This window comes from Crassostrea angulata, chromosome 10 (assembly GCF_025612915.1).
Source record: "Crassostrea angulata isolate pt1a10 chromosome 10, ASM2561291v2, whole genome shotgun sequence".
NCBI lineage: Eukaryota > Metazoa > Mollusca > Bivalvia > Ostreida > Ostreidae > Magallana > Magallana angulata.
The window spans coordinates 44011447-44133342 of record NC_069120.1 but is presented as its reverse complement, the minus strand read 5'-3'; the positions used below and the strand labels follow the sequence as shown (position 1 = coordinate 44133342).

Sequence of the window (121896 nt, the reverse complement as noted above, 5' to 3'; positions counted from 1 at the left end):
AAACTGGGAAATCGACTTCGTGCAAAGAATATTTTATGCAATGTCTCATATATATCTAAACAAGTTGCTGTCCTTTAAAAAAGGACTACAATACGTGGACCATTTGCATGTGTTTCCAACGAAAACGTGAAAGACTTAAGATTATCAGAGATTCCACCGACTCTAGCCCTCTGCTTTTAACCACTAAATTTGTACGTTGTAATACGTATACATGTATGTATAGCCCTGACTTTTTATATCAGAATTTAAAGGATTCATACTTCTATATAATAATTTTGATTTATCTATGAATGAAGTTTGCATGTATAGTATCAGGCATTCGGTGAATTCTACTATTTGCGCACACATTACGATTCGCATTACTTTGTTAACTATGCAGTGACAGCTTTGTGTAAATTAAAAATTTCATATTTTGATGCATTTTTCTTGAGAATGAAACTTTTATAGTGACATAATTATTCAATCAAACTTAAATGCTGAAAAAAATTTAATCGGGAAGTTCTCTAGCCTCGACTACTATAAATGTATATTTAAGTTACATGTGTATTCGGAAAACAACGAAACATTGCAAATGATGCTATTTGATGCATGTTGTAGTTTCGGCATAACATTAACTTATTTCATAAAACTGATAGCTCATATCACATGCCAATCATTTCTTTAAAAGGAATACTTTGTTTCTGTACTGTTTACCGACAACTTTACAATTACAGCGCCTTTGAACTTATGTGTGCATATGGCACGAAATCCCGATCCCGATCCAGATAAACGTGTTAGCCTGGTTCCCTGAGCTACCCATTACGCACAGGAACCAAGCTAGCTCATGCGCAGGCTGAATTTTCCCCATAGCATCCGGTTTAACCTCGCTTATATATTTTCTGCGTGGACCTCAGGGTCCACGCAATTAATACATTGCAATACGAAACAGGGAGATCGCTTTACTTGGTATACCGGTATTTTTTAAGATAAAACTACAACCAGATCCATATACAATAAGAAAACACGTGTAACATGTGTTTGGCAATTACTCAAAACTGGGAAATCGACTTCGTGCGAAGAATATTTTATGCAATATCTTATCTAAATAAGAACATTGCAATAAAATCCGGTTGACCAGCATACAAAAAATATTCGAAAAGGATGGAACGCCATAGCTGCTTTAAGGTATGGTACGTCATAATACATGGTGAGATTCATAAAATAAAGGGTCGTTTCTGTGTGTTAAATTGTCACTAGCCTTTGTTATATGGGGAAAAGTATATAACGTATGGTGGGTAACACACATTTTAAAGTGCCTTAAATACATTAAACTGTTTACAGCTATTTTTTCATGGTTGCAAAAACACGTTAAATGGTGGTAATAATGACATAGCTGGTACTTCATTTATATTAAACGGTTAGAAAAATGAAGCAATGAGTCAGAGTAAAACCATATGGTCACAATTACTTTCATATTGGTGTTCTCGTATATCAGTGTCAATTTCAACTGTTATCCTCCCAAACAGGCACTATTTATTTTATTATACCGAATGTCTTCTTTTTAAAGAAAATTATACTGCTTTTATATAGAAATGAAGTGAATTCTACGACGAACCGTACGCGCATAATTTACGCGCATGTAACAATTCGTTGTGTTACCCGTTGCCAAGTGTTTTGCTAACGCTGAGGGTAATAGAACGGATTACCAACTGCGTCTAAACCAATCAGATTTCAGTATTTAACATGAAAGTATAATAATACAGTATATATTGTGTCCATTTTTTGACATTATATGTTTGTTTTTAGGGGGGGGGGGCTTGTACTCTGGTGTCGATTTTGTCCTTCCGCACCTTCGTTGAGTTTCTTTCTCGATTAGATCTACTGCGAAGAGTTGAAATTAAGAAGGGTAATGAATTACGTAAGATTTTCTCTTCACCGAGACTATATTTACATCCTGGTTGACTTAGTACAGTGTGTGTAGGTTATTGTAAGCCACGGAGTGCTGCTGCCTCTACTCAAACTCGAACAGACACAGAGTGCAGCTACATTTAGAAAAAAATGTACACATTGGTTACGCAAATATGCACACTTTTGTTATCTTGTTTTGTCATGATTTGATTTGCAATAGCATTATCTATTAACTTCATAACAAAAATTGCAACAGTGTGAAATCGAACAGTGTAGAACAAAATGTGTTTGACAATATTGTTCATTATCCAAATGAAATCTATTTTCTTGTCCTGACCCTTTAAGTCCACCTAATGTTTTCTTTAGCGTCCTAGTGTGTGTAAGGCCATTCTAGCATATTTTCATAAATATTTGAATCATGTTTGTCCGTATTTTACTGTGATGTGTTAAAAGTCAAGTATTCTGTGTGCGATGCCTTGACATCCATGTTAAGAACCATTGGTCGAAAACTTCCGGACCCTAAAGTGTGATAAAAGAGATAGAAATATGGTTGTGATTTGCTGATCATTAACGTATATCCGCGGTGTCTCTACGTTTCTAGGTTAATTAAGAGGGCTCAATGGTCGTGGCCATTTTTAGACTGTATTGATCTCCTTTAAAGGGAGAGCTCTTTTCAAGAATATAGGAAAATCCCAAAATTTAAAAGGTTGAATAAATGGACTTTTTCTTTTCTAAATAATAGTTTATAGCTCAAGACATAATATCTAGAAATTTGAGGAAGAGCTAATGGCTAATTTATTGCCCAACCAGCCTTTAGAACTTTAGAACATGAGCTACAATATCACACTATGAACGCCAGTTTTCTGCCTTTCTCTTATGCACACAATGGAACGTGATTTATCCGGTTTCTTTGGTGGAAGAAAGAGGAAAAACGTGTTGTCAATTTTATGAGCAATTAAAAGAATGTTGTTCTTTTCCCTAACATTCATGTTCTATTGAAACGGAATTTATGAATTGCACGTTTCACAATGCATGTAGTTCTTTTCGACTCCGTCCTTTTTCTCTTAATAGATTTACATAACAACTAACAGATATAAGTAGGTGATAGTTTTATTTAATTCTATTAAACAAGCAACAGTTAAAACAATGTAATAATACTTTATAGACAGGTGTCATATTTAACAAGCGACAGGCAACCATAACAAAACAGTGAACTCATCATAACTGAAGGTAAGATAACAACAAGATACTACAAGAAAAGATGGATATATAGTAGTTTTAAAAGCAATTAGCATAATGAAGAAATAATGAAGGATAAATTAAAAAATGTATATTCTATAAGTAATTTTGTACATGATGAGTTTGTAAAATATATAAAAGAAACCAACATTTGAATTTAAGAGACTTGTTTTTTAAAAACTTTTGAGTATTTGGTTTTATATGTCTATTGGCGAATTAATTACATGTTAATGATATCAAAATGATTCAACGAACTAAGTGTAAATAAAATTACAAAATATCAAAACAATAAGTGAACAAAATAACGTTTTGAGAATTTCACGCATTAAAATTGCTATTCACGGCTCGTGTCTAAAAGATGAACCAGCATAGTATACAAATTGAAGCTCTAGATTACCCTGTGATTAATGTTTTAGCGGATGTTGTTAAAACTTCGTTGTGCCTTACACAATTGAAGTGTCTTGACATTCACAAGCCAAATCTTCTTCGCGATGGCTCATCATCATATCCTCCTCAGAGCTGTTATCTTTATCTAACGGATTGGAGTAAACTTTGCCGAAAGTGGCGTGTTTTTGTGAGCACTTGGAGCGACATTTCGAATACGAAGCTTCCCACCCCCGACGAATCTTCTGCACACGTCTATCAACGCAAGGAAAAGAGAAAATAATTTTGCAGAGGAGGGTAATGAAGGGGATGATCAAACTCAGAAATGTTATAGACTGAATGGTTTTTACCGGACCTCCTTTGGCCCAACCGGGAGCACCCATTACTACCACGTGACAAATGGAAAGAAAAAGAGTCACGTGACCAAGTTGTGATTGGACGAATCTCCACTCTCTCCAGTTTAGAGTTCTAGTAACAGAAGGAAACGTTGAGACAGCAATGATACACATGCAAACAAAAGCTAAAATTCCAAGCAAGCATGCGGCCTCGCCTTTCCATACCATCCAGGTTTTGATCGGTATTTTCATGTCGCCCGTTCGGTTTCCTGGAATAATAATGGTCGTCGACTGAAACCACGAACTTAGATAAGTGGGACTCAAAATCAGGAGAGACATAATAACGTGGACACACACGAGTATAAAGGCGATGAGACCAAGTTGTTTCCTTGCCAGTAGCCATCTGTTTAGCCAGGCAGGAAATTGTATATGTTTCGTGCCATAGTACAACTGAAAGGCGCAGGCAAACGAGCTTGGTAGATATGTACAAGCAAACACAGTTATTGCCGTCATGCAGAGGGGTTTGTTCAACACTTTCACAAAGATCTGATCCCACCGATACGCGGTTGTTTTGACAAAGTATATGAAGACTATGTAAAGTAACCATACATTGAAAATAGCAACAGCGAAAAGTATAGGAGATTTCCATCCAGGAAATATTTTCAGTGGATAAGATTCGATTCTTCTTGCCGACTGTAGCAGGCCCCAGTCGCTGGCGACAAAACCCATGTCTCTGGCCAGAACGCAGACCTTTTCTCGCGCCGCAAGATCATCTCCTGCTATAAAAACTTCATGGCTCCCTCCAGCAAACTCATTTTCCATGGCGTATGCCGAAATGACGTTGAATCCCTTGACGACATTGGCATTAGGCAGCAGACAACTGAGGTATTCAGCATTGGACCGGTGCTTTGGGACTTTCAGTCTGTTAGAGATATCGACGACCACTTTGCCTGTGAAAAGGTCTTCGTGGCTGGACAGGCAATCTTTGTAATTTTCAAAATGTATGGCTAAAAACACAATGGGAACTTGTTTCACGCAGTCCTGCAGTGACGTCACAGTGACATTGCAGAGACAGGAGTCCACTTCCGACAAACTGCGTGGACGACGAGTCCCAATGATCACGTGGTAACCGGCGTTGGTCAGTCTTTTGGCGAGGGCACGGGCGAAGTTTCCAGACCCGATAATTCCCACCCGGGCTTTGGGTTCGCACGGAATCATTTAGATCTGAAAAGAGATAAATTTGAATAAAAATAAATAAACCCATAATGAACAAGAAATAATATAAAATGAGGCTTATGGATCACGTAGTTCACCTAAGTAACACTTCGCATTTTTGTAACCCTTTTTCCAAATGAAACTTGCGAGGCCACACCCTGGCCCCGTGAAATTTGCACGCGTACTGCGATCCCATAATTGCTCAATCCTGTTAGGCTTCAAACATGTACAGTTTTGACAAACCTAAAACCAAACACGATTACAGATTGCGAATACACCATTCAATTGCCGTTAATATAGAAAAATTTTAGCTACTTTTGTAGTTTGGGAAGATTAATGAAAAAAATCCTCAAGTATTTCACAGCAGAATTTTTCAACTATCATTAATTCTCAGAAATAGTTGTTTCTATACTTTATAAATATTTTTTCATATACAGGATATATACGTGTTGGTATTTCTGGAGCGGTGGTTCTTCAGAGGATTTTTTATTCTTTAAAACATTCCTTTATGAAATGTAATCCTTCAAAATTAAGCCTTTTCTCTTCCTGTTCCTTTGCAGAACTTTGCATCTTACATTTGACCCTCTGTTGGGTCAAGAGTTACGATTCGAAAAAATGTGAATCTACTTTATAGGACAAAGCTTTCTTGTGAATATTTTCATTTCAGTTCTGGTGTAATACCGGTAGGTCTTGTAGACGGTTTAACCGACGGACGCAGACAGCGGAACGCCGGGCATCGGGAGATCAGAGAAGCATGATTCCGTTGACAGCTCAGGTGAGCTAAAAAGAATAGCCATCTACACTGCAGTGTCAAATGGCTTTACAAATATAAAACACGAACTACCCTCCCTTGATCGTTATAGAGAAATTGCTTCCAGGCGGCTGTCTCTTGGTTAACCATGAAATTAAGAATGACCGACAGTAACTGACCATTGAAAAGGTAGAGGTTATCATATATTGTTAAATGTTTAAACTCTAGGCACTCTATTAATTCCATTTGAGTCTGATTAAATACATACATAAGATTTTTTTACTCTAATACACATATAACTAAGGAGCCACCTTAATTTATAGTTGTTAAAATTAATATTTTTTTCTTATCATTTTCCCCATTTTTTCGGATTTTTACATTTATTTGAACGACAATAATTGTTCCATTGAGTATATATATTAAACAGAGCATTGTGATTTATTCATACTCATTATGATTTTAATGAAATTGAATTACAAAAATTATTTACTACACATATATACATTAACACTCCTGCACGCAAGCCATTTCAGTGCATGAAAAATACGAAAACTGGATTTTTGCTATCATCTTCAGTTTTAATCAATTTTGGTCAAATTTTCTTCATTTGTATACCAGTTAATTCAGCAACATTTGCATTTTTATTTTTTTTTTTTACAAAATCCCTGTTTTTTCTTTTCACCTTCTTTTGAAATAATCATTTAATAACTCATGCATTAAGACTTTCAAACATTTATCTCAGTTCTTAAGACGGATCAAACAGATTGCACACGATTGCATGGCATACATGTGCATGTTTGACAAATCAGTCAGGTTTGTATTCCACGAATGAGAGAGAGAGAGAGACTCAGAGAGGAGAGAGAGAGAGCTCATAATGATTTTTGTAAAGACAGTCAATCAGAAACGACATTGTGTATGTAAAATAGACAGAGAATTCCGTTCTTTGATGAACAGAGAAGACGTTACCAGTGTGGGGTTGCCACCGGGCACACATTTACCCTTTGTTAAAACAATGCGACTTTGTCTCAGGGCAAGAGCCTTGTATCAAAGATTTGAATATTATTTAAGAGATCTGCTACACAAATAGCTTGGTGTGGTTAAAGGTTAAATTGAAGTACTTAAGTACAAACCTGGTAGAAAACGGAAGAGAGAAACAGAAAAAAGCAAAGAAAGAGAGAAAAGAAATTATTCAAATGCAGTTTCAGAATTCATATACTACTATTTACTTTTCAAAACTTTTTTAAACCTCAAGTGTAAACATTTTCAAAATGAAAATGATAAAGATCACTGCAAAAATAACAAGAAATACTCCCCCTAAAATTTAAATGTGCAAAACTTAATAAATCTGTAAGGAAAGGCAAATTTAACAGACCGGCACATCTAAGAAATTAAAAATAGATATTTTTATGTAATAAAATTCTATAATGGTAAAGCTTACCTATGAATTACACCCCCTGTCGTGCAATGAACGCTTCTTTACCTGTTTGCTATCAATACACCAACACACCTGTATTTATCGCTACAGCCACTGAGGGTTGTTTATAAACCAACAAAGAATGGAAACGATTGGCTCTATAACCACTCCCTCTTTTTTAATCGAAAAAGAAAGAAAAGTTCGAGATTCGTATTGTTCCGCTAGAATCTGAGACTTCCTGGTCCACAAGACAAGCTGATCCCACCAAGCCAGAGAGAGCAACCTAGCAAAACTCTGCCCATAACCCCCAGGTTAAACACCAATAAAGTCTCGTTATTACTGTCTATTAACAACAAAGTTCTAAATGTAACAGAGAGAGAGAGAGAGAGAGAGAGAGAGAGAGAGAGAGAGAGAGAGAGAGAGAGAGAGAGAGAGATGTGAATTAAATAAAAATAAATATTTTCGCATTATCGTTTCAGATCAACCCTCACCCCCCCCCCCCCCCCCCCCCGGCCGCTCATTTAACGTTATGAAAATTAAACGTCATTTTTATCCTGCTTAAAGTCAACAATTTAATGACATTTTTAAAAACGATGAGTATATTGATTGTATCATTCATTCATTTACCGCGGTGACGTCAATTGAATATTTTCCTATCTTTGATCGCAATGTGAAGGAAACAGCCTAAAGACCATCAAATTGTGTCAGAAAAGTAAAAAGATTGTTTTCTTTATTCCCAAACCTATTTTATCAAATATGTTTTATGTTTCCATTAACTACATTTATCAGGTTAACAATTATGAATAACAATCGCCTGATTTTATTACTATATACATTTAGTATATTATATATAGCAGTGTATCGATTTATTATTTTTTTCGGGATGGGGTGGGGGAGGGGGGTCAGATTATCAATAAGGGAGCTACAATTTGTCATTTGAATAAAATTCCTTCTTATGATTTTTCAAAAGCTGTACTATCCTTAATCTATTCTCGCAATTTGATTTTTTTGCGATTTTGGGGGTTGGGGGGGGGGGATAGAGAATTCAAACATATTATCTTTGTTAGCAAACCGAAAACAAACAAATCGTAGACACACGCACTACGCTTATCTAGAAGACACGTAAATAAGGCAGCATTTGTGAAAACATGCACGTAAGGAGGGGAGAAGGGTGTTGAGTGTACTTTGACTTGATTTGTAGAATCATGCACCTTTATACTACAATAGATGATCAATCAATAAGTCTGGTGTTCGCCAGATGTTTTATCATAAAAATGTCGCGTTATCCTGAAACCCCCACAACTTGCTAATGGTTCAACTATTGCAGAAAATAGACTGATAATGTTGGTATTCATATTAGTTTCATTTTAGGCATGCGAAGATTTGTAGCAACTGTTATCCTTTTAATAGCACGGGGAGGGGGGGGGGCATTCAAAAGGGTTCATTTGTGTTAAAAAGACTATTTACCTAAATATTTTCTATTGTTATATATTTTACGCCACATTGATTCACCATTTTTAAATTTTCTTTGAGAAACAATAATATTATATTAATAATTACAGTAATTTGTAACAAAAAAGGAAGTAATTAAGAATGCAGGTAGTCAGTGCAAAAATTAAAACAGGAAGAATACAATATAGGACATCATTTCTTAACAAACCCATCCAGTGTAACTGCTTCTGAGTCAGCTGACCGCTTAAAAGGTCAGCAAAAGTAATAAAACAGCGAAAACAATGACTTACTTTGTCACTAAATTGTATCCGATTTATTAGCAACTAGCAATGTGTCCCTTCAGTGAGCAATTTGACAAACTTTAGATTGTTTAGGATTTAAATTTCATCGTCTTTCAGAAGACAGTTAAAAATTCAGTGATTTCTATCGCATTGCTCATGAAACTGTGTTTGTGAGAAAATGCTAGGGGAAACAAGATTTTTCTAAACCATATATCAATAATATAGCATGCTGATAATTAAACTAATATACAATGAAATAAAAATAATTTGCGGAAATTCTCTTATTTTTTTTAAACAGATGTCTATGTCCTCTAGAATGTATGTGTGAGAGAGAGAGAGAGAGAGAGAGAGAGAGAGAGAGAGATATGTTCAAATTGTCAGAATGTGAAAAAACATAGTCAGGCTACGTAAACATGTGTTTTATCGACCCGTACCCCCCTCCCCACACACAAACAGACAACAACCACCATTATGAAATTATGAAAATTAAACGTCATTTCTAGAGGAAGATTTTTATCCTGTTAAAAGTCAACAATTTAAAGACATTTAAAGGGACATGGTCACGATTTTGATCAAAATTTCATTTCGCATTTTTAATGTAAACAAAGATACAGTAAGGCGTTTCTAATAGTCAACCAAAATTTGGGTATCAGTCGTCGAGCTATACGCGGAATAGTATAGTATAGCTTATTAGCTCAAAACCACATGCTTTATGGGCATTGTATAAATACATGTAAATACATAATCAAAGGTGAACAAAGCAGTACACAGATAAAAATACCCTGTACATCACACAACTTGATAATGGTTCATCTATGCAGAAATCAGGCTGAAAATGTTGATGTCAGTCAAATTAGTTTCATTTAGGTACGCAAAAAAATCGTACTTATCGTTTTTAAAATATGGAAAATCATTAAAAAGTGGCCAATATATGTAGAAATACTTTGTATAAGGAAAGGAACTCAGTTGCAAGAACGTATTTCCAATCTATTTGATTTATTCGATAGCGTATGATCAAAACAAAGATTTTTTTATGTTATATCTGATGTCATATCGATTAACCATGCATGTATTTTTTTGGAGGAACAATTAAATCATATTAAAGTAAGAAGATGGGTGGATAAGGCGTGTAAAATGCCCATACGCGGTCGGACAGGCTACTAGAAATTTAAAGTATCAACAAATCTGATGGGTTTTTTTTAAATCATTTAAAACAATATATATTTAACGAATCATTGATTTGTAACCTGTAGGTATGTTCAATACTTGGAATATGTTGACTCAAACAGGCGTATACGTATCAAAACCTGCAAATATTGTCTTTTTTTAGAACTTCAAGGCATTTTCTTTTATAGAGTGGGTCTGTGCTCCATATTTTTCTCATAGTCTAATTAAGTTCTAATGGAAAACAAACTGATTTCAATCAACAAAAACGTGGAGAGATGACCCACTATACATTAAAAATATCATTTTGTATCCCAACAACTGAACGTATTGAAAAAATAATACAAGTCCGGTAATTTGTGACCTTAGTCACACATAATATTTAAAAATCCGCCTTTGTTGTGTCTGAAATGGCTCAGTGGTTAGAGTACCTGGCATAAGCTAACCGTATAAATCTAGGGTTTTTATGTTACGGGTTCGATACCACCAAAATTTCCGACAATATTTATTTTTCTTATTTTTTGTTAAATATGTTAAAAACTGACTAAAGTTAGAAATTTTGCTTTTGCAAAGTTGTATTATAATATATATATTTGAATAGATTTAATTGGGGAAAAATAAATTTAAAATTGTATTTCACTACTAAACCGAATGGGCATTTGCGCCATCTTATTCCCCCATCTTCTTTCTAACATAGAAGGAAGCAAATAAGAATGCAGGTAGTCAGTGCAAAAATGTCAACAGGAAGAATACAATATAGGACATCATTTCTATTACACAAACCCATCCAGTGTAACTGCTTCTGGGTCAGCTGACCGCCTAAAAGGTCAGCAAAAGTAACAATAAAACAGCGAAAACAATGACCTACTTTGCTTTTAAGTTGCATCTAATTTATTAACAATTAACTGAGCCCCTGTAGTAAGCAAGTTAACTCATTGCTAATGAAAATATGTTTGAGGGAGGGAGGGAGAGAGGGGGGTAGTGCTGTGGTCGGCTTACGGGTCTACCTCTGATTTATCACAAAGATTCCATCTGCTGTGGGTCATTCTATATACAAGACCTATGTTCTATTTTTTCTTAAGATATGATAAATTACATAACTTATTTCTTTGTGAAATTGCATGTTTTTAGTGCTTAATCAGCGACGGCCAAAATACAAGTATTTTCATTAATATCCTCATTTCCTGTAATGTACGAGGCAGGTGTATTTTTAAGAGCTGTCAATTACATACTTTGCATATGATAAACTGCCTCAAGTGCACAGGTATCTGCCGCTCAACATGTCCGAGTAAGATTTATTATGGTTCAGGGTTACCAGTATCAGTCTTATGTTCTTTCTTCCTTGTAATTTTGGAAAACTGCATGCGTATACCTGGTACTACTACTAAACTATTTTTTGGTTAGGTTTTCTAACAGATAGTAAAAGAGAATTTTCTACACCATGTATCAATAATATAGCACAAAGTTATCTAATATATATACAATAAAATAAAAATAAAATAAACTCAAATTAAACAAAAAATCACACCTAAGAAAGCGGAAATTCCCTTTAGACTTTAGAATTACGTGCATTGCAGCATGTCCTAGTTCAAAAGATATCCATTTGGTTTATAATTTTGAGGATGATTGAGAAAAATTAAATCAGAGATGATTGATGAGCGTTTTTTGAAAGTTTCCTCTATCTTTAATTCTTAAATGTCAATTTGTACTACCTAATTTTCAATAGTTGTCTATGTCCTCTAGAATATATATAAGAGAGAGAGAGAGAGAGAGAGAGAGAGAGAGAGAGAGAGAGAGAGAGAGAAAGAGAGAAAGAGTTAGTTCTTAATGCGTATTTACAGGTTTGGGGTTAACTTAAATGTAATTAATGTCATAAAATTGCCTTCAATGCCACATCATGTTACTTAAAAGGAATGTTAAATTTGAATTAGATGAAAGTTCTGATGACTTTGACAGTTCGGCGCGCTTAGAATATTCCAGCCTGACAAAGCGTTAGAGGACAAGATGGCATAGGAGACAAGCAGAAAGTCCGTGTAAAGCAGGGCTGTCGCTCTAGGGCGATCATATTGATGGAAACATAATGTTTGAAAATCTGACGTGTACAGGCTGCTATAAACAAATAATAAATAAATAATATACTGACGATTAATATTCTGTGTAGTCCCGATTTATACATATCCCAAGTCATGGACAGCAAAATCACACACAGAGACATTTTCTAGAAACACGGTGTTGTACACGTTGAATTTAAATATTTTCGGATTTGCCATGTTTCACTATACAACATGACCGAGCCAAAACACCGACATGCTTCACCAAGGAAAGTGAAACGGTCCTTGTTTGCATAGTGTTTGATATCAAAGACGTTAAGCGAGAGAAATCCACCAAAAACCATATGACATTAAAAATAATCTGAACGGCCTTACCTTTATTGGCGATGAGCAAATTGTCAGGTAGACAGACAAGGTATGAGCATTTCTGTTCACCAGGGCAGGAGATGAACGAAGACTGGGGCCCTGGCAATTGACGAACGTCAATCTAGTGATGAGCGATTACCTCGTCAAGTCGAGCGAAAAAAAAAATGACACAAATAAGGAGAGATATTACTTTTATATAAGTATGCCCCGATTGGCTTAAAATTTGATTAATAGCGGTCGGCTGGACACAATTTGAGATTTCCTATGCTTCACAATACATGCTTTTATTTTGCACTCGGCGTAAGATCGGACATTTTCTTGTTAATTTCCTATTTACTACCTTTAATCACTTCTGAATCAAAGGCGAAAATATTGATATCTACATTACAGATCCTGTTATTACAGCAGAAAAGTACATTGTATTTCCGCTTTAAATCCACGAAGAATGAAAACTGAAAAAAAGATGTAAACTTGCGATAAACATTTTTTGACATAACATTTATATTCTGCATCTATTTGTCCTCAACCGCCGAATTAAGCTTTTAGAAGCTTTCGATTTACAGGTGCGCTAAAATCAATGATCACAGAAGAGTTCAAATCGCCCTACATGGTTGTTTACATTATGATAATTGTTGGTTTTCTATTTCGAAATCTTTTTCCTTCGGTGTTTATTTAAATCAGGATAATCGTCAGGCCATCACAATGCATCATACCCGTTTGCGTCAAAGCATAACTGGACCGACGATTTGGTTTCGTCTCAACACGATATGTTGTTACCGCTTGCATGCGATTGCGAATACCCCAACCCCCGCCTACGTAAATCAAATGACCATACACACGAAAACCTTTTGTGTGTATGACTATATTATTCTCATTTGAAAATTTCACCTGACTATTTGAAATACCACGCGCTCAAAAGCAGGTCCGACTCACGGGTGCCTGAGGACAGGACCGACAATCCAACCTTCCCCCCCCCCCCCCCCCCCCAAGTATCTAGACCATCGTGACTTCACTCCTGTTGTTCAACTTTACTGTTGTTTCGATTTTTGTTTTCGGTTTGTAACTTTATTTTTGAACTGATCACTGCAGTACATGTAGATCACATTTGATCGATCGATCAGTTATTTATCGGTATGTTGCTGTTTAGGGCAGCCCTGTTGGCGATATTTTAATTTAATAATATTCTTTGTCCATTCAAAACCAGATTACCCAACAAGTACGTGTTGTCGTTTTTGAAAAGGGGACAGACTTATCCAAAATTTTTGAAAAAAGGGACTTCCTTAAGTCATGAAAATCCTAATTCGTGGGAGGTAGAGGTGGGTGGGGGTGGGGGAAGCGCGACACTTCAACTACATTGTCCATTTCCTTATTAAATTTTGTACTTTAATTCTTCACATAGTCTCAAAATGGGGCAACTCCATGTATTCTTGTATATGTAAATTTAAGAAAAATCTTTGCTGCGACAAAAGTAGGGGTTGGTGCCAAGCCCCCCCCCCCCCCCCCCCATGCTACGTGCCTGCTCCAAACAAACAGCTCGATAAAACAAGTAATTATAAACGTACAACTTCTTCATAAAGAATAAAAGTATGTACACCATAAGATGATTACAATCAGAATAAATTGGCCAAACGAAAATATCTTAAAAAATCCCCCCCCTCCCCCCCAAAAAAACCAACACTAAAACACTAAAAATGAGAGAGACTTCAAACCTACACTACATCAAATATAAGATAATTTAGTAAAGAGTAGTACATTTGCTTGATTTTTTTAAGGAAGCTATCAAAACTTGAACCCCCACCCCCCTAATATACTGACTTAACATCAAAGAATTTAAGGTGGCATTTCTCTGATTCTTTAATGACTTATCACAGACAATAAGTACCACATACACACAATCAACATTACATAATCATTTACACTGTATAGAAATCTCTAGAACAACAAAATGGAAAACATCACAAACAAAAGTATCAACTAAATAAGAGCGCATTCCTACTATCTGCTGTATTTTGCAACCTCCGGATCAGTGAGAAACTAATTCAATTATTTATTCTTACAATAAGTAAGTGTACAATTACCTCTAAACATTCATCATTTGGTGACAGATCAATCAGGTGTGTATTGAAGCATATTGAACTTCATACATAATTTATGTAAATTAAAGAATGCTATCAGGTAAAACGGATGTTTTGTTTGTGAAATAAATAATTCTAATAAATATTGCTGAACCTCTGTCAAATCAATAAAAGGTTTCTGATATAAGAAAATGAAATAATGGTAACAGTGAATAACTTACTAGTTAGCATCATATAAAAATTAATATACAAATGTACATACCTGTACATGTATATGATCTTTGACTTCTTGACATTTACGAAGTTTTAAATGGAAATCAGGGCAAAAATCAATATAATAGTCTAAATCATATTACAAACTTGTGTCAGTTTTGACTTGACAATCTAAGCACATACAAATAAGGTTTTTAATGTTAACTGGAATATTTTGTACATAAAACAGTGAAAAGATTCTGATCAAGCAACAGGTGTGTGGCCTCAGTTCAGATACAGAGGATGAAGATAAAAAATCAAGAGAAATATATACTGCATTTTATGAAGAGACCTTTGGCTTTCCTCCATAATTTTATAACTAAATTTCTGATATTTTAACTTAATTTCCAATTGGAATGTCTAGATTTCCAGGTGACTGGTTTTGGCTGTGAAACCAAGTTAATTAGAAAATGCGGAAGTTAATTCCTTTTTTTCTCAATCATATTATGTCAGACATTTACATGTCTGCACAATAACAACACAGGCAAATTCAAGCAACTACGCATTGAAAATTAAAAAAAAAATATGTGAAAATTCAAAGTGCTTGGATGTGTAATGCATGTTCTGAATAACATACGAAATTTCGAATTAATGTTTTGTTTACAAGAATATAAAAGTTCATCATACTGAAAGAAGTCTGAACACCTCATGTGTTTAGTTATACAAGCTCTTCATATTTTGTCTTTCACTTTTAAAATGGGTTAAACTGATAGTCATCAACATCTTGCATGAACTCCATGTAGCTGTCACATGCTTTTTGTGAAGAAAATACAGTCTATTGAATTCCAGTTGCCCTATAATTTTAAAGAGATCAAGCACCTGCCTAAACTTCCTGGTTGTTGTATGATCATCAATCATCCCCCCCCCCCCATAGACCCTCTCTCTGATTCATAACCTTACATATTTCTATGTCATCCTTAGCCAAGGACGTGAACAATACTGACATAAAAATCTGAACGAAATAAAACAATTCACAACAATGTGTGTTGAAAGTTTGATAGAAACAAGGAGATTGCACTAATGACCCCAGTGTCCTCTAGCAGAAGCTTCGGTCATGACTTCTTCTTGACAATGAAATACACGGCCAGAATAATCACAATCAGCAAAATGGCACAGATCACCAAGAGCAACAGTCTGTTCTGTATAATTCTACAACGAAATAAATCAAATGTTCAAATATCACAAATGTTAAACTACAAATGTACAACTCCTAAACAAATAATTGTGACTCTGTGGATCCAGAGGAAAGTACAGCAAGTGAAACAAAGTACAGTAAAGCACAGTTTCATATTTAATTTGTTTACCTCCCTAACAAATAATTCTGATAATACGGAGGAACATAGGTGAAACAAACAAAGTATGACAAAGCACAAATTCAAATATCTGTCTGATCACGAAGGTAGGTGTGATCAAATGGACCGGGAACCAGTTCCATGATTATGAATATGTCAATTGATGTATGAGTCTTTTAATCTAGCTAAGGAGATTAATACTGGTAACTGTCAATACAACTTCAAACAAAAGGAAAGACAATAAAACAATAGGTAGTCAGCGTCACTTCCAATTATTTCATTGTCAAAAATTTGTTGATACACTCATCAACATTTCTAAAGACTGACTGAACTACAGATGTACTATGAAGTTATTGTCATTCATAATGCATGTAATTATCTGTAAGTTGTGCATATTGATGCATTTTCTTGATCTTGTTTTAAATTCATGCTTTTGAATCCAAAACTGAAGTATAGGAAAGATTTTAAATACCATAGATGGTCAGAAATTATTTAATATTACCTAATTCAACCGCTTACTCCTACTCTGAATAAGAATTTAAGAATTAGTTCTATTTGCTCTCCTAGAAACACTTGATCACAATCTTATTTCAGATATTACAGCATATTAAACCCTATTTATAACTCTGACAGTCATTCTTCATGAATCAAAGATCAGTCAGAGTCTGGATTGAAGTTTCTATAACATTGGAACATCATGGCAGGTATAGAAGACAAGAGTTTGCTCAAAAGACGCACTACTCATGCTATCTGAAGTAGTAATTTAACAGAGTAATTGCAAGCATTAAACCACAGGTCAAATTTTGGAGCTGCCTGTGACAGCTTGTAAAGAAAGTTGATTTCTTTTTGAGTACCGGTTCATCAACATTTTCCCTCTGTTTACATTCTGTAAATTATGTCATCTGAGGTTTTGGTTCACTATAAAAGAGGTATTGTGTTGAATTCATAATACAGAAAAAGTAATTAATCATTTAAATCAGTCTTGGTAGTTAGACATTAAACTAAGTGATTTACCAAAGGGTAATCCAATTAGTCTAATTATTCTGCTAATTAATATCATTTCCATAAAACAAAGTTTTCTCTGAAAATTGAATTATCCTGTTACAGGAAACAAGAATTACAGGTACAATGTATATTGAATTTGTATATGAAAAACTTGATTCTTGCTTAGCACCAGAAAAAAATTCAAGGGATAAGTTTGTTTGCACAGGGAATCCTAGGCCTATTTTTTAAATAATACAGTGGAGCCTCAGTTATCCGGATGCCTTCGTTCCCAAGTTCAATCGTCCGGATAGATGAAGCGTCCGGATAGATGAAATGTGTCTATTGTTGTCATGAATGATAATGATAGTGTTGATACTAGGTTTTTTGCCTTTCATACCATATAGCAACACATGCTAGAGTTGTCTGTTGATATGAACGCTTTTAAGAGATAAAGAACTCTGGTTTATTTTATTATTTTGTCAAGAAATATTAACCGGACAATAATGATAACCGAATCTAGCTAAATTCTTTGTGTCCAAGTGTGATATGTGTGTGATACACTGTTGTTCGCAATTTTCCAATTTTTGAAAGTGATTTGGGAAGTCAGTGTGTTTATACAAGCTACTCATGAGGGTCTAGCATGTAAAAAAGGTGTGAAACTTAATTGACAGGGGTTAAATCTTTTGTACTGAGTAGGGTATCATTAAATTTTACCGTCCGGTTAAATGAAGCAAGATTAGTAGTAAATCAGTGTTTTGTGGTAAAAACAGACCGTCCGGATCCGGAACACGAAATTCCGGATAAATGAGACAAAATAACGTATAAAAAATCTGTTCCCAAATAATATCGTCCGTAAACTGAAGCGTCCAGTTATCTGGCGTCCGGATATCTGAGGCCCCACTGTATTAGTATGTGAATTTAATAAGTTTGCATTTTCTTTGATGAGAGGTTCTGACACCCACCCCTTCCTCCTCCGATCTCCACACGAAGAAGACAAGCTAAGGACAGATAATGCACATAATGTGATTCGAAAAGGCCACTTTTAAAATTTTAAAACATTTGCTTTTGGTGAACTTATAGAATAAAAAGATCCATCTCTTGTTGTATAACAAGCTACACATTATATTAGTGAAAATTTGATGCCTTTCATCTGCACTAGTGATATTTTATTGTGAAACAATTCATACAATTAATCAACCAACCAGTCATGTTCAATATCCAAGAGTTGATACCAGTAAGCTCTAACCATTTGTCACCACTTACCTCCTCATCATGCCAGACAGCACTCTGGAACTTTTACCAAGGTTTGTATCCATTTCTTCCATCTACAAGAGCAATTAAAGCTTCATAAATACAGCCATTTTCAGCCAAATCATTCACAGTCAAAAACTTTCATATAACGGTATATTCTCTATAAAAAAGAAAACAGGTAAAACTTTTCTGAGAACACTTGATCCACTCACCCGTTGTCGAGACCGGCTGATGGTCTGTCGTTGACTATGAAGATCCTCCATAATTTGTGCACCCAATTGTTCTACAAGGAGAAAAATGGCTATCAAGCTGTCCATATGTTTTCTATAATTCTATAAAAGCCACATCTCTTCATCTTTCTTACATAATAATCACTGCAGATATGGTAATATATTCCCAAGTCATGATAATATACTTACTTTATACTTTAGTTTTAATAGGGGTAATTTAGCATTGTTTCATACCAGCTAGGAATCAATATTTCATGTGGCATGATAGAATTATTGTTCTGCCTCGGACAAGAATGACAAGAATTAAAAATTTGATACATCTGTAAGTAAATGATTGTCATATACATATGAGACATGTATTCTGGAATAAGTAAATGAAAAATTAAGTGTATGAGTACTTGTATTTACATTTACTCTACACCTGTTAAAATTAACAATATTATCATTCCTGACTTAACACATTTTTCTTTTACAAGTTTGTTCCTAAAGTGTGGCCAATCCAAGCAGTACATGTAGTTAGTCATTATCTGTATACAGCAGGAGTTTGAGATAGGCTATAGTTCTTACATTTTTTGATGTCACATGAATTTTTAAAGTGCATTTTTGGCAAAAAAAAATAATCTTCAGTTTTTCATGCCAAAGACCATAAAATAGAATGTACTGGACATTTATCAATCTTTTTTTTCAGGACTTGAGAAGAGGAATAACTAATTGAGTTATTTAAAATTAAAATTTAAAAAATGGAGTTATTCACCTTTTTGACTTAATACAGTGGTGCCAGGGAAAGTAATTAATGTAACAAATTTAAGTTTCTAAATGTGTCCCACTCCACCTCATAAAAACGGTTTGAGTTCATATCTATCAAGACTAAAGAAATTTCTCAGCGTCATATTTATTATAGAGAGAAAATCTGATCTTTTGTTTACCTATAGCAGTCTGATTAAAACAAAACCTTCACTAGCTCCTTATTATAAAACTGTTCAAGCAACATTCATAAAATAGGAGCCTGTGAAAGTCTGATATGAATCAGACTGGACTTTTGGTGACTTACAGTTGGCAGGTTTTCTTCATTACCTGTTTCTAGTGTGATTTTATATCCATGGTCTAGCCGTCTGGAGGTCCTTTCTAATGATTCTGTGTTGTCTAATAGTCTCTGTCTCTACAAAACATAACATTTTATTTCTAAATTTTATCAGTTTGATATAAAACTGAAATGCACATACACGTATCAGCAGTCTTAAACACTGTATAATTGTATGCTAAGCTAACAGAAAGATCAGTAAATGATTTTTACAAAGATCAGTAAATGATTCTCTGTTTTGTGTATTGCAAGTTTTGCTGCTTTTTCAACAGATCAACGAGTTCAGTACAATATTCGTGTATTTGTTATCATCGTTGTAAAATTTCATCTGTGAATTGAAGCTGTGGATGAAATGTTACCTGGTCCTCTGAATCATGTGTATCATCGCCCAGGAGTTCATCTCTGCTGCTGTCTATACCAAGTTTGGCTCGTTTCTATTGATTAAAATTGTTAAATTAATCAGTCTTTTTTTCAATTTTTCCCAAAGTCAAAAATATATCATTACATTAGACAAATCTCAATAGAGATTATTCAGTTTTAATCTGACATAGTTCACATAAAATAGATGCACCATATCACTTATCACTAGATACATGTACTTATACACAGAGAAAAAGTCATTCTAGACTGCTTTCAACTTTAAGCCGCCTAGCTAAATACATATGTATATCATAACTAAAAAATAAGATCTGCAGTGTATGAATTACTAATTCTTATAAGGGACCGGCATTAAAATAGATATTTCAACTCAATCTATAATTCACGTACATGTAATATCAAATTAATTTAAAAACATATTCAAGAAAATGGACTTTGGGTTTGTTACAAAGTAGCATACCTGCCGTCAATGTATGAGACCATGCACATTCATTTGCAAAGGGGGATAATTCACTCTTCTTCTTTTTCGAAAAAGAAGAGGAGCAGAGTGTATTACTTTGCTAACGAAGTCGCAAATGACATCATAAAAATACCATATGCCCTACAGTAATTAACAGTACCTAGTAATTTTTTTAATGTGAGGATTCAAGTTAGCCTTAATAATTCATTAAGTTTGACATACATTGTCTTTCTGAAGTTTGGAGAGTTCGGCCTTGTAGCTTTTGACCCGTGTGTTGTACTTTTGTCTGTCTTTGATGGGAAGGTCTTTCACCTCCAGCTCCATCTGCTCAAGCTGAAAAGCAGACATATTGAACAATTTTACAAAGAAATTCTTAAAAGGCCTAAAGGTAAAATATACTTAAGTAATACTGTTTACAGGGAAATATTCACCCCCATTTCATCTTTGGCCTATTTACTCTTGTTGTCAGCAGGCAAATTTAAGACTGGGCCAATTCAATACAACTTTTGAATTGTTTTATTACTAAGAAATTGTATTTATCATAAAACTGTGTCTTGGCAAATTCAAGTCAGGGAGAAACCATTTGGAAGTGTACATTGAAGGGTGGGGGAAAAAAAGGGGAAAAAAAGGGCACAATAATCCTGTATTCAGTATTATGGAATTTTTTTATTTTTGTTGTTTTAATTATGTACTAAATTGCAACATCATTGCAACCCCCCTCCCCCAACCTCTATTAAAAAAAAGTTAAAATAAAATTCCTTTTACCGGTATATTAATCATTTTGTATCCAAATGAAAATATATCAATAAGAAAAATAGCCTGTTGTGACTTTCTTGCATAAGTATGAATTTGAAAAATACAGAAGGAACTGCACTTTTGGATAGAAAACTTGATTTGCACAATTTATTGCAATTTCCTTGAGCAGTACTGCCCTGCCCCAATCAAACTACTGGGATATGAAGTTGGACAAATAAATGTCAATACATGTATTACCAGTAAGTAATTCATCATAACATTAAAATCTCCATGCTGTAACACACTATAAAAAAAACATGACAATAGTTGGTATAGAGATACTTTTACAGACATGATCATGATGATAGAAATCCTAAATTATGAGCTCAAATTACAAAATCCCATGTGTGATCCCAAATGTGGGATTCCTGCTGTTTATAATCTGCAATAGTCAGAGTGCAGCTATTGTTTATAATTTGAATGTTAGACATATACTTACCAATTCTGTTGCTTCATCAAATAACTTATCAGCCTGTCGAATATGCTGCTGTCTTTCAGCTTCAAAAAAGAATATTACCAGGTGTGAGTAACTTTAAAAAAAATCATCATGACTCTATCTCTGAAATTTTTCATAAGACAAAACTTTTCCATCCCTCAATGAATGTGTACATAAAATGCAGTATCGTAAATATATGTTTACTACAATGTTTTCAAATAAAATACAAAATATTGTAGTTCACTCATATGTTTATTCCTCTGTCTGCCAAACAAGCAGTCAGTCATGGATTCTATTTTGTAAAGGGAAAAATTGTGTATATTCGGTGTAGCAACATGGTAGGAAAAGTCACACTCACTAAAATGGAATTGATAATATATGGAATTGATAATGAAGTTAAATTTGATAAAAAGAGAAAAAATTCAAAAGTATGAATTTTGGCCATTTTCCCTTGCAAATAGTAGAGATAATGAGATTTTCCGCAATTTAACCTGTATTATTTTCCCATTTATATTTTTGGCAACCCTGGCTCTACCAATTTCTTCAAATAAATAGTCATTCAATGTATATATTTTGATAATATGCACACCAGCAACAAAATAAATGATACATGTAATGGTATTCAATGGGTTAAAATTTCAACTTCGTTTTTAAGTTTTACTCGGGTAACTAGAATTACCGAAATACCCGTGATTTACCGAAATGCTCTTCAAAAACACCAAAATGCCTCATTTGAGCACAAATATTTAACATCATAGTTTAAATCTAAGTGTTTAAATGTATTTCCCAAATTTTCAGTTTGATAATGTAATTATTTTGACATAAATAGCGATTTTTAACGTGTAGACATTGGGTTAAGAACAATAACTCTTGCATGAATTGCTTTCCACTCGAATAGCGGTGTGAAATTTTATTCCTAAGAATTGAAAATAACAGTTTATCAGCTTTTATTTTTTAATATCATATAATAACTATCAAAAATCCATATAGAGTGGAAGCAACTATAAACATGGTATCGGGTGCGTTCCTTCCATCCACATGTTCGCCCTAGTTCGTTCGCTCTAGGTCCCTTCGCTCTAATAATCGTTCGCCCAAATAATCGTTCGCCTTAAACCTCGTTCGCTCCTTGTTTATAAATAAACCAAATTATAAGTTATTTCATTTACTTTTACCTTAAAACTTGTTAACTTTTATTAATTATTCGTATATAATATGTTTTTCCTTCATCAAAAAAGGGGTTTTATTGCCGTAAATTGTCGATAACCGTCTTCTTGTTTTTATAATGATTCGCTTCGTGTTTTTTAAACAATTAAAGAATTTGAGACTTTAATTGGCTCATTCAGAAGCTTAGCAGATGATTATCACCTATTCTATCTTTAAAGAATTTACATATAACACAATCCTTTGATCTGTTAATGAGATATATACGGAAATGGAACATGTAACTGTATCAAACTACATGTACTGTCAACCATGGTGATTATTATGTAGAAGTAGAAAGGGCGGTATTGTTTTTATTAATTATATATGTATCTTTCAAAATGTTTAAATTGACCAGAATACACAAAAATATATAAATTAATTAATCCTATATAAATTAAGGCGAACGGACACAGTGCGAACGGCGTCAAGAGCGAACGGACCTAGGGCGAACGAAAATTAGAGCGAACAGCGTCAAGGGCGAACGCGTTTTAGAGCGAACGAACAGCCAATCGTCTAGACTGATAAAAAGAGCAACTATTTTAAAGACGTAATTCCTATCAGAATTGATCCTTTCTCTTGCACACGTATATAACACAAGTTCAAGTATTATAATAAATATATACATTTATTCCAAAAATTAACTTTATTTACAATAACTACCTATATAAAAAACTAGACATACACTCTTTATGGCGTAATAATGGACATTTTGGTGTTTTTGAAGGATATTTCGGTGTTTTCACCGGGTATTTCGGTAAATCGTGGGTGTTTCGGCAATTCTATGTACCGGTTTTACTCTAATGTTTTAATGTCAATAATATAGCTGTGGTTACAGAATCGGCACCCTTATAAAGTTGTGGCTGACATTGCATATTTGACAGATCAGTTCTGCAACTACAAATGACTGTTAAAAGGGTAAATTCAAACAGAACACACATCTTCCCAAAATCAGCATTAATTCAAGAATTAACAATTTGATACATACAGTTAATCGGTGACATTTTTTATCTAAGTTTTACAATTACAACTTTAACCCAAATTCAGAGCAAATTCGAACGTTCGATGAATATTTACCTCCATGAGTATTAGAGATTCTTCCAATGTTAAAGGTTATTTCAGCTGTTAAACTTGAGTATTGTTGCTCGTATGATTCTATTAGGGTACCCATGATAGGGAAAAGACCAAAAATTAACTGAATAAAGTCAATAATCTGTTGAGTGCACTCGATCCCGATGTCAAAAATGAAGACTTCCGGTGCAATCTTTTCTTCCGGTAAACAAACAAGGTAGAATGTGTTTGTCGACTTCATACGCTACAATCCCCACCATCATTTCATAAGTAAAGACAATAGTCAAATGAAGTTCCCTTCATTCCTTTAAAATAGATTAATTTATATATGAGAACATTTATTTTACGGATATATGATCTTACAATGTTGAGAAATAGATTTAAAATGGGAATGGGGGGGGGGGGGGGGGTTGAGATAGATGTCAGATTAACATTAAGAAATGAATGTTCTTCTTATGAATAAGTATTATGTAGAGAATCATTCAAAAGGAGATGTCTTACCATTTCTGGCCTACAATGATAGGTTACTCATTTACATTATCTTTTACTGACCAGTGACTAGTTTTATGTAAAACTTTGTACATAGTGAACTTGTACGTTCATACTGCAAAATAAATTATAGGATATGATCTCTGAATTGTTACGTGTTTCCTCTTCAAGTGTATTATATTTATACCTTTATTCTTACAGATGGTTCAGCGACTGACTTTCCGTCGTAGACTGTCTTACAACACAAAAAGTAACAGCAGGAGGGTGTAAGTGTGTTTAGCAGTACGAAATGTTTTCTTTGCACAGAAATATTTCAAATTAACCAGTTTGCTATACAAGGCTTTTAAAGAATTGTGCTACTTTATTTATATACAAAGTTGTTTATAAATATGATTAATTTATATTATCAAATGTGTTTGAATAGCGAACAAGATTTCACAGCTAGTCCTCATGAAATCTTTCATAAGACATCTCTAGGGCCAGATGCTTTATTCATTACCACAAAGAAATTTTTATTCAATAATAAAGTAGTATTCCAATATATTTATGTTAAGCACATTTTGCTGAATTACTCATACCCCGGGTTCAAGCGATGTTCACTCAATAGTACGAAAAAAAGCCCAAGATTTAATTCTCTTTTGAAATGCCCACTTCTAGGTTGTCAAGTTTTTTAATTTACATGAATTCTGCTTTGATATTCATTTGGCCTACATACATGTATTGTTATAAGCTCTGTCTAGTCAGACTAGCTTTAAACACTGCTGGTTAAAATTATTTGTTCATCCAAAATTGCTACCTTTTTTGACTGTTATATAAATCACAATGATTTTTCCTTTTTCATATGCTGCATAATACAGATCAAAGACTCCTGGTGAGTAGTTTTATTGATGTTTTAACATGCAGGTTAATTTGATCAAACATAGTGTTGACATGTTGTCTTCGTTGTAAATAAAGCATGACATAGAAATGTTTATAAGTTTATGAATGTGTAAATTCTTGTCTCTCATGCTTCTATGTAATATTAGCATGAGCTTTTTTGATGTATCAAAAATCAGTGTATCTTCTGGTGTGCGTATGCTTACATGTTATGTTGGTTTTTTTTCCTTCAGGTGGTAAATTGGTTTACCTTTACACAAAGAAACCTGGTAGTGTGCCCAAATGTGGAGATTGTAAAGTTAAACTACATGGGGTATGTTTTATATAAGTACTTAATAATTGTTGGAATAAAAAAATGCTTTTAGCAGTTTTTCTTTTCAAATCAGTGTAACTCAAACGTTTTATTTAAGGAATGAATTTAATTTCTACCTATGTTATACGATATAACTTGGGGTAGTTTACGCTTTATAAACCGCAAAGCGTTTAGAAAAAAGCATAAACTGTTCCAAGTTATGTTATACTCGTATAACATAGGAAGAAATTAAATTTATATCTTATAATTTAATTTTCTACTATTTAAATCAGATAATAAGGCTCATTTATTAGTTTAAATATATTAATTTGTACAAAATTTAAATGTAACGTCGAGCGGATTAATACGTTTCGCACGTGGCGGTGGATCATATCATGACGTAGCCAAGTTATGTAATACGATATATATAAATTTGTTTAGCCAATCAAATGAGGCGTTACAATCAGAATTAATGAATGGATGTCTCCATGCTGGTTGATCCCATTAATGCTCTAATCCCTGGCATCATCCAAAGAAAAATCGATAAATAAGATCACTTTTTTGAGGGGGGGGGGCCAGATAAATAGTCAAGTGACACCCATAAGAAGATATTTTTTGAAAGGTCTTGCATATCCAACTTTCAGCTTACACTTCTGCCAACTCTCATGGATTGTTGGCCACTTTCACGAAACCCTCAGCCCTTTTTAGCAATCACCAGTTACGGGTAGATGTTATCAATATATCCACAGAATCACCACACAGTGACACTCTCTTTTAAGTGAGATAACTATTTTTTAAAAGTGAAGGTAGGCAATGGCTTCCCAGAATAAATTTCATCTAAACTTGGAATGACTATGCCAAACATCGTTTTGCATTTTATTTTTTCAGAAACCATTACTGCAATTCCTGTTAAACCTTTTTCAGTTGTTTGCATGCTGATCAGGGATAAGTATCAATGATTTGCTGTAAATCTACAGAAAGGTTGTACGCTGATTCATTTGTTGTAGATTACACCTGCCAGGCCCCTGAAGCTGATGTCCATGTCTCGACGACTGAAGACGGTGACACGCTGCTATGGAGGTACTCGCTGCCACAGATGTGTCCGCGAGAGGTATGTATGGTTAATAGTTCCACTATCTCTTTCTGTTATTCGCATGTAATTTTGTAACAGAAATAACAGATTAAAAAATTTTTTTGATACTTTTGTAAAGGCTACTTTGCTGTTTATTCTATGAGTGGTTTAATTTTAAGATTTTATGACTAAGTTGTTAAGATCTAATTGAAAAAAAAAAACCTGGCACATGTATACAGTTTAAATGTTGCATTCAAGAAGTGTAAACTTGAAAATTCACCCCAAACATTTGAAATATTGTTAATTCCAACATGTAACACTTTAAAAATAATTTAATGGTACATTGAAAAGTATAAAGAAAAAAGAACAAATAATTGATATTAGCAGTTCTTCATTTGTTTTATATTTCCATACCACAAGCTTAATTTACTTATGAAAAATCCTGAGCCTTGTATCATGCTTATTTTAAGACAACTGACAAATATATTTCAGGCAGTGAAAAATCCCCTATCAAGTATTTTGCACTGTATTGAGTGCACATTTTAAAAAAAAAAAAAATGTGATGGTACCTAGTTTTTTATCCAATGAGTTGAGTGTTTTTTAGTATAGAGCCTTGAAAGATAGAAAACATACAAGTTTAATAAAAGCCATGTACTATCAAAAAAAGGGTTCTTTTTTTGTGGCATGTTAAGGCCACACCAATTTTTGGATCCGGCACGTTCATGTTTAAATAAAACTGTACAAATAATTTTATTAATTTCTCGCATCCAGGAAATTTCACACAGTTTTTTTGTTCAATTTCCGCTCTATTTTTCGTATTTTAAAAAGTTTTGATTTATAAATCAGAAACAAGGTGAAAATTAAAATAAAACTGTCTGCGCAAATTTATGTATGTACCCCCTATAAATTTTGCTTTCAAATAAAAACAATTTTAAGATTTAATTGCTTGTCCTCGCCTACCTTTTTCCATAGGATGTCTGACGAACAAGAAATTACATTGGTAAAATCTTATATAAGGGTTTTGATGCAAAAGAACATAATTATTGCCATTCCAAAAGTAATGGATAAATCTATTGCGATATTTTTTCAATTTAGTTTTAAAAGAAATATATTTTTGAAAATTCATAAGTATCATATACCACAAATTTAGTAAAATTTGAAAAATAATATCCTCTTGAAGACTGCCTTTAAATATGTGTATGGTAAATTTGATGAATTTCCTCATTGAAAAACAGACTTGAGATATAGTTAATTGCATTGAAAATTGCAAAAATGCTATAAAAGTTTATTGCCATATGTTACCCGGTACTTAAAAGTTGTAACTAACACTAAATGTATCTTTGATTTTACAGGATAGTCCGGGCCTTCCTTATCGAAGAACAGAAGATTGTGGTCCGTGTATTGAAGGCACAAGAAGCCTCCAAAAAATAAACTATCAACACAACAAAACCCTGTTTGTTGTATATCATTTAAACTTTTTTATAATTGATTTCATGCTCAAAATACCCAAGAAAGAGACTTAGAAAATGAAGTTATTCTTTTTTTAACCAACAGTATATGTATACTTTTTCTTGCATCAAAATTTTTTTTTAATTGCAAATCATAAAAAATTAGTTTCAAAACTGGGCTGCTCTTACAAAATGACCAAATTTAGATTTAGATTGTTTGTACACATGCCATAAGACGGTTGAACATTATGCCTGTTAACATCCATCTTCTCAAGTCAAGAGTTTCTGATCCAGGCATTCTACTTGAAGCTGCTTCATCTGATTTTATATAAAATTTTGTGAACGTTTTTAAAAGATGGTTATTCTAAGTATGTGAATAATGATGGACATTGTAGTAATTTTCTCACAAAAATTCACCTCGTGTTAAAATTACCCCCTGACGTCAATACCATCATGGTTGCATTACAACTTTGACATTGCTTTAAATAAAGGTCAATGTTCAGGCAAATTAAAAATAACCTGTACGTTTTGTTTGCTAAAATTTTTTAAGTTTGCGGGTGTATTAAATAACAATTGCACTAACTTAGAAAGGACACAAGCACTTTGCCATGACTTTTGTTTATTACAAGAGGCACCTCCAGGAGATTTTGAGAGCAGCAATTTTATTGACTATTTAAAAAGATCACTCTGAGATGGCTCCATACGGAATGTTAGATCTTGTATAAGAGGAGCAGATTTACAAGTTTAATTTTAATTAGAAGTATTGTAAGCAAGCTCACAAATGAATACACTCCTTAAGAAAATATATTAACTCGAGTAACAGTAATGGATGCACCAAAATCATAAAGTGACCTCGTACTTGCATAAATGACCAAAGCTCAAGATCGGATGCCTATTCAGCAGAGCAAGTGCTAGCCAAAAATATGTGTTGCAAGTATAGGGAAATTTGGCAAGCACTCGCAAGTGCTCACTCTGCTGAACAGGTCTCTGGACATACTTACAGGTCACAAGCAATTTTTGTGTCCAATATTTTCCGCTTCAAGATACGGCCTAGAAAGGAAATATGCACTTTTTTAACAATGACTTTGAAGGTCAAGTTCATGACACACCCTCGAGTCATAAGCAATCTTTAGGTGAATTAGGAACATCCAGTGTTTCTCCGTAAGAAGGGAATAGAACGGGCACAAATTTTACACTTTTCCTTCCAGTGACCTTGAACTTGCCCAAATGACCCTGGGTAAAAATCATGTCACACCCTTAGGTCATAAGGAATCTTCAAATTTTTTTCAAGAGAAAGATGAAGACCAAACACAATCTTCGCACCCTCATAAGTAATCTGTGTAAACATGAACTTCAAATGTTTCGATTTCTGTAAGATATGGACTGGACACGATTGTACAGACAAACGTATAAAAAAGCGTATATTGCTCCAACCCAGGTTATGCGGGTATAACTTGGGTAGTCATTGAGTTCATTCCTTATAATTTAATTTTCTGTTATTTACTTTTCAAACCGTGTCCGTTTCCTTTTAAAATGATATAATTCTGTTCAAATTTCAAACGTAACGTCAAGCAGAATAGTACTTTTTTGACGTTGGTGCATTTTGATGTGTCTTGTGACGTGCAAACCAGGTTATACAAATTATCTAAATTTTTCTATCCAATCAAATGCCGCGTTACAGAATTAAATTATTCATTTTTTATGTTCATTTTCTGTTTGTAAATAATGCATTAACCTGTGTATTTAATGCGAGTACTTTTTTGTGTCTAGAAATAAGGGCCTAAAATTTAATAATTTCATCACAACCACACTTCATAGCAATGACAGATGCAAGTTCACACAGGCAAGACCTTCACAGCGAAATACTTTAAACTGTAGAAAGGTCAGCGGCTTATAAGGATACAACAGTAAAAGAGAATTATGGCCGACAATACCGGTACCTTTTCACAGATCATGTTCAGCTTTAACTCATTTCACATCGATTAAATCTATGATCGTCTCATTCTCAATAAGGGTTATTAAGTCCCATGCTTAAATGTGCTCCACCACAGTAAAATTTGGGCTGAATAATACACATCCCTAGAAGTTTGCTTCAATGCCCAATTACAAGCATGCATAAAATCCATGTCAACACTTTGTATGTTACATCTATTAGTCATTCTAGTATCTGTAAATGCAAAAGGGCTTGTAATTAAAGTTGTTTCCTTTTTAATTTACTACATACTGCAAGTCATTTCTATTCCACGATGCTAAAATTTTAATTTCAGGCTATAGAGAAAAACTCATTTTAAAATCACTGGACTCTTATCCTGCAGTAAATAAAACTATTCATGCTGAGTTTATTTTTGTGGAAAAATTGAAAATAGTGAAAAGAAAAGCAAATTAAAACCATAAATTATCTACAGTGTATATACTAGATAATTTCCTGTACTACAGTGATTGGTACAGTCGGAGAATAAGCTACTATTTTTAAACAGAGATGGATACTTCATCCAGCATCCTTCTAAGATGCTATCTTTTAAGCTAAATATGCAATGCATACTCAAACCAGTACAAAAAATATATATTCTTTATGTTGTTGTCTAATAACTTATTTTATTAACAATGCATTTCCAGGTTTACTGATGTTAACATGAAGTAATGAAATGTGTCAACACAACAATACTGAATAGAACATGTATTACTCTCAAGACACTCTTTTGCAAAATTGTGTTAATTGACAGAACAGTCTTTGTTGTTCAACCAGGTAAAAATATATCACTCATTGAAAATTTCACTAAAACAGTCACAATATCTACTTCTCGTTGCCTAAACGCCAGGCAATATAGAGGGCTTGGAATTTGTCGAATCCAGCGAGCACACCAGCGCCGGCTACACCTCTTAGAATGTTGGCTCCAGCTCCCTTCATCAAGCTCATGAATCCCTCGTTCTTGATAATGACCATAGCGCAATCCAATGATCCCTTGTATTTGACAGCCTCACCGGATGTCATCATCATACGTCTCCTGATTGTATCGATGGGGTAGGAGACCAGCCCAGCGCTAATTGTGACCACGTATCCAAGAGCAAATGATAACAAGACACTAGCATTGTCTCCTAGGAGAATTGGTCGTAAAGTGTCATAAAAGCCGAAGTAGCAACCTCTGTAGACAATGATTCCTACGCAGGAGATGACAAAACCTCTGTATAATCCAGCAACTCCATCAGATGCAATGGTCTTTCTGTATACATCAACCATTCCGTTGAACTGACGTTCTCCGCCACCTTTTCCAGCTGCCTTGGCATCATTAGCCAGACGGGTTCTGCAGTAGTCGAGGGAGTAGACGAAGCAGAGGGACATGGCTCCAGCAAGACCTCCTGATCCAATGTTTTTGGCAAATCCCAACATGTAGCTGTCTTGTTTAGAGGCCTTGAAGATCTGCTTGATCTTGTCCTTGAAGGCAAAGTTAAGAGCCTGAGTTGGGAAATATCGGATACAGTTGGCCATGTTTCCTCTCCAGAATGGAAGAAATCCTTCAGTTTTGTAGGTACGGACTGTGCAGTCAATGACACCCTTGTATGGCTCACTCAAACGACCAGCCTTGAGCATTTCATCTTGATTCTGAACCAAAAGCTTGATTCTTTCAATAGGTGCAGCTGCAGTTTTGGAAATGATGGCAGCAGCTCCACTAAGAGCGAAGTTTTCTGCGAAGGAAAGCTTTTTAGAAGACATCTGTAAAGAGAAAACGAAAAAAAAATATCATTAGAATGATATTAAAAGTTCAGTATAGTGGTTTAATACTGACCTCTTAGTCCTTGAGATTTTAAATCCAGGGTCTGGGTGTACATTTAAACTACATGCAAAATCTGTTGCACAGCTGTCAAACTAAGGGGGTGGGTCAAACCTGACCAAAATTTCTGATTTCAAAGAACAAATAGAAATACAGTCTCATAACTATCTATGTACAATAAATGATCTCTTATAAAAATATTTTAGATCTTTCATCAAGCATAAAACAAGTTTCAGAGTTATATAGTAATCACTCCTTTCACACGTCTTATTTTCAGTCATGTAGAAAGTATTTTTCTGAATTTAAAAGGAATCAGCAGCTGTGTCATGTAGGAGGTCATAAGTTAAATTAACTTCTTGTTTTCTATCTGAATTAGTTAAAGTTTCAACATAGATTTTATGTTTGAAGGTCACAAGATCACTATGATCTTGAAAGTTAAATTCGAGTCCCTTGTACTGAAAACTTGCAAAATTAGAACGTTTAACGGGTCAATCTGTCAATACTCAAAACAATATGCTATCCCAGCGTAATTATCAAAAACTAAACAAGCTATCACAATGGACTTCAGATCACTCACCCAATGACTTGGATGTTTTTAACCACTGACTGGAAGATTTTGTTTAAAAATTAATATTTACTCCTCGACTTGTTAACAAAATAAGGTTGCAATGTGCAGATTAAAATAACTATTCAACGAACAGACAAACTTTCAATTGATAAACTAACCTCTAATCAAGTATGGCAGTCTACTTTGGTACAGTGAGTGACCCAACCGGCTCCTTGAGCTGTATGGTGTACGAAAAGAAAGGGCATGGGAAACCACGTGACGTCAATCGGATGCCCGTATAATTACTCAAATGCGCATGTTCAATTCTAAAATTGGGCACCATAAGGGATATTTAAAGCCAGAGCAGCTATCGTCTTATTTTTTTTTAAACATTAGATCTTCCGTCAAAACCAATTTTCTGCTTAATACCTTATAACTTATTTATGACAGTCATTTGCTACAGTACATGCAATCGTCATCGTCTAAGGTTATAAAACCTTTCGCTTTCGAGTGGTGCGAGTTACGTACATATGTATACGTATGTGCGCGCTTTTCAGTCGACTACGACCCTATATTAAAGTCACATTTTTACAAACCAATTCCTAAAGTATGATTATTTAAAATGCGTGCAATCTTACCTTTTGATTGGAAAATATATTTCTATAGAAACTCGTGCGATATCGATTTCATACACGTCATAGAAGAGATTTCGAATGTGACAGTCGCGCGGGATGAGGAGGGTTTTTTTTAAGAAGAGAAAGACATATATAGCATTTATTTATGTCTCTGATCTCATCAAAATTGTAAATTCAATGCAGTGCCATACACTGTGCAGCACAGGACATTGACCATGCATGTTGATGGCCTTTTAATTTTCTCTTTTTAAAATGAATGTCATCTCTTCATATTTTGTTCCTTAAAATAATTATCTATAGAAGCAGTGACGTATAAACTATATAACCTTCTATAAAAATACATAACAGTTATGCAGCACATTTGGGAAATTTTTAATAAAAATACACATACCTGTGAAAGAAGTGCATTTGCCGAAATTCGATGAAAAGGAAAATAACCAAGATGTTAGAAGAGAGTCGGTAGGCATAATATCGGTAAACCAAACACCAGTAATGGCTATAATGTAGTATACGTCTAAATGCTACAAAACCTTGATTGATATTCCGTGAGCAAGGGAATTACAAAAAAAAAGTTTCACGGTTGTATGTGCGCAAATACATTGTACTGTTGTATATCCCGCAAGTAGCCTCTTTGACATGTCGTAGCTGGTCCAATTGGATTTGTCGATTGAATGACTGGATGGTAACTTTTACTTTCACTTTGTTTTTTAATTGCTTGGTTGGCAACTTTTCTTTAGAGATATATAATTTTTTGATTTCGGTTGTATTATGTATGTAAGATTATAAACACAGACGTAATATTATAGTACATGTGCTGTAGTTTTTTCATATCTCATTGTAGACAGAGTAGATTTTTGCTCTCTTATATGCTTTTAGTCCGAGATTCCTCCGATTTTATTCCATCTAAATGATATATTAATTGTCATGTAGAAGCTTCTCAAAATTAAGTAAGGTTGTTTGCGCAAAATGTCAAAAGACATGAGCATTTTTACAAGATGTGTGACAGGGTAACCTTGGCATGCGACTCTGATGCGTGAACCCCCTTCTCTAAAACTGATTCTCCCCTTTGTCCTTAGCAACATAATTTTTCTTATCCCACTTTTATATGACAAGAGGGGAACAATTTTGTATTTAGCCCTTATTCCAATTTCATATTAAAAATTCTTTTGAGCTGTATTTTGCTATTTTGTTCTGTTCTCTTTATAGAGACAAACATGTATATTCTTACATACATTTGCACTTCAGTTGACTGTAAATATTGAGCATGCTAACATTCAAATTACTATTACTTACAATTACAAACATAGGCATTACTCTTAATTAATCTAGTGTGTCAAAGACAAATTCTCTATTGTTGCCAGGTATCAAGTACCATGCAGTTTTCGCCATTATTTTATGTGTTGATATTGCAATCCAGCAGGGAGTAATGGTTATTGTCAAGGTCTTGCACCAGTATATAAGTGATAACATATATTTCTAAATTAGATATAAAAGATTCAAATTTTAGAACTATTTTTTTTTTCATTTTACAGAAACTTTTATTTTTGTTATGAATTCAAAGAGGAAAAGGAAACCGGAAATCAGTGATGGAAAGCAATCCTCAGCTCAAAGTCCTTCGGCAAAAGTTTTGAAAGTAGAATCAGAAGCAAGAAAAAGCTTGTCCTCTGATAATCTTACCAAAGGAATGAAATCGAGGCTAGTAAAAAGTTTTTACAAGCAGGACTGCAAGAGTCTTGCCAAAGCATTACTTGGCAAGGTTTTGGTACGCTACTGCAAAGACACGGGGGAGAGACTAAGTGGTCTTATTGTGGAGACAGAGGCATACCTAGGGGGAGAGGACAAAGGAGCCCACTCCTTTAATGGTAAAAGGACTAACAAAAATGAGGCCATGTTTATGGAACCAGGGACATGTTATGTTTACAATATCTATGGCATGTACTGCTGTATGAATATATCCAGTGAAGGTAAATGAACCATATACACATGTAATATTGTATTGGCAGATATATAAAAAAACATGGTTCCTCTCTTGAGATATAAGTGATATTTGGGTGAGGGTAAGAAAACATGACAGAGGGTGAAGTTTGCCGTTCATCAGAAGTTGTATCCAATTTGATGAATTTGTCTTTCCTAATTTTAAGAGCCTGCCAGAGCCGTGTGGGACAATTACACAGAGCTTTTCAACCCTAGTCCACAGGGGCATCTTAATACAAATATTGACTGGGGTGGAGGGCGACATTGATTATATAAGCCCACGAGGGACGAAATATTGCCCGACACAAAGTGGAGGCCAATATTTTCATCCCCAAGGGGCTAATATAATCTATTTTGCCCGAAAACACAAGCAACTTTTGCTTTGTTTCATGAAGAAAAAACCAAAATTTAAGAAAGTACCTGATTGATAACAGATCTCTGTAATCTTCTCAGCTCAACATAGAATCAATTTTGTGCAAAGTTCATTTCCAAAATATCCTCGGCATCAAATGGTTACTGGTGATATTCTGACACCCATAAGAATTAAGTTATAGATGTACTTCAAAGTAATTCGCAAATCCTTAAATCTGTTATGATAGCAAACCGTTGCATTGCATGTCTGTTGTTTACTTGCCTTGACTAATTGCCTATTATGACGTCACCTTGTTTAGGAGTCGCTAAGAGTTATTTACATCACCATTTATGAATGAACAAATCAGGAGCAATTAATTGAAATAAAGGGAATATTCTCTAGATATCATTCCTAGTCAGTCAATATTAAAAAAAATTGACTGGTCAATATTTTCCAGACGAGCTAATATTACAATTATTGATTAATTGTCTATATTATAGAGTTAAATAGTGAGAATATACTTCTGAATATAACAAATATAGATAATACATTATTAATATATTATTTATATATATATATGTCATAGAGAGCAGAGCGGTTAAGATGCCCTTGTGTCTAGCCCAAATATTGCTATTAAATGTACAAATGTATGTTTAAACACTTAATATGTATTTCGTTCATCCTGCAACAAAATATTGTAAACATTTGCAGAAAAGATTCAAAACTGAAAAAAGAGTATTAATTTAAAGACAAAGAAAAAGAGTTTCAAACAAGTATTTTTCATGAATACAGATGCCTCTTTTGAGTTACCATGATATACTTGTACAACTTCGTTTGCTGCAATTTTTAAAGTTGTGTTCAGTATTACAAAGAAATTTTACCCAGATTCTACTCATTCTGGCATTTGCATCAATTATTTCCAAGGCAAAAACTGACTCAATGAAATATTTTTTCCCCACTAACAGGTGAGGGAGCTGCTGTTCTGCTGCGTGGGATAGACCCAGTGGATGGAATAGACCACATGCAGAAAATAAGATCACAGAAGACCCTGAAGGAGAAGGACCTGTGTAATGGTCCCTCAAAGCTCTGTCAGGCTCTGAAAATTAGCAAAGACAAATTCAACAAAGTGGACATGACGTCTTCTGATGAAATTTGGCTGGAGGATGGCGAAGATTTACCAGGGACAAATATTGTGACAGGTGCCAGGATTAATATTGACTATGCTGAGGAATGGGCGCAGAAGCCACTGCGATTTTACATCCTAGGAAATAAAAGTGTGAGCAAAAGAGACAAAGCTGCTGAAGACAGCCTATCAAGGGTTTGATGAGAAAGTAGTTTTATAGTACATGTATCTAGTCTTTTATTACTAGAGCTACCTCTTACGGTCTTCTGAGAAATTAAGGTTGTATAAATATTAGTACAATTGTTTATAATTTACATTTTTTATTAGAAATATTTTCATTTCTTTATGTTCTCTGATGTTTGAAGAAATACGAATGAAAAGCACCTTGTTAAGCATTTTACATTTTTGTGCAGTCTATCAAATTACAACCTTTGATAAACTTGATGTTATTACAGGGTATACACAATACAAACAATGACCATTTCAGGCAATAACTTAGTACACTTAAATGCTATATTACCATTTCACTGGAATGGCATTGCATGTTTATTTATGCGAGTTGAAAATGAAATTGTCAATTTCAATACTTCTGAACATTATGAAAATGTTATAAAAAAACAGTGAATGCTAGAAGAGTTTGCTAATAATGTTTATTAACACTTTGCCATTAGAGATAAGATATACCAAACTTGTTCCATTTTGATTTGTGACAAGTCAAAAAAAACTTCTGGTATTAAAAATGAAAAATTGTTGGCACTTCAAAGATTTATTGCACATAGATCTGTTCTCTCACATTAAGCTCCACAAAGCATGGGCCATATTTCACATAATGTCCTAACCAAAGTAGCTACAGGTAACTACCTCCACTGTATTTAAAACTATCTAATACACCCCCCCCCCTTCCTTCCTTCCTCCCCCCCCCCCCCCAAATACTGTATACAGGGAAATATTCTACCGTTTTATTTTTGCGTATTACAACCTAGTCTGGGCATACAGTAGCCCTTCTTTGACCCAAGAAGTTGCATTATTATTTGAACTTAAAAATTCTATGTAGCATTTTTGCATCCTTTTAACTTTCACAAATTATAAAATCAGAAAATGTTTAGAATATATTTTCATGAAAAATTGGATCCTCCTTCATCCCAAATCTTTCAGTGATCACCAAGAGTGAATAAACTTACAATTCCTTCAAAATAGCTTGCTTACATAGCAAATTCATATATTGTTGAATCAAATTTTCCTATAATTTTTTTAAAATATAGTTGCATGTTTTACCAGCATATATATTTTGGTACAGAGTAGGAATTTGAAATATCAATCAAGAGAATAAAAATTGTTTCAACAACTTGCTATCATTCAATTTAACATTATAAGGTAACTTATTCAGTTACAGATTCACTAATCATTCCCCTGAATAAATTTAGAGTTCTGTGAGCATGATCATTTAATAATATGAACTACTTTTTGAGTTGAGAATATCAATAAAATGAGTCAACTCTGCATTCATACACAGCTTAAAGTAATTTTTGCACATTTAAGTACATTCAAGTACTGAAAGAAAATCAATACAATGTACCAGTACATGTATTTGAATCCAAACACAACCCTGATTAAAACACCACATCCACGATGAGGATCATCCAAAAGGTACTATTACACCAGGTACCACAGCTGTACAGGAAGCCATACAATTCTCCCTATCTCGATTGGAATGAGTTGAATGATTGAACCCTTGTTTGAATCGATCAGATCTGATGATTCCGTTCATCCATGACTTGCAGACAAGTCTTGTGATCAGCCAGCTATTCACGCAAGATACTGAATGTTTGGGATTCACAGAGAGATACCAGCATCATTAATTTCTCCGAGTGGTGAGGAATGGATTGACCCGGCCCTAGGTGTTTTGGTGGTGATCCATATGAGTAAAAGAAGTGGCCGGGTCCTCATACTGACAAGTGATTAATACTGATCGGAACTTGTCCAGGAGGGCCATAAGATCAGATCGGTGGAGATTCTCATAGTACATGATTTCCTCCAAATGGTGGTCACCTCGAAAGTACGGGAAAAGTCTGAAATTCAAATCATGTTGAAAAGTTAATTGTTATGTACACACTGTACAAAACTACATACATCGCAAAACAATATTGTTGATAGTCTTATTACAAAAGTAAATTTAGATTATAAAGATATAGAGACACTATAGATATTTAAATAAACGTGAAGAATTAATATTCGGGTGAAATAACAAACCACATCTTACAGATTTTAAATAAAAATTTGCAACATAATTTTCCCTTCTTCCATAATCATTGTAGTAAAATAAAGCACATAGAAATAATACAGTTTATCAAAATCATTTAAAATGTAAAGAACCCAAAATCATTAAGTTCATATATTGGCTTAAAATTCATTGCAGCACCCAAAAAATACAGATGCACAGTAAGTTTAGGTAATAGTGTACAAGCCAGTGGTTCACCTGGTAAAGAGCTTCAGGTCCTCCAGCGTCCTCGCAGCGGGAATGTCCAGGATACAGTCCCTCTCCTCTTTGGACAGGTTGTACAGCTCCTCATGGAGAGACAGGAACCGGTCCTCAGAGGCCAGCGAGCCGTCCGAGGACGGGGACTTTGAGAACTGACTGGTCCCCTGGTAACTCAGCGCTAAACTCTCGTCACTGTTCACTGAAACACACAAGTCTCTCAAGTTTAAAAGTTTATATTTTGTATGAGAATATGTGTCATTTTGAAACATAAAACTACCTGTACCCCAATCAAACTAAAATTTGACTTTTCACCTACACTTTAATCTATTCTATTGTTGTTCATAAAAAAATGTCAAAAGGAACAACAGATGAAGGAAAAGACAGATGAATGGTTTTATTTTAATCAATTACAAAATGGTGCTTTAATTCCAGAAACAGTACAGAACTGCTTATTGCTTAAACAACTCACCTGACGCAATATCTGATACCGACACACACTCCTCCTCTGGTACAATGGGCATGCCCGATGACCTACACATTTCCTCTGACATTTTCTTCATTCTGCGAGAGGCAGGGGGACAGAAAATAACATAGGTGTGCAGCTGAATCAACAGTTGATGCTGCAGCATCCACAACACAATTTTAACTTTCTGGTCCTAAAAGGAATGAGGGGAAAACAGTTATACAACCGAAGTAAAAACACAAATCAGTTTTACTTTATATCCCGCTTTAAATTAATATGTACTAGTACATGTGCACACAGAAATTATCAGCAATACAAAATCAACATACATTTTCTAGCACTTTATACTTTATTTGCTTCACTGAAATAAGACATTTACTAATGGAATACTCAAGTTCCAAAGTTGTTTTTTATTTCAAAATGTTTTAATTAGTTTAATAATATTATCTACATTCAAAGTGGCTTTTGTGCCAGTACCGGTATATCTTTAAAGAGGCCCATTATACAATTCATGGTCATGGTGTGTTTTTTTTTTTTGGCTTTGATTAATGTTACTAAGAGATGTACAAGCTAGACTACACATGCTGGATTTACCTGTTGTTTGATAGGATTCAGCACATCCTTGGATTCCCTAAGTTTGACAGGGTATGAGAACTCTGCCAGCTGACCACAAAGAGACAAGTTGAACAACTTCTTAAATTGTTCAGAGAGGTCTGAATTCCTGTAGAAAGAAAAGAATGTACAATACACAGTGGTCTCCTTTGATACTGTGTCAGAGGCTCACTATCACTGATCAATCGGATTAAAATCAGCTACCGCTCTCAAACATCTGAATCAATTAGTTTTAAATTGAGAAAAAAAAATGTACTGGTACTATATTAAAATAAAAAATATTTAATGTGTCGGTCAACAGTCATTTAACATTTATGCAATTTGTGCACTAGCCATGGGTGTCAAGTGAGGGTATATGTACTTACGTATAGGTGTTGGCTACAGGGGAGAGAACATACACATTGGTCTCACACAAAGGGTAGATGATGGTTGCCTTTCCCCAGTACACAAGATGACCAACAATATGGAAAACCTTCAAAAAGAGAAATATTGCTATGTTTTTTTTTTCCTTCAAAGACTCCTTGACTGAATATTGTAGATCAGAAAAACATGTTTTAATTTTACAATATTCATAGTTTGAATTATTTCTGAGAAATCTAAACAATTTTATGCATCCAAAAATCATTTTACCTTAATAAGTAAATGTATTGCATTTGAATATTTAGTTTTATTAAAATCGAACTAATTGATAAGTACTACACCAAAGGTTACAGGGTGTTTTAGCTGTGACATAGTGAGTTTTACCAGTGATATGGTGAGTATTACCTTGAATGGGATCAGATTTTTCATGAAACAGAATGAGTTTTACATGTGATGGGATAAGATTTTTCCAGTAAAAATGATTTTTATGTGATATGGTTTTTATGTGATTTTTATGTGATACGGTTTTTATGTGATAAGGTGTGTTTTACCTGTGGCAGGATGAGTTTTAACCTGTGGCAGGATGAGTTTTTACCTGTGACAGGATGACTTTTTACCTGTGACGGCGAGTTTTTACCCGTGACAGGGTGTGTATTACCCGTGACAGGATAAATTTACCTATGACAGGGTAAGTTTTACCTGTGACAAGGTGAGATCTGCCTCCTGGGAGAGCACCTGTAGACTTTGCTGTGGACTACACACAGTGATCAGACGACTGAGGGCGGGGCTACAGTCCATGGGTAGTGAGTCTTGTAACACTTGTTTCTCCTCCAACAACAGGACTCCATGATAAGGCCTGTACAACAATCAATAGGGGTGTACATAATCAATGTACTGACTAAAACATAAGTATGATCATGCCAATAGCAAAATTGAACATTACATATGGTTGATATCAATTGCATAAACCTTAAGCTTCAATGATTAAAGATGCCTACCTCAGACACTCTAAACATTTCTGTATTATTTCTGGCTGCAATAGATAAACAAACAGAATATTCATTGATCAAGGAGTATTAATTTTAATAAAAAACTAACTGCACTGAAATGTTAAAAAATGTTTTCCTTTCTATCGATTAAATAAAACAGTGGTGCTTCTGTATCTTATAGCAAGTACCAGACAATGCCTTTTCATAAACAAATCATTATGATTGAAAATTGTGCTTTTCTAATAGGATCTGAAATAGAATCCTGACCTCTATTTTCAAAACAGCTGATGAGTCTGGTATCTGGTGGATTTTGTGAGGCAAACAAAACCAAATCTCAATCCATTTATTGATGAATAGATGAACTAGTCCTGTTCTACCCAGGCTGAAAATATCAGAATCTCAAATAAAAGAGAAACCAAAAGGATTGACAAAAATCAAACCTTTTAAAATTAAATATATTGTGTTATGTGTAAAGGATAATAAAGATATGTCTTGACCAAGCCATTGATTCTTTTTTGCTACAAGTGTGTATTTTTCATTTCATTTTGAATACATGTAACAAATTTCTTTTTTTCATTTCTATAAATAACTGCAACAAAAATGTACAATTGGACTTACTCCTCAAAGATTGTTTGTAAACAACTGGCAAGAGTACATTTCTGAAGAATTGCTGCATATGGAGACTCCACAGAATCTGAAAAATATAAAGTGTTTTCATAAAGCAAGGATATGGTAGCAAAGTTTCAACATTCTAACAAGTCCTTGCTAAAGCTATAGGACGGTAAAGCACAGATTAAGCCCCCCAAAACTTAAAATTTAATTCCTCAGGCACCACCACAACAAGTCCAATGCTGATTAACTTTATTGCCACATTGAAAAGGAAAATAACTCAATTTTTCAATTCTAACTTAAAATATGAATCAAAGTACAGCAAATCTCGAATAAAACAAACATGGATAGAGCGAATTTACAGCTTTAACAAATTCTTATTCATGTCCTGGCATAATTCTTAAATATTTACATCTACCAAGCATAATTTCCTCTATTTCTAATGGAAACTTATAGTTAATTCATAGCTCTATAGAAACAGCCAGATTGAAACCTACACGCCCTATTTATCGATTGGTCGAAATCTATAGCGGCTGAAGGTGACAGGACTGAAATTGACACGCCCTGTTTATCGATTGGTCTGAACCTACAGCAACCTTATTAAAATCCAGGACTGCACGAAATAATCATGACGATGCCAGACTCAAAGTCTCACAGGAGACGATTTGGCTGTTTCTTTTAGCTAACGTAATTTTGTACATTAACAGTAATTTAGTGAATTTTACTAACTTTTCATAATCAGTTTATTAATTAGTTAAAGAAAGATGTTAATATAAACAATAAAATGCTTTCTTTGATGATTCATGCGGGTTATGAAGGTAGAGATCATTGCAGGAAAAATTTACATAACCCGCGTTAGTGGGTTATGTATTTTTCCTGCAATGTTGCTACCTTCATAACCTGAATGAATCTCCAAAGAAAGCGTTTTATTGTTTAAATAAACCCATAGAAAGTTGCCGTATATAAAAACATAGCTATAACAAATTTACAGCTAAATTAAAGTAATTTTGAAGACCCCCACTGGCAAAATTTTAATTTATTTTATCATTTAATAACAATTTTTTTTAAAAATGCCTGCCACATTTTATTTAGCTTGAGAAACTAAAGATCATTTTTCTAAAGCCTTAACTGCTGGTAATCATTTATTTAGTCAAGGGAGACAACCACGATCAAACAAATCTAGTTCTGAACCCTAAAGTGACATGTGCCCTCACCTTCTGGCATGGCTGCCACCTCGTCGTGGACGGCCAGCATGATTTTGGCCTGGGAGGACAAGTACTGACACCTCTCCTCCTCGTGATGGATGGCCACTGTGATCTGTTTAACTAGGTCGGTGTAACACTGGATTACAGAGGACGTCACATTGGCCTGAAAGTTAAACAAATACCCATACACAAGTTAACACAACAATGATAGATACATTCCTGGCATATTTCAACTACATGAGCAATTAAGTCAACAACTCATCAAAATGCAAGTGATATTTACTGTTCCAAGATGTCAACAAAATGTTTGTTTACAATAGGAAAATAAAGCAGATTTAAAGAAGAGAGTTGTTAATAAACAGAAACGTATGCAAAAATTACCTTGTATAAAATAAACATCGCAAGAAAGCATAGTGAAGTGTGTAAAATATTTGACACAAACCCTGAGAACAAATGTAATGTTGAATGAGATGATCTGATGAGCACCTGGCTTGGATTTACTGGGGTCCAAAGACATTGGGTAGCCAACAAAGCGAACATCGTCAATCTTCAGATCAAAAGGCTTTCGACAGAGGTCTTGCTTAACTGCCAATATGTTGGCCAATATGCTGTCTGAAAACCTGCATATATAATTTTTTTTATCTACATGATTGCAATAGAAACTTAAGACTCAGATTAACTTAAAAGTCAGCAAGTAAGTTCAAAACAAAAACTGGATAAGTAACATAACAGTTAAATTAAATATATACCAGTAGATTCCTTGCATCACAAGAAAAATAATTGACACTTACCCAACTAATGTGTTATCTCTGATGCAAGATGTCACAGGTTCTCTGTATAATTTAAACAACAAAATATAAGGATCACATTATCATACAGAAATCACAAGGAGACATGATTATCAGATAAATCTATCTGATGCTGAACAGAAACTTTTTTTTACCATTCCTTATTTACCGGCCGGTATATTAAACTATAAAAATAGTCATTTTCATACTAAATGCTCTCCTTTGCATTATTACTTGATTTATCAAAAACTGATGATTGACAATAGTTCATCAATCAACAGTTGTCATTGTTTGTTTTAAAACAGTTCAAAACAATAAAAATAATTCAAAACAGATTGAAAATTATTCCAACTCTTATCAAAGACTTTGCAATATCAGGCGTCCTGTGACCAGAAAAATATCTAATATAGGCAGAGATTAGATTTTACTAGATTTTTGGAATGAAGCCTTCAGTGAATCTGTGAATGTATCACTCCAAAGACTTACCTTGCCAATTTTCAAACCAAAATAGGTTAAAATTCAATAAACGTAGTCACAATATTGCTACCTGTCATTTAGGCATTGCAGTTTAGGAGCAGAAATTTTGACAGACACATTTACTCAAATATTCATGTGACATCAGCAAATTCTTTTTCATAAGTAAGTCATATTAATAATTACACATACTTTTTGACATTAATATCCTCTGTTACTTTAACAGCATATGGATTACTCCCTTTGGCTGCAAAAAAAAGCACAGTTCAAAAACTAATCTAAGTCATGACTGCATGCTGCATTTTATGAAAATCAAAATGTAGAACCAAATGCACTACATGTTTACAATGAATCCTAAAACATTTATTTATCGAAAGGGCGTGAATCTAATAATCAGCTGACAGTGTCAAAATAAATATAACGAAAAAGACACAGCGTGTGATGACGAGGAGTGCCCAATATATGACAACAGAATAATACATACATTTCTCGAACACTCCGTGGTTAGTTGGCTCCGTACTGGGATAGCGGAAAAGCAATCTGTCCCCCCGAGTTCCCGAGGTTACGACAACTATAGCGAGGGGATCAGTATTCATTTCAACAAAATCTTGAAAATCACAAGTCAACCCGTCTGCTCTCTCCTAATTATTTTACCTTCCTACACAAGAGAGTTCCAACACTTGATATGACTAAATACACAAATAGTCTTACACGTGAAAAAAAACCTTTAAAATTGCTTATTATCGCGTAATTATTTCAGTAAAAACTATTTATAAAATTAATCCTTAGTTTTAAACTTAGATTTAAATGTGTTTTTTTTTATTGTTCTTTGCTTTTTTTTAAAACAGAAAATTCATCCTTTTCTTCTTGGTGGATCCAAAGGATGTACATATGTTAAATATTGTTTTCTACTATTGTAATGTTGATGGAATATGATTTAAAATTATTGCACATTGAAACTAAAGCTAAGATAGAAATTACAGGTACTATCAATATTGGATGGGTTAATTGTAATGTCATTTATTTACCTTATGGGCTAACTATTGTGTCCCATAATAGATGATGTATTTATTTTGTTTATAATAAATTACCTGTACAAGCGCCATAATTTTCATATACAGGGTAAACGACTGTAGCTAATTGTAGAACTGCTAAATACAGTAAAATCAAAAGAAGACATACACAGTTATGTTTAAACAAGAGGCCAATTGGCCTAAACCTGAGTAGCATATAACCCATACACGAACTTGTCGAGGAGTCTCATAAATGCATTTAATTAATTAGGTATCATTCTGGAGTAGAATAATTATAAATTTGTAATGACGACCACCTCTCTTCCTGAAATCTTTCAAAAAGAACTGTGAAACCTATAATTTTGGCGAAAAACTTAAAGACCTGGTATACAAAATCATGAATTCAGTTTTCCTTTCAGGTGTGTGGGAGAAAAGAAGATAATTTTTTAACATTACTTGAGTTAACACCTATACATCCATTTTCGCCCTCAGCCCTAGAGTCAAAACCCATACTCCAGGGGACATGAAAATTTCAGTAGAGGACTTCCTGGTAAACATAATTATAAGCCAGTTTTTTTATACAGATGTGTGAGAATAGAGAAGAAATTTTTTAAACATTATATGCATTAACACTATATTGCCATATTGATCCCCACCCCTCATGTCCTGAACCCCTGACCCAGGGGCCATGGATTTCACAATTTAGGTAGAGGAGTTGGTGGACATCATAACCATGTATTCAAAATATATATGGTAGTAGAGAAGAAGATTTTCTAAGATTCAATACATTTTTACTATATGGCCATATTGGCCCCACCCTAGAGCCCGAACCCCTAACCCAGGGGTCATGAATTTCACAATTTTTGGTAGAGGGCCTCTTGGCCATCATAACCAGGCATTTAGTTTTTAACTAATATATATGGGAGTAGAGAAGAAGATTTTCTAAGATTTAATACATTTTTACTATATGGCCATATTGGCCCCACCCTAGAGCCCGAAACCCTGACACAGGGGTCATGAATTTCACAATTTTGATAGAGGGCTGAATGTACATCATAATTATGCATTTAGTGTTTAACAAATATATATGGGAGTAGATAAGAAGATTTTCTAAGATTTAATACATTTTAACTATATGGCCATATAGGTCCCATCCTAGAGCCTGAACCCCTGACCCAGAGGTAATGAATTTCACAATTTAGGCAGAGGGCTTCATGTACATTATAATCATGCATTTAGTTTGACACAAATATATATGGGAGTAGAGAAGAAGATTTTCTAAGATTTAATACATTTTAAATATATGGCCATATTGGCCCCGCCCTAGAGCCTGAACCTCTGCCTCAGGGGTCATGAATTTCACAATTTAGGTAGAGGGCTGAATGTACATCATAATCATGCATTTAGTTTTTAACAAATATCTATGGTAGTAGGGAAGAAGATTTTCCAAGATTTTGTACATTTTTACTATATGGCCATATAGGCCCCACCTTAAAATCATTATCCCTGACCCAAGGGCCATGAATATCACAATTTTGGTAGAGGGCTTCATGGACATCAAAATTATGCAACCAGTTTTTTCCTCACATGTGTTGGAGTAGAGAAGATTTTTGAAAATTTAGCTTCTTTTTTTTTTGCATATTTGGCCCCACATGTGGTGCCCCGGGGGCGGTAGAGCTATGAATTTCACAATTTAGATTCCTCTTACCATAGAGATGCCTCACAACAAAAATGGTAACAATCAACCTTTTAGTTTTTAAGAAGTTAAAAATGTAAAATTGTTAACGCACGACGTATGACGACGGACAAAAACGGATAGCAATAAGTCACCCGCGTTTACTCAGGTGACCTAAAAAGGGGTATTTATTTTGTTAATTAATTTTTGTCTATTTCTTTTATCTTACTTTATTTCTAGAATGAAAACCTTTAATCTGAGTCTCGATCTGAATGACCTAACTGTAACTGATGTATATTATATATACAATAAAATATGTTCAAACCAACCAACTGATGACCATTCTGCTCCTCCATGTTAATATGCGAGAGTCATAGATTCACTGTGCACAGTAAAAAGGGTAAAGAAAGGAATAAATGTATTCATAGGATGCACTGATTATACTTATTTTTTGCAATAAGAATTAATTCACTGAAAAAAACCCCCAATGAAAACCTGTATACATGAATATAAATACCGGTACTTGTAATTTTTGTTCAATAAACATTTCTTGAAGGAAAAAAAACCCCAATGAAAATCTGTCAAAAAAGACATTTAATATCAATTATCATAAATACATGTAAATCAATCTCTTAGCAATATTTTTCTTGTGAAGTCTATTTTAAATGAAAAACCAAATGTTTAAAATACGCATTTACCTTTGTTGAACGTTAAGCAATTAAACAAAGTTTGTAAATCAATGGAAAGTGAGCTCAAGAGAATCAAGATCAGCAACCATACATGTACAATGTATCATAATAGACAATCATATTCAACAATTCAAAGTCATTTTATTTAGCAATGTATATACATGTAATCACTTGTGTGTTGATTTGTAGGTGTTGTACATTACTCTATAGAGAGTTCCCGATTTTCATACAATATCACAATTGTTCTCCGTCCACCACAGAAACAAATAAAAATCCATGCAGAGTGTCTATTTCTTCACAATTTGTATGACATCATCATGGTTCATCAAGTGTTGTAGCCCTATCCTCTGGGGGCTGTATTTGACACTAGTTCCCTGTAAAATCAAATAAGATTCTAATTAATAATTTATGAGGCCCATGGGCCAAGTTGCTCACCTGAGCAACAACAGTCATAGCTCTAATGAAATCAATGCAGGGTTCATAACTTTTCATAACATATTAATAGTCTTAAATATGTTCATCAAAAAATATAAGAATTTGGACTTTGGCTTTGGAGAGCAATAAAAAATGAACATCATAAATAATCCCTACCCAAACTAATCCATATTTGAAGTTGTCCACCATTGTTCTGTGTATAACATGGCACTAAAATAAAAGAGACAATACCACTGAAATCTTCAATGCATTTAACTTTATTTCAGTCTTTTTTCATTTAATTCATCAAGAAAAAGTTAGTGCATAAATAGGTACAGTACAGAGCAAAAGTCAAGTGTTTATTTAAGCATTGAATGCTTATTTTTGGATGTTGTCAGGCCAATAACACACCAAGCGGTGCAGACAAATTGAATACAACACTTTAGCACAGCATGATACTATGTCTGCACAGCTTGGTGTGTTATAGGACCAACGACATCCAAAACTAAGCATTTAATGCTTATATTCATAGTGACATCTATTTGTATATAAAATATATGTGTATCGTCGCTGTAAAGCCATATATGCTTTTAGTCAGGGATATAAAACAAACATGGAATAGCCATATTAACATGTTATGTAGTTAGCCTCCGTGACTAAAATTATAGTGACAGAACAAGTAGATATGATTTAATGATTATTTTTCATAAGTACATATCAAATTGATTATGTAAGATCAAACATTTTATTTCATCTTAAATTAGTAGATACTCAAAACACTTGATGACATTTATATTTGTGCTCATGGCGCATGAATTAGCTAAATATGTATTCAAAGGAAATTGAATGTCGCAGATTTCTGATGCAAACATACATGTAAGGGGGAAATATAAACTGAATGTAAATATTGTTGTAACTTACCACATGTTCAGCTGTGCATCCTCTTCTTAAAATTAAACCATCTTCAAAATCTGGCTTTGCTGCAAAAATAGATCAAAATAATTATACAGCAAATATTTTTATCTCAATTAATAAACCCCTTCTTCTGTATTAAAGTCAAGCATATTGATTCAGACTAGATAGTTCAAGAGATGAAGATAACATAAGTCAAACTGGATAGTTCCAGGATAACAAATTACAGATTGGATAGTTGATTGGATGAGGATTACATAAGACAGATTGGACAGATCATTGGATGAGGATTACATATTACAGATTAAATAGTTGATTGGATGAGGATTACATATTACAGATTGGATAGTTGATTGGATGAGAATTGCATATTACAGATTGGATAGTTGATTGGATGGGGATAACATAAGACAGACCGGATACTTCATTGGATGAGGATATTATAAGACAGATTGGATAGTTCATTGGATGAGGATAACATAAGACAGATTGAATAGTTCATTGGATGAGGATAACAAAAGACAGATTGGATAGTTCATTGGATGAGAATAAAATATTAAAGATTGGATAATTCATTTTATGAGGATAACATAAGGTAGATTGGATAGTCCATTGGATGAGGATAATATAAGATATATTGGATAATGTGGAATCATTTTTATTCATGGGGGTCAATCATTGTGGGTAGCAAAAATTTTCCTGGTTCTTGGACACGTAATTTCGTTGGTAGCAAGTTCTATTTCATACATAAATATTAAACATATGCTTGCATATGTACGTTCGTGGGGAAGTAAATTTGTGAGCAAGGGTTACCACGAAAGCCACGAACATTGGACCCCATGAACAATGAGGAATCCACAATAGTTCACAGGATGAGTATAACATAAGTTAGATTGGACAGATCATTGGATGAAGATAACATAAAACAGATTGGATATTTCATTGGATGAGGATTACATATTTCAGATTGGATAGTTCATTGGATGAGGATTGCATATGATAGATTGGATAGTTCCTTGGATGAGGATTACATACAATAGATTGGATAGTTCATTGGATGAGGATAACATATTGCAAATTGGATAGTTCATTGGATGAGAATATTAAACATAAGACAGATTGGAAAGTTCACTGGATGAGGATACTTGATGGACGTTTGATGAGGATAACATGACAGCTCACCTCCTCGTTTCTTGGTGTAAACTCTCACCAAGGCCAGATATTCCCATACCATCTCCAACAAGTAGTCCAGGTTCAGCCTCATATTGCAACTGTCAGATAAATTAACAATGAATTAAAAATAGATAGCGGGGGAACTATCTAACATGATGATAATGACCCAATACTAGTATTTATTTAAGGACTTTTGACAGTCCACATTTTATTTTGTAATACAATAAACTGACAAGAATCACTAAAAATAACATTAAAGCATTTGATCGATGGGAAGTCAATTAAATGTTCTGTATTAATTCTTTTTTGTATGATAACTTCAAATATACCTGACTACCACAGAGCTGGGTTCTCTAGCTATCCTGTCAATTTCTTCTATTGAGATTTGGTCAATTTTGTTATAAACCTACAAGAGCAAAGTTAATAAGAAAATTTGCTTTTTTTTTTATCAACATAAAGAATATTTACATTTAAAGTAAACTATTAACATATTGACTTCTGTCCAACAGAATTTAGAAATAAAAAACCTGCATGGACATAAAATATTATGTTTCCTCTGAATAATTAATTACCGGTATTTAGTACTTACATATAAACATGGCATGTACACTCTACTACCCAGGATGACATCTACAAATTCATCTGATGTACAATCCTCTCTAAATAGAACCTCTGCATTAAAAATCTCTGTGAGGGAGTTAAGAAATCATCAGAAACTGTGCATGCAATGCAGAAGCACTTTAATAAGCACTGTACAAGTATTTAATTACTATCAGTACAATGTTTAAACATTTTGATTACGTATGCATGTACCAATATAGAGATGTACAGTATCTTCATTTGTTGTCTTTCATTTTTCACTACTTAAACTGAAGTGGAGATCCCTATAACACCAGTACATGTATTTTAAATCAACTTCATGTAGGCCTCAGAGCCAGGCTCAGACAATGCCTGAAACTAAAGTTGATTGCTAAAACAGAAAATAATGTAGCTTATGTACATGAATTATTTATCAATACAAGTTTTGGCACTGTACAAAATATGTAAGTTGAAGAAGGAATGAAAATATATCCTGCTTTCTACAATGATGATATTTGAACAATAAGTCAGCAAGGATACTCCATTCATGTAGAATCAGTTGTACCATCTTCTCATTGCATTTGGTGAGAGGTAGAGTCGAATTGAAAGATATCCCACCACCTTTCTTTTGCTGGAAGAAAGGGAAAGACAATGAATCATTAGATATTTATTTTGCACTGTCATAGTTATAATATATTATATAATAGCAGGAGAGTAGATTACAGGTCGTTATTGCTTTATAATATTTAAGTTTTCATTGCATGCTGTGTTTATATTGAAGTGTAGCTGCAGAACTGTAGCTCTCTGGTAAGAAAATATTCAGATGGACTACCGTCACCCATCCAAATTTTTTCTGACCAAAGAGCTGCAGTTTTGCAGCTCATTAAATTGGTCATAGATTGTTTCATGCCTGACCTTAAAGTAGATGTTGGGTTTCCTCTTATTCAGCCTGATACCAACACTTTCTAACTCAGCAGTCAGCAGTTCCCTGAAAGTAGTGTACATATAGATGAACATACAAGTTTTGAGAGCATTTGATACCTTGTGTGGTACCACACACATTTTTACCAAAATGCAACTGTCAGACATATAGTCAAACTTCGTTATCTCGAACTAGTAGGGACTGTTTAAACACTTCGATATATCCGAGTATTCGAGATATCGAGGGTAAAATATGTGGTTGGGACTTAAAAATCACTTTGACATATCCATTGTATTCGAGATATCAAAGTTCAACTGTATATTATAATTTTCGAATACCAGTAGTTAAAAATAAATGACACCCAGCTAAGCTTAGAAACCTTGTACAAACACAGGAAGTTAACAGTTACTGTGTTACTGATAATAGTTCTTTTACAGTTTAACCAATGATGCATTATACAAGTACATGTAAATGTATATCAAGCTCCTAATCAGATATGCAACTGTTGTCCTTACTTCTGTATTTTGCTCTTGGTGGCATCCAGCATCATCACAACAAGATCCGCTGTTCTTGCCACGGCAATGACCTGTCGACCTCTACCCTTACCTGAAAACATGGGTCATATAGTAACCATCAATATTTTTTACAATGGGTAATCCTGCATGTAAAAATTGACTTTGCAGCATACATAATTCTAAATATAAAAAATCTGAAGAATACACATGATTGATTTAATTTCATCATATTTCATCTAAAGATTTGAGCAACAGGCAAAGCCTATACATGTATTAACCTTACCCAAAAAGTTTGACTTTTGATTATAAAATTGCAATTTAACGGTACATGTATTCATGCTCATCATTTACATCATATTCCTTAAATCTATAATTACCCAGTATTTTATATTACTTTCCATTGGTTACTGTTAACTCTATATCTTACCTTGTGCAGCTCCCTCAATGATTCCAGGTAAATCAAGAAGCTGTATTTTGGCACCATTATACTTGAGTGAAAAAATAAATAGGGAAATTGAGAATGGATATACTACTAACTTGTTGCAATGTCAAAGTTGTTAATGTACCTCTGAGTCAATAACCATGATTGCAGGTCAAGCCTGTTAAATTACATTGATAACAATAAGTAGTAAGTCAAGACTGTTAATTAACACCAATAACACCATAGATGCAGAGGCCATAAATTTACATTGATAACACCATGATTTTAGGTCAGGGTTGTTATTAATTTACCTAAATAACCATGAATTTAGGTCAAGACTATTAAATTACCGGTACTCCCAATAAACCATGAATTAGGTCAAGGCAGTTAATCACCTCAACAACACCATAAATGTAGGTTAATTTACATTAATAACACCAGGGATTTAATTTACCTCAATAACCCCAGGAATGCAGGTCAAGGTTGTGAATTCATATGCAGCACATTCACTTTTGGTTGATGTCAGTGTGCTAAGAAGTGTTGACTGTTGAGGAAATAAAATATTCTCAATGGCAATAAAAATGAAACCATTAGGTTTTTCAAAATAATTACTTATATGTATTAAGAGATATTCTGTTTTACAATATTTGTAAATGTAAAGTGAAATGATTAATTAATAACGTGGGAAAGGACTGTTTATGGATTAGACAATAGGTCAAAGATATTAAATGTTACATATTTGTCTTTTTTTTGACTGTGTATCATGAATTCATACATATTTATTCTGAAATTATTATATCAAATTAAATTGATATGTACCTTTCCAACAGACGGGAATCCTATCAAGGCTACCCTGGCATCTCCTGATTTCATTACATCAAAACCTTCACCCTGGAACAAAAACAGTAGTAAACATCTATTGGTACAAATGTAACAACAACACACCATAAAATGGCAGATCAATGGTCTCTCAGAACTGCAAGGGGTGTGGTGTTGAATCCGGGATGGTTCGCACCTATTCTGTTTCATGCTGAGATGATTTGCACCTCGATGTTTCGCACCTGCCTCGGAGCGAAACATCTCTACTTATATATAAATACTACAGATCTAAAGGTGGGGATAATTTAATTGCATCACTTTTCTGCTTTAAACTTTACATTGCCGCCTCTGCATCCATTCAACTACCATTTTTGTACTACTTATGAATAAAAGCAATGTGTGATATTGTTTGATACATATGTAATTTCCATTCCCATATATTTATTAATTGATAATTATGTCATTGGAGAATGACATACAAATAACTGAAAAATACACACAAAAATAACACACATATACTTCTATATACAGAATCATTACTCCTAATATAATCTGAGATAAATATTCAGACACACTTATTGTGGATCTTGTACATAGTGGTAAAAAAAGAAATTCATAAATTATCTTTTAAAACAACTTGCAAACAATTGTTTGTATAATTAGGTATACTATATATGCAAAAAAATTTTTTTTTTTTGGTGTGTTCTCCGAACGTCTACTTAAGGTTTATTTTTTCAATTAAAGCATTATTGATGTGCCTGCACATGGCACAAATTGATATATTCAATTCAGTAACAGATTAATGTTATGATTAGTAATGCAGTAATACCGTTTTTTTGGGGTTTTTTTTACAGTTGCGCTTCTAAATATAGTATTGTTTACCAGAGAATGTTAAGAAATTGTCATTAAAGATTTAATTGCCAAATTTAGAGGGTGTTGTCTAAGCTATTGGTAATTGATAATTCCTAATGACTTATTGTACCGGTATTACTGCATTACTAATCATACATTAATCGTTAATAATGCTTTAATTGAAAAAAAAATTAAGTATTTTTATTTCATAAATATTTTTGAATATTAACTTAACATTTACATGTTTATGTTTCATAAATCATTTATTATTAAGAATGTATTCGATGTGAAACATTGCGGTGCGAACCATCTCAGCGCGAAACAGAATAGGTGCGAACCATCTCAGCGTGAAACATGTATAGGTGCAAAACATCCCGTACCCGTGGTGTTTGGGGGGGGGGGGGGTAACATCATGTAGATCACATACCTTGCCTGCTGATTTTCCTGTAGGTTCTAACAACTGTTGCCTGTACTTTGCAAGTTTTGCTTTAAGCAACCCCAGATGGTATTCAGTGGCTGTGAGCAAAATTGTTAAAAATTATTTAAGTTACCATCAACCACTGATGCTGAGTTTGCAATCTTGTAATGAGTATCGGATGATGTGAAAGTATTTATTGATTATTAAGCTGTTTTTCAATGTTATCAAAACAGTACTTTAAACTTATATACTCTTGTCAAACATTAATAACAAAAAAAATCGTATTTACTAAATAGATCTTTCATACAACGTGCGTTTCTGGCATATTTACACACGAAATAATGAAATTACCTTTATTTTTCTGTGTTCGGGATATTTCCCTCTCAATTTCGGCAATTTTCTCAAGAATTCCCATGATGTATGGTTAGTTTGGTTTCTTATATTACCGAAATCAAGGTTTATCTGTGTGAACTAAGGCCAGGAGGAAACTACATGGAGGCTGCCATCTTGTTTGAAATCCGGAATAATGCCATTCATCAAGTACTATAAATAGTTTGTAGCCCCTTGAAAGGAGTTGACATAGGTAAATATATCTTACATGATGTAATGCATCCTATTATTTGCTTTTTACATTTGAAATATTTGATTGTATTTCATAATTTTGGCAAATTCTTCACAAATATTCTTGTAAATTTAGATTAACTAGACTCTTTATTTAGTTTTCCACTGTGTATTTCCGGTTACAAAGCTGTCATCGTGCCTGCTTGCATAAGTTTGTTTTGCAATGAAAACTTAGAGACACACAACGGCGATGTAAATTGGTTTCACGGATCATCCCAGGTATTTTAATACAGTCGTTTTCAGTCGTTTATTTTAACAAAAGAGGTAATCGTTTTCTTTTACTCTGAGAAACTATTTTGGAGGAAATTCAGTCTGGAACATGTTGAATGTCATCACTTTGGTTTTTCACTAAGAATGCCATAAAAAGTTTGATATTTTTTTTATCATATCCGACAGGTTTTAATTTTGTTATTATTACGTTAAGTTTTATGTAGCACATTTTCCTAAACAACATCCATAAATATTTACACTTGCAAATGTTTTCCCTTATATAACACTGTTTGAGCAATCCGCTGTTATTTCTGCATAACATCATTATGGGTCAAGAGGTCAAAGTAGCGCATGAATAATATAGGTCACTACTTTTTCTATGTACACAAACTAATCGACTTGTGCTGAAACACACCTATTAGATATCGTAATGAAAACATAATTTAGGCATAAAAAATAAACGTATTAATTTTGTATTTTGTTATACGAAGTTTTATTCATTCATTCTCATAAAAAATATAACATTAGGCCTAATTGTGGGGATAAATGATTCATGTTAGATAACACGTTAGGCATGTAAACAGAATGTTTATGGTTCGACATCGTAACGAGACGTTCTTGAAAATTACAATCGTAATTTGTCAAAGGAGTTAATTCAGTTAAAATTCATTTCTGATTTTATTACAAGCCTCGGTCTAAATTGCAAATGCAATATTACTTACCTTTCTTGTGTAGTACATTCACAGATCGTGGTCAAATTTAACTCCTTGTGTTTTCTGTCCGATTTGTTCCGTAAAAAGATCATCGAAGTTAAAATCCCTTTCTGCTATAATGTCGGAGGAAATCATTATGCTCTTTAATCTGATTCTGCGATTGATGTCCCCCTGAAAATGCCAAAGTATACTCTAACTCAACTTTCAATCGCTTGTTTTTAAATTTCTAACCGCTCTGCGACTTCAACACAGGTGGTACTATTCCGCCAAGCTTCAATCAGTTTTTCAATTGTACAAGTGAATTTTCTTTTCTGTTTCCCTTTTTAATGATAAAAAAGTGTTGTCTCCTCAAAAGTAGTGTCATATTCATTTATCACAATAATCAAATGCTTGCAACATTGTTGCACTATTTTTTGTTACGTCATTTTAATCGAAGCGGCTTTCTAGGTCATCACAAAAGAGAAAGTATGGAGCATTGTTAGTGTCAAAATTTGCAACAAATGTAAATATAAGAAATAAGGTATCATTTTTGGATGTCTATCGGGATATAGATACGGGTTGGTACGTGATCAAATCTTCCATAAAGCCCTTTGGGCTTTATGGGATTTGATCACGTGGTCAACCCGTATCTATATCCCGATAAACATCCAAAAATGATACCTTATTTCTTAAATACCTCAGGTTTCAAACCATATATATTTATTGTCTCAAAAAGTCATTTAATGATTAAATCCCTAGACATCTTTGTTGAAATTCCCCTCTATCTTTTCAAATTGAAGAATGCAACTATTAACTGTATGAAGATTTGATATTGTAAATGACGTATAACTCAAAGTTTAACATGGTAAAACTATGCAGGGAATTACCAGATCTTCTGAATACTTAAACGCTGATAAAAGAAGTCATATTTCCCCCCATGATTTTTCTTCATATGTCTTCAGAGATTTTATTTTAATTTCCACTTTTTTTTTTCAGAGTTCCTTTATAATTCTATTTACTGAAAGACACAGCTTTGTTTATCTAGAATGTTACTTCAAAGAGGATCTTTATTGCTGAAAACAGTGGCATTCAGCTCCACAAGAAACTTCCCAAGCAGCTGGAACTGTGTTTTAAGTATTACGGGACGAACTTTTTCTCTTTCATCCACAAGAAATTTTGCAAAAAGTTTCCATAGCAGTATATCACGGGATTTTAGTGTGAAATTTAATGAACATGGACACAAACTTGCAATATTTACGAACTGTGTTAGATATCGATACACCAGGTCTAAAGTAGATTCCGGTTGGAGAGATAGATTATGGTATTCTATAGCTGTGGCTCTCTTCATGACTGGAGCAACCATATTATCTGTCCCCCTGTATCGAGTCTTCTGTCAGGTAGCTTTGAATTAGTCATTTATTGATAGGTTTATCTATATTACAGGCAAAATTGATTTGATTTATATTTATCTATTAAGGTCAATGTATGTAAAACCATTGACTTTATGTATTTTGTATACATTGATAGTAAACTATATATATACAATTTTTTGTACAATTTTGGAATGATGTAACATTACTGACAGATAATTTAAGTTTTCATTTTATTGACAACTTAAAAAACTAATATTGCTAAAGATATCTGTCTATTAATATACTGTATACAAGGAAAAATTCACCCCCGTTTTATTTCGCCCCTTTCACCCCCGTTGTCAGCCGGCAAATTTAAGACTGGGCGAATTCCAATATTCCAAGTTATCTCTTTAGTACATAAGTGCGACTGGGCAAATTTAAGACATTGCAAAGCCATTTGCAAATGTTGAAGGGCAAAAATAACACAAGGCGAAAATAACCCTGTATACAGTATGTATGGGTACTATTAGTATTGGATACATGGTCTTACATTTAAAAAAGCGTGGAGCAGTCATTATTCAAAGTCTATATATGTCTATGATTATAAATCCAGTATTGAGTTGGGGAAGAACATCTGTCAATTCATTCATTAAGTCAATTTAATTTTGTACTACAGAAATCTGGAAGGGGAGGTAAAGCAATCCAGAAGGGCAATGAAAAAGTGGAAACAATGAAGCCAGAGGATCGATTGATTACTGTCAAATTTAATGCCGATCGCTCAGCTCAAATGCAGTGGGACTTCAGGCCCCAGCAGAGAGAAATAGAGGTATTTATATGAAAATAAAATCAGATTTAAGGGTTAATGTGATGGATTATCTTATCAAATATAAGAATATAATATATTGTTTACTAAATTAGAATATTATCACTTGGTTTATTTGTATGGAGAAAGTTAGGTTACTTAGGGATAATTTAACTTGCTAAATATTTCACTGTAGGTACACTGGCTAGGTCACTGGCACCTGACATTATACATATATTTTTTCATATTAACGGTAATACATGTATGATTTTCTGTACTATAATATACTATAATACATGTAATAATTATTGTTATAGTGCAGGAAATTTTCTTACTATAATTTTTTTTTTTAAATGTCTGGTGCCTTGTCTGAGAGCTAGGTATAATATCAATTGTTATTTTTTTATTTGCTATTTTATTACCTGAGTGACACGATTTCTTTAATAATATAATTTATTACTTTATTGTCCTGTAGGTTCGAGTTGGGGAGACTGCCCTAGCATTTTATAATGCCAAGAATCCCACGGATAAACCAATCATTGGAATATCCACGTATACCATTGTTCCTTGGCAGGCTGGATACTACTTCAACAAAATTCAGGTACTCAGAGTGAATGTTGTATCAGAACACCACAAGGACCCAATGTGGGTTGCATTTGAAGCATCAGTCTGTTAAGTGTTCAATTTGTAACGATTTCTGAAGAGAGATTGACCGAGTCTGTGTTTTCTATTTTCAGTGTTTCTGCTTTGAAGAACAGAGACTGAACCCAGGAGAGGAGGTAAGATTTAATTTTGTTTATGAATATAGAGACCAGATTATTTGGAAAAAAATTATCCACTTTTAAGATGAAGCTAAAAAAATATAGATATCACTCTTAGATCAAATACCGGTAGGTTGATAAGAAAGGGATTTTTAAATTACATTTGTTGTGGAAAGTTTTGGAAACAGACTTTAAAAACTCATAAGATAAGAAAATTTTCAGTTTAAAAGTTGGCAGTTTCATTTATTTTTTTTTTAAAATAATGAATTATTATGATATAGAAAAGATTTACAGAAAAAAAAACAACAACAAATGTTATATTCTTATTTTCTTGACAATAAGTGTTTATTAAAACATGTTGTAGTACCAACCCTGGGAACACATATACCTGATTCTTCTTTAATAACACATTTCATGAAATATATTAAGATGCCTAATTTAACAGCATATTTTAAACAAGAAATATCTTGTCTGGCCAACAAATATCTAAATTCTCTCTGAAAAAAATAATGTAAAATAAATTATCTAGAGCCTTATCAATTTTTCAACAGTGAAATCATACTTCAAAATAGATATTTTAAAGACCAGTGAAATAAAATTTTGTTTTGCCATTTTACCTCAATGAAATAAAGGAATTGTACTGGTATATTATGAAATAAAAGAAATAATTAAAAATGGGAGAAAAAACCTATTAATGACAACAATAAAGGTATTATCAGTGTCGAAAAAAAATTTGTTATGATATAAAGACAGGCTCATCAGACAGGCAGACATATTTGTCTGCCTCAGGATGGATAAATCAAGCAAGAAAATCACCCCAAATACAAGTTATCTTTCTTAGGCAGGGCCTCAGGCTGGTTTTTTCAAGTTGTGCAAGAGACAGCTGTTTTTCACGGATGAATAACCACAGACTTCATCTGCCGCTTTTAATGTTTCTAAATGTGTTTTCATATGTGCATGCACACAAACCATATGCATTAAGATTGATTTTAAACAGATTTGCCAAAATGGAACTCTTTCTGACCCAAAAATTTTTTCTCACCTTTTAAAAAATGCATAGAAATACTTGGGTATTCATATAGTAAAGCATCCCTATTCAATGCAACGGAAACATGTGTTTTGTTTGTTGACAAAAATGCAGGTGATAATTTGCTTGTTCAGTCAGCACTTTGCTGTGACATCTGACCCACAGAAGCCCATTAAGGCAGTGTAATCTTTTGTCAAGTGATGAAGAATTGAGATAACAAATTCTCAATTACTCCGTTGACATGGGCAATGAGCCAAAATAAGTGACTGGAGGATTTTTCAATCAAAATATTCAGTTTTCTTTGCACTGAGTAGCCCCCAATTCTCAGACTGATATAACTGCAATATAACACACTTGAGCTGATGGAAAGGCAATCTTTTTCATGTGCTCTGAATATCTCAATTGGCTTTCCTTCCTATTGAAAAAAAATGAGGCATTAAATTACTATTGCATGAAAAATGTGCAATGTACAATCTGATTAGAGTTTTGGAGCACACTTGACATTGTGGGGTGTATTATATGAACTGAGTAACGAATGTAATTGGCATTAATCATCAAACACTGATTATTAGGTTAGATTTTGTAAGAATAGCTGCCAATATATCAATAATAGTTTTATATAATTGCCACCATTATCCAAATATTGGTCATCTTTCCTGACTCATAGGGGAAAATGAGCTTTTCCTTTGTTTACTCAGAAAATGAAATCTGACTCCCAAATTAGACTCAGCCTGTAAACTACTTTAGCTGCTGAGATTAGGATCACTCACTTCTAGCTGATATTGCAAGTCTGACCTCTGTCCAAGGTCGTAATTTTTGGAAGTGACCACATCCATGACTGGCCGTACAGCTATAGGTGACACATCATGTCTTCATTACTGATTCATGGCTGACCATTAATCACGAAGGGATACCGGTCAGTGATCATAAAATCTCCCCATTTATATTTCTCTGACATCTCCAACTGTCCTTGCAGTGATGGTTTGATGAAGGTCCCGCATTCTGTATTCAAACATCCAACGTACTAATTTTAAACCAAGCAATGCATGCTCTGGTTTTTTTAGCGACCCATTTTCTTAATTGTTCAATTGAAATCTTTAAGTATTAAATCTGTTAAAAAATTAATAACTTTTAAAGGATTATTTATGTCCTGGTTTTCCTTTGAATTTGAAAATGGATTAAGTACAGTATAAGTATTCCACTTTTCCAATGATTTGACAGCTGTACTCGCTGATATCCCTAGTTTGCACTTCGAAGTTGTAGACTTTAAACATATCATTGAAGACTATCTCTGAATAGGATGTACTGGTATACGACAGATTGACTTTCAATAAAAATATTGCTTTCAGGCAAAGTTCAATGCAAAAACATGGATGAAAAACCTCAATGTGCAACATTTAATTATTAAGTTGGTGTCTTTGTACTAAAAAAAATTTGAACTCATAAAATTTCTTTACTCAAATGAATCTTGAGCATGCACCATAATCATGGTTCACAAAACATAATAGAATGCTTTGATAATAAAAAATTTAAAAAAGAGGGAATTTTTACCGAGAAAGCCAAGCCTACGAGATGATATTGAGAATGGGGAACTCTTTCTTTGTCTGGTGATGAGTCAGCATCACTTGTGCTGTCTGAATCATTGCGGTATCAGACATCCCCCCAAACACCAGAGTCGCCACTATCTCGCTAAATTAAAGACTGCCGAGACTGCCGCAGCAAATTTTCCTTTCACTTGTCATTTCTTTTACTTAAAATAATGATAGGTATTTGCAATAGAAAGTGCAAGCTCCTTTTATCAAAACAGAAAACATCTACTGAGTTAATGATTTCAGATATTGTGGTTTTTGTTCTTTCGCAAATGTCCATGACCTTTTATCAGATCATGCAAAAATAATTAATAGAAGTTTGTTAATGACTCAGAATCTGAATTCTTATTTAAGAAAAGTTTTATATATCTAAGTGATTTTTTTTAATGTAGATTCCTTATTAAGTGTGACTCATGGATTTTAAAATCTCACTTTTATTTAGACTAAAGGAAACTATAATAAAAATTTGGCATTCATTATTTTATACATTTTATTTTCACAATTTGATGCAAAACAGCTGAATCACAGAATTAATTACTCACATAAAAGAAGGAATCCAAAGTAATTCATTAATGCATATAATATTCAATCCTCTACCATTACATAAAAGTTGATGAAGTGAGGAATGGGGGGGGGGGGAGGTATTATACAAGTTTCACACAGAATTAGGATTTAATGAGATTTTCAGGCCTTATTGTTCAACATTCGCAATTGCCTCACTGTAAAAGAAATTGATTTTTATTTTGTTGAATGGATAAAAGGAATTAATATTTTGGTAAAACTACTTTTGATGATGTAACAGAGGAATTATTGATGGACAAAATGACAGCTGCCTCCCGATTCAGTATTAGTCTTTGTCTTGGATCAGTTTGCAGATAGCTGATAGCTGGACAGATACTGACAGCTAACTGCACAAGAACTGGTCAGACCTGACATACTTATTCAGTGATACAGAATCAGTGGAATTCATTAACCTATTTGTTAACTTTTTTTTTTATTGGAGGACATTTGGGACATTAAGAAATGTTCTGACTGAGAGATTTATAAATTACTTGCAAAGCTCTTGTGTCAAGACTTTGTATTCAAACAATGGGAAATCAATTGACAGACAAATTCAGAATGATGAGGAACAGGTGCTTGTTGAGTTTGTTATGACAGGCAATAGATCGGCTTATCCAACTGAGTGTTCCAGATGTGATGGATCCAGTCTTCAGCTTTCTCCCAAGATATAATAATGTTTATCCCTAGTACAGATAATTTGTGATAGGAGAATAAACATATGATCCATTGAATCATCACTTAACCTCTTAAAAGAGCATACAACATCAACAGGTGTGAGTGCTGTAGACTTTGTATTATATACATTTTACATAAAAACAAATAGTGGGATGATCGAGGCTTAATTTTGCTTTAAAAACCTTGTGAGGAGCAATTTAAAAGTATACCCCATTGAACACTCAAGGAGAATTCTTTTTATCATTTTATTAGCTAGGTTTTATATCAATTTATCCACTTTCTAAATTACATCTTACACTGTGAAACACATGTTGAAGTTAACATGACATATTCAGACATATAAATTATAAGGATTTTTTATGTACGTCAAATGTTAATTTTATCCCATTTTATCATGATCATTATTTTCCTTCAATCTACTGGGAAGGAAATCATATAATCTCATGCTACTTAAGGGATGGACGATAATGATCATTTTAAGACTTAAAAGAAACTAGAGTTATATATATGTGTAGGAAATGTAAGGAGAAAATGTTCAACTTACATAAAATTCTCATGGTTTATCCTGTGCGTTTTTCCTGTCAAATTTAAGTTCATGGCTAGAAAAATCATATTGATCATTTTAAGGTTAATTTGACAGGTATTTTGTGGACCCACAAGCCTGTTTGATTCTATTTACTTGTGTTACTTTTATAACTATACTCAAAAATAGAACTATTTCGATGTTGCTATTTTTATGAGAGTTGAGAGGGTGGCAGTATATTAACAAGTTCTGTCACATTGTCACCATCTTGTACAGTACTAGGTATTAGAGATCATTTTTTAAATAAAAGGCTAGACTTGCTGTTAGATGTCACAATTCCCATGTTGTCAGATAAAAAATAAATACCCCCAAAATGAAGGAGTATTCGGTCCCAGATTGAGAGCATTTGTCCACTTCTTGACTTGGTACGAGGAGGGGGTGTCTGATTCTTGTCAGTTACTTGGATGTGTTAATGGCTCTATAAACGCAGGAGAAGAAGGCCCATAACTCAGAGCAGCCTCTCTTCAAAGGACCCCAAAGGGTAATTTGATGTATTGGTGTCTGACATGGTGGGATAGGTTTATCTATGCTTATATGCATATTTAACTACTTTCACAGCTGCTTTGATACTCCTATCAGTGAATAATATGTCCACAATGATAACTATTCTTCTCTGTACACGTAAGTCTGTTGTCTGCATTAAGGGGCTGTTTATTAACAGTTGGACCATATACTTACTCAAACTACATGTATTAACAATTCACTACTTAAAAATCACAAGTTCTTTGATAGATGATGATGGATATGATAGTTATTTTATTGACCATCCAGCACCTTAAAATTGTTATTGTTTTTATATATTTTTTTTTTACTTCCAGGTGGAGATGCCGGTGTTTTTCTACCTTGACCCAGATTTGCTGAATGACCCGAGGATGGACAATGTTGATGATATTGTGTTGTCTTACACATTCTTCTCATCCAAAGACCAGGAAGTCAAGTATCAAGGGCAACAGACCAACATGCCTGCTAATGCATAGTGTCAACTTGTTTGACCTTTTGACCTTCTGATCCCCCTTAAACAATGAAATAGAAAGAAAGCGATTGAGGTTTTTGGTCATCTCAGTAATTGCTGTGGGTGCACTCTTCCCAGAGATTAACATTAGAAGAAAGCTTGTTTACTGGTTGAAAAGATAAAAAAGAAAAAGAGAATTGGCTTATTGATTTGTATGAATATTAAATCCATATGCATAGAAATTTTTGTTTTTAAAATATAGAAAAAAAATGACAAATAAAAGTGTTAAAAGATTAACCTTCTTTTGTTGAACTTTTTAAGACAACACAACTTATTTTTTTATGAAATTATAATTATATATTTACATCAACCAAGTATGATTTCTGATATTTCTTGTGGAAATTAATTGTAATTCACAGTCGAAACCTTCAGCAACCAAAAAAAAATTCACAGACTGCACGAAATAAATGATTATTTCGTGCAGTCCGCTTTTTGAAGGTTTCGACAGCTATGAATTACAATTTCCGGAAGAAATTATGGGAATCATACTTGGTGGATGTAAATATTTAGAAACTGACAAGATTGATATCCACACAATCTATTTAAAAACGACCTCTTCGCATATGGATAAGCTTTCAAATTCATTTATTAATTTTATATCATCTTTAATTCAAAAATGGCACAATACACGATGATCAGACCGTCCAGTTTCATTTTGTTGGCTGTGCGTGGGTTTTTTGCTCAATCGAAATTTTCGTTACATGAAAGTACGACCTACACGGACTGATCCCAGGCCTCCCGTTGTTTTAGTAAATATGGTAACCTATACATTTATGAAGAACTGGATGTTCCTTCTGTGTAACACGATGGTGATAAAAATGATGCTTATAACGTACTTTTATTCACTTTTTATGGAATGCCGATAGAATGATTCATAGATGAAGTGTAACAGATTAGATTTAAACATAATTTATTAACGATAAAAACGTGAATCGAGAAAAAAATCTGAGGGGGGGGGGGGGGTATCCGACCCCCATCCACTCATGATTTAATTATATACACCGGTCCTGTCAGTTTCTACGGAGCTTTGAATTACAATCAATTTCCGTAAGAAGTAGAAGAAATTTACATGGTGGATGTAAATATTTAATAGTATTTTTAAACATTAGTCAGCTAAGACTTCTATATATTTAAAATTATGTGCGTGATGAGTTTTCATACGTACTCGAATAGGTTTCGGGCCACGTGCCTAAGTAGTACTTGTCCAAATATAACGTAAACTGCATCGCTTCGCTTAGCAATGGCCTTGTCCTTTCTTTAATGTATGCAGCAAATTTATATCAGTTCTTATCTGGTAATTGGACTATGCCAGAAACGAAAATAATTTATTATATACATGTATATTGATAATGCAGATCGATGTACAACATATCTCAGCTGGTTTCATTCGCATGTGCTTTACACAAACATTATGTGAGAAAAGGTTACGTTGTTAATGTTTATCAAAAACAATATGACCTTTTAGAACATCAGTGCAAGGAAAAAATCCCACACCCTAATGCTTATTTTAAAGTTTAGAATAATTTCATGTTTGGCACTGTAACTTTTTTTTATAATGAAGTGATTTATTTGCAATTGATTACAATTTGAAAAGATGGTTTATGTTGAAATCCTTACAGCTTCTTTAACATACCATTGGAAAAGTTATCGTATGGCCAGCTCTGGTTTTCAATAACACTGTACTTAATTTACAACAATTTTTCTTTTTCCGTTCTTAAACATGTACTTTACTCCAAGTTGCTGAATATCATATGTTTTGGAAGGAATTGTGAGGGTTTGGGACCTTCTTCCTATAATCACTTAAATGATGTACTGGTTATTGACCTGTATCTTTGGTTAATCCCTACCCCCATCCCCTTTCTCAAAGACGGTAAATTAGATTCACTAGTGTTATAAAATAGCAATTCATCATAATATCAACAAATTAGAAATTCCAAGTCCAAACTTTGTGATTTATACATATTTTTTCAAAGTGCGTTGAGTCTCGAGATAAGAAAAATTGTTAATGTACCTCCATAACGCATTTTGAAAAAATAAATTAGAATTGCGTTAACCTGGTCCCGTATTAAAAAAAAAATTCAAAGTGCGTTGATTTGGTCCCAAAATTGACGCACTTTGAAAAATGTTCTCTTCAAAGTGCGTAATATTTTTCAAAGTGCGTTGCTACAGAGCAGTAATTAAAATACCGGTATTAATACATGTGAAGTATTGATTAGTAGTATCAATTGTCTTCTGTTCCAAATAAGCTTTGAAGTTAGAGGATGCAGATTTTTTTTCAGTATCGCTCGCTACCTTCATACCCTTATGAAAACAAAAGAAAAAACAAGCATTTCCTCAGGCGTTTTGGCGACTTATGCTAGATCGAAACACGAATGAACACAAGATCCAGGCTTTTCTATCAATAGCAACTTCTGCATTTTTTTTTTGTCTGTACAGAGAAAGGAATAATTTCGTGCTTGTTGTTTATAAATGTGTACAATGACTTAACGCTAGCAGATAAGTTAATTCTATTGGGGATCCTTGATACTAATATTACAACATCGTTTATGTTGCTTCCGAAGATCTATAACTAACGCGTCCATCGGTGATGTATTTTTCTGTACAGCTCGCTACCTTCAAAACCGCATGATAAACACGCACACACAAAAAGAGAAAAATAACTCATGCAATGAAAACTAAAACTTCAGTGTATGGGCTCTGGGATTCATGTTGTTATACTTTCATGTTAAATACTGAAATCTGATCGGTTAAGACGCAGTTCATAACCCGTTCTATTACCCTCAGCGTTAGCAACGCACTTAGCAACGGGTAACATTACAAATTGTTACATGCGCGAAAATTATGCGCGTACGGTTCGCTGTAGAATTCACGTTATTCCTTTATAAAAGCAGTAAAATTTTCTTAAAAATTAAGACATTCAGTATAACAAAATAAATAGTGCTTGTTTTGGAGGATAACAGTTGAAATTGACACCCCTCGAAAACCATTGTCAACCTCCGCTTCGCGTCGGTTGACAATGGTTTTCTCGGGGTGTCAATTTCAACTGTTTCCCTCCCAAACAGGCACTATTTATATAATAGTACATCCATGACTAAATGTATCATATCTAATAGATTGCAAGTTTGATCACTTGAATATTAGTATAATTTCAAAGGGATTATTAAATTATGCAGATTTTTCTTGATTTTTATCTAAAAACATTGAATTGAAACAAATATATCATCCTAGTGCATAATTTAAGAAAACGAGATTTTTCTGTATATTTACATTTTCCAGTGTCTTTGCCTGTGATAACACTACGTATCGATTTTGTACTATATATAATCCATAATAGAAATGACGCAAATTGAGGCGCCAATGGGATTTGCTTATTTATATTTAAATATTTAATCGTACAGTGGCTTAAAATTATATAAATATAAGTAATAAGGAATCATTCTTTGAATATTATGAGGTGATAATTTCGGTCGATGCGTGATCAAATCTATCATAAAGCCCTTCGGGCTTTATTGGATTTGATCACGCCCTGACCAAAATTATCACCCCATAATATTCAAATGATTCCTTATTCCTTATTTATCTATGACAGTGGACAACTCTTTAAAGTCAAAAGTTTCAATTGAAAAAAGTTCATTTAAATGACTACATGTACAGTGACATGAATTTGGTTTATGTCAGCTTCAAAATTGTGAAATCACCTTAGTTATGCACGGACTACCTTAAAGAAGAATAGTACATGTATTTGCATGTATAGAGATAAATATGTGCATGATTGTATATGTGAATAAATCAAGTTATTGTATTCATTTTACGTTCCAGTGCCGGTGCTTAAGAGGGTTCGATGGTCGTGGCCATTTTTAGACTCTATTGATCTTCTTTTGAAAAAGAACTTTACATAAAAATATAGAAAATACCCCAATTCAAATGGTAAATATATGGATTTTTTTTTTACCAACTAAAAGTTTATAGCTAAACAAATTAAATCTTAAATTTTTAGACAGATCTAATGGTCAATTTGTTGGCCATCTAGCCTCATAATGATTTAGGCGGTCTTAAAACACCCCGGCAGAAAACTTCCGTTTTTGACAATATTGACACGTATTTCATCAATTAGAACACATTTAGTGACTTTTATTGAGACGGCGTCACCAGATTCAATAAGTATGCAAAGTTTCAATATAACAAATTACATTTCTTAAATATTTCCTATCGTTAAAGACAGTGAAAACAAAAATGGTGATAAAACTTCCCCTTGTATAACTCCAAAATCACATGCACACATATAGTAAACTCCGATAGGCATGCACTTTTTTCTACCCCGGTTTTAATACATAATATATCAAATATAAATTTCAAACATTCTTTATGTAAACATATCGCATTTGAAAGAGATACGAGTAATTATCTTGGATTGAAACCCCCGCCACCCCAAAGCTCCAAATCGATTCCCGCTATCTTGTAACTCAAATTTCATTCACAAATATAAAAAAAAGATGGCGGATTGATAATTTTTTTTCTTCTGCATAACGAATGGAATTCAGGCCGTGAATACAAATGTCATAAGTTAATATACATCACTATTTTATTTGCGTGTTGAAGTATTATTTCTTATTGGCCGACTGAACTTTTGGTCACTGTAGATGAATTAGCAGTGTTCGGCGACCGTCTTGGAAGGTAGGACCAGGTAAGACTTTGAGGTTTAACTTTTTTTTATATGTATAATGAAAAATGATGTATGTGGGCAGTAAAGCATAGATTATCATGCAAAATATTCATTAACAATGATTAACTTTTTAAAAAAATCTTTTTCACCAAAACCCACAAATAGCATGCTATCTAAATACTAAATAGGGATGGTTTTTTCTCTCCATACTATAATCATAGTTTATACATTTATTTAATCATCACATATCTTTATTAGAATTTTTCCTCTCATAATTAATCAACAATAATCAATATTTTCATTAGATTTTTTCCTCTCTTATAATTGACCAATAATAATCAATAAAACAATAGTATCCGGTCTATTCTTTCATGAAAATTTTGATAAGCATATGTCTTCTGAAACTAGTAAAGGATTTAATGTTTCGATTCTATTTTCCCTGTTTTTAGCATGTTTTCCGAACCATCGCTTAAGCCTTCCTTTCGTTATCATGTTTCAACGCAAATACATTTTTTATTATGTTTTTTTCACATGTTGTTTTCGCTTTTAGAAAACAAGAAAAGTGATAATTTCAAATTGTTGCATTATCGGTGTTATATAGCACCCCCCCCCCCCCATTAGCTAAACTGGCTATACATGTATATATAGTAGTCTTTTTCCACGGAGTTGAAAAACTATTATGTATTAGACTTTTCTCCATAGTAGGGTGTCTCCCTCACGTTTCTCACTTAAGGTGTGTTTTGTAAAATTATTATTTTACATAGATTCATATAAAGCACAGAGAACTTAACTAAAGTTATTTTGGTGAATTCATAAGGTATACCATGCTCTGTGGTCATATGCAAAAATGTGCTCTTAATTTATAAATTATGAATGTCTTTAAAATTCTAAATATATAAAAAAAAAAAAATTAATTTCTTCCTTTTTTTATCCGCCTATCCGCGCCCTGTCAATATATCTACTATGAAGAATAAATGGAATTTTCTACGTAATCCAAATATCGCTTCTGACTTGATTGTGTACGGCAGAGTTTTTTTCTGAACGATAACAAAGCAGTGCTTTCTCTTTTTAGATACATGTAGCTTAATTTTCAAGATGGTATATTTCCAAATCGCGTCGCCAATTGAAAAGCGGAATAAAGCTTAGAATATAGCTGTACATGATTACAAACATAAGGCTCCATTTCACATTTTAAATACTTTCTTCCCATGACTTTGACTAACCATGCGTATTTCCAGCAAAGAAACAAAATTAATTCTGGTTGTATACTATAAATCCAAATCATTTATTACATAATCAATAATTCTTTACCATTGCTTAGAAATCCCACTACCGAAGCGACATTTTCTGCAATTTCTCATCATATTAATGCACCCAGTCGCAAGATATCGAGAATTAAATATTTTAACGTTTTGAAAACCCTTAATTTTACAGTACCCATAAATGGCCTTTGGAGGATGGAAGGAGTATTACATTTTGCAATCTTAAATCCTCTCTTTTTTCTAAAAATACACACCAAATTTAGTCTAAATTTCTCAAGTGGTGATTGAGAAGATCTAAGCCTGTATCAACCCTCAAAGAGAGTAATTAATATCATTTCAGATATTGCGAAATGTTGACACGAATGGTCCATCATAAACAAATCCGAAGGAAAGAATGGGGGTAAATCTGTATATAATAGGCTTTTCGAGGGGGTAACCTGGCTATATAGTCATTTCTTTTCGGGGGGGGGGGGGGGGAAGGGGCCAGGAGTTGGGGGGCGGGGGTGGTAAGGGCACTATACAACACCGGTAAGAACTGTGGGTAGTCATCGAGATTTTTACTTTTAAGTTATTAACGTTATCTATTAAGTTTTTTATAGCTAGACATCTTTTTAACATTTTCATACGTGGTTCGCGCACTTGCAAAGATACTTTAAAAATTCCACCCGCTTGTTAAAAATCAATATTCAAATACAAGAATATAAGTATCGTTTTTGAATTTATATTTCAGTCTGAATCGATTAATTAAATAGGAAGGCACAGTTGTGTACTGGAATTGTACTGGAGTGGGGTTTCAGTTTAGAACTGTGAATTTAGAGGCATGACATACATGTAGCTCACTGACTGTGCCTTAATCATTATGTATCTACTGTAATTTCAATTTTGAAGTGAAAATTTTCAAGAACCATTGGTACTGTTTTGTTGCAATCGAATCTTCTCGGGCCTTTCCGTCAAAATATATCCGAAGTTGTTTTCCGAGCTTGAAGAAATTTAAGATAAAGTTAGCTGTTTATTTTAATATTGAAAATAACTATGCATTATAAGACATAAGCTACTGTTACTTTTCGACATGTACAATAAAATACAAAACTACATGTGAAAATTATAAAACGAAATTCAAATGGTACAGTTTATATACAGTAGTACAGTACTCCCAGAATCCCCTACTATGGAGTCGAGCTTGCGTATTCCAGTGAAAAAGACTAACGTAGTTGCTAGCGCTCGAGAGCGCTAGCAATAAAGCACAAAAAAAAATCAAATCGGAATATAAATCCCCGAAAAGCATATGAAATCTTATTTACAATAGTACATACAGTATAATATAGTTAACTGTTTTAACAAGGTATTTATTATAAATATTGACAAAATCTCCTTTATTGTATCAATGTGACATATTTCTCTAAATTGAAGTTATATGCAATAGATTCAAAACTAAAATAAAAAAAAACCTGGATTAAGACTTTGAATCTACCAATCTTTTAACAATTTGGATGGATGGGGTTTAAGGGGGCTGGGGGTTGGCTGCCATTTTAGACAATATTGATCTCCTTTAAAAGAAGAGCTCCATATTAAGATAATAGGAAGTGGTGAAATTTTATATTAAAACATATGAAATTTTTCTTTATCAAATAGTAGTTGATAGCTTCAGAAATCGCGTATAAAATGTTCAAATTAATCTGATGGTTTTATATTATATTATATTTTGACCCCCCAGCCTCCTTAAAGTGTTTTAACTATTCTTTGTTATGCATAGATGAAAAAATGAGCTTTGAAATATATCTTTGTACAAATGTACATAGATATAGATACACATGTATGAAAATAAATTTTGAAGCCAACTACTTCACTATTTATAAAGATTTTTACATGTTGTAATTGGAAAGCAGCAAAAGACTGTTGTTTTGGTGTTTTTTCCTTATATAAACGTTTTTCAAAAGTGTGATTCTTTTTCTATTTGCAGTTTTGCCACAATGGGGGCAATTAAGCTGATGATTGTCCTTCTCCCTTTGTTGGGCGGAGTGGTCAGCATCGAACTTAAGGCCCCTGCGAAAGATTTCTTAACACGTTTTGATGGTGGATTTTCCAAAAAGTCGGATCGAGCATTCGGTTATGGACCAGACTTTTTTGCACCCGGTGTTGATGTTGCATATCCCCAAGGATATGGAGGTCCTTCACCATACATGGAATCTAGATTTGATGTAAAATTCGGGCCAGTGGAACAGAATATCGAATGGGGTCCAGCCTTCTCTGGGAAAGGAAGCTATGGTCTAGGATTCAAAGGAGGATTTGATGGAGGGCCAGGAGGGTTTGGGTTCGGTGGAAAAGGTGGTTTTGGTGGATTTGGTGGAGGAGGCTTTGGAGGTGGGGGAGGCTTTGGCGGAGGAGGTGGATTTGGAGGAGGAGGTGGATTTGGAGGAGGAGGTGGATTTGGCGGAGGAGGTGGATTTGGCGGAGGAGGAGGAGGAGGAGGTGGTGGCGGAGGAGGAGGCGGTGGCGGAGGAGGTGGTGGAGGAGGCGGTGGCGGAGGAGGCGGAGGTGGTGGTGGCGGAGGAGGTGGTGGAGGAGGAGGAGGAGGAGGCGGAGGTGGTGGTGGCGGAGGAGGTGGTGGAGGAGGAGGAGGAGGCGGCGGCGGTGGAGGAGGAGGCGGCGGCGGAGGAGGAGGTGGTGGTGGCGGAGGCGGTGGCGGAGGAGGAGGAGGAGGCGGCGGAGGAGGTGGTGGTGGCGGCGGCGGAGGAGGAGGAGGAGGAGGTGGAGGAGGATTTGGAGGAGGATTTCGTTCGTCTTATTTAATAGGAAAATTTTCCAAATTTATTGGACCTTATGCCGAAAAGGGTGTTCGTTATGAACCAGCGATAAAGGGCTTTCCTGAATTCTTTATACCATCTGATCAACTGGATTCATGCTTTGCTAGATATAAAGAAGCATTTGATAATTCATTTCCTTCTGTGCCTCAGCTTGTTAGATCAGGCGGATTTTCAATGAGTATGCCAATCAAAGTAGCTCCTTATAAATCAGCACCCAGTGCATATGTACGAAGTGATGGAAGCGGGCCAATGTTTGCTCCATATAAAATTGCTACCACAAGTTTTTTTATTTACATTCCACTTGATCGCAAAACAAAAAGACTTGCATACCCAGAATATCCTATTTTAATTCCTTATACAAAACTTTCTGCAAAAACGAAATATAAACAATACGTCCCATATTTACCATTTATACCCGATATAAATAGAGGACATCAACCTTGCTTTGACATACATATGCCGATGGGCAAAATGGGATTTTATGCTTCCTTTAGCTTAGCATATGGCGGCGGCGGCGGCGGCGGCGGCGGCGGAGGAGGAGGAGGAGGAGGAGGAGGAGGAGGAGGAGGAGGAGGAGGAGGAGGAGGAGGAGGAGGAGGAGGAGGAGGAGGAGGAGGCGGTGGTGGAGGTGGAGGCGGCGGCGGTGGAGGAGGAGGAGGCGGAGGAGGCGGTGGTGGTGGAGGAGGCGGCGGCGGTGGAGGAGGAGGAGGTGGTGGTGGTGGAGGAGGAGGAGGCGGCGGCGGCGGCGGCGGAGGAGGAGGAGGCGGTGGAGGAGGAGGAGGTGGTGGTGGCGGAGGAGGAGGAGGTGGTGGAGGAGGATTTGGATTTGGAGAAGGATTTGGCTTTGGAGGTATTGGTGGAGCTGGTGGAATTGGAGGTAAATTTGGTGGTGATTTAAGATTTGGCGCTGGAAAATATGGTGGTCCTGAAGGAGTTTTTGGAACTTTTAAATATGGTGGTTCTGGTGGATTCGGAGTTGGAGGTGGTTTCGGTGGTGCCGGTGGAGACGGGGGTGCCGGCGGATTTGGAGGCACTGGAGGATTTGGGGGTGCTGGGGGATTCGGGGGTGGTGGTGGATTTGGAGGGGCCGGCGGAGATGGAGGTGCCGGTGGATTCGGAGGTGCTGGAGGATTTGGAGGTGATGGAGGATTTGGAGGGGCCGGCGGATTCGGAGGGGCCGGCGGAGACGGAGTGGCCGGTGGATTCGGAGGTGCTGGAGGATTCGGGGGTGGTGGTGGATTTGTTGGATTCGGAGGTTCAAAAGGTAAATTTTGCGTTTTTGGTTTTTGTAATAAATTTCATTTTGTAAAATAAACACCACATGCATCAACTCTTTGCATTAGATTTTTCTACATTTTATAAAATCATAGATTTTCTCTTCATTTTCTTTCGAATTTAGTACAAACCAGTATTCAGTTTTGTTGATGTTTATCCCTTTTCAGGATCCTATGGAAAAGTATATGCTCCTACATATTAAATCAACAGCTAACTTCCTCCCTGTGAATGTTATACCTTACCGAGGAGGAATTTAAAAGAGTAAAATGACTGTAACCAGCTATGCGTTTTTTGAAAGTTTTTAAGACGAGACAGTTACGAGTGAATGACTTGTGTAGTGTGGCGTTTGCCTATCCATACACGATGAACGTTTTAACGTACCGCTGTGTACTGTACCGGGTGACTGTGGTTTGTGTGGACATGACTGAGACTCACCTCCTGTCAATTACACGAACCGTGCATGACAAATAAAGTTACATTCGAATAGAACTCTTCATATTTGAACCATGTGAATACGATGTGAACAAGACATTTTTTTTCTTAAATTATACATATCCATTTCTGTTGTTCTTAAGATGTATATTACATAGCTATTCATGTGTATGTTTTATAAATCAAAAATCAATTTTAGATTTGTTTTAATAGTAATTTTGAGACTGCGGTTCATTTGAAGCAGAATATCTCCCATCAAAAGTTATGAAATTAATTGCAATAAAATCTATAAAAAATGTACTACGTTGCTATTGTCATTAAAAATTCATGGTTCCATAGAAAGTAAAATAAGTAGTAGAGAGAGAGAGAGAGAGAGAGAGAGAGAGAGAGAGAGAGAGAGAGAGAGAATATGAGATCGTTCTTTCATGAATATCAAATTATGTAGACAAATTCAGAAAGAAAATATCCAGAAAATATATAAAAGTCCTATGTTATCGGGGAATATTTGCAAGTTTCACAACAGATTCTAAAATGGTGTCCAAGTATTTAATTAGTATTTTATTTAATCTACTCCTCTTAAAGAAGCTAGCAAAAATTTGTATATCTCGCTCGCGGCCAATATGCTATAAAATACATACGTGTTTCATTCTTTTATCTTCGGGTTTTTGTTTTCTTTTTGCTCTTAGCAAAGATAATTAATTCTTAAAAATAAATAAAGTGTATTTTCAAAACCTAACAACATGAATGTGAGTAAAATGTTGCAAGAGAATAAGATGAAACAAGAGAACTCCAAGGGCTATAAAAATCTCCAATATTGCTTAAAGTAATACATTTGTCACATCTGTAAAAATGACAGGTAAAGACAATTACAAGTTTGTTCTCGTCAGGTAAACGTGCAGTTTTGACACCTCGCTCGGCTTGGACCCGCTATAGCGGGGACATAAACAGGCAGGGTTAACATCTCCCTGCAGTAGTCCCAACAATACGTAGGTCACAGAGTATTGGTCAACGTTCTCTGGTAAGTAACTTTCTAAACAAATGACTATTTTGGGGGGGGTATCATCTCGTTATAGATTTGAACAACGACATCAGTGAACTATTATATTTTTAGCTCTCGGACTGTGGTAGGAATGGGTGCAATGAAGGTTTTGGCGATCCTTCTATCCTGTGGGGCTGTTGTTTTCTCGCAGAATAGAGGGGATATTGTGAAAAACGACTTTGGGGATTTTTCTTCTCGTTTTGTGGGTCCATCCCCACCGATTTCAGGAGGAAGCTCTAACAATTTCGAGATTCAACAGAAAGGTGTGTCTCCGAATGGAAACTTTTTCGCCCCTGGAGTTCAAGTTTTGCCAGACCCTGCGCCATTTTTTAGACCAGCCTCTAACGTTGGACCAATCGGAAATGCGGGAGGATTATTCCCAATGGAAAACATCGGCGGACCTTCATTTGACAATATTGGAGGTCCGAATAACTTCGACAACGAAAGGGGACCGTTTTCATTTGGAGGAGATTTACCGTTCATTCCAGATGAGGGTTTTGGGAATGTAGGACCAGAGCATAACGGACCAGGACCTTTCGGACCGGGACCTTTGGGAGCGGGGCCTTTGGGACCAGGGCCTATTGGACGTGAAGATTTTGGACCAGTGCCCATGGGACCCGTAAATATAGGACCAGGGCATATTGGACATAGAAATATGGGACCTAGTTATCCATCCAGGATAGGGACCGAATTTAAACACGATGATTTTGTCACTGATCAAGTTAATAATTTCCGATCTTCTCCGATTGTGCGCGGTTCTTCTTCATCAAGGGATTCAGTAGCTGATGAAGCCAAAAGGTTCCGCTCATCCCCCGTTGTAAGTCTACTGCCCAGTGGATCGGGCAATGGAGGTTCTGAAGCACTGAATAATATAGCACAAGCTATTCAACCAACCAGGGAGATTGATGGCAAACGGTATGAACCGATGTTCAAAGAGTTCCCAGACATATTCCTGAGCAATGAAGGCAAAGACAGTTGTTTTGCAAAGCTCAAGAAAGTATTCGATAAATCATATCCCAAACTTCCGGAAGTTGAGCGGAGTAATGACCCCATATCCTATCCACATCCTCGATTAGCATTCAAACTTCCACCGTTCGTTAATCCCATTTACAGATATGCGATCAACAACAACGTACAATACGTACCCTATAAAATTTCAACATCACCAGCTCCCATCTTCGTTCCGTTTACTAGAGATAGTAATAAATTGTTGTTCCCAACATTACCAATTTTCCTTCCCTACGTCAAGATCTCTATAAATGTCCCCGAGCAGAAACGCCAATATTTCCCATACATCCCTTTCCAACCCGACAAGGACCGGATACCTTCCCAGTCCTGCAGTCAGAGCAGAATTCTTCTGCCGATCCCTGGAAACCCGAAGGAGCTTTATTCAGTGGCAGCATACACTCTCGTCGCATTACAAGGGAATCAAGGTAAGAAATCAATGACGTTTGAAAGGAAATGCGCGTATATGTGCACTGGTACATTTATATTGCTTATTGGTTGTAAAAAATATCCAACCTTTATATGTAAAAAAAAAGCATTTTTTCTAACTCTACTATACACGTAATTAAATATAGAAATTGAATATAAAATCTTAAATCTACGCATCTTGATTTGTTTGAATGTTATTCGGTTTACTCGCATGCAAAATAAAAAAAGTTTTGCAAAGTCTACAAGTCATCAAGTTCCTGAACTCTCGATTTTGATGAAAGCGATATACATGTACATACAATCTCAGTTCTGTGATTCCTATAGTTTTTTTTTGCATGTCAACAGCCATATACACAGTAACGATGAACACTAAGCTCAACAGCATCGAGTGGTACTAGCCAATTTAAATCAAATAAGATTTGCTTTTTATCATATCTTATAAAAAATGTGTTCTATTTATAGCATCGGGTGCCGTTATCGCTCCGTCAAACAAAAATATTCCTGGTTTGATAGGACCATTCCTTGGAGCGGGATCCCCCGTACAAGCAGCACCGACCTTCCCCGTGGTTCCCGCAGTTATCGCAGGCCCGTCCATAAAGTCTGGTGGTCCAGTCATCTTCTCGGCGCCATTAGGAGGTAGTTTGTTACCAGGCGCTGGTGGTTCTTTTGGGGCTGCAGGCTCTTTGGATTTAGACTCTGATTTTAAGTATTCCTCGATAGCTAGCAGCTCTGGTGGCCCAGCAGTTTTCTCAGCGCCACTTGCAGCAGCCAGTTCGCTCCTTGGCGCTGGTGGCCCAGCAATTTTCTCAGCACCACTTGCAGCAGCCGGTTCGCTCCATGGCGCTGGTGACCCGTCAGTAGCGATCGGTGGAGCAGGTACGTGTTTTTTTTGTTGTTTTTGGGGTATTTTTGGTATTGTTTTCCCTCATATAACTACAGATATACCGTCTTCAATTTAATCTCTTTTTATATCTACCCCGATATGTATACACGATATTCACTTTTAATATATAACTTTCTTGGCCTCATTGTTTATATATCCTTATTTTAAAATATTTTTGAAGAGATTCTTATGTATTTTTTTCTTTTTCAGGACATGGTGCAAGTGGCCGACTCGCTAAGTATTAATCCATCCCCTACTATGCACATCACGTAATGGAATACTTGTGAAATGTTTGTTATTTATTTATTACAATTTGTTAAATAAATGTTCACAGTGTAATTTTAGAACGGACAATCCGATTGGGCGATTTGATGCTATCAACCAATTGTACAAGTTGTTTGTTTGATAATTTGGCATGTTCACATTTTGAAACTAAACAACAATATTACAATATCTGGAAGCTCAAATATTATGGTGTCATCTTTTGTTGTGATATCCTGACTGAAAACTTAATGTTATTAAACTGCTGACTGCTAATTTGTATGCATTTGACATAGAGATGAAGTTCTAGAGGATACCAGCATCATTAAAAGAGATGAACTGAGTGACCAATCCATGTCAATGTGGTTAACGTTATGTGCTGAAAACTTATTTTGATCTGAAACACGAGTTGTGCATTTAAAGAAGTTGAACATGATATGCTAGTACATGTACATCTTACTTGCCTTTTGTTATGAACTTTCTTATTAATTGTAAAAGAAGAGCAATTTTGAAGTAACTTAATGCAGCAAGGCTGAACATGTATAATTTCTTGATTTTTCAGTGTTATCATTTTTACCCGTTATCATTTCTATTTACTTAATTAAGTACTTTTTGAACTGGTTGTCAATAAAAGAAAAATAATAAGGTGTTGTTTTTATAAAATGAGGTTGAACATGTATAACTTTTTCATTAACAAGAAAAATATAAGTGCAATAGAAAAATGCAATTTGATGTCAAATGCCCTTTGCCTTAAAATGATATAGCAGACTTTCATTTGTGCTTTTAAACTCGACTATCACGTTTAGACTTTTAGCCATGAACTTTCCAATCAAAGCTACTGTAAGATAAATGTAATTAAGTCATTATTTGGTTGGTGAAATAAAAACTTAAGCATGGAATCTTACTTTTTATCCATTGTTAATCCATTAAACAATAATTTATCTTATTAGAACCATTTTAACAAGACCTTGAACTTTCAGTAGGATGTAACAATCTATTTCTTGCGTCAAAACAAATTTAAATGACGCTGGTTTCAATTTTTTACAGTTTTTTTAAAAAAACAATTCATTGTAGTCAAGGGATGCATGTCTTCGGAACTCTGTAACTAGAATTTCCTCAGTTTCCATTCAGCACAAATACCTTTAATTCACTCTTTATAAGGCCAATCACCAATTTCTGAAGAAAATTACTAGTCAAAACCTGTAAAATTTTCTACATACTGTTTTTTATGAGATTTTAACCCTTTCATATTTTGCTAATTTTTCATGATTTTTCAGCTTTTTAGACCTCCCCAGGCTAGTATGCTTCTAAATCAAACTTCTCAATCTTTCAAGGTAAATTTAGGAACACCCCCACTTTCCTGCGAAAAAAAGTGGGGGAGGGGGGGGGGGGGCTGAACCCTCTATCATGCTATGTTTCTAATGGTTAGGTATAACTTTGCAAAAAAGTGGGGGGGGGGGGCTAAGCCCCCCCCCCCCGGTTCCGACGCCTATGTGCACTATCACATGTCAGAAACTTACCGGTGTATAGTTTACAATGTCCTATCCACCTACTTTTCGTGTTATTTTATCTCCCGTCTGTAACTTGCAATTTCACTGTGTAAAGTCAACACAACAGTCATAGCCGCAGATTTCGCATTTTACTTCTGATTCTCATGTACCTAACATATGGGGCCTACATATTGCATATCAATTTCAACAAGAGACACCCCTCTAACTAATGATAATCATTAAAAATCATTTCATGAATTTTAGCAACACTCATAAGCCTTCAAATACAGCAACTCTCAATTTTTTACAAAAATATTATTGATACCCGAGTAACTATATTTTGAGGATTTACAGAAAAGTTTTTTATCATTTGTATTAATAAAAAACTGGGGGAGGGGTGCCGATTTTTTTTGTTTTCTGTAATTCAATTCAAGCTGCGCCAGCCTCCTAATTATTTTTCATAAAGAAACGCTTAACATTGTCAAAATATAGCAGGTAATTAAATTATGCTGGGCAGATTGTCTATTGGTCAAATCACGACCTAAAATTTTTAAAAGTAAATTTTGATTTTAAATTTCAAAATAATTAAAATTAAAGATATTTTGATAAATGAGGGGGTACGATGGTTTACATTTTGCCCTTTATACTTACATGTATTTGGTTTTCCATTAATATATGTATGATCCACATTGCAAAACTTTTGAATCAAATTAAATTATGCATTGAATAGAGACACCAAGTTAAGAATATGAATAAGGTTCAAAGATTTTTGAGCATGAATAACAAGATTTGTATAAAAGTGCAAAGATCTACTCGCCATATCAAAGTTGATATTTGCTGATTAATAGTAAATGCAAAAAAAATAATGATAAAATAAAAAATAAATAACCCCCCCCTCCCCCCCCAAAAAAAGAAAAAAAAAGAATGAAAGTGTACGTAAGTCACCAAAATTGGTACATGTATTTGTATATTAATGAATATAAATCACTGCTATGGTACCGACATGATCGGAACGTTTCTAGCATAGAGCAATAAATGCTCTACATAGCTGCAGTTTTGGTGCCTTGTACATGTATTGCCGGGGACCGATCTGTTGACAATGCACGTTAGGATAAATTCGTTACTGCAGGCTTTATTTCTGGTTTTTCCTTTTGCTACAAGTTTGCAATGGAATTATGGTTCAAATTTTCAAATGGCAAATAAGTTCTTGTTCGGCTTTCCAAGCCATTTCGGCCCGGCTCCGTCCCGAGGAAATTTTGCCCCCAGAGCGATGACATTTCGCCCTGAGCTGCCGGGTTTTCAAACCATATTCCTTCCAGATTTCGGAAAAGACAGCTGTTTTGCAAGTGTCAAAAATGCTTTTGATCGGAATTTTCCTTACCTGCCTCCAGGTCTGAGGAAACTTGACATGGTCAGCGCTCAGCCCTCCCCCCGGGGCATATATCAGCTCCCTCCTTCCGTAAGCCCAGTATACGGTTATGAAGAAGGTCCGATCTTTGTACCATACAAGCTCTCTAACAGTCGGTTCCCCATGTATGTCGGCATCGATAGACAGACCTATAAACCGGTTTATCCCCAGCTGAAGGTTTTGATTCCGTATTCAAAGCTCGTGACAACTCAGAAGCCGAACGGTAGAAATTACGTCATCTACTTACCCTTTCAGCCCGATGGATTCCGAAACGAATCCTGCGGAATACCAATCTATATTCCGATCCCAGGTAAAGATGGCGAGTTTTATAACTACCAGGAACATTCACTGGATGTAGCGCCATATCCCTCCAGCTATAAACTGGGCGGCCAGTTTCCAAATCGGCCTAGTCTTGGATTTCCTGGAGCGGCGTCCGCTGTTGGATTTTCAATGGGAGATGCTGTAGGAGCCATCACAGACGGATATGGGGAATCTTTACCAATTCCTTCGGCAGGTATAGATAATGCTTTATTAAGACAAAGGATTATTTAAATTTATCTTAGATTTTTTACTTGACTATTTAACTAATGATGATTTTATAAATTGCAAATGGAACATTAGGGACACTATTTTAATTTTTTTTGGGGGGGGGGGGGGAGGGGGGGGGTCTTTCAGAATTACGAAATGTTTGATGCTTAATAAATGGCACTTTATTCAACTTTAAATAAACAAACTACTATTTATGAATTACTATAATAGCACAATTATCGCACGAAAAAAGAAAGTACAGGTTTCATTTGATGTTTTACATGCATTAATTATATTGTCTTTTCAGGTCATGCATTTCATGGATAACGATTCTGGGGAAAAAAAACCGCCATTTCAGAATGTTGACACAGAGAAGACTTTTCGTTCAAAAGTACACATATAAACAAAACTGCCAACGAATTTTTATCTTAAAGTTGTACAAATAAACAAGTTTAAAATGATAATAACTGTTGGTATTGCTGATTTTGCCATCTCCTCAGAGTTACGCCGATACAGCGCAATATTCATATCATAGAGGGCGAGTTCACAGACAATGGTATGGAGGTTACTCTTGTCAAACGACTCGTCAAACATGGTGCTTGTTTTATCGTCTTGATTTTATGTTCTTTGTCAGACTCTTAAATCATCGGTTACATTGCCCAATGTAAAGAAAAAAAAGTTCACATAACACATTATAACCGACAGTGCTGCATGCTGTGAGGTACGACTGACTTTCCAATGAGACAGACAGCACTTCTTGTTCTAAAATGTACATGTTCGTAAAAGCCGAAGACCTACCGGAAATGATGTGGATTTGAACAACTAGTTTATTCATGCTGCGCCTAGTCGATGGATAAGTTACTATCGGTCAGAGGATAGGTTTCCTATGGTGTTCCGATGGGGCCACTTCGACCTTCGCACTTTCGCCTTTAGGTCGAAGATGCGAGAGTGCGAAGTTGCGAAGGCGAAAGTGCGAGAGTGCGACGGCGAAGGAGCGAAAGTGCGAAGATGCGAAGGCGAAAGTGCGAAGGTGCGAAGGCGAAGGAGCGATACTACTATCGCTCCCTCGCCTTCGCAACTTCGCACTCTCGCCTTCGCACTTTCGCACTTTCGCCTTCGCCTTTTTTGATAGCATTCAGAAAGTCTCGGTCTATTACATAGAATTTGATGCAGACACCGTACTCGCAAAGGTTTTCCGATTAATCCATGATATCATTGGTACGCATGCGCTAAGCCATTGTGCTTACTATATGTGACATTTATGTTTACCAGTGCTGGCTATGCCTAATCTACGAAAGCCGAATAGGGCCACATAAAAAATATTTTTATCTCGTAATTACGAGAAAAGATCTCGTTATTACGAGTTAATTATCTCGTTATTACGAGAAAAGATCTCGTTATTACGAGTTAGTTATCTCGTTATTACGAGAAAAGATATCGTAATTACGAGAAAAGATCTCGTTATTACGAGATAATTTTCTCGTTATTACGAGAAAAGATCTCGTTTACGAGATAATTTTCTCGTTATTAGGAAAAAAGATCTCGTTATTACGAGAAAAGATCTATATAAAATGGTGCGTTTCTGAAAAAGAATTCGACTGGATCACACTTAAGTCTATCTTTTCATTCCAGAAACGTTGATTCAATTTTGATCAATATTTAAAAATAACAACGATCATTATTCATTAATTTCTACATATCAAAATGATTGGTTTCGTATTTTATCTGGTATTAATAAAAGGAAAGTACTTTATGTAATTTTTCTATTCAACTTATATATATTATAATCCCACTCCGAAGTAAATACCAGGTAGTCCTATAGTCGTAAATACACAGTTTTATTAGTTACAGATAACTTAAATGACTATATAGTTTCAGTCATGGATATGGATACACAGGATTTACCCGAATTTGTGTTTTATATGTTCATACACAACCTACATGTATATTGAAAATAATTGATTTTATATAAACATTTTGGAGTCTGAAAAAAATAACACGTATCCTTCTTAATTATTGACATATAATTCAATGAATTTTTTAATCAATTTGCTTTGCTAATTCTTCTGAAATTTCTTTAAAACTGCTTGGTCCGATTTTATATCAAATTATGCGTTTTAAACGATGATCATGCTAAGTAAGTGTATATTAATAGACATTGCAGTAGTTCATACACATTATATAAAAAGAATAGAATAATGAAACGCGCCATTTCAAAAATAGATCTTTTCTCGTAATAACGAGATAATTAACTCGTAATAACGAGATCTTTTCTCGTAATTACGAGATATTTTCTCGTAATTACGAGATAATTAACTCATAATAACGAGATCTTTTCTCGTAATTACGAGATAATAAACTCGTAATAACGAGATAATTAACTCGTAATAACGATATCTTTTCTCGTAATAACGAGATCTTTTCTCGTAATTACGAGATCTTTTCTCGTAATAACGAGATAATTAACTCGTAAAAACGAGATCTTTTCTCGTAATTACGAGATATTTTCTCGTAATAACGAGATAATTAACTCGTAATAACGAGATCTTTTCTCGTAATTACGAGATAAAAATATTTTTGTTTAAGTGGCCCTATTCGTCTTTCGTACTAATCGTTATATACTCCATATAAAATGTAAGGTCCGCCATAATGTATACATATGCACTTCCAGACTCCTGTCACTTACCAGCTGTCTGTTTACCGTAGATCAAACACAGTAACATTCTAATTTCATTATGCGACACTCCTTGCTGATGTATGGATCTAGAGGTGGAGAGGGCCCCCCCCCCCCCGGAAAATTCAATACTAATAACTTCACACATGCAGTAAAGGGAGAGAGAAGGTCCGGATCTCATCCCCCCGGAAAATTTAATTTTATTAATTATACATAATAAAATCTCCAAAATATGTCTCGGAACCCTCCCCCACCCCCGACAAATATAATTATTTATCCACCCCACCTCCTAGAAAAAGTTATGGATCTGCGCAGGCTGTTGAAATTAATTTCTAAAAAGTCCATCGTCTGCCTCAGATGTCCTTTTATACAGCTAAAATTGTCTTTAAACGATAGAGAGCTCCATAATTATAAAAAGGCGAAGGCGAAAGTGCGAAGATGCGAAGGCGAGAGTGCGAAGTTGCGATGGCGAGAGTGCGATTGTAGTATCGCTTCTTCGCCGTCGCAACTTCGCACTCTCGCCGTCGCAACTTCGCGCTTCGCCGTCGCATCTTCGCACTTTCGCTCCTTCGCCGTCGCACTCTCGCACTTTCGCCGTCGCAACTTCGCACTCTCGTACCTCGACCTAAAGGCGAAAGTGCGAAGGTCGAAGTGGCCCCATCGGAACACCATAGTTTCCCGCTTAATATACATCTTATCCTACCATCTCTCTTAAGCTTATTCTTTTGTTTGTAAGTGTGAATCATATTGTGGATGAGAAACTTATACCTTTAATTATGTGTTCATAAACTCCTTACTTCTTCTTTTTTTTTTTTTTACAAGGATGAACCTATAATTTCTCATTTTATGTACGTAGTCGATTTGAATAACTGTATTATCTTTAGTTGCAGAACTGTTGCTCCAAAACCGTTTTTGTACAAATGGACACGTAGCTTCACGTCCGCAACCCGAATTTCGCTACAGCTTTGATATTACGTGTGACGTATTTTGATATTACGTGTGACGTATTTTGATATTACGTGTGACGTATTTTGATAGGCAATATGGTAATAATCTTAATTTTTAAAATAATATTTCTGTTAAGCGAAAATACCAAACATATCATCATGAGAGGAATGGACAATTTCGATTTCGCCTCCTGTAAGATTCACCCCGACGCCGAAACCGGTACATTGATGATTGCCAACAATAACCTTTGAAAGTGTTTAGTTAAATCAAAAAATAAACAAACGAGTACAAAGTTGTTTACACCATTTACTAATTCAGCATTAGTTAACAAATCATATAAACTAGGGATGATTCCATCGCTAACCATGGTAGGACGAACGAAATTAAATAAGGTTGTTTCTGTTTCAACTTCCGTTGTGCATGCGCCTTGAATTGTTATATATAACCTATTCGACAAAAATTAATTTTATTTATCGCTAAGTTATGTTGTTTTTTTTTTTTTTGGTAAAAAAATCCTATTGAGGTGAAAGTTTATATAACTTTATTACAAACTTTGGTAGCCAACAAATCCGCTTAAGCAACACAGCGAGTCCGTCTTTTTACTGCTCGTAATTAGGTAGAAATCTCACCTCTGTTCGCCAAAAAGATTATTTCATCCGGGTACGCATAACTGATTTCATCCCAATATCAATTTAAACACGAAATAAGAAATTCAACCGCCCAAAAGCCGCGAATGTATAGCTATTTTTCTTCGGAAATAGTAGCACAGTGGCCTAAAAACAGGGTAATTAAACATTGACTAAGTGTGGGGTTAATTGTTATATCTATTTTTTATTGCAAGAAGCGCGCTTTTGTGGCGTTGACAAGTGGTATTGCAACAAGCACAGGGTCGCATACACGCTCATAAAATGATCGAAAACCAAATACCAACCTCACTTGGGATATCAAAGGTTCTTGGCAACGGGTGCTGTGTGTGAAATTCCAGGTTTGTAGTTAAAATGATAGTATAATGACGATGCTTCAATTACTGGTTTGGATAATAAAAAAATCATCTGAAAAATTGTGAAAATTTCTACATGACGATTATCGATGGACGTGACTATTTTTATTCTATTATAACAAGAGCTTTGTATTAATGTATAGAAAAATATTTTAAGCAAAAATATCTCTTTGCTTAATACATGTAATAGTTTGTGACCTAATATATCACACTAGCATCTATCTACAATATTAAGGCAGAACTGATTTGTAATTCGTTGACTATTCAGTCTCCTTGATTTGTGAATATTTGGACGATGTTTTATTGTTTGAAATATTATTTTTCTCCGACAGTTTTGAACATAATGAAAATTTGGGGTTCGCGACTTTATATTCTTGCAATTCCATACAAAACGGTGAAATCGCGGACTTTTAATTTACGTCCGTAAAATATGGACACACTTAAAGAATAAAATCATTCTAGTATGAGGTGATCAAATCGGTAGGATGTGATCAAATCCAATAACACCCGAAGGGCTTTATGATAGATTTTATCACATCCGGCCGTATTTGATCACCGCATAATATCCAAAGAATTATTCCTTATTATATTCATGATTTTCGGTAAATGTTCGATTTATTAACTTTGTCATTGATGAATTGTATCGGGCCATACATTACGAAATCGATTTTTAGTGTAATCATAGACAAAGACACTTGAAAATGTAAATATTAGCAAATAAAATATAAGGTAAATGTTTACTATTTATCTTCCTTAATTAGTGAATATTTTGATTAAGTTTTACCGTTTGGAATCAGAGAAAAAGATAAATGATAAACGAAACTTCTTTAAAGCATGTCAATGAGGGAACTATAATTCTGCACCTCTGACCGAATTTAAATTAAAATACTAGTTTAAAAAACTAAAATTATATTATTCGCCTTTTGAAGATGTTTTTTTTTTACACAGGGTATAATCTTTTCTATCTTTCACACATTTGTTTTAGGGACACTTATGGCCTACAGCATGTTACTGAAACTCTTATGTGCCGTGACCTTCAGTGTCGTAGGGGTCAGCGCCACTTTTCAAATGGTGGATAGGAAAGAAATTGCCCCTATGGTTTTCCACCAAACTCCGTACGTTCAATTCAAGTCTGGATTCGGGGCATCTTTTAACGAATTCGTCGCACCAGCGCCCGAGCCTAGTTTCGGTATCCAGGCACAAGTACCAGTAGCTAATTCTTTAGGAACCGGCGCAACAACACTAAATATTGCAGGGCCCGAATCATTCCTAAATATTTTTGGAAATAAAGATAGTTCATTAGGAGTCGGTGCAAATACATTAATTATGCCAGATCCCGAACCCTCAATTGGAAATTCTGGTGGAAAAGGTGGATCGTTTGGAATGGGCGGAAACACATTTCGCATGCCGGAAGTCGAACCATTCGTAAGAAATTCTCATGGGAAAAGTGATTTATCAGGAATTGGTGGAAATACTTTAAGTATTCCGGAACCAGAACCATTTTCAGGGACTGCTGGTGGTAAAGGTGGTTCATTTGGGAGAGGCGATACTACAGTTAATATTGGCGAACCCGAGCCCTTCGGAGGAAATTCTGGAGGTATAAGTGGATCATTTGGTGTAAGCGGAAATGGTATTCCCGAGCCCGAACCTTTTATTGGAGCTTCTGGTGGAAAGAGTGGTCCATTCGGTTTAGGGAGAGATGCATTTTCCGTCCCAGAACCCGAACCATCGGGAAGAAATATCGCTGGCGGAAAAGGCGGAATTACAAACGACATATTTCCATTCGAACGGAACACGTTTACTGGCAAAAAAGCATATCAACCTATGTTACCTGGATTTCCAGAAGTAATCATCCCTGATGAATTTAGAGATCCTTGTTTTCATAGGGTCAAAGCTGCATTTGCAAAAGCATATCCTTCGTTGCCAAAATTGACCGAAGAAATTACCGTCATCGCTGTTCCGATGCCCAGGTACGTGAAGGATCTTCCCCAATATGCATATCCGACTTATTCAGGCTCTGGAATACTTTACGCTCCATACCGAATGCCAACTACAAACTACCCCTTGTTCGTTCCGTTCAATGCTTCTGTGGAGGGAAAACTGGAACTGGACCGTCATCCATTATTACTTCCTTATCCGCAGCTTGCCGCAAGTCAACCTAAGTATGGTCGCGAGTACCCTATATACATACCGTTCTCTACAAAAGCAGTAAGGGCATATCCGGAACACACCCCATGTGGAAATGACATATGGTTGCCATTTCAAGTAGGTAAAAAGCAGTTTTTCAGATACAGAAGATTCACTCTGGAATTGCCAAAAGTCTCCTCTACGATTCAAAATCCAAACAAACTTAAAGGTAGCGCACTGTCTGCATTACCCTCTTTTACACCGATCAGTCCTATTGCTCCTGTAATCCTTCCAGTGATCCCTAGCTTCACGCCGATGATCCCAATTATGACAATGCCTCTTGTTCCGATGAAATATCCTTCTTTTATACCACCCCTAAAGCCGATCATACCAACGATCCCGATGGCCACTAAAAGTGACTTTGGATCGACCTTCGGTTCACCTGCAAGTATTCCTTTGAATTCGGTATCAGGTGGCTATACGGAGTTTCCTTCTTCTTCGGCCATTTCTTTGAACTCAGGATCTGGGGGATACTCAGGATTCCCCTCACCTGCAGGCATTTCTTTGAACTCAGGATCTGGGGGATACTCAGGATTCCCCTCACCTGCAGGCATTTCTTTGAACTCAGGATATGGGGGATACTCAGGATTTGATTCACCTGCAGGCATTTCTTTGAAGTCAGGATCTGGGGGATACTCAGGATTTGACTCACCTGCAGGCATTTCTTTAAACTCAGGATCAGCTGGCTATTCGGGATTTCCATCACCTGCAGGCATTTCTGTAGACTCGGGATCTGGAGGCTACTCAGGATTTGGTTCATCTGCAGGCATTTCTTTGGACTCGATATCAGGTGGCTACATGGGATTCCCCTCACCTGCAGGCATTTCTTTGAACTCGGGTTCAGGTGGCTATATGGGATTTTCATCACCTGCAGGCATTTCTTTGGACTTGGGATCTGCGGGATATGCAGGATCACAGTGGGCAATGCAGTCTGCCCCAGTTTTATCATCTGGATCTTTTGTTTATAGCAATGTTCACGGTAACAACCCAGCATTCACACAACTGTCACTTCAATCGGTGGCTGAGCCAGCGGCCATTAATATCCACCCTTCCGGCTCTTTCAGCACAATTAACTCGGCCGGAAAAGGGTCATCTCAAACACCTACCTCGACAAAAAGTATGTTTGTGATTGTTATTTTTAAGTCAATATTCTGACTACTGCATGTCAAACGTTGCAATATTCGATCTTTTCCATTTGAATTATAAATATTCATTTGCATTGTATAATTTTCAATTTGTATTGTATAATTTTCAATTTGTATTCTATATTAATTTTCCATTGTATAGAAAACCATACAATACAAATGAAAAATTATACAACACAAATAGAAAATTATACAATACAAATGGAAAATTATAGAATACAAATGGAAAATTATACAATACAAATAGAAAATTAAACAATACAAATGAATATTTATATAATACAAATGAAAAAGATCGAATATTGCAACGTTGGACATGCCAAAGACTGCTTTGTTATTGCTTCTATAATTTCCGATGGTTTATTTGTCCCATTGTTAAAGTTCGCATAGATTAACATAAATTATTACTTACTACACAAGAGGGACTAGGCTATATATCTTCAGAGAGATTGAAATGATGGGTAAGTTGGAAACGTGCCCGATTCTACAGAATGTTGTTTTATAGTTTAATGTCGGGAAGTATCCCGTTCTACCGCAATTGTTATCGATAGAAATAGAAACCATACATTGACCTGGCAATATGATAACTTTAGGTCATTGACATTGGTAATGACATTCTTACAACCTATCTCAATTCATATACATGTATTCATATAACATTGTCTAGAAATCGTCATGGTAAAAGTGCATCTTTTCAAACGGTAATTATAGCTATGACCGGAGATAAAAAAAAAAGTTTGGATTTATCTTAATTGTGGCAATATACCTTAACTAAAAGTATTTTGTTTGTATCTTTGACAGAACGTGGGTATTACTGACACCAAGAAGGGGAAGCCATGAACAGACTACAGGTATATTGACAGGATGGAATGACGGACACCTTCCATATGACGGGTAAATTCCAACCACTGTCTGCATATGAATTTCACCGGAGCTGGGACATGCATTCATAGCTTAACCACACACGTGTTTGACATATTCTTCTTACCTGGCGGATTGTTAATAATTTGGAGTTGTCGGTGTCTTCATCCTTCGAGTGTCACTGTGTTTATGTGGGCTAATGTTGACGATATCATTGAGGAGAACGAAGCAATGGCTGGGTTGTTTTACAGCCTTGAATATTGTATTACTACTTGAGCTTTTTACTTACATTATTTCACCGTCACACTGACTTTAATATTGTCCATCTTTATATGTTTCGATTTTGCTGTTTTGATTGTTTAAATTTTATTTAGCTATTAAACATTTATAAAATATTTCTTTTATTGATTAACCTCTCTCTCTCTCTCTCTCTCTCTCTCTCTCTCTCTCTCTCTCTCTCTCTCTCTCCTTGAGTAAATACATATATATCACACTTATCGATCACAGGATAGAGAAAATGAAATTGATATTAAAAGACAGTATGGTGAATGACCGATTGATTTGTGTTGTTTTGTCTTACAAGATTATCGATGATAATTAGCTTTGAAAATCTGCACCGATAGAAATAGAGGAAGGTGGAAAAAAGTCACTCCTCTCACTTTTTATTTCAAGCGTCAATTGTAATCACCCAGAATATGACATGCCACTGTATGACAGGGAGAGGAAATGAACAAGAAAAGCGTTTCTGTACTATATATTTTTGTTCATATGCAATTCAAAACAGTGAATATTAGTTACAATTTTTAATAGATTGATTACTTTGTACTTGTATATACTAGTAAAATTTAATTTGCAATTAGAATTCAAAACAAAATATAAAAAAACATCCCCCGCCCATCACACACTAGCACGCGCTCTCAGTCGTAAAACTGGTTAGCCTTTAACATGCAATCAACTTAATTGATGGAAAAGGCCATGGAATGCGCCAGTGCTTTCCAAAACCACGTGTTTATATTGTACAATCTTTTCCTTACATAGGCGTCGGAACCGCGGGGGGGGGGGGGGGGGGGCTAGGGGGGGGCTTTTTTGCAAAGTTATATCTAACCATTAGAAACATAGCATGGTAGAGGGTTCAGCCCCCCCCCCCCCCTTTTTCTCGCAGGAAAGATTATTGTTCCTAAATTTACCTTGAAAGATTGAGAAGTTGGATTTGGATTCAGAAGCATACTAGCACCCCCCCCCCCCCCCCCCCCGGATTAGGATTTCCATGCTTTTGAGAATTACTTTTTTCTCAATATTTCTGAGGATAAGTCTAGCCCCCCCCCCCCCCTCCCCCACTTTCAATTTGCTTCCGACGCCAGTGCCTTAAAATCTTTTCTCATTATGTGAATATTGAAATTCTGAATTATTTTACCCATGTTGTGTGTGAATCCAATGTCAAAAAATACAATGTTCACTTTGAAAATAAAAAACAATCAAGAATGTTAAAGAATTGTCATTACAGATAAAGCCCATTCAACAATATTTTTTAATTCAAAATCGATTGTCTACAAAAATGTATTATCGTAAACAAAAAATGAATCAATATTAATTATGAGACATGATCAATTAAAAATTATTTGCAAGAATGCTTGCGTTTGAATCTATTTAACTTACAAAAAAAAAAAGACGAAAGCAATTGCATTTATAGAGAGATGAATGCAACCATTGTCAGATTGTTATGAAAACAGCGATGGGGCTATTCACATACAATCACGTATCAACAAATAAAAATATTTGAAATTTCATTTATTCTTTGATGTGAGTGATACAATATTTCACCTCGTTTCACAACCGAGAACAAACCTGTTTGCAATAAATAATATGACCAGATAACCATACAGTGGTTCCATTAATGTCCATTCTATTGTAAAGCCCATTCTGTGACAGAAATGGTCATGAAATCGTCAAGTTCAGCGCCGAAAAAAACCCCGACTGGTGAAAGCGTGAACTTCTGACATTTGACAGATGCTCGAATCGGCTGGAGACGGAGCAGACATTTTGTCTTCGCAGACGACAGTTGCCAGGCATCTCGTAGCAGGTAAGAAATTCAGAAGCTTACAAATATAGATTTGGCATTCCTTTTTTCAAAAAATGATTTTTACATTAAAAAATATCAAACTGCTTGGTCCAATATTTCTGCCAAGAATAAAATTTATAAAAGAAATATACAAAAATTATACAAATATTTTCTCAAAAAAAGTTTTAAAAATTGCACCGTGTAACAACTACATAATCGCCCATTTTTCAGACATAAAAACTGAATACATGTAAAATTAAAATGATTTCTGTAGGGTCACACCATATGCAATGCAAAAATCTGATTCGTTTTGTCACCCTATTGTTTTAGATGAAAACACACATATTCTCATGTGTGCGTTTTTTTTATTAGACATAACTAAAAGGTTGCAAATTTCTTATCATACAGTTTACAAGCATCGGGATGGATTTAACAAGGAGGGGGGGGGGGAGGGGAGGGGGAGGGGGGAGTCGCCCGCTTCCCTCATAAAAAATTTTGCTTTACGCTTTGTAAACACATTTTGGATATCGTTTTATTCTTAGAAATATTGCTTTAATGATAGGAAAAAACTAGTGCATTGCCTCTTGATATACTAGTATATGAACATACGTAATATCATCATCGTTTTTACAGCGTCCATAATTACATCTGTGCAATATCGGATCAAGCAGCTAAAAGGCAATTTTTTCAAGAACTAGAATAATTGATTAACAAAAAATTGCAATATTGATCGTCATATAGTACAATACGAGAAGTGGAAAGAGCAACATACATTCATTGCAATTAAGTAAAAGAAATGAATAGTGATTTGAATTTTTTTCAGGTACAGCATAAGTCAACAGCATGCTGTTGAAACTTTTGTGTACCCTGGCCATAGGTGCCCTAGCAATATCCGGGGTATTTTCGATACATCCCGGAGGAGACAGAAAATTTGGAGGACCAATGATCCATCCAGGACCCTCCTATGATCGATACAAATCAGGGTTTGGAGCTTCTTTTGGAGAATTTGCTGCACCTGTACCAGAGCCAGAACCGTTTCGTGGAACTGGACCAGGTTTTGGTGGAAGCGGATTTGGATTAGATCTTTTCGGTGGCGGTGGAGGATTTGCAGGAGTGGGAGGTTTTGGAGGGGGAAGTGGATTTGGCGGCGGCGGCGGCGGCGGCGGCGGCGGCGGCGGAGGAGGAGGAGGAGGAGGAGGAGGAGGAGGAGGAGGAGGAGGAGGAGGAGGAGGAGGAGGAGGAGGAGGAGGAGGAGGAGGTGGTGGTGGTGGAGGTGGAGGCGGCGGAGGTGGAGGCGGTGGTGGAGGCGGCGGAGGTGGAGGCGGTGGAGGAGGAGGTGGAGGCGGCGGAGGTGGAGGTGGTGGTGGAGGCGGCGGCGGCGGAGGAGGAGGCGGCGGCGGCGGAGGAGGAGGAGGAGGAGGAGGAGGAGGAGGAGGAGGAGGAGGAGGAGGAGGAGGAGGAGGCGGCGGGGGAGGAGGAGGTGGTGGTGGAGGCGGAGGAGGTGGTGGTGGAGGCGGAGGAGGAGGAGGAGGCGGTGGAGGTGGAGGAGGTGGTGGTGGAGGAGGAGGCGGTGGAGGAGGTGGAGGTGGATTTGGTTACCTCAAAGGAAACATTTTTAACGGGAGAAAAGCATATCAACCAATGTTGAAAAAATTTCCTCAGGTATATCTTCCGGACGACATGTTCGATCCGTGTTTTGAAAGAGTGAAAGAAGCTTTTGCTAAAGCCTATCCTGGTTTACCTAAAAATTTATATACTCCAATCGATGGCGAAGCTTATCCGGAACCAAAGTATGTCAAAGAACTTCCGCCGCATGGTTTTCCAGCTTACGCAGGACGGTATCTTCTTTACGTCCCTTACAGACTTCCAACCTCAAGTTTTCCGATGTATGTTCCTTTCCATTATAGATCTGCTCAACTTGCCATTAAAGAGTTTCCGTTATTGTTACCATTCTCACAACTAACTGCAAGCCAACCGAAATATGGTCGGGAATACCCAGTTTATCTTCCATTTATGTCGGAGCAAGTGAAAAAAAATTCAGGTTTGCCTTGTGGGAGTTTTATTCACATTCCGTTCCCAGCTGGTAAAAAGGAATTTTACAGATATAAGTACTTCCGTTTAGATATCCCTGATGTGGAAGCAGGTGCCGGCGCCGCTGCAGCAGCAGCAGCAGCGGCGGCGGCGGCGGCGGCAGCAGCACCTGCACCTGAACCTGAACCTAAACCTAAATTTAATTTTCCAAAGTTTACACCAGCTCTTCCTTTTATTCCGAAACCTGCACCAATCATCCCTGTGGCATTTCCAAGTCCAAAAATACAACCCCTCTTACCGCAACCCATACCTGCTTTCCCAATGAAACAGTTTGACATGGGGCCTGTATCGGAGTTCGGTTCATTTTACGAAGGACCACAAATCAGTCCCGGTGCGTTTCCTCCAGCTCCGGTTCTCCATTCCGGAAATTTTGATGATTATGCCTCGTATGGTTCATTCTCTTCAGGTTTTATTTCCGGTGGTGAGGCATTTTCAGAAGTCAAACCAGGCTTTCCATTTAGGCCACCAATGGCAATTACAGCGCCTTTGACTGTTTCTGGATCCTCTGGATTTTCTGGTAAGAATATGCTAATGTTATACTATAATAAAAATGAAGTGGGTTTTGAAACATTATGGGATTAAGAATTTTTCAATATTTTTGTCAAAAAGCACTTGGTTTTTACCAACACTTTTGGTTATAGGAAGACGCGCGTTTAACAAAATTTTGTAATTAAACAGAACACTTATCTCTCCGACTAGTCCAACGACCAGTTGTAAATTCTTAACAAAGTATCTTACTTAAAAATCGACTCGAGAAATGTCACAGTATTTCATTAAGACATTACATGTAGCTAATAGTATCATGGATATGCACATAAGATAAATCAATTTGAACATGTACGTCTCTACGACTAACATCTAGAAATAAATGGAGATGTTAACAATCCATGCACTACTTGGCCGACTTACATAAATTGCTACTATATTACATTATTTATGAAAATACCGTATACGCAAAGCTTGCTTTGAAACAGCATAATGCAATTTTCTGATTTTTTATTCGTCTAAAATGGAAATTTGAACGTTTTTAGAGTTGAGCAGAATATGCCGCGTGAGTTTTGTCCATGATTATTTCCAAATGCCGTTTTCTTTAACTTGCTTTAAATTTGTATTTTCAGGAGGCGGTTATTATTAGAGGGTATTCGAACGAACCTTTCGGTACCTTTCTACATTTACATCACTATCCGAGGGAGCTCGCGTACCCGCCACGCTTGCAATGATAGAGGAGAGATGTTTGGTCCCCGTGTTTCAATATTATCAACTCTTTGTATTCTTTGTTCCACGTTTATTTTTTACTCATTACATTTAATAAATTTATTTTTAAAAAGATGTTTTATATTGTTATAGTAAGGCTCAATGTAACCCGCAATCAGGATTTTTAAGGAATTACATGCATTACGTGTAGAGAGGATCAGCACCCAATCAAAAATTACAAAGGAAATAAGAAGGTATTTTAATAATCGTTGATTTATATAGTTAGATCATTTATCATTCCGGAAAAAAAAGGTTCAAGTACAACACTTGACATACATAGTCATATTATGATGATCCAATCCAAGATGTCATTCTCGCCATGGTCTGACAAGTATCGATAAAAGGTCATCTTTACACGACCTCAACATTTGCATACAATCTAAATGTACCCAACCAATCACAGATATGCTTTTATCTGTTCTGTGATAATTGTAACTCTTCAATACTTGAGGTTACATATAAACAAGCATGAATCATTTTTTATCTCCTTTTGAAGAGTTCCAAATAGCTTCTAATGCAGTAAAAGCCCTTCCCTGATTGGTCAGAATTAAAGGTCATATGAGGATGACCTTCTGTCGTCAGACCCTGATGAGTGTATGGAGAAGGAAGGTGGTTTTCATCAGACTGCAAAATTGTATTGATTTGGCCCCGATTTAGTACGTACTGTTTAGTTGTGATAGTTATTGGCCCCGATTTAGTACTGTTTAGTTGTGATAGTTATTGGGGTTTTTGGTTTCTTCTTAAGTTGTGTAGATTGTCATGAACCAACTATTTCAAAAATGAGCTGTTGTTTAATGTATGTCTATCCAACAAAAAAAGTTTATTATACAATTAGTGTTACAAAGTTTGATAAGAATATTCTACGTATTAATTAAAATACATTCATAGTTCCCTCTTTTCTGCAACAAAACTGATTTAGACAACATGACATATTTTTTTCCTTTCATTTAAAAAAGACATTCGAACTTTATGGGCATTTATAACCAAAAATTATTATTTCTAGGAGAGGACCAAAGTTATATGATTAAGTCCGGAACTTCGCTGTTTTCTTTATGGTCTCTACTAAATTTAAAGAAAATGATTTGGTTTGATACGAGAAAAACTTTAATTCGGTCGATTTTCATTTGATAACATCGTAAAAATATTACCTTAAATCCATTGAAACTGATTCATTCAAACTAGTTAAAAGTTTTTACAGCGTCCGTTAGGCATGCGATCAAATATACCAATTCATTCCAAGCAAAGTTATTTGAGGAATAAAGAATCGTTCTTTGAGTATTATGAGGTGATCAAATACGGTCGGGGTGATCAAATCCTATCAAGCCAGAAGGTCTTTATGACAGATTTGATCACGCTCGACCGTATTAATATAATCACCTCATAATATTCAAAGAATGATTCCTTATTACTTATTTTTATATAATTTTCAGCAATTGTATGATTAAATATTTAAAAATACTTCATATTTATCGTGGACGAAGACACTGGAAAATGTAAATATAAGCTTTGATGCCCATGAAGCCAAGTCTGGATGAAGTGTTTCTGAATGTGAAGTAAAACAACAAATGAATCGATCAATCAATCAGTCTTGAAAACGATTTAAAATATTGAACGAAGACCAAAAGTACGTGCAATTTTGATTACCTTTAGAGTTAATAAAAGGATTAAAAAAGGAATGATGTTTTAAAGTCTGTATAAACAAAATTGTAATTGGTTCTCAATCGATATGAACTGCTTTGTACTTGGCCAAGAAAAGTTTTAACAAGAGTCATAACTGATTCTTTGGTTTTTCTTCGATTCCTTACACGTGCTTTGAGCCGACTTGATGGGTGACGATTCCGGGCCGCCGGTTCCAAAGCACCGGATGTAGGTCAGACGATAAATTGATATAACATTCAAACGGGTTGTCAATCTCTTCTGGTTTGACAACATTTATTTCTCTCTTCATGCCAGGTAAACCTTTACATGTCCTATAAACAAGATCAAGGTACTCGCCAGGTAAGTCCATCACTGCTTTTCTTTGTGACTTTTATGGTACTATACTAGTTTTGTTCTAGAAACAAACCAACTATTGTAAGTAAACTCCTCTTTTCAGTTGATGAAATTTATTCAAATTAGTTTTTTTTCTTTTAGATTGAACTTTTTTGACAAATTTTTAGTTTTGCCGCGAATTTCTATTAATATAAATTATCAATATTTTTTTTTTCAATGATAAAATTTACGCATCTGCATTTTTCATTTTGAGTGATTTTTAAAATTTTCCTCGAAATATATCAATAACTTATATGATTTTGACCTTAACGTGCTTTCTGATCGGATGAAAAATTGTCTATATCATATAAAGAATGTTGGCAACGTCACAATTAAACTACCGTCTAAAACTTATTATTTCGCCTGATATTACATTAAACGTCAATTCTATCTCTTGATCCTTCTTTGTTTGATATGTATTTAAACTGAATTATGTTTTTCAACGGAAAATGACGTATAATTTTTTTTTTCATCAATTCCCTCCTTTTTAAATTAAAAAGAGCCAACTCCCAACAAACAAAGCCTGAAACAAGCTGACAACAAAAATTAACACACTCCGCCCCCCCCCCCTAAAAAAACCATAAGAAGTATAAACATAGGCATTCATTAAAATTTCTGAAGAGTTGTCCAACATTGCCATTAGGCAAGCAACATTAACATCATAAAAAAGGCGTGAATTTTTACACTGACCAAAAAGGTCACGTGCCAGCATAGCATTCGTCAATCAAGCTGTGTCAGAATGCTGACCAAAGCCGGCGATTTTCATATGTCTGTCATCACATAGGCTATAAACCCGAATTTAGTGCTGATTATACTGTATTTGTCCTACTGAGAAAAACCGCAAAGAAATAGTAAATGTTAGATCAACATTACGCGTGGCCAGGTTGCACTCTCTATGTACTTTCTCTTTATTACAAAAATGATTTTGGTCATCGTGATTTTCATGCATCACGTTTCTATGAGAGCGTCTAGACTTTAACCATAATTTGTAGAAAGAAGCGAAAATTACTGTTGTAATGATGAGGACATAAAGAATATAGTCTTTTAATAACTGTCTATAATTTGTTAGTCTACCTTTATGTACTGCGTTTTTCATGAAAATATTCATTTTGAATAATAATTTTACAGGTAATCCTTAATGATGTGGCAGTTAAGTTGCATCATATTTGCAAACGCTGTTTTCCAATGCATTCCTCAAACACAGATCCGTACCGGAGACACGTGGATTGTCGACGAGGGGCTTACTTCCGGTGGATCTGGCTTTGTGTCCGATCCGGTGATTCCGTACAGAGTTTTGGGCAGTGATTTGATGGAATCCCCGGTACAATCCGTATCCCTGACAGGAGTGTTATCCAGGGCTCTAAACTTAAACAGAATTCCAAACGGAACTACCAGACAGAGTACTGTATCAACGGACCCCGGACCGTCAGTGTTTTATTCAGAGTATGACGGATTCCAGCCCATTACTTTGTCAGTCAATGATCAAGACTCTTGTTATGTTAGAATCAAATCAGAGTTCGATAGATCCTATCCAAGACTACCTAGATTAAACCCAGATGTTTCATCACGAAATTCTCTATCGGATCCTGTTCCTAGCCGAGTTTCCCAACTTCCAACCGGGATTTCCCCAATATATTTACTGTCTGAGACAACAAATCCCATTGCGTACGTTCCATACAGACTACAAAACAAGGGCGCCCCGCTTAGAGTTCCCTTTGACAGAGAAACGAGAAGATTGGCGTATCCCGAATTTCCTCTTCTTTTACCTTATACACAACTTTCAATCAATGACTCGTCTGAGAATAGAAAATATGTCATTTACATTCCTTTTCAGCCCAATAGTAACGTGTTCCAAAGCAGATGCCCCGCTGTATCAGTTCCTGTCATATTTCGGAAGGGCGAGTTTCCGAAATATGCACCTTATAGAGTCGTCCTTGACAGCGAGCAGCCAAGAATAACAACTGTGCTTCTGTGAAATTAGAAATGAAGATGAGACTTTGCCATATTGTTCTCTTTATAGTTCTATACAGCAACATAATCATGGCTAACTATTTTTAAAAAAAGGACCTTTTAATGAGGAACACCATCGATAGTTTGGCTTTGGGGTTTTTCTTTAGAGAAGTACGGCCTTTTGATTTTATGTTATTTTCATTTATATCTACGATATTTAATTTGTTATTTAGTGACATTTAAAAAGTGTTTGTGAATGTCATATTGTTTTTTTATATGTATTTATTAAATAAAATCAAGTATACATGTAATGCAAAAATACATCTATTTGCAAAAAAAACAAAACAACAAAACAAAACAAAAACAAAGCAAATAAAAACAAACAAACAAACTTCCACCAGATTAATTTTATAAAAGTCAGTGTTATTAACCACATTATATGCAAAAAATCGGTCGTCTCAAGGAAACGTATTTTTGAGCAAATCGGGTGTGTTTGAGATGGAGGGGGGTGAACCTATGGATTTTTCGCATTCTGACGCAACTTGTTGTCTACAATCTTTTGCAAATGATTTATAATTTAATTAGTTTAAGGATTAGTTAAATCTTTCAGTGTTTTCATATAACTATAAACTAATGTATGTAAATGTTTGTTTTTATTGTCACTTATTGCATTGTCATCCCAAAGTAAACCATAAGCGTTGGCAATATTTAGATTAACAATATGAAAATTTTTATTTTAAAGAATATTTCTAGCATCTTTATATTTATTACATGTGATAAAATAATGGTAAGTATCTTTGAGCTTACCACACGAACAGAGTGAAATGTTGATAATATTACTTCGAAATAAATCGTTATTTAATGCACATTTGTGACGAAGTCTACTATGAATAGTATTTAGATATCTATCACCATATGTAAAAAAAAATTAGGTCTAGATCCACAAGTAAGCACATTTTCATTTTTAACAGAAACGTGTATTTTTTCATTAAAAATGCGAACGAAGTCACTTTCACGGACATCCATTAAAAGCGCATTCCATTCATTAACAACAGTAGGAACAAGCGAAAATTTATACAAATCCAAACGACGTTTTGGTATACAGTAATTCTGTGCATTTCTGGTAGTGTAGGTAGATGCATTTACACGCTTATTTGGAAAAATACCCATTAGCATCGATGTGGCAGTAATGTACTACCCGATCTTATTGCATTGGCATCTATTCTAAAGGATTGTACTAAGTTTTTGACCTGAATTAAAACAGTTTTACAATTTCACGATTTTGAATATAACAGTCAAAATAAGACGCTAAATTGTCCATGTGTTCCCTTAACAGCCCCGCAAACACCCATTACACAATTGGGTAAAATGTTTCGGGTCATTCTATACCATATTTTTAGTCTGAATATTTTCCTACCACTATTAAGCGTTTTTTATCCTGTTTCAAAGTAAAGAGATTCCCTAGAAGCAGAAATAAGTAAACCTGTAACAATTCTTGCTGCAATCAATTGTATTTTTTTTTATTTTCTCAGAATCAGTTATATAACATCAGATGCATATTCAAACTAAGGCTTTATAAATGAAGTATTGTATAATGGTGAGAGTGATTTTCTGTTAAGTTTAAATTTGAGGTTTTTATTAATCCCAATTTTTTTCAACATTTGCTATAATAGAATTTATATAAGATGACAAGCAAACGTCCTTAGAAATGTAACACTTGGGTGTTTATGGGTGGATACGAATTCCAAATCGCATCCTTGAGATTTTAACGTAGGGTTTACTGTATTAGGTTCATTATTAAAATAAACAGCCTTAGTTTCTGATCTGAAGGATTAAAACTCAAAAGGCATTTCAAAGATCTTCAGTGAATAGATTTTATAATTCATTTCTTTCTTTTTTTTCATTTTCGTAAAAACTTCAATCGCGATGCCTATCAATGTCAATGTATCGAAAAATACTGATTCTCTAAAAACTAAAGGCGTACTTCACTAGACCAGCCTTCGAATAATTTTTTCTGTTCCTTAACAAAATGTTCCATCATTCGCCCTCTTACAATATGTGGTATTTCTTAATAATTAACAATGCATGCGTAAGCGAGAGAGAGAGAGAGAGAGAAAAAAAAACCCATATACAACTCTGACTCGTTAATACAAATGTGAAGTATAGGGGTTCTAACCTGGGGAGCATTTTTTATTTATTTTTCTAATATTAGCACATAATTTCCTCAAAGAACAGTGTTTTGTACTTGACATTATAAATTTAAAACTAATAGCATTTTTAATTTTTATATTTATATTTGATAAGCATTGATTGCATTCTTGCTGTAACGAGTTACAGCTAAGTATGTAGTGAAATTCATCTCCTATTTCGCACTTATTGCAATGAGCACAGAATCTTTCATGTCTGGGAATATTTGCCCAACGTCCACTTTCAATGGGTAGATGGTGATTACATGTTCGAAATCTACAAAAAGTAATGATCTTTTCATACCAAGGGATTTTCCCCCCAATTTCGTGATTCATACAAATTCCTAGATCATATATTAACTTTGCAATTTTTGTATCTTTTCCGGTAAGTATTCTTGACCAATAAGAAATAATGCGTGTTTTAATTTGAATTTCAAGTGGGTATCGACCAAGTTCACCATATATCATGAAATCTGGAGTTGATTGTTTTAAATGGAGTAGAAGTTTATAAAATTTGAGATGAATTCTTTCTATAATTGCAATATTTGAAAAGCCCCAGAGTTCACATCCATATAACAGTATAGGTTGGACAATTTTGTCAAATAAATCTAGTTGACACTGTACTGATAGGTTATGAAATCTCCCCTTCTTTAACACTTCATATAATGCTTTTGTAGCTTTTTCGGCTAATTTCTGTATTGCAATTTTAAAACATCCTGTTCTGCTAAATACTATTCCCAAGTAGTTAAAATCAGTAACAACTTCAATTTTATGAAAGATAATTATATATCATGTATTTCTTATGCCCGGATACGTCTTTCAAAACGACATATTCATTACTTCTGTCATAGGAACAAACTTGACTAAAAATAAAATCACTTGATCAATCTTCCAAAGGGTTCGCACACATTAAATGAATTGCCTTATCAACATTTTCTTCTCTAGAAGACACCTCTCTATTGAGGTTTTATCCATAAGTTTGAAAAATATGTTCAAAAGAAATTTTTTTTCGAAAATCTATTTTTTTTACTATGAAAATGAAACGTCTTATTGACATTACTGGATACATTTTATTAGCTATTAATACATGTATCATGTATTTTTAATCTCTGCAACGTAGTATAGATTTACCGGATTCTCATAAAAGATAGAAGAAAAAAAATTATATATATATATATATATATATATATATATATATATATATATATATATATATATATATATATATATATATATATATATATATATATATATATATATATATAAAATATAATACCTTCTTTGAACAACAACATTTGTTTCAGATATAGTAAGATATAGTACAGTAGCTTTGAAAATCCATATACTGAGTAATGATATATTGGTGAACACAGCATTCCACTTGAAGTAATTGCAAAAGCATACATCTAGAAAAGATAAGTGACCTTTCGGACATTACTGACACCTCAGTCCGAGTTATTTCTCTTTGGTTACTGAAGTCCAGTCTAACAGTCCAGTCTAGATCACGGTATATTTTAAAGAACTCACAAAATCCAATTAGGCAAAGATGTTTTGTGAAAATAAAATGCTGGAGAGAATATTCAGCATTAACCCCCCCCCCCCCCCCGCCACCACCACCATCACTACCACCCACCCCGCACCACCCAATCAAAAAAATAATTATATATTTATTGGAATTGCAACAAAGTGGCGCTTCTAATTATCCTGATTTCTGATAACAATTTTGTTCACACTTTCTGTTTAATTAACAAAATGTTCATAGCAGCCTGAACTTGTATCATTGTTATGTCTATAGCAAAGGACGTTTTTCTTCAAATCTGGTTTTATTTTTAAACGATCACTGAAATGAATTGTATACCCTTTTTTAATGATGGATCCAACAGCATCCAAAGATCATACGTTAGCCCTGCATGCATTGATACAGTTTCCTAGGGCATTCAAAGGTTGTAATATTTGATATTTTCCCAATACTTCTGTCTATACTTGTACTTTTATATGTATTGTATAACTTTCCATTTCCATTGTCTTCTTTTCCATCGCTTTCTCGTTTACACGTCCATATCAAGAAAATATTACCAGTTTATCAATGAATGCAGTAACTGCATCAGCAAACCATAACCAAATTGCATAAATTAAAGAAATGCAACATGCTACATAAATAAATCTCCCCACGATCTGCAGAAGACTATTCTGTGTATTCCACAACCTGTTGAAGACTGTTCTGTGCACTTGGTACCCACGATCTGTAGAAGACTGTAATGTGATACCAACGATCTGTAAAAGACTGTTACATGTATATGGTACCCACGATCAGTAGAGGACTGTTCTGTTGTACCCACGATCTGAAAAAGACTGTTATGGAGGACTTTCATGTGATACCCACGATCAGTAGAGGACTGTTATGTAGTACCCACGATCTGCAGAAGACTATTCTGTGTATTCCACAATCTGTTGAAGACTGTTCTGTACACTTGGTATCCACGATAATGTGGTACAAACGATCCATAGAAGATTGTTATGTGTTACCCACGATCTGTAGAGGACTTTTCTTTGGTACCCACGATCTGTAGAAGATTGTTCTGTGGTAACCACAACTTATATGGGATTGGGTTTTTTTGGGGTATCAACGGTTTGTAAAATATCTTTTTTGTTGTACCTTCGAAGACTATTTTTTAATACCCACCAGGCACGTAGCATCAGGGTGGCCATGGGGGGCCTGCCTCTACCCCTAATTTTTGTCGCAGCAAAGATTTTTCTTGAATTTACACGTGATATTAAACAGTAAATTATCAAGTATTTGCCCCCCTCTCCCTTTTTTGAGACCTGTGAAAAATTGAAGTAGAAAAATTACAGTGAAGTTGAAGTTATAGGTATGTACCACGCTATATACCCCCCCCCCCCCAAAAAAAAACAAAAACAAACAAACAACAAAAAACGTAGTAGATTTCATATATTTCGTTGCCTTTTTTTTTCTTTTTTGGCGCTCGTCAAGATTTTTGGGATGAGTCTGCCCCTCCCTTCAAACTTTCAAAAACGATACTAAGTGCCTGCCCACGACTCTGAAAAGACTACACAGCTGTAACCACGACTTTAAAAATAAACGAACACTGCTGCATTTTTATTTAAAAAGCTAACTCAAGTTCCCTCAACAAAATAAGGAGTTGTGGTAGTAAACTCTCTTCAAAATGTATACGTACACATACATACATCTCTTTAAACAGAAATACATTCATTAAATATGAAATGTACTTATCTAATCAACCTCTTACATTCCAAAGTCCATCATAATTTATTTTTAATGGTTTTCCAAATATAGTTTTAACATTTGGGTCACAAATCTATGCAAGTTTTTTCCTCAAGCCTCAGTTAGAATAATTTTCATAGAGCATGGCACTGCGTTCCGTTAACAAAGTAATACAATATTTTGTGATCCGATTGATAATAAGGAAGCATTGGTCATCAAATATAAGTACAAGTCTGTCTGACATTGACACATACATGGATCCGGCCCTGAATACTCTTTGACTGATGTGGATATAATGTATTTATGAAAACGTAATTTTCCTTTATTTTCTGTATTCAAACATACATGTAGTATGTAATTTCCTAAAAGTATCAAGTTACAATGTATTACATGTTTACGACTTAATTTTTACAACGATCGAAGTCTTGAGTACATAATTTCCAAGTACAATACATATAGATTTGAGATGATTTATTCTCTCGCCCGGATAGTCAATTACTAGTATACACGGAAAAACTAACAGATGGATTGCAAATAAAATGCAAAAATTAAAAGGTTTTTTTGTGTTAAACATATATCAGCTTTTATGTACATGAGCATAAACGTTGGATGCTTTAAACATTCTTAATGTCAATAAAGTCCGAAAGATTCCAAATTCTCTGTTGATGAGGTGTCCGTCGTTAAAATGTAGTATTTTATAGAAATTTTATTACCAACCCATTGCTTTGCTTTAATCTAAAAAGATAAAAGACTACATTAACAGTTGAATTACTCCCATTTCAAAGAATCGTGTATATATATGAAAAACTGGTCTGACCACACCCTTATGTATCTAACATCCCAGTATATCACATGCAATTGACGGGACTTAATGGGTTTTAATGTGTGTTAGAGAGAGAGAGAGAGAGAGAGAGAGAGAGAGAGAGAGAGAGAGAGAGAGAGAGAGAGAGAGAGAGAGAGTACAAATGTCACATATTCGTGAGAAACTTTTCTCTATTGAACACTGTTTTGTTTATATAGCCTTGAGCTAGGTACACGATGTAGCTGGTAAAGACATTCTCGCCTTTATACATTTTGTCTTCGTTGACGCGGAATTCTTGATTCTACTTCAATCTTCCCAGTTTTATTGACCAATGGACAGTTACAAGGTATTTCGGCCACTCGCTGTCCTTCCTGAGACTAAAATAGCCCCACCCCCACTCACTATATTGTTTATACAATATCTATCAATTTGTTTTGAGTACCATATACTAATTTATTTATCATTAGGCCCTTCTTTTTTTAAATTAAAACTTGGGTAAGTATATAGGCCTTTACCTGCTTCTATACATAGCAAAGCAACTGTCAAACAGGAAAATTGTACGAATTTTTCCTTACGCATAATTATATAAATACATCCTTATGTGGTTATAAATGCGGTAAGTGATGAACATCAATAATGATGATGATGGGTTTAAAGAAGATAATTATGCAACTACTTCTTACATACATATCATATTTGTCACAGACATGTTTTAAATTCTTAAGGAACTTGCCCCACCCTGATTTTTTCTGTTCCCCCTAACTTCAAAAACAATGCTTAGTGCCTGATTACTTCTGCCACTTTCATGAAGAAGTGTTTTTATAATAGGATGAACACTCAATCAAATACCTGTAAAAGTATGATTATGGTCAATATACATATTTTTTTCTAAACGTATGACTTCCTCGCAATGTCCACCATTACTTCCCTGATTTTGTCACCAGCAATGACCAAGACATCGGTGTAAGAACAGTATATCTTTGATTTCCTGTTAGTCAACAGTACTAACCAATTTATCCCTCAGTCCCTTCTAATCATCTTTGAGTCAGTGATAATTTCAGAGCACGATTTCTTTGGTCATAGTTTTTATACGGCCCTTCTTCTAACAACGGCGCTTTGTCAAAGATTGTATTTTTATAGTCTCGATATATTCAATGCTTGTTGCATAAAAGATGGTTTATCGCCGACATCATGTGCTAATGCCATATTAATCATATTTACCTATCAATTTAAAGGCGAAAATCATAAACAAAGCGCTATAGTAGGAGACATGGATCTTTAGCGCGGCTTGTCACATGCGAGGGATTCCGAAAGGTGACAGAAATTGCAGCTACCACGTGTGCTTTTCATCAAAAACCCCGTTAGTGCCTCACTTTACAATGCATGTCAACGGAGGCCGATCTTCTGCACTCTCACTGATGTCCGATAAGGTAAGATAATGCAATGAGGAGCTTTTAAAAATCTGATAGCAAAAAATTATAGACATTTATGAAATTTATGCAAGATTTCTATCAAGTAAGTAACTTAATGCATCATCCATACTGTGTTTTTTGTAGAAGATGGGCTATCTGGTGTTTTGGCTGGTAACCGTGGCTTTGTGTTGTGACTATGGATTTACACAGGTTCTACGACCAAGGCAAATGAGGTTCCGAGGACCCCGTCGGTTTCCGCTAGGACCTGGCCCTGTCCGGTTTCCAGGAGCTCCTTTTCCCGGATCATTTCCACCACTGAACAGACAGAGGAACTTCGTACCTCAGCCGCCTCCTCCCCGGAGACAAATTCTTTTCTCCAATCCCGCTAATCAGTTGGCACCTAATTTACCCACTTCTTCACCTTTCTTGACGGGGTCTGTCTCCGGGACAAATTTTGGCACCGTGAATACCCAAAGCTCTAACCTAGTGTCAGATTCAGGGGTGACAGTGGATGTGGGGAACTTAGATTTCGGGACAGTGGCGGAAGCTGTAATGACTGATATGTTCAGAGAAAATGCAAGGGGAGGTAACTCGTTCACTAACAGCAACGGCGTGAACGCGAACACTCAGACCTTAACTCAAGGACAAACAAACTCACTGCTGAGCTCAGCATCTGGCGGTTTCCAGTTAGATAGAGTCAATGTACCGCAGAACAGTGTACCACAAATCAATGTACCGCAGAACAGTGTGCCGCAGAACAACCAGATCCCTAATAACTTGAACACAAATCCGGGTTCACAGGAGCCCATTGGTGTTGGATTAAGACCTATTGAGTTGCTGAACAATGACAGAAGTTTGGTGGAGAACAACAGAGTAAGCATCAACTTTGGGGCGGCACCAACGCAAACTTTAACGACTGGAAACCTGGTCGGCTCCACCGATCCTCAAACAATACAAAACGCAACAAGTTCGTTAACGTTGTCACCGGCATTTCCAGGATTTGCTCCATTGCAACTTCCGGAACTTGGAGACGATTCTTGGTTCTCTTATTTGAAAGGTCTTCTAGATCGAACCAACCCTGACCTGCGGATATTTTCAAACTCAACAGGTGAGGGTATGGTTCCTATCCCCCAACGTATAACGGACGTTCCCAGAGGCACTATGCCGATTTACATCAAAAACTTCCGGAGCAATCCAGCATACGTTCCTTTTCGACTTCCGGGCCAGCCATACAATATGCTCATTCCGTTCAATAGAGATAACCGGGAAATGGTGTACCCGTATTTGCCAATCTACATTCCGTATCCGAACGTAGGAGTTGATGTTCCGGAAGCTGGACAACGTTTTGTGGCGTATCTTCCGTTCCAACCGGATAGATACAAGGCATCCTCAGAGGGCGCTGGTGTCGTCTTCCCACAACTCTCTTCAGCTGGTTCGTTCCCGGTTTATACAGACAGACGTCCCGTAGTGGGAAATCTAATGCAACGGGTAAGTTTTGAAGATTCATTAGTCTTAGATATACGATAGCTTAATACAAGAGATTTATGTACAAGCTCAAATTAGAATACATACAATACATACACACAATTTCATTGAAAATGTTTTAACATTTTTATATATATATATATATAAAACAAAAAGTGAATTTCTCTGTGTTTTATATATATAATATTTTATATATATATATATATATATATATATATATATATATATATATATATATATATATATATATATATATATATATATATATATATATATATATATACACCGTTTGAAAAACACCACTTTATTTACTAATAAGTATTATTAACGGTCATGAAATGTAACAAAGTTTTGTTTCTCTTTAAGCTGGGAAGATGAAAGTGAAAAAAGAAGCTAGGAGAGAAAAGAAACCTTAATCAGTGTTTTAGTGATCGTCTCGCTCAAAGTCTACAAAGCATCACTTGATTGACCATCTTCCAAATAATGACTTGCAATAATTAGAAGTAGTACTCGGTAATTGATGAACGGGCAGATCCAAGCTGAAAACATTTGTGGGCCCGTGCTTGATTTTTTGTGATCTTTTCGCCATAAATGTCCATCGATCTGGTCGGCATTTGACAGAAGTCTCGCAGTAAATCAGTTGTGGAATGTAGGAATGCCAAGAGACTGTAGCTAAAGCTCCTTGCCCTACTTGTGTATTATAATCAAACTCTATTTCTGTTTTTCATTGTATAGACTGGCTTAAGTAGATTTATCACTGATTTCATAAGCCTTATTATTTATTGTACGGTTTCATCAATGTCTTGTAATTCTATAAGTATATATAATATAGAGATATATATAGGATGATGTACTCTTTTAATGATTATTTTGTAATACCAACATGCATGCATTTATTTAGATATAAAAATTTCCCCTTTATAAGACGCATGGGGACATCCTCTCTATGGTCGGGGGTTTTTAAGTAGATAAAGTTATAACTTTCTAAAAAGAGGTTAAACATTGGTTGACCTGATAAAGCTGTTTACGATGATGCTTGTCATGAAATAATTACTAGTACTTCACAATATCAAAATTTCCTGAAAGTATTTTTTTATACATGTAGCGAGCTCGTCGACACCGGGTCAGTTTTAAGTATTAAAGTTCCTAGTGTATCGAATTCCACACTTAACGTTAACTTAATGTAAAAACACCATCGCCTCTGGAAGTGAAATTTGTTTCGTATATATCAAAAACAGAAAATGGAAATAATTATGTTTGATTTATATATGTACGTATTCACGCACATACCTATATTTATACATAAAAAATGGTGTAAGATAAATATTTTGTATGTGGAAGGTAAGGATATCTCAGACAGCCTTACAAACAATTCAAAACAGACATTACAGAAGATGTAATTAGCTGTAATCTATCCAGGAAAATATCCACTTTCAATTTGAATGTTATTTTTTCATTAACTATATAATGCATAACGCGTCGTAATTTGTCTATTTTCTCACGTTAAAACGGCAACAATTTAGAGTTCTTCCTCAATTATAGCCTTCATTGTCATGGGAATTACACAATTTGCAGAACAAATTGCCGTAAATGTAATTATTTTTATTGTATGTTGTAAAGTTACGTCAAGAAGCAAGTTTATTTCGACAATGACGTAATCTCATCTCCGTAATAGGACAGTCGTGCAGATTGGCCGTCCATCGCTGACCCGGGTTACGTAATAATGTCACCTGCATGCGCTCTGACCTCAGTTCACACCTGCATTGTAATCCGCTTTGTCGCACCTGTTTTCGTTTTATGGCGATAAAACCATTACATGTAAATAAATGAGAGAGAGAGAGAGAGAGAGAGAGAGAATTACTTTTAAATTCTCAGTATGTGTGTCATATTAGTTAATACATTTATATGACAAACTGACATTGCTTATGATATTCAAAACATACATTTATAGTATTCTTGCCCTGGAGAATGAAATTTTGGTATATTTATCCGGAAATATTTTGTCTATGTTGATATGTACTTCACCGATATACGGTCCTTAATGTTCTCAAGTATTTCTTAAAAATCTTAAGTATGTCTCTGTGGTTAAGTTGATGTAGGCTAAAAAGACATGACCCACATATTTCCTTACTCCGACCAAAAGAAAAATTTGCGCACTGAATTTTTTAAAAGAATTTTTCCAAAGTTTGGAATTAGAATAGCGTGCTTTTTGACCTTCGCGTGGCCTATCTGAATAAAGAGAACGTAGCAAGTAATTTGCCAGAGAAAGTTACAGAAAATGTAATAATACCAAACATAAAAAATTCATAGGCCATTGTAAGTAAGGACTAGATAAGCATGCAGTACGTTATCCACAGCAGAATCAATAAGACGGAGAGAGAGAAGGAAAAATAGAGAAAGAGAGATGGATGGTAATGCTTGATTCAATTTATAACTCCACATCACTATAACTGGTTTTCTGCCCACAATATAATCGATTCTGAAATCATTTTTTCCAGAAAGCACTTTTTGTATTTTTTCAGGGATAGGCTGAAATTTCGATAAATATCAAAATGTTTCCATGGTTATTCAAAAAATAGGCTACAACAGTTTTACATGTTTTAATCACATGTTGTACAAATCATGAAATGGATTTTAATATCATTCTTATATCGATGAAATGTTGAACTCTAACAAGAAGCCATGCAAAAATATTTCTCGCCTTTTATATACAAGATACACCTAACGTTCAACGTCACAAACACATGTATATTGATCCAAAGTCTGCATCGCGCTATAACAAGTCCCTGTCTTATATTCAAAAACTGCAGCTTGCAGTATAAATAACATGCCAGCGATTCGTTGTGTATCCTAGAAACGAATTAAAATCTCGATTCTGGTGGTCGATAGTCGTATACATGTAAATGATGTAAGGGGTCGGTGGATGAGGACACGATACGCGTAAAGAAATGACAATATTTTGATTACACTCTGTCTCAAACAGATATCACTGCCCAAGCTTGGATGAGCTGGTCCCCTTTGAAGATGTAATTTGGTACCTGTCTCCAGGTCTTTAGAACTCTAGCAGAGTGCTGGCATTGACTTCCGTTCCGGTGGCCTTGAATAGTCCGTTTTGTTCCGTTTTGAGAAGGTTTCCGTTTGGCGCTTTGATTGTCAACTTTGAGTTTCCCTTAAATTCCACGATAAATGGAGTGGGACCGTCTCCATCCAACATCACCATATCGTTATCTGCAACACTCCAGTATTTACCATTAGACGCTGAAAAAAATCCCATAGAATATTGTAAAATGATTGAATTTTTTCCAAGGTATACAAAACAGACTTACAATACTATTGCAGCTAAAGGCACTGTAATCAGTAGGTTTAATTGACATTAAGTCTAGGGTATTCTAGGCAGTGTAAGCGTTTATTTTATAACAAGGTGTAGAGTTTACATTTGACTTAACAGACTAGACTTTACTTTTGACCTCAAGATCTAGAATTTACCTTGACCTCAAGACCTAAAGTTTACATTTAACCCCGAGGTCTCGAGTTTACCTTTGAAGTTGTACGTCCCGTCCTTACAGCCCTCCAGCTGGATGAGGTCATAGGTCACTCTGTTACAGCAACATTCTTCTGATTTGGCCTTGACCCCGACAAATCCATATTCACATTTCAGAACCAAAAGCGGTCGGTTTACTATCCTAATCTTAAACTTTTCTTTCTCGCCGACGGCCTCAGTGGTCGCTACGAGACTTCCGGTTGCCTTGTTGAATATGTAACAATTGTTGCTGGCTTTGATTGCCACTGTTCCGTCACCCAACCACTCCAAATGAAACAAAGCCTGGGGTGTTCTAAAAGAGTAAGTTAATCCCATAAGTTACACGCAAATTATTAGCTTAATTAATTAAGTATTAATTTACTCCAACAACCGTCATTATTGTTGGTGTTATATTTTGCAATCGTGGTTTATCTTTGGTAAAGAGAAAACATGTAATAAACGAACATGTTATGCAGCATTATGTCATTGACAGTGATTTCGTGGGGCCCAGATGTACCACAATTAATCATCAACCATTTTATACTTCTACTGTTTTTTTAAGCAGAGTCGGTGTTTTTATCGCATCTTTTGCCAACTATTACAGAACAGGGAAAGTAGCTTTCTTTTGAAATGCAGCATTTAAATGTAGAATATACACTTACACAGAAGCCGACCTTGCCTGCACCCCCGCGCTTGCCGCATCCAGAGACCAGTATTTGTTGTCAATTGTCCGGAACGCCCACGCGTCTTTCTCGCGGTTGTACTCCATTTGGAATGTCTCCTTATCCGTCTCTTCTTCCTGATTGGCTGTAACGTCAATACCTACCAAACGACAACAGAATGGGGTGTAATTATTCATTCATACAGAGTTCCTAAATAGATACATATACAATATACACATAAGAAATTCGGCGTAAATTTACTGACTTTGCTCATTTCTCTAGTTTCGGGGATGGGGGTGGGGGTGAAGGAGCAAATTTGTTTCATTTTCATATCCTGGAAGTAGATCAGCATTCTTTTCTCCTATTAGATATGTACATATCAGGTTTTTTGGGGTTCATGTTTAATGAAACTAAATTCCCCCATAAAACGGAGGATGCGTACACACAATTTTAAAAACAGTAGCTTAAGTTACGTGATTCGGAAGTATATTGTTCAAGAATCTGTAAGCCGCGCGGAAGAGGCCGGGAGAAAGTGGTTTTTGATGGTACTACTTGTCGTCTGGAGCCTCGTTATCTGTACTTAGGCATCAAGTGGACACTTCCTTCAGCAGCGGTAAATCAACAAACAACTCTGCATTCTTGTCAGCATCCCCCCTTCCTATCAAGGTTAACAAGCCCCCAGACACACCGAGCCCATTTACTCCGGAAAACTCCTAGGGGAAAACACTGCGCTGTGCGGACAATGTATAAGCAATAGACGAAAGCATTTGATATTTGATAGTTTTAATATAGTCTTATCGCGATAAAGAAAATTGGTTCAATCCACAAGGGAGCACATCAGCTGGCTTGTAACAAATAGCACGTGTGGGCCAACTACTCCATATTACATCACCCGATAGCTCCATTGGAGCAAAGTTCATCATTACATGGTTGTCAACGATCCCAGAGATTTTCAGTTGCTTCGCTGATCAAAGTTTAACAGACCTAGTGCGATGGAGTGTTATGCTGGAACTGATTTTGATGCTTTTCCAATTAAAACAGACTTCAGCAAAGACCAGACTATCGATTTCCTTTTTGTTTACCGCTAAGTCTTGTGCACGAATCACACAATGCCAAAGAAATGCTTTATTGATAGTTTGGTTCCGCAGAGAGGTTTATTTTTATTTTTTGATCCATGTCGTTTTGGGTTTTTTTGATGCAGATGCAAAACAGACCGACTCAGCACGCCACAGCTATTGGTGTAGATCGGCCATGATAAGCCAGGGTCTGATCTTTAAAAAATATGAAGAAAGCGTCTCAGGGAAAAATTTGAAAAACGCGTGATTCATACGGCCCTGAAATATCATTAATGTCGGGAAAAAAATGTTTCTTACATTTTGTTTGATCGAGCACCGTATAGAGAATTACTGCATGATTTGAGCATAAAATCCCCCAGAAATGTTGTAAGGGACTTGAGAGGGGGAATTAATAGGTTGAATCCGACTGCATGCACTTGTTCAAGCTGTGGCAATTATGCGCCACACAAGGAACATGAGTCACTAATTTCAAGAGAGGAAAAAAGTGAAACGTCGAGTTTTTGACAGAAACAAGAACCGCTCAAATTTCATTTGACATAAAATTGCAACGTTATTAGCTTTATTGACAAGTCGCCCATTCACACGTCTGTGCGTTTCTTTGTTAACGTGTAAAGGGCCCTAACAGATACACCTTATCAATACCCTGAATACATTACCTTGTCTGATTGAGGCCAGCTTCCCATTGTACGCAATGACGACGACCTGTGGATGGCTGTCCTCTATAGTAAATAGTTCGTCCTTTGTTACCGCTTTATTTCGGCCTTTCATGGAGGCAGTAGACCCTACTGCAGTCAGATATCGGCCATCATTGTCCTTAAAAGCCAGCCCAGAGATCTGGCCCGATTTGATTTCTAAGGTGAATTTACTGGAGTCATCCAGTGCCTCCACCAGACCCCCATCTTTATGTAAATAACGATTGTCATAGGTTTTTAAGGCGTACTTTCCCTCGACAAACTCTAGGATGATGAGCGAGTTCTGACCCCACGGAATGACCTCCGTACATTGGATCTCGTCGTCCTTCAGGTGCGCGTAACGTTTCCTGTTGACGTTACGTAAATGTACCTGTGGGTGAATCGACAACTGGACAGTCCAGTGCTCGGACTCCCCCGGAGACTTGGCGAAACATTTGACGTTTTCTCCACTGTTTCCCAAGTAATTCCCGTGTTCCATCTGCCGGAACAACCACTTGCCTGTCCCTTTGGTGTATTCTATGGCGAATTTCTCTGACGGCCCTGGTTCCTCGGCATCGCATGTCACGTTGCCGTATTTATCAGACGACAAATACCGTCCCAGAAAACTCCGAATATACACCACTTCCTCATTCAGGTCCTGCTCCAACATCCATATCTGCTTGTTTTTTAATGCAGTCCCAGATGCATTAATTTTAAATCCGAATTTTTCGGCTGTCAGGTATTTGTTAGAGCTGGTAACCAGACCTGCCTTCCATTGTAGTCCGGCCGGCTTATGTCCGTTAATTCCGTTGGTCTCAGACATAGCTTTCTTCCTTTGTGATCGGGGCCTGCCGTCTCAGTCTCTCTGATACAGCAATCTGCACACACACAGCCGCGCCTCGCTCAAGTCAGCCGTGTCAGTGCAACAGGCAAAGCAAGCCGAGGTCTGATTGGTCGATCGGCGCGATGGAAAAAGATACTCGATTTGAGAGAGAGAAAAAAATGAATGAGGATGTCAAATACAAACAAAGCGACGGGGGTTAAAATGGGTTCCAAATCGTGTTGACTGATTTCCCTGTTACGGGGGATTTTTTTGCCTGTAATCTTTAATCCTGGGCACACGTACATACTACATACATAATCTATTTAGCAACTTGTGATTGTCGTGTTTTTGCGATATATCATCTTTCGTGGCTTTGAATTATCTATTATCCATCGACAGCTGAGAGATAAACGCGTTAATCCGTATAGGGACGGACAGGTGAACAATATATATAGAATATACACATGCTAAGTAGACACGGTCTGTAGTCTATTACTGATGCATTCAAAGTTACGTCCTCGATCACAATTTACTGCAGGGTCAGTCACCGTTGTACAATAACCCACTGTAACTGTTGGTATAAATTGTTGTAATTGTAAATAACCTCATGATGGTTTTTCAGTCACATTGAATCTCATGAATGCATATTCGTTACTTTTGCATTACGAAACGTTACGGGTGATTGGTTGACTACACTATATAGTTAGTTTATGCTTATTAAATGTGGCAAGCGAGACAACTCTAACTTATGATCTCTCGATCTCTCTCTCTCTCTCTCTCTCTCATAGATAGATAGATAGATAGATCAAATATGGAAAACATTAACACACAAGAATTATATATGAATAAGTTCGTAGGATTTCTAGCTTGTTTCTGTCATATATATTTTGATTCTTGAATCCGTCAAGTCAAATCGGTCTTATAAATTGGCTTACCCGTCAAATATGAAATGTTTTGAAAAAATCAAGTATTCCTGATTTGTTTTGTTTCAATCAAAACATTTTCTGGAATATTTCATATGAGTAATGATCTCAGAAGTTTACTTTCTTAACCTACAAAAAAATTATATAAGGTTCTCCTCATTTGGTGTAAAATCCCATTTCCCAGGTATACAGTACATCTTATATGTAAATACACCAATGTCTATGGTAATCGACCGTAAGGATTCAACATTTTGATATCGGTCAATTGAGGAGAAAAAATGCTGAGACGAACAGTCCTCAGAAACCCTCCAAAAGGATAGGGTGTTGGGAAAAGACGATGCTCAATAACTAAATCTACATAATTTCACAGGATAGTTTTAAAATTATACCAACTGTCATTCATAATCCTTCACGTTTTTTATCCAGTAAAATAATAAGAAAAATAAATAACTGAAACAAAAATTAAAAATAAAGAAAGGAAAGAAAAGAAGAAAAAACCGAAATAAAACAAAACAAACAAACAAATTTTCTATTCATATGAATAAATTTTATCAAGGTGGTAAAAAACAAAACTTAACATATTTTTTATGCCATTACACAAGGAAAATATTTCGTGATTTTACCAATAAACTAAGCTAATTAGCAAACACAATTTTAAGTGCATAAGGACAGTTTTTGGGGGTTTTCTTTAAATTACCTTGATTTTCACGATCATTAATATTGGTAGATTCAAATAAAATACACGTATATTTGAAGGTTTGATAAAAACAGCTTGAAAATCAGAACACGTTGATGCCTGTAAAGTTTTAACACTGAGCTGTTTCTCTGTTTCAGAATTTGACCAGATAGTAGTTGAAGTAATGTTATGTTTAAGTATCCAGGTACGTAGCATCAGGTGGCCGGGGGGGGGGGGGGGGGGCAAAGATTTTTTAAAAGTTTACATACAAAAAATTGAATTAACATGTGGCCCCCTCCACTTTTCTGGGACCATGTAAAATAAGTAAATGAACAGGTATACCTTGGTGCACCCCCCCCCCCCCCCCCCCGGGAATTAAGATTTTCAGGATTTTGAAAAGTACCCCCCACCCCCTTTTTTTTTTTAAATTTTTGCTTGTCAAGATTTTTGGATGAGTCAGCCCCCCCCCCCCCCACCCCCCCCCCCCTATTCAAAAACGATGCTACATGTACGTGCCTGGTATCAGCATGTAATGTTTAAAGTATCATCATATTATGAAGAGTATCTACATAAGGCAGTTCCAATACAAATTTCACCATTAAAGTTTAAGCTTGAAAATTTTATCGTGAAGTTGTGGTCCACCCTGTAGGATGCATATCGGCCTTCTACTGAAATATGATCAACATTCTCGATCGTATCGTGCATTTGATTTATGTTGTTCCTTGTTATGTAAATGTTCTTAAAATTTAAATGGTGAATTCATAGGAAAGCACAATTGGCTACATTCGCTCAAGTAAACGCCAGATGAAAACTCCAAAACGAATGAAAAATAACGAAAAGTAAAAACGGTACACGTTATACCGACACAGTGCTAGTAACTTGATAACACCCGGAAGTTCCAGGACGGACAGTCCGATGTTATTGTAGTACTGTTATACCGACACAATGCTAGTAACTTGATAACACCCGGAAGTTCCAGGACGGACAGTCCGATGTTATTGTAGTACTGTTATACCGACACAATGCTAGTAACTTGATAACACACGGAAGTTCCAGGACGGACAGTCCGATGTTATTGTAGTACTGTTATACCGACACAATGCTAGTAACTTGATAACACACGGAAGTTCCAGGACGGACAGTCCGATGTTATTGTAGTACTGTTATACCGACACAATGCTAGTAACTTGATAACACACGGAGGTTCCAGGACGGACAGTCCGATGTTATTGTAGTACTGTTATACCGTCACAATGCTAGTAACTTGATAACACACGGAAGTTCCAGGACGGACAGTCCGATGTTATTGTAGTACTGTTATACCGACACAATGCTAGTAACTTGATAACACACGGAAGTTCCAGGACGGACAGTCCGATGTTATTGTAGTACTGTTATACCGACACAATGCTAGTAACTTGATAACACACGGAAGTTCCAGGACGGACAGTCCGATGTTATTGTAGTACTGTTATACAGACACAATGCTAGTAACTTGATAACACACGGAAGTTCCAGGACGGACAGTCCGATGTTATTGTAGTACTGTTATACCGATACAATGCTAGTTACTTGATAACACACGGAAGTTCCAGGACGGACAGTCCGATGTTATTGTAGTACTGTTATACCGACACAATGCTAGTAACTTGGTAACACACGGAAGTTCCAGGACGGACAGTCCGATGTTATTGTAGTACATGTTATACCGACACAATGCTAGTAACTTGATAACACACGGAAGTTCCAGGACGGACAGTCCGATGTTATTGTAGTACATGTTATACCGACACAATGCTAGTTACTTGATAACACACGGAAGTTCCAGGACGGACAGTCCGATGTTATTGTAGTACATGTTATACCGATACAATGCTAGTAACTTGATAACACACGGAAGTTCCAGGACGGACAGTCCGATGTTATTGTAGTACATGTTATACCGACACAATGCTAGTTACTTGATAACACACGGAAGTTCCAGGACGGACAGTCCGATGTTATTGTAGTACTGTTATACCGACACAATGCTAGTAACTTGATAACACACGGAAGTTCCAGGACGGACAGTCCGATGTTATTGTAGTACATGTTATACCGACACAATGCTAGTAACTTGATAACACACGGAAGTTCCAGGACGGACAGTCCGATGTTATTGTAGTACATGTTATACCGACACAATGCTAGTAACTTGATAACACACGGAAGTTCCAGGACGGACAGTCCGATGTTATTGTAGTACTGTTATACCGACACAATGCTAGTAACTTGATAACACACGGAAGTTCCAGGACGGACAGTCCGATGTTATTGTAGTACATGTTATACCGACACAATGCTAGTAACTTGATAACACACGGAAGTTCCAGGACGGACAGTCCGATGTTATTGTAGTACTGTTATACCGACACAATGCTAGTAACTTGATAACACACGGAAGTTCCAGGACGGACAGTCCGATGTTATTGTAGTACTGTTATACCGACACAATGCTAGTAACTTGATAACACACGGAAGTTCCAGGACGGACAGTCCGATGTTATTGTAGTACTGTTATACCAATACAATGCTAGTAACTTGATAACACACGGAAGTTCCAGGACGGACAGTCCGATGTTATTGTAGTACTGTTATACCGTCACAATGCTAGTAACTTGATAACACACGGAAGTTCCAGGACGGACAGTCCGATGTTATTGTAGTACTGTTATACCGACACAATGCTAGTTACTTGATAACACACGGAAGTTCCAGGACGGACAGTCCGATGTTATTGTAGTACTGTTATACCGACACAATGCTAGTAACTTGATAACACACGGAAGTTCCAGGACGGACAGTCCGATGTTATTGTAGTACTGTTTACAGAATCGGTACCAAAGTGCAGAAATCCAACACAGACCGACATCACACACTCCACCACTGTGCGGGGTTCCAGCGCAGTTTGCCAAACACAGCGGATTTTTTACTAACGTGCGAGGTTCCGGCACAATTAGCCCAACCGTGCTTTCTATTGTCCAGCAGTTATTTATCATCCGGGAGATTAAGTTTAAAAGATATACATTGTTCATAGACTAAAGTCGGTTTTTGCCACCTGAAAGTGTGTTTTTGTTTTTGTTTTTTAAACAACCTACTACGCACGTTGATCTAACCACCTACGTTCTCACAACAACTGGTACCTTTTGAAAATTAAATTTAGTTAAGTTTAGAACTACATTTAATGTAACTCAAGCTCAGAAAAAATAACTTTTTTTTTGTTTAAGACAAGCCAATATCACTTTCGTAGAGTACCAATGTGTTTTATCTTTATCTCTATACAAAGATTTGAAAAAATACCAAATTGAAATATTAATTTCCTTATGTCTCCTAATTGTTATGATATGCATACGTAATGTATAAAAACACGCGTTTGAACTCAAATTGTGTCGAGTACAGGAATACATGTTTATGAAATGAATCAAATCATCTTCAAATCGGTTTACATAATATATAGCGGAAATACAATCATCCCGCAAGTAAAACAAAATTTTAATAAACAAAAGTCACTTGTTAATGGCCACCATTAATCGCAATTTTTAAAAATGTAGGAAGGTAACGGTAGCGTCCACAACTGGCAATCGCACAATGTACATGATTGAGCATTAAGGACGTTGTTTACTCAGGGTTTAAGTTCTCAAATCCGGATTGTTAAACAGTTCAATTTCATGAGAAAAATTTGTTTTAAATACAAAAAGTATTTATGAAATGAATTATTATTGACATAACAATCAATATTTTTACTAACTTATGGAATAAAGCTCTGACAAAGTTTGACTTTTAGCAAAACAGAGGAAATTCGGACTAAAT

The 121896-nt window shown here is 35.4% G+C and overlaps 15 protein-coding genes across 20 annotated transcripts; 10 read left to right on the top strand and 5 right to left on the bottom strand.

Annotated features, from left to right (window-relative positions):
• Positions 1-2979: 2979 nt before the first annotated feature.
• On the bottom strand, positions 2980-12706 carry LOC128167091 (metalloreductase STEAP4-like). 3 transcript variants are annotated; one of them, XM_052832615.1, is made up of 2 exons: positions 12549-12706; positions 2980-5069 (listed from the first exon to the last, which is right to left on the bottom strand). In XM_052832615.1, exon 2 carries the CDS (start codon positions 5061-5063, stop codon positions 3570-3572), a length of 1494 nt encoding a protein of 497 aa, XP_052688575.1. In that variant the 5' UTR covers positions 5064-5069; positions 12549-12706; the 3' UTR covers positions 2980-3569. The 3 variants fall into 3 exon arrangements, with proteins under 3 accessions (XP_052688575.1, XP_052688577.1, XP_052688576.1); XM_052832617.1 differs by lacking the exon at positions 12549-12706 and adding an exon at positions 12266-12395; XM_052832616.1 differs by lacking the exon at positions 12549-12706 and adding an exon at positions 7250-7446.
• A 3031-nt stretch (positions 12707-15737) lies between these two features.
• On the bottom strand, positions 15738-24360 carry LOC128166705 (vesicle transport through interaction with t-SNAREs homolog 1A-like). The gene is made up of 8 exons (XM_052832024.1): positions 24051-24360; positions 21777-21835; positions 20765-20875; positions 20064-20138; positions 19698-19782; positions 18606-18676; positions 18406-18467; positions 15738-16015 (listed from the first exon to the last, which is right to left on the bottom strand). Exons 1-8 carry the CDS (start codon positions 24283-24285, stop codon positions 15919-15921), a joined length of 795 nt encoding a protein of 264 aa, XP_052687984.1. The 5' UTR covers positions 24286-24360; the 3' UTR covers positions 15738-15918.
• A 304-nt stretch (positions 24361-24664) lies between these two features.
• LOC128166704 (60S ribosomal protein L34-like) lies at positions 24665-28222 on the top strand. Its single transcript, XM_052832023.1, has 5 exons — positions 24665-24799; positions 25391-25404; positions 25643-25722; positions 26709-26812; positions 28126-28222. Exons 1-5 carry the CDS (start codon positions 24735-24737, stop codon positions 28202-28204), a joined length of 342 nt encoding a protein of 113 aa, XP_052687983.1. The 5' UTR covers positions 24665-24734; the 3' UTR covers positions 28205-28222.
• A 2565-nt stretch (positions 28223-30787) lies between these two features.
• Positions 30788-32875, bottom strand: LOC128167363 (uncharacterized). Its single transcript, XM_052833043.1, has 2 exons — positions 32718-32875; positions 30788-31933 (listed from the first exon to the last, which is right to left on the bottom strand). Exon 2 carries the CDS (start codon positions 31931-31933, stop codon positions 31016-31018), a length of 918 nt encoding a protein of 305 aa, XP_052689003.1. The 5' UTR covers positions 32718-32875; the 3' UTR covers positions 30788-31015.
• Positions 32876-33773: 898 nt separating this feature from the next.
• On the top strand, positions 33774-37371 carry LOC128165657 (putative 3-methyladenine DNA glycosylase). 3 transcript variants are annotated; one of them, XM_052830404.1, is made up of 3 exons: positions 33774-33855; positions 34706-35137; positions 36465-37371. In XM_052830404.1, exons 2-3 carry the CDS (start codon positions 34723-34725, stop codon positions 36821-36823), a joined length of 774 nt encoding a protein of 257 aa, XP_052686364.1. In that variant the 5' UTR covers positions 33774-33855; positions 34706-34722; the 3' UTR covers positions 36824-37371. The 3 variants fall into 3 exon arrangements, with proteins under 3 accessions (XP_052686364.1, XP_052686365.1, XP_052686363.1); XM_052830405.1 differs by lacking the exon at positions 33774-33855 and adding an exon at positions 33861-33943; XM_052830403.1 differs by lacking the exon at positions 33774-33855 and adding an exon at positions 33956-34614.
• LOC128165658 (GATOR complex protein NPRL3-like) lies at positions 37256-55544 on the bottom strand. Its single transcript, XM_052830407.1, has 28 exons — positions 55355-55544; positions 55013-55101; positions 53734-53805; positions 53369-53458; positions 52921-52981; positions 52494-52584; positions 51972-52044; positions 51597-51687; positions 51067-51164; positions 50807-50883; positions 50487-50575; positions 49314-49372; positions 48570-48623; positions 48278-48352; positions 45086-45242; positions 44794-44848; positions 44131-44172; positions 43782-43959; positions 43349-43502; positions 42144-42219; positions 41793-41907; positions 41535-41569; positions 41236-41392; positions 40542-40648; positions 40159-40285; positions 39571-39757; positions 39099-39300; positions 37256-38691 (listed from the first exon to the last, which is right to left on the bottom strand). The coding sequence occupies exons 1-28, from the start codon at positions 55416-55418 to the stop codon at positions 38517-38519; spliced, it is 2850 nt and encodes a 949-aa protein (XP_052686367.1). The 5' UTR covers positions 55419-55544; the 3' UTR covers positions 37256-38516.
• Positions 55545-55702: 158 nt separating this feature from the next.
• On the top strand, positions 55703-65119 carry LOC128165656 (cytochrome c oxidase assembly protein ctaG-like). Its single transcript, XM_052830402.1, has 6 exons — positions 55703-55843; positions 57523-57923; positions 58555-58704; positions 59156-59281; positions 59418-59459; positions 64695-65119. The coding sequence occupies exons 2-6, from the start codon at positions 57573-57575 to the stop codon at positions 64851-64853; spliced, it is 828 nt and encodes a 275-aa protein (XP_052686362.1). The 5' UTR covers positions 55703-55843; positions 57523-57572; the 3' UTR covers positions 64854-65119.
• Positions 65120-69507: 4388 nt separating this feature from the next.
• LOC128165989 (keratin, type II cytoskeletal 2 epidermal-like) lies at positions 69508-74515 on the top strand. The gene is made up of 4 exons (XM_052830911.1): positions 69508-69572; positions 72774-73216; positions 73248-73588; positions 74213-74515. Exons 2-4 carry the CDS (start codon positions 72784-72786, stop codon positions 74513-74515), a joined length of 1077 nt encoding a protein of 358 aa, XP_052686871.1. The 5' UTR covers positions 69508-69572; positions 72774-72783.
• Positions 74416-75624, top strand: LOC128167270 (uncharacterized). The gene is made up of 2 exons (XM_052832878.1): positions 74416-74881; positions 75060-75624. The coding sequence occupies exons 1-2, from the start codon at positions 74534-74536 to the stop codon at positions 75147-75149; spliced, it is 438 nt and encodes a 145-aa protein (XP_052688838.1). The 5' UTR covers positions 74416-74533; the 3' UTR covers positions 75150-75624.
• Positions 75625-76219: 595 nt separating this feature from the next.
• On the top strand, positions 76220-79586 carry LOC128168164 (uncharacterized). Of its 2 annotated transcripts, none has more exons than XM_052834279.1 (4): positions 76220-76342; positions 76453-77796; positions 78260-78673; positions 78891-79586. In XM_052834279.1, the coding sequence occupies exons 2-4, from the start codon at positions 76455-76457 to the stop codon at positions 78923-78925; spliced, it is 1791 nt and encodes a 596-aa protein (XP_052690239.1). In that variant the 5' UTR covers positions 76220-76342; positions 76453-76454; the 3' UTR covers positions 78926-79586. The 2 variants fall into 2 exon arrangements, with proteins under 2 accessions (XP_052690239.1, XP_052690238.1); XM_052834278.1 differs by having other exon boundaries at positions 76232-76342; positions 76436-77796.
• Positions 79587-81472: 1886 nt separating this feature from the next.
• Positions 81473-82702, top strand: LOC128167306 (uncharacterized). The gene is made up of 2 exons (XM_052832947.1): positions 81473-82353; positions 82675-82702. The coding sequence occupies exons 1-2, from the start codon at positions 81531-81533 to the stop codon at positions 82692-82694; spliced, it is 843 nt and encodes a 280-aa protein (XP_052688907.1). The 5' UTR covers positions 81473-81530; the 3' UTR covers positions 82695-82702.
• A 4151-nt stretch (positions 82703-86853) lies between these two features.
• Positions 86854-91577, top strand: LOC128168228 (uncharacterized PE-PGRS family protein PE_PGRS54-like). The gene is made up of 3 exons (XM_052834416.1): positions 86854-86974; positions 87975-90293; positions 91123-91577. The coding sequence occupies exons 2-3, from the start codon at positions 87983-87985 to the stop codon at positions 91137-91139; spliced, it is 2328 nt and encodes a 775-aa protein (XP_052690376.1). The 5' UTR covers positions 86854-86974; positions 87975-87982; the 3' UTR covers positions 91140-91577.
• A 3235-nt stretch (positions 91578-94812) lies between these two features.
• On the top strand, positions 94813-96662 carry LOC128166317 (uncharacterized). Its single transcript, XM_052831410.1, has 2 exons — positions 94813-95849; positions 96451-96662. Exons 1-2 carry the CDS (start codon positions 94883-94885, stop codon positions 96465-96467), a joined length of 984 nt encoding a protein of 327 aa, XP_052687370.1. The 5' UTR covers positions 94813-94882; the 3' UTR covers positions 96468-96662.
• An 11419-nt stretch (positions 96663-108081) lies between these two features.
• On the top strand, positions 108082-110641 carry LOC128166583 (uncharacterized). The gene is made up of 3 exons (XM_052831850.1): positions 108082-108229; positions 108356-109699; positions 110063-110641. The coding sequence occupies exons 1-3, from the start codon at positions 108095-108097 to the stop codon at positions 110072-110074; spliced, it is 1491 nt and encodes a 496-aa protein (XP_052687810.1). The 5' UTR covers positions 108082-108094; the 3' UTR covers positions 110075-110641.
• Positions 110642-112281: 1640 nt separating this feature from the next.
• LOC128166582 (fascin-like) lies at positions 112282-116564 on the bottom strand. Its single transcript, XM_052831849.1, has 4 exons — positions 115611-116564; positions 113879-114038; positions 113234-113529; positions 112282-112954 (listed from the first exon to the last, which is right to left on the bottom strand). The coding sequence occupies exons 1-4, from the start codon at positions 116446-116448 to the stop codon at positions 112749-112751; spliced, it is 1500 nt and encodes a 499-aa protein (XP_052687809.1). The 5' UTR covers positions 116449-116564; the 3' UTR covers positions 112282-112748.
• Positions 116565-121896: the final 5332 nt, after the last annotated feature.

Coding starts and splice junctions, on each gene's coding strand:
- LOC128165658 (XM_052830407.1), bottom strand. CDS start 55,418: ATGGGAATTCTTGAGAAAATTGCCGAAATTGAGAGGGAAATATCCCGA. Junction 43,503..43,781: donor ACATTACATTTGTTCTCAGG/GTTTGTGTCAAA, acceptor TTTAACTTTCAG/GCCAATGTGACGTCCTCTGT. Junction 40,286..40,541: donor CCTGTAGCCAACACCTATAC/GTAAGTACATAT, acceptor TTCTTTCTACAG/GAATTCAGACCTCTCTGAAC.
- LOC128167363 (XM_052833043.1), bottom strand. CDS start 31,933: ATGTCTTCTAAAAAGCTTTCCTTCGCAGAAAACTTCGCTCTTAGTGGA.
- LOC128168164 (XM_052834279.1), top strand. CDS start 76,455: ATGGGTGCAATGAAGGTTTTGGCGATCCTTCTATCCTGTGGGGCTGTT. Junction 77,797..78,259: donor CGCATTACAAGGGAATCAAG/GTAAGAAATCAA, acceptor TTCTATTTATAG/CATCGGGTGCCGTTATCGCT. Junction 78,674..78,890: donor AGTAGCGATCGGTGGAGCAG/GTACGTGTTTTT, acceptor TTTCTTTTTCAG/GACATGGTGCAAGTGGCCGA.
- LOC128166582 (XM_052831849.1), bottom strand. CDS start 116,448: ATGTCTGAGACCAACGGAATTAACGGACATAAGCCGGCCGGACTACAA. Junction 114,039..115,610: donor GCTGGCCTCAATCAGACAAG/GTAATGTATTCA, acceptor GTCGTTTGGTAG/GTATTGACGTTACAGCCAAT. Junction 113,530..113,878: donor CAGGCAAGGTCGGCTTCTGT/GTAAGTGTATAT, acceptor TTACTCTTTTAG/AACACCCCAGGCTTTGTTTC.
- LOC128167270 (XM_052832878.1), top strand. CDS start 74,534: ATGGTGGTCCTGAAGGAGTTTTTGGAACTTTTAAATATGGTGGTTCTG. Junction 74,882..75,059: donor TGGATTCGGAGGTTCAAAAG/GTAAATTTTGCG, acceptor ATCCCTTTTCAG/GATCCTATGGAAAAGTATAT.
- LOC128165656 (XM_052830402.1), top strand. CDS start 57,573: ATGTTACTTCAAAGAGGATCTTTATTGCTGAAAACAGTGGCATTCAGC. Junction 57,924..58,554: donor TGTATCGAGTCTTCTGTCAG/GTAGCTTTGAAT, acceptor TTTGTACTACAG/AAATCTGGAAGGGGAGGTAA. Junction 58,705..59,155: donor CCCAGCAGAGAGAAATAGAG/GTATTTATATGA, acceptor ATTGTCCTGTAG/GTTCGAGTTGGGGAGACTGC.
- LOC128168228 (XM_052834416.1), top strand. CDS start 87,983: ATGGCCTACAGCATGTTACTGAAACTCTTATGTGCCGTGACCTTCAGT.
- LOC128166583 (XM_052831850.1), top strand. CDS start 108,095: ATGCGAGGGATTCCGAAAGGTGACAGAAATTGCAGCTACCACGTGTGC. Junction 108,230..108,355: donor TCTCACTGATGTCCGATAAG/GTAAGATAATGC, acceptor TGTTTTTTGTAG/AAGATGGGCTATCTGGTGTT.
- LOC128167306 (XM_052832947.1), top strand. CDS start 81,531: ATGCACGTTAGGATAAATTCGTTACTGCAGGCTTTATTTCTGGTTTTT. Junction 82,354..82,674: donor TTTACCAATTCCTTCGGCAG/GTATAGATAATG, acceptor TTGTCTTTTCAG/GTCATGCATTTCATGGATAA.
- LOC128165989 (XM_052830911.1), top strand. CDS start 72,784: ATGGGGGCAATTAAGCTGATGATTGTCCTTCTCCCTTTGTTGGGCGGA. Junction 73,217..73,247: donor AGGTGGATTTGGAGGAGGAG/GTGGATTTGGAG, acceptor TGGATTTGGCGG/AGGAGGTGGATTTGGCGGAG. Junction 73,589..74,212: donor AGGATTTGGAGGAGGATTTC/GTTCGTCTTATT, acceptor GAGGAGGAGGAG/GAGGAGGAGGAGGAGGAGGA.
- LOC128166704 (XM_052832023.1), top strand. CDS start 24,735: ATGGTTCAGCGACTGACTTTCCGTCGTAGACTGTCTTACAACACAAAA. Junction 25,723..26,708: donor GTAAAGTTAAACTACATGGG/GTATGTTTTATA, acceptor CATTTGTTGTAG/ATTACACCTGCCAGGCCCCT. Junction 26,813..28,125: donor CACAGATGTGTCCGCGAGAG/GTATGTATGGTT, acceptor TTGATTTTACAG/GATAGTCCGGGCCTTCCTTA.
- LOC128165657 (XM_052830404.1), top strand. CDS start 34,723: ATGAATTCAAAGAGGAAAAGGAAACCGGAAATCAGTGATGGAAAGCAA. Junction 35,138..36,464: donor TATGAATATATCCAGTGAAG/GTAAATGAACCA, acceptor CCCCACTAACAG/GTGAGGGAGCTGCTGTTCTG.
- LOC128166705 (XM_052832024.1), bottom strand. CDS start 24,285: ATGAAGTCGACAAACACATTCTACCTTGTTTGTTTACCGGAAGAAAAG. Junction 20,876..21,776: donor TTGATGAAGCAACAGAATTG/GTAAGTATATGT, acceptor TCTGCTTTTCAG/CTTGAGCAGATGGAGCTGGA. Junction 16,016..18,405: donor CTGTCTGGCATGATGAGGAG/GTAAGTGGTGAC, acceptor ATTTCGTTGTAG/AATTATACAGAACAGACTGT.
- LOC128166317 (XM_052831410.1), top strand. CDS start 94,883: ATGTTGAAAAAATTTCCTCAGGTATATCTTCCGGACGACATGTTCGAT.
- LOC128167091 (XM_052832615.1), bottom strand. CDS start 5,063: ATGATTCCGTGCGAACCCAAAGCCCGGGTGGGAATTATCGGGTCTGGA.